Source organism: Falco peregrinus, chromosome 3 (genome assembly GCF_023634155.1).
Source record: "Falco peregrinus isolate bFalPer1 chromosome 3, bFalPer1.pri, whole genome shotgun sequence".
Classification (NCBI taxonomy): domain Eukaryota; kingdom Metazoa; phylum Chordata; class Aves; order Falconiformes; family Falconidae; genus Falco; species Falco peregrinus.
The window spans coordinates 3,006,005-3,150,183 of record NC_073723.1 but is presented as its reverse complement, the minus strand read 5'-3'; the positions used below and the strand labels follow the sequence as shown (position 1 = coordinate 3,150,183).

The following is a 144,179-nucleotide window of genomic DNA, read 5'->3' as shown; positions in this document are numbered from 1 at the left end:
TTTCTCGGAATGTGTCATTGTGCTATATGCTTAGTGTATTTTCAGGTACTTCCTGACCTGTCTGTTGTATGAGACAGAATCACTGGGAAAGCAGGAATGCTGAAAGACCATCACTGGGGTCAGAGTCCTTTTTAGGACCAGATGCTGGAAAGCTAAATCACAACAACAGTCCCTGCCCAGACAACTCAGAAGTTAAATGCCAGAAGGGATGCAACAGGGGAGCCATTCAGACAAACAGAGGGAGGGAAAAGAACAGGAACTAGATGAATTAATCTGATAACAAAAAGAATGAAGGTCAAAAGCAAAAGGCTTGTGAATCTTGACATGGTGGTTTCTCACACATGCAGAAGCTATGGTAGGGAAAGCATCAGTAAGCTTGAAGAAGAGTTCAAGAGAAACATGCATGTGGGGCTATCTTCTGTTAGTCATCTACAACAGTCTTTTGGGTGACTGGGTTTTTTTACGGTCTATCCAGTTTGAAGCTAAGTGTTTTGAGATTAAAAGCATCTTAAAATATAAAATGCGTAATGGGACACTTGGGCAAAAAATTCTGACGCTCTGAGTAGTCAGGCTGCTTTCCAGCCAGGTAGATAATGTAGGTATTTATTTCAGTTCATATTTGGACCCAGCTGAATCCTCATTTCATTTTTTTTTAATATGTAATGGCTACAAATAGTCTATGAAGTTCAAGGGAAAAAAACCCCAAACACCACAAATTTAAGGCACTGAACTGCCTTAATTGGAGGCCACAGTTTTTATTTATATTCTATGTGAAAATATACTCAAGTTATGAATTACAATGTATTGTTAGCTACAGGGTTGTCCCTTGTAATTAATACTCCAATAAGGCTCAGTGCCCCCCAGAAACTGTCTTCCCAACCCTAATAGTTGCATACCTAACTGCTGGCACACTGGTAGCTCCTGAATGATTTGGTTACTGGAACTGATGCTCTTATTTCTGGTCCTGGGAAACAAGGGGAAGACTCGTGGATGATTTCTCAAAAGGCAAAGTCTCACATTGATCACCGGTGAAGCAGTCATTTGTCATCTGATTGTTCCCATCCAGCATGGCAGAAGAAGAATGGGTAGAAGTTATCTATAGAGGCTATGCCAGCTATCTTAGTACCCCAGGGACAAACTGTTGTGGGTCAACACTGGTGGGCAGCTCAGCCCCACACAGCCACTCACTCAAAAGACCAGAAGTTAGGAAATCCCTGGTATACTTGCGCTCACCGTGGCTTTATTGCTGAGTGGTATGGGATATCCCTGTGGTCAGCTGGGGTCAGCTGTCCCAGCTGTGTCCCCTCCCAAATTCTTGCCCACCCCAGCATCCTCACTGGTGGGGGTGGGGTGGGGTGGGGTGGGGTGAGAAGCAGAAAAGCCCTTGGCTCTGTGTCAGCACTGCTCAGCAATAATGGAACATCCCTGTGTCATCCACACTGTTCTTTTCATCACAAACCCAAAACACAGCCCCGTACTAGCTTCTAGAAGAAAACTAACTTAATCCCAGACAAAATCAGTACACAAACCAAGACTCGTATCTCTGTAGAATTTTGAATCTTCTTATTAGTACAAGTTTTTGAAATTCAAACGTTGATAACAGGACTAGGAATGCAAACTCAGGAGCTAAATGCCAGGAGGTAGTATACTCCCCAGAGATGGTCTTCCTCACCTAGGAGAAAAAAACACAGCAGAAAACATAAACTGGGGGTGAGGGGTGGGGTGGGGACACAACACAAATTTTAATGTAAGAGGTAGTGAAACATTAGCATATTTTACCATGAGAAAATTTTCAGTCAAAATGGTAATTTTTTGTTGAAGTTATACTGCAGATTTGTAATTTTGCACCTCAAGATGCAACACGTGGATCACAAAAGTGATTCTTTCTGGCCTCAAAGTACATAAGAAGTTGTTTATCCCAGGTAAAAGTATGCATAAAGTTCAAAACATTCTTTCTACTTTTTTTTCTGCAGCATCTACTTTTCTCAGATACCATCTTTTCTTCATTGCTATCTTTGTTAGTCCTTGGAAACCCCTACCAGGATGATGTCAGTATCCTGTTACTCCACATACTTCACAGATAAATAGACAACAAAAAGGTATCCTCTACCCCAAACCTCCTCACAGTAGAGCTGAAACTGAACATCTGGGTAGGGGTGGGGAAACCAAGAAAACAAAGGCAAAAAGTCAGGCTGCAGAGGGGGTGGCTGCATAATGTTAAGTTCTTTGCAGGGTTCCTGATGAAGGTGGACTTTAAGGCTATGAATTTTGCCTTTTGTTGTGGGAAATGCACACCAGTAAGGGAGAGGGCAACAACTGGAAGCTGGCAAGTCGTGGGTGGAGGCAGAGGCAGGAGCTGACATTGTCATACTTGTCGAAAGAGACTGGGTGGATAGTTCAGTTACAGCAAACAGGTGCTTTGTTTTGGTTTCCTTGTAATAAGAAAAGAGAATCCATAGGGAAGTGACAAAAGATGTCACGAGAGGGGAGACGTGGTCAAAGTAGCAGCCTGGGAGAGCACTCCTGGCAGGAGTGACTGACACAGATTTGAGGAAGGCAAGCTTGTAGATGATGGGGTGACAGAGAAGTATCTTGCTTATCAGAACAAGACCTGACCAAAACCTGGGCAGGAATGTCAGAATGGCTGCAAAAGCTTTTAGTTTAGAAAAGATGAGGACCTAAATTTGAACATAGCTAAGGACCTGCAAGCCCAACAGAACAGCGGGATTAGGTGTAACATATAATTTCAGACAATGATTGGAGACAGTGCCTTTAATAAGAGCAAGAGGGGGACATAAGCTGAAAAGCCAATCAGGTGTTTTTTTCAGGTTTGTTTTTGTTTTTATTTTTATTTTTTCTTTGAAGATAAGTGAGATAAAGGACCAGATAGGTCAGAGTAGAAATGCTTGCAAGACAGGAGAGATACTGGGGCAAGAAGAGAATGAGTAGAGTGGATTAAATTCTTCTGCCTCTCAGACTGGGGTAAGGAACCTACATCTACACTACCAAATTTGTTCTTGTTTTGTAGAAATACACAAAGACCCAAGTTAGTGTTCTCCCAAGGAATGGTTAACCCCAACCTCAACTACAATTTAAGCACCAGAGAATCCACATGGGAGGGGAATGCTATGAATTCTCCATCCATACAGACACTTAATAAGAGTAATTATCTTGACATGAGAGTTCACAACAGTGGGGACTCCACCATGCCTTTCACTGCTCACAGAAGCACTTATTAGAATAGACTCAATTACTCAAAATCTTCCTTGGTTCCATTTTTGTATTGGTGCCTTTCTGTTAAAGTGAAAGAGAGATATAACACAAACAAACATACAAAAAACCCCTTGCAACTGATGTTTTTAATCACAGTTCTCTGGGAGGCATGACCAGTGATCATGAGTTATTACATGGTTTAACTCCAGCCAGCAACTAAGTACCGTGCAGCTGCTCACTCACTCCCTGCCCTGCTCCCCTCCCTGCCCCCCCACCCCCCCACTCCACAGTGGGATGGGGAGGAGAATCATGAAAAAGTTGAATAGGTTGAGATGAGAACTATTTAATAATTTAAATAAAGTAAAACAATAATATTACAATAGTAATAATAACAACAACAATTGTAATGAAAAGGAGATAAAGAGAGAGAGGGAAGAAAAAAACCAAACCAAAACCAAGTGATGCACAATAATTGCTCACCACTCACCGACCCATGCCCAGCCAGTCCCCAAGCAATGACCAGCATCCCCTGGCCAACTTCCCCCAGTTTATACACCAAGCATGACATTCTATTGTATGGAATATCCCCTTGGCTTGTTCGGGTCAGCTGTCCTGGCTGTGTCCCCTCCCGGCTTCTTGTGCACCTCCTCACTCACAGATCATGGGAACCTGAAAAATCCTGGGTTTGGCTGGAATAGAGTCAATTTTCTTTTCAGTGGCTGGTGCAATGCTGTGTTTTGGATTTAGTGTGAGAATAATGTTGATAACACGCTGATGGTTTTAGTTGTTGCTAAGTAACATTTTACTAAGTCAAGGACTTCTCAGTTTCTCAGGCCCTGCCAGTGAGAAGGCTGGAGGGGTACAAGAAGCTGGGAGGGGACACAGCCAGGGCAGCTGACCCAAACCAGCCAAAGGGATATTCCATAGCATAGAACGTCATGCTGGGTATACACAAACTGGGGGAGCTGGCCGGGCCCTTCTGATTGCTGCTCAGGGACCGGCTGGGAATCAGTCAGCGGGCAGTGAGCAATTGCGTTGTGCATCACTTGTGGGGTTTTGTTGGGTTTTTTTCCCCTTTGGGATCATATTCCTCTCTCCCTCTCTCTCTTTTTCATTACGATTGTTGCTGCTATTATTATTCTTATATTTCATTTTATTTCAATTATTAACTTGTTCTTACCTCAACCCACAAGTTTCACCTTTTTCCTGATTCTCTTCCTCATCCCACCAGGGGAGGTGGGCACTGAATGAGCGGCTGTGTGGTAATTAGTTGTTGGCTGGGGTTAAATCACGATACCCACAAATGAGTTTGCCTTTGTCTGAGGCAGGAATAACCAGACTTTTTTCCTCAGCGTATTTCTTATGTGCTACAGGAACTTTATCGCCTTCTACAGTATGGAAAAGCTTTGATTGGGCAGGGCCAGCTTGACTGGCAGATCCTCTAGTGCTGACTAACCATGTGGCTTTTGCTGAATGTGAATGTTTGAATTTCGCACCACCCACTGCTCTCTGTGTAATCTTTAACAGTCTATTGTATCGTTTGGGTTTTTTTCAGAGGCTGGTTTCATGACAGGGGATGTGATATACTCACTCAATGCCATTTCGCCCAGGTGTCTATGAGGTTGCCTCAGAAATTATTCCCGCCATCTGACTCAGTTCTTTCTGGGGTGCCATGTTGCCATAAGATTTGCTTTTCAAGGCCCAGGATAGTGTTCCAGGCAGCGGCGTGGGGCACAGGATGTTTCCAGCCATCCGGTGGTTGCTTCCACTGTTTTAAGCACGTGGTGCTTGCCTTGGTGGGTTTGTGGGATCTGCCAGGCCTCCCCATATTTATATTTCATCCATCTTACTCCATACCAAAGAGGCTTTAACCACTTGGCTTGCTTAATTGCAACACGTTTCACATTCATGGATAATCTGTGCAATAGCATCCATGGTCAAGTCTACCCCGCGATCACAAGCCCATCACAAGAGTTGCATCTCTTCCTTAGTGGCCTGAGGTGTCATGGGCCCACCAAGCCCAATAATTCACTCTTATGTTGCCAATCCAGATCCACCTGATTCACTTCAGTCTTAGCAGTCTGATCTACCTGCTGGTTGTTTTGATATTCTTCAGTGGGCTGACTTGGGTGCGTGAGTATCTATGTGACATACCTTCACAGCCAGGTTCTCCACCTGGGCAGCAATGTCTTGCCACAATGCAACAGCCCAAATGTTTTTGCCTCTGTGCTGCCAGTTGCTCTACCTCCATTGCTGCAACCACCCCCACAGGGCATCTGCCACTATTGATGAGTTGGTATAGAGACGAAGCATTGGCCATTTTTCTTGTTCAGCAATGTCTAAAGCCATCCTGATAGCTTTTACTTCTGCAAACTGACGTGATTTACCTTCTTGTTCAGCAGTTTCTGTGACTTGTTGTAGAGGGGCTTCATACAGCTGCTTTCCTTTGGGTTTTCAATGCACTTCATGACTGCATCACAGTGTCACTGGTATGTTACTAACAGAATTGTGCTTGCTTCCTTCAGCAGAATGAGTCCTGACTGAAAAGCCAAACATCTCTGGTGAGAGTTCACAAAACACATCACAGCTTCCTCCCAGCATGAATAAGAAAAAATAATACTGAATGGTCTTCTAAATTGACTGAATTACTTTCCGATCTTATTTGGAACACGGTAGAAATTTTACTTTACTGAGTAGATGGCTTATTAAAGTAATTTTGGTAGATAGTTTTGTACATTTTGACAGTGTAAAAAGCTACTATCAGTTTAAATTTATGAGTTAAAACCAAACCATGCTGTAGATAAATTCCCTTATGAGTACTAACACATAAAGGATTATTCATTTTTTATTTTTATTTTTCCATTTTAACACAAAAGTTTTAATGTTTTTTCCATCCATTTAGGCCCAGCTCCAGTTTCAAAGTAAGATGTTGGAAAATATTGTCACTGTGTAAAAAGTATCAAAACAAAGTGGTAGTTCAGCATGACAAGACAACATATCACTGCCCAGCTGGGATGCCAAGAGGAAAATCAAAGCAAGCACTGGTGTTTGTAGGCTCCTGCACAACATGAAAAATGTTGTGATCTCAAGAGAAAGGAAGATGAGCTCAGGAAGTGTGTAATGAACGGTGCTCTGTCTTTGACAGTCAGCAGCACTAGGAACGACTGTGGTTCCAGTAAAGCTCTGCTACCTAAAACACTTTTATATTGAGCTGTTGTTAATCAATCGCAAGAACTCCTGTTCCTGTATATTCTACAGGAAAGACTCCACACAGACCTCCTACAACAGGTTTATGGCTGATGAGGGTCCTTGAGCCCCTTCCGAGAGCCAGCAAGGAAGGGCAAAACTTTTGGGTCGGACCCATCTTGCCTCATCTGCCAAGGAAAAGCTGTATCTTCTGCAGGCTCATGATAGATGATCCCCCATTTCCAGTGGAGGGAGGCAAGAGATATTTGGTGGGTGGCCAGTCCCATCCTAAGGTGACTCCTAAGGGAGTTGTTCAGAGTCTTGGTGCACTGGTGGGATGTAAGTTTGGTTAAAAAGGGAAGAAAGAAAGGAGAAGAGAAAGGGATGGGGATAGGTATAGGGTGACATGGTTCACTTGTACCATTCCTCCTGGGCTACGCTGGTGCCATTGAGGTCCCTGCCTGTCACAGTGTCCCAGTGCAAACAAGAGGTAGAGGAACTGTCATGCATTCACTACACTGCCCTGTAAAAAGTGTCTCTGATCAACTCAGAGGAAAACATGTACCATGTTACTCAGTTGATCACCAAAACGGCAGAGTGCATGAGGAGATCAGCACTGAGACCAGCCCTGGAAAGGGACAGGGGAAGTGGGGAAGGAGGTCGTACCTGGCAGGTAGCTGACTTTCTCATCCTCATTCTGTGCCGTAGGATGATAATAGCTCCTGTGATTGAAAAGGGGCCTACACATAAATATAAATAAATAAATCAAAGTCCCTTGCACAAACATGAAAACTGGGAGTGTTTAATTCAGGCTTGACTGTTACTTTCTTCTCCACACCAGGACTGGACCACTGTGAGATATAAAGAAGCATTGACTCGATTAAGTTTTAGCTATTTACCATATTAATCATAATCCAGCTCACCTTTCAAAAAGTAAATAACATCTTTAAGATTATCAGACTCAGTTTCAAGCAACATTTTTCTTATTAAACAAGCACACAGGACTGGGAAAAATCAATAGGAGAGTTAGACTAGCCTCCACATAGATGGTGTTTGTTATCACCCGTAAGTCACTGTAAAAGATGACAAAGCTGCCACATCATGGAGAAAAGTAATTTTACAGGGCTCAGGTGGGTTCAAGTTTCCATCTTCCCCCCTCCTGTAATTCATTGCATCATGTGTTTCCACCAGCTAAATGAGTCTGCTAGCCTGCCTGACACAGATGGTCACCACAGTGACAAAGCTCCCCGTGTTAATTTCCATTTTATGGGCCATGTTTCCTTACCTTTTCTCTTTAGCAATAAAGAAAGGAATTCTAATTCTTCATGGACAGTGCAAGTTGGTGTGATTGGGTGGGTGTAACAGCCCACAGTTGCAGGTGGCTGGCTGACCACATCCATCTGTGGAAAGGAGGGAATTCTCGTTTCAGCTGGCAGAATGAGTGACCTCCACCACATTCATCACCTGGGTGACACAGTCTACCTCCCTCTCTGCTCCAGTTACCTCAAAGAGCTGCAAGCAGCAATGTAAAATCAGTGAAACTGGTATAGTTTAGGCTAAAGTTATCAGGTATAAGACACATTTTAATTTCCAGATGGCCAGATTTTTCTGTGCAGTTTCATAAATATTAAACTTTAAAAATTAATTAGTGATGGTAAGTTGTGGAGGGAAGGGATGGTTTTGTTGGTTTTTTATTTGTTTGTTGTTAAGGGATGAGGTTGTTTTTTACCTAAATGGAAGTTCATCTTAATTTTTTTCTTGGTGTGTAAGAGCTATTATTTATGAGTATTATAAGGCATTAGAGTTTGCAGCTATAGTGGGAAGATCAGTTGGAACAAGATGAGGTAAGTAGCCATTCCAGATAAATGTTTCTAATGCAAAGGAAAGGTGATAAAAGGAAAAACAGAAGCAAAAAAGGATTAATCAAATTGCCTGTGGTTTTAGAGCATATTTGTGTAAGAGAGAGAATCCTTATATTCAACTTCCACTCAGTAAACTACTTGTAGTGGAACTTACTGTACATAGGTGAAAACAAACATATGTGTGTTAGATGTTAAGGACACTAAGAAAAATAATGATAGCATTAAGAAGAAAATATGTAGTTTGCAGTAGTAACCATTGCAGTACCAATCTCAGACATATAAGAAAGATACTACTTTTCGTTTTCCACTCTGTAGTTACTACATGGGTAGAGTAAAACTCTGTTCTACTACTGACTTTCAATTTCAAATGGGCACTAAGTTTCGCAGTCCACATCTGTTACCTAGATTAATGGGCTATTATTTTCTGTGTTTGTCTCACCACCTTTGTTAATTCTGACTTGAAATGTAGCTACTGATGATCAATAGAGCCTCTAATAGGCACATATTTACATTATTAGAAGTAATAAGTCATGCATAGAACTCTTGGCTGAAAGTTTACTTTGCTAGCTGTGTTTTCCAGACAGTTTCATGACCTTCACCTCTCCTCTGCACATATTTTGATAACTAGTATTGAGTGACTCTCCAAAGTGAACACTGTAACCTGTATCATGAAGGGGAAGGATTGGGCAGGAAGGAGGATCTGGGGAACTACAGGCCTGTCAGCCTGACCTCGGTGCCAGGGAAAGTTATGGAGCAGATCATCCTGAGCACCATCACACGGCATGTGCAGGACAACTGGAGGATCAGGCCCAGCCAGCGTGGGTTTACAAAAGGCAGGTCCTGCTTGACAAACCTGATCTCCTTCTGTGACAAGATGGCCCACTTCCTGGATGAGGGAAAGGCTGTGGATGTTGTCTATCTGGACCTCAGTAAAGCCTTTGACACCATCTCCCACAGCATCTCCTGGAGACACTGGCAGCTCATGGCTCGGATGGGTGTGCTCTGTGCTGGGTTAAAACCTGGCTGGATGGCCGAGCCCAAAGAGGGGTGGTGAATGGAATTACATCCAGCTGGTGGCCGGTCACAAGTGGTGTGCCCCAGGGCTCAGTACTGGGGCCAGTCCTGGTTAATGTCTTTATCGATGATCTGGACAGGGGCATTGAGTGCACCCTCAGGACATTTCCAGACAACACCAAGTTGGGCAGAAGTGTTGATCTGCTTGAGGGTAGGAAGGCTCTGCAGAGGGACCTGGACAGCACTGACTGGTGGGCTGAAGCTGATTGTGTGAAGTCCAACAAGGCTCAGTGCCAGGTCCTGCACTTGGGTCACAAGAACCCCAGGCAACACTACAGGCTGGGGCAGAGCAGCTGGAAAGCTGCCTGAGGGGAAAAGGGTCTGGGGGTGCTGGTTGACAGCTGGCTGAACGTGACCCAGGTGGCAAAATTACCAGTGGCATCCTGGCTTGTATTGAGACCGTATGGGCAGCAGGACAAGGGCAGTGATTGTCCCCCTGTACTTGGCACTGGTGAGGCCGCACCTCCACTACTGTGTTCACTTTTTGGGCCCCTCACTGCAAGAGGGACACTGAGGTGCTGCAGCATGTCCAGAGAGGATCAGCGAAGCTGGTGCAGGGTCTGAAGCACAAGTCTTATGAGGAGCAGCGGAGAGAACTGGGGTTGTTTAGTCTGGAGGAAACTCAAAGCGCATCTTATTGCTCTCTAAAACTACCTGAAAGGAGATTGTAGGCAGGTTGGGGCAGGTCTCTTCTTCCAGATAACAAGCAATAGGACAAGAGGAAACAGCCTCAGGCTGTGCCAGGGGAGGTTTGCATTGGATATTAGGAAAGATTTCTTCACCGAATTGGTGGCCAGGCATTGGAACAGGCTGCCCGGGGAGGTGGTGGAATCACCATCTCTAGAGGTGTTTTAAAAATGAGTAGATGTGGTGCCTGGGGACACAGTTTAGTGATGTACTTGGCAGTCCTGGGTTGACAGTTGGACTTGGTGATCTCAAAGGTCTTTTTCTACCTAAATGATTCTATGAAATTTATCAATAACACTTGCTATTCTTGATATTATATTCTGAGGACATTTAATTGTACATCTCTGGAGCACACGGATGTTTTAACAGCATTAATTTTTACATTATTATTATTAATAATAGTATTAATAACTGCTTGACATTAAAAACAAACATTTTGATCCTTTTTTAATGATAAAAAAATTGGTCCTCATTTAATGTAATAGAACTTCTAATCCATAACTACACATTCCATAAAAATTGAATTATTTGCACAACCTTCCTAATTTTAAACTGAAATTCTAAGTATTTACAGAATTACAGAATGGTCAGGGTTGGAAGGGACCTCTGGAGATCACCTAGCCCAACCCCTGCTCGAGCAGGCTCCCCCAGAGCAGGCTGCACAGAGCCACATCCAGGTGGGTTTGAATGTCTCCAGAGCAGGAGACCCCACAGCCTCTCTGGGCAGCCTGTCCCAGGGCTCTGCCACCCTCAAGATAAAGAAGTTCTTCCTCATAGTCAGATGGAACTTCTTGTGTTGCAGTTTTTGCCCGTTGCCCCTTGTCCTGTCACTGGGCACCACTGGAAGGATCCTGGCCCCGTCCTCTTCACACTCACCCTCAAGATACTTGTAGACATTGATAAGATCCCCCCTCAGTCTCCTCCAGGCTAAACGGCCCCAGCTCTCTCAGCCTTTCCTCAGAAGGGAGATGCTCCAGCCCCCTCACCATCTTTGCAGCCCACTGCTGGACCCTCTCCAGTAGCTCCCTGTCTCTGGAACTGGGGAGCCCAGCACTGGGCACAGCACTCCAGATGCGGCCTCACCAGGGCAGAGCAGAGGGGCAGGATCACCTCCCTCAGCCTGCTGGCCATGTTCATCCCCATGCACCCCAGGGTCCCACTGGCCTTCTTGGCCCCACGGGCACACTGCTGGCCCATGGGCAACCTGCTGCCCCCCAGCACTCCCAGGTCCCTCTCTGCAGAGCTGCCCCCCAGCAGGTCACCCCAGGCTGTACTGGTGCGTGGGGCTGTCCCTCCCCAGGGGCAGGACCCTACACTGGCCTGTGTTGAACTGCACTGGGTTCCTCTCTGCCCGACTGTCCAGCCTGGCCAGGTCTCGCAGAATGGCGGCGCAGCCTCCTGGGGTACCGACCGCTCCTCCCAGTTTTGTATCACCAGCAAACCTGCTGAGGGTGCCTCTGTCCCTTCCTCCAGGTCACTGGTGAGTAAGCTGGGCAGGACTGGAGCCAGCACTGACCCCTGGGGAACGCTGCTGGCTACAGGCCTCCAGCCAGACTGTGGCATTGGCCACAACTCTCGGAGCTCTGCCTTTAAGCCAGTTTTGCTGCAAATTTCCTGCCAGTGAACTGAAACCAGAGTAGTTTGCAATATTAAGATAATTGTAAACCAACATCTGCATTTGGTGTCAAGGCTAAAACATCCGTATGAAAGTATGGTTGATGCACACTAGGAGCAGGCTTTCATTACAAGCAATTGCTATTCAAGGGTAAATATGTGGTCACCCAGAAAAGCAATAAGTGGAGCTGTGTGCTGGTTTTGACTGGGATAGAGTTAATTTTCTTCATAGTAGCTAGTATGAGGCTATGTTTTGGATTTGTGATGAAAATAGTGCTGATAATCCAGGGATGTTTCGTTATCACTGAGCAGCGCTGACACAGAGCCCAGGGCTTTTCTGCTCCTCACCCCACCAGCGAGCAGGCTGGTGGTGGGCAAGAAGCTGGGAGGGGACACAGCTGGGACAGCTGACCCCAACTGACCACAGGGATATCCCATACCATATGACATCGTGCTCAGCATATAAACTGGGGGAAGAAGGAAGCGGGGGACATTCAGCATTATGGTGTTTGTCTTCCCAAGTAACCGTCACGCGTGATGGAGCCCTGCTTCCCTGGGGATGGCTGAGCTGACTGGAATTAGTGAATGAATTCCTTGTTTTGCTTTGCTTGCATGTGTAGCTTTTGCTTTACCTATTAAACTGTCCTTATCTCAACCCACGTGTTTTTTTCTCATTTTTCCTCTTCTTATTCTCTCTCCTGCCCCACTGGAGGGGAGTAAGTGAAAAGCTGTGTGGGGCTTAGTTGCCAGCTGGGGTTAAACCACAGCAAGTCATAAGCATGGGAAGGCTCTCTAGGTCTTCTGAGAGAAGGAAAGGCCTCTGCAGCAAAACATCTGCCATCTGATTAGACATAAAATCCCACTGGGTACAGTCTGCTTGAATACCCAGAAAATCAATCTAGGTAAAGCCATATATGATTGTTTCACAAAGACATAATTTCTATCTCCTTCTCCTCTACACCTTTTTATTATGGAGAACAAGTTAAGGTTGCCTTTTTGCAGCCGAGCCTGAATTTGCCTACGACCTGCAGATACACACAATGGGCACTGCTCTGCAGTGCCATAATAACTTAGTAGAAGTTTCCACCTTAGGCTAACCTACTGGCTGAGTCTCTTGTGGAGCATCTCCTGGGAGCTCTGCACTGGGTGGAGGAATAATATCCAGTTCTTCTGTTTGGTATTCAACTAATACAGGCAAGAAATCCTCCCTTCCCTCCCCCTGCTCTCTTTACTTCCTAATTGCTGCAACAAGCAATTTTTCTAGGCAGTGGAACACTTTCACTACACAGTTCTTCATCTGTGGAGCAGGTCCAACATATACATGCAATATGTGCATGTATTTGCATAAAAAATGGCTGGAATATAACATATATTTATGAACAGCACCAATTCAGCTGTCACAGAAAATGATAGTTCTAGTGATTCCCAGTTACACATTCCCAGTGTTACACATGTTAAAAAACAGGTAAGTTTTTTTAATTACTAAGAGTAATCTGGGTTCTTTTAAGGTTAAAAAGGGAAAGGGTAACACTGCTTTTGGGTTACAATATGGTTAGATAGTTAAGCTACATGTGGCTGAGATTATTCTTTGGCACAGGTTTGCCTGTATCTGTACTGTTAAACTCTCCCAGCCTGTGAAACAGGGTGGGCACATCCAAACTGCTAACTGGGAATGGTCCCTGCTCTGTGCTGATTCCCAAACTGTGTCCAGGATGCATTTGGGAGAGTGCCAGCTGGCTGGGGCCAAAATCATAACAGGAACCATCTAACAGGACAGGCGATCAAGTTCCTGTCCATGGGAACATTCCCTGGTGCCATTCAATTAACTAGGATAGATCTAGTCCAAAAGTCTAAACTAATTACCCTGAAAAGAGACAGTAATTCTGTGGCGGTGTTTCATTGCCACATGCTGGCATCTTTTGGGCCTGGAGAGAAAATAAAAACATCTTAAGGAAAGCTTTGCCAAAGGAAAGCTCTAAAAGACAATTGCAAAGGGAGGAAATTTCAGACATCACTTCTGAGACTGTGAGCAGAGTGAAGATGAGCAAGGGAAGCGCATAGGAACGGAGCATGATAAAACAGCATTTCCATTACTTCCTTCTACGTTATTTCAATAGATGGGAAATACGGTGAAAAGCTGAAGAAGCAAAATAATCAATTATTTAAAAAGATGTGCTGTTTCATTTCAAAAATACTCTTTGAATGCTGTGTTTGCATTACTGGACTACAAAGTTAACCCAAACCTGTTCCATAGGGAGAGCTCAGACCAGCTTTCATTTAAACCACATTTCAAGATCTGGTATCCTGAGACTGTGTCCTGGACACAGTTCTTGTGAGGAATGTTTACAAGAAACAGAAACACTTTGTTAAGAAGTCTTACCAGAGAAGGCAAGTGTGCCATTTACGCGCTGGGGACTTGTAAAATTCAAACTTTCCCAGTGAAATGGCAATTGTAAGTGATAAATCCCTCTTCAGGTTGAACTGAAGAGGTCGAACAAATACATATATATATATATACACACACACACATTTTAGAAAGATTTATCAACTAGCCCTCCCCCTGGCACAGATTTACAAATGGGGTAAACAAGAAAGTAACCTACTTGCCACTACTGTTTAGGGTAGCACATGTGTTGGATCATGGAAGAAGACTGTACTGTGACACTTCATTTTACTACTGACTTTAGATCCATACCTGCCAGACCTCTAGGGCCAGCAAATGTCTGGATCATGGGAAGCCACTGCATCAGCAATGAGGCCAACAACTAGTGCAAAGGCCATTTCTTGCACTATGGCTCTGCATAGTATCAACTACTGGATGTCCTTTGAATAAAGACTGATCTCCAAAGGGGAGGAAGGAAGGTAAATTCTTTCAGTGTTTACTGGGACACCAGCTGGGGTATGACAAATGTCTCATCCTACTCTTGTTAAACGGAGAATATTTGTTTACTGAACACCTCTAATACAGCCTGACAATGAAAAGAGGACTGCTTATAAACGCTGTCTTGCTGAACAGAAAATGTACATGTAGGACACGATGGACGCAAAAGTAACTTGGTTGCATCTCAACAAGTTCTCCTTTATCTGAATAAATACAAAATTTGCTTGAAACGTCTGCATCTCAGATATGCCCTACTGCCCACTTGTAGCTTGTTATAAGGAGAAGTTGTCACAACATGATGTATATACCCTGTTAGCTTCTACCAACTTCCATTCACTAAATTGCAGGAGATGGATAAAGGTCAATTGGTGGCTGAGAAAATTTAGTTTAATCACAAGCCACCTAAGTGAGGAAAGACATTACCATTTGGCATTATGTAGTACATTAAACTGACTCTTCTCTGGCCTGTAAAGGTCATTGTGCATTGTATAGCAAAGGTTGCACCGTGGAAATGCTAATTGATTTTTAATATTGGCTTCTGGTTTTCCTGTAGAGAGTGTGAAGTGCCTATTGGGAGTACTTACTGACACTCATTCCCAAGTCAATCATAATTGCCACCCCATGCCATCAAAATCAGATGGATTTTTGAGGTCTAGTCCAGCAAAGCTGGAAAAAGACTAAGGATCCAGGTAATAATCATGACTCTGCCACTGAATGACTAGACCAACTCTGTCCAAGTTGGGTAATACACTTGCATCTCTCATCTAGAAAGCAAGACAATCCCCTTCTCTTGCCCATGGGATTCAGAGATGGAGAGGGCAAGTTATTATAATTCACAGAACTGGTCTGAGCACTTGGTGCCAGGTCCACAGGGTTTAAAGTGGTTAGCTCTTACTATATTTCAGCTGACTTAAATGTGAGTTAAATAGCTCAATGCAGAAAATACATCAAGAAACTAGAACAAGTTCAGTGGAGGTCACTGAGATGATCAGGGCTGGACCGCCCCTGAGGAGAGGTTGAGGGATGAGCATTGTCCAGTGTGGAGAAGAGGTGGCTTTAGGGGATCTTACAGCAGACCCCAGTACCCATGGGAAAGTCATTAAGAAGATGGAGTCAGGCTTTTCATGTGGTGCTTGGCGGGAGGATGAGAGACAACAAGGTCAGAAAGTTTCAGATGAGATAGAAGGAGAAACACTTTTCTCAGTGAGGACAGCCAGGCAGTGGAGCAGGTTTCCTGGGTACACTGTGCCTTCTTCAGAGCCAAATGGATAAAGTTCTGAGCAATACTAGAGGATCCCATAACTGACCTAGTTTTGAGAAGGTTGAAACGGAGATGTCCTGAAGGCCTCATTTGACCTGAACCTGATGACCCCATGAAATGGGTATGTTGGTGCTGGATACACCCTTTGTGTAAGCTGTCTGGGAGAATGGACAGATGGGATGATCTGTCATTCTCCACATCTAGCACACACACAAATCATTATGAATCAGATGTATTTCCAGCAGTTTCCTAAAACACTGCTGAAGAGGGATACTAGATGGCGATACTTTCCCTTCTGAAAATAAGCCAGTTGATAATCTTGTTTTGCATTTGCATACACATCCAGTCGCCTGCTTCTGATTGTCATCTTCAATGGCATGAAATGCATTTGGATTACATACAGTTACACAGTGTACGTAAAGTGCCTGTTAGAGTCAGATGCATTTCTAGGAAATCCTGAAAGAAGGAAAAATATAAGATTTTTGGAAGGATGTGGCTGACAAGGCCACCTGGCTCATAATGATGGGCTCCAATGACAGAAGAATCCCTAGCATGGAATAGGCAAATTTCTGTATTCATAACTCCCTTAGTGCTAAAATGAATTCTGGAAGGTTAACAATTTGTATTAGATCACTAGTATGTAGAACAGCAATCAACTATGAGAGTAGGTAGACAAGTTAATGATGAAGGCACTTCAAAAAAGAAAAGACCCACAAACAAAATAACAACAACAAGAAGAAAAACAACAAAAACCCACAACAGGAAAAAATGCCACTATTTCAAAACTGTGTATTTCTAGAAAAAAAAAAGCAAAACTGAGACTTCTTTAAATGGCAATTCCAGTAGTTTAGACAACATTACCATTTACATTCAACTTGCCACAGCTTTGCACAAATGCTCAAAATGAGAAAAAAACACACATACTCACACAAGCACAAAAACGAGATGAAAAAGCACTAGCAGGGCTTAAAAGGAACAGAAGAAAACAAAAAACAGCTCACTCCCAGTGCAATCCATGCTCTTTTTTTTGTCAGATTTAAAGAATTTCATCCAATTTCCCCATTAATCAGCTGATAAAGTAGACCTACATTCTGACATGAAGCATAAGATAATGTCAACATTATTTGCAAACTGCTACATTACAGTGACAGCCTAATGTTTATTACTGTCAAATTACTGTCATTTTATTAAAAGGACCAAAAGAGCTGGCTTTACTAAGCACAGCTTTCAGTCCCACTAGAGTAGTGAAGCTGCTCCATCTTCCCCCGTGCTGTTCTCTGTGATGGAGCACAGCATATCCATTCATCTGCACAGACAGCTCTGTGAACATGCTAGCTAACAAACAATGCAGGGAATTTTAAATACCAGGACACCTTTTTATCTGAATCATCCTTTGCTTTTTGATAGTTTTTGATGATATTTTTGTTTGGATTTGGGGGTTATGTTTTTTCCCCTGAAGCCTTCGTATGTATTATCACAACCGTTTATTCTCCAAATAGCTGTTCTTCCTGTAGTGCTTGTGTTGTGAGGGCCAGATTCTGCTAGCCTGACTCGGTTTGAAAAGCTTTCTCTGCCGTGTCATTCCTGGCCCTTGTGAAGTGACACGATATGCAATTTTAGGAAAGATATTGCTATGTCATCCTCTAGATTTGCGTCAGCTAGTCAAAGAGAATGCAATATTCTCATCATCTATGCTTTTCCAGTGTAAAATGAAAACACTTGGTATCAGATCTGGGCTAATTCATTCCATGGGTTTGCACACAAACAGCCTGAACTTTAACACTGTTAACAGTTGAATAACAAGAGCTGGAAGCTGGAGACTGCAAAATTCAACCTTAAAATCAGTGATGATTTCCTGGAAACAGTATTGCTGAGAGCTGACACAATGCTTACACAAGGAAAGGAAGAGCAGGCACTGTCTCCTGTAGCCTTTTAAACAAGCTTTGAGATCCCTTTATCCAGCTTTTAGAAAGAATTGCTGAATTTGCATTTTTTAAGGGGGAAAGGACACATGAGCCTCTTCTGCTGAATAGCTACAGGCACTAGTAGCAGGAATGGGATTCTTGTGCTGTCCTCAATGCATTCATAACACAGTAGTTTAGCTAAGGTTTAATAATTTCTTGCAGAAGAACTTAACGTGTCAGATTATCACCTATGAAGGTCAGAAGGATTCAACTACATACATAAAAAAAGAAGGAAAAAATCATCAGAGGTAGATCTACCATGTTCTAGTGGTTCATGGTCACAAAACCACTTTGCTTGGTGTGACCCTTGCCACCACTGTTTGCTTTTAAGGTTAGTAATGAGCAAACTGCAATTAGAGTTGGTTCAAATGAGAGTCAGAACAACCATTTAAACTTCTCAGAACAAATAAAATAAACTCATGACATACCTCTCTACACACAGGTGAATACACTGCAGAAATGCACATTAAATAGCAAGTCTCACAGCAACAAATTTAATACGATAGGTGGAAAATGGAATAAAAGCAAGCTGAAGGTTAAAAGCAATTGGCTTTCATTATCACTAGAAGGCCTGTTAGAAATTCCTGGCTAAAATACTCTCATCCCCAGTCCAGCACAATGCCCAAACCAGGCACCATTCATCTCACTGAATTTTAGTAGCTAATTTCCAGGTAGAAACCCACAGTTTGTGGAATCAACCATTGCAAACCAGAACCCAAAGAAACTTTATTATTAAAAGACACTTGCACAAGAAACGCACGCCTCCTTTCACCACTTCTTATGGCCTGTTCAACTCTGAATCAGAGGGTCTCATATAAAATTTAATTACTTTTAATTAATCTGCTCCAGCACAAGCAAGCTATCAGGCTGCAACAAGGCTTTAACATTGGTCAGATTCTACTGTCTGTGCTGTATCCCCTTCCTCCACAGGCCAGACCACACTGCTCCTCCCCCATCCAAGCCCTTCTCCCACCAACCTCAGGGCTATTTAACCACTGAGCAGGAATGAGCTACACCTGCACATCGTCCATGTCAATCAACCCACTGCCTCTGGGGCAAGGCCACAGCTGCATGTTATCAATGCTGATCGACCCACCGCCTTCATTCCCCTACATTAATCTATTCAAATTTATGTCCTTGCTTCATTTTGATCCATTATTTGATGTCCACCGTTTAGGAAAGCGCTTCACTTCGTCCTCCAAGACAGTGATCACCACCCCTTGTCCTGTTCACGAGACGCAACTCTTCTCTCCTGTCAGATATCCATTCCACACTGTGGAGATTCTTCCAACCCCTGTTTACAGCAGCCCTTGCTTTAAACAAGTAAGGTTGCTGAGATGAACAGGGCTGTGGAGACTACAGAGCAGGAAAGAGCATCTCATATGCAGAGAACCTTTGTGTGAAGAGATTATCTTATTATTTTTTTTAGGTGAGCTGTGGGTACACAAAGACCAATCCTGAAGGTCTTGGAAATTAGCATCCCTGAACTCTGGAGAATTTTCTAAGTTGTCTTGGCTAATACTGAAAACCAGAAACAGCTCATGACTGGATTTTTCTCTGGAACAGAAAGGAGCAATCTTGCATACCACACAAGGCTAATTTGGAATTAAATATCTGCAGCAAGGTCACATCTTCATTGTCCTCATTCTGTGTTATGTGCAATTGTCAAAATGGTGTATCTTCCTTTTTGGAAAAATAGGTACTTTGTGTACATTTGTGTTTTGTGGTGGATTTTTTTTAACATCTCATTTGCATCATAGATTATTTAATTTTACCAAAACACTTAGATCAGATCTTCTGGTATAAACTGTGGAAGTCAGCTGGAAAACTACAGTAGGAATAAACACATACTCAAATTAAATATAACTCACTCCAAGAACAGGCACAAAGAACACATCTGGTAGAATCTTAAGGCTATTTTTTTTTTCCATTTCAAATACAAATGACCTCCAGTACACTAAAATTTAATTGCAAACATTTAGTCTAATTTAGTAAGCCTGAAAGTCTGTCTCTTCTAGAAGAATTTAGTAAATTATTTTTATGGGTGGGGGGGACGTGAAAAGAACTAGTCCTCTGCAGGGATATAATAATTTAAGGACACAACCCTACCTATATCCAAACCATGGCTCTTAAATCTGCAGAAGTCTGAAAAAGATTTTAAAGTCAAATAAGGCGGAAGATTAAGAGCTCTTCACTCCTAGCTCTTTACTTCACACGCTTGAAGAACAGCATTTGCTTTGTCTTCTGCTGAAATGCAGCTATCTCTGGGGTAAAGAGAAGCAGCTGTGTAACACCACATAGGGATGCCACACAGGAACTTGACAGGGAAGGAAAAATCACACGTGAAAGCACGGTGGCATCAGGAACTTTGCTAGACAAACTCTGCAGTCATTACCCTTTCAGTTTATTGGGATAGATATGGGCTTCCTGTACCACAGGGCATTTAAACACCCTATGTGGCAAAACTTGCAGTTTGATATCTTATTTGAAACCTGGCAACTACCACCTCACAGAGTCCTTTGCTCTGATACTGCTGCTGTGAGTGCTGTTCGAGTGTCATAACGGCAGATACATTTTCATTTAGGAGCAACATTTTGTTACAGACTGAGTATGCTGTTACTAGTATCTTGGGCTGCTTCCAAAAAGGGTTAAAAAAAATGGAAGAAAAAAAAAAAAAAAGAAAACAGGAAAGGCAGCGATCCAAATATGAATCAAAAGCTGTGCAACCCACAGAGTCAATGGGGATCTGATCTGAGGTAATAAATACCTGGCTCTGGATGAATGTTAGAAGGCTTAGCAATATGGTTCACCTGCTTCTCAAAGTGGGAAATGAAGGGTGAAAAATTAATGCAGTTTCTGGAAATACAAGAGACAAATACCAGAGGTTTAGGAGGTGGTGATGGGTTTGCCCATAAAGGAACTTTGCTACACCTAATTAAAGCATTGGTAAATGTAAAAGGCATCCAAAGAAGAAATACTGAAGCAGTTCTTGTGAGGCTTACAAATTGCTGCTACAAACAACAGGCTGGTGATCTGTTACTACCTTCCATGGGGTTTAAGGCATCAAAGAGATGCCTGTTTTGCACAGCCAACCTTTGCATGACTTCCTTGAATGGTAGGAGTATGCCACCCTGTCACTAACCTACAGCCTACTCAGGAGAGTAAGAGGTGGCCTTCATACGCACGATTTAGGCTTGAGTGAAGGATTTAGAGACAGGTAAACAGATGCTTTTGAGTCCCACTGGAGGCCTGATCTGTACCAAGAAGAAAACCACCATCTGCAGCAATGAGGGAGTCAGATCCTCTCCTCTAATCCATTGCCTACGGACCCAGGGTCTGGCAGCCTGGAGAACTGATGCATTCCAACTATCCATCCCAAGTTTTGCATAGTAAGTGATGCTTAGATACCTTAATCAGATACCCGTACTGGAGATAGGAGCAGGGGACTTACCCAAACAAACTCCATCTAGAGGTCAATACCCCTAACATTTTTTTTCACTTTATTTAATCCCCAATATATTATTGCAGTATAGTGTTATGCATTACCATAGCAGTACCATAACTACAGTATTGATCCTGGAGCAGAGCACACTGTTAAATAAAAAGAACTCATGATCAGAAATCATTTCAGAGAGTTATTGCAGAGGACTGAGAAATAATACATGGCCTCTGAGGCAGGGCAGTCGTAGGGCTGGTAGGAGGCAGTGACATTTTGGTCCTGATTCCATCTGCCATGTTGGAAACGGAGCAATCAGCTACTGTAGGTTACAAAATGAAAATCACTTAAAGGTGATAATGAAAGACAGAGAATACTATAAATACGTTTCAGACAATGTACTGGGTGTCCCTGTGCAGATATTGGCAGCGGGTCTGGGGGCCTGTGTGAGGCGAGGCCGGGGCTGCCCCGGTCCGGGGCAAGCTTGGTGTGCACCCAGTGGCCAGACAAGATAAATCCAACACAGCCATATCCCCATCTTTATCTCAACCCATGAGCTTAAGATATCTGCTGCTTTTTTTTTTTTTTCCCCATAAATATGGCAGCCCTGATCTGCAAATATGACAATGGTGAGGGTTGGAAGGGACCTCTGGAGATCACCTAGCCCAACCCCTGCTCGAGCAGGCTCTCCCAGAGCAGGCTGCACAGAGCCACATCCAGGTGGGTTTGAATGTCTCCAGAGCAGGAGACCCCACAGCCTCTCTGGGCAGCCTGTGCCAGGGCTCTGCCACCCTCAAGGAAAAGAAGTTCTTCCTCATACTGAGAAGGAACTTCCCGTGTTGCAGTTTGTGCCCGTTGCCCCTTGTCCTGCTGCTGGGCGCCACTGGAAAGAGCCTGGCCCCGTCCTCTTCACACTCGCCCTTAAGATACTTGTAGACATCAATAAGATCCCCCCTCAGTCTCCTCCAGGCTAAACGGCCCCAGCTCTCTTGGCCTTTCCTCAGAAGGGAGATGCTCCAGCCCCCTCACCATCTTTGCAGCCCTCTACTGGATCCTCCCCAGCAGCTCCCTGTCTCTCTGGAACTGGGGAGCCCAGCACTGGGCACAGCACTCCAGATGTGGCCTCACCAGGGCAGAGCAGAGGGGCAGGATCACCTCCCTCCACCTGCCGGCCACGCTCCTCCTCATGCACCCCAGGGTCCCATTGGCCTTCTTGGCCCCACGGGCACACTGCTGGCCCATGGGCAACCTGCTGTCAAATTAAAGCTGTAAATCTTTTAAGGCTTGCTCCATCCCAATCCAGCTATAATATATTATGGTCAGGCACTTAAAATTCTGACCATTGCTCTTCTGAAAGATACAGATGGACCAGGAGGCCTGTCCTTAAATATAGCTGAGGCTTTTTAAATTTTAAAGGCTCTTAGATGGAGCTAATAGGAACAATACATTCACAGATACATGAACTAATGCAGTGTTGTGTTCTACCCACTAGATATGAAACACTGCAGATGCTTGAAAGAAAGTAACAATAAATTGCAGTTTGCCAGGTTTTTTGGTGTTTTTTTAATACTAAGAAACTCTTTGAAAAATAAATGCCTGTATTTAATTGGAAATGTTGCTTGCTTTCTAGATGTTCCTGTAGTAGAACAAAAGATCTGCAGGGATGATTAATAAGTAGCACTGTTTCTCAAGCACTATCTGATTAACAGCGTTCCCGTTTACACAATCCTCCACTTGAAGTAGCTGAACCGGGTATCGTTGCTGAATGACAATAACGGGTCTGGTGGTGGGGTGGCACAGGGAAGTCAACTCTTCCCTGCTAACATATGCTGATCCCAGGGAAGTTATTTATAATCAGGTCACTGACAGTCTGTGTTTGCGCTGGAAAGAAGACAGAGGAGGGAGCAGACTACATCTTTAGTGTGTTTATTTATTACTAAATTAATTCTATTACTATATTAACAACTGCAATTATTTCAAAAGCTGTTCATGTGGGTCAGTATGGAGGTCTCAGCTGACCTCAGGCAACCAAATGAGGCTTCTAGCATAGACGAGTGTTCTCTTGTTTCTCAGGTGAGCCAGATAATACCCGGCACACCTCTCTCTCCCTGTCTTCAATGTCTTTCTATCACAGCTGCCTGTAAAGGATTCTAGAACATTTACAGTACAGAGTTAAGATCACATTATGTGGGGTCCAGCATAACTGAAACATGTAAGCTTCAATATACACTGGAGACATTTACGCTCCCTAACACGGTAAGTACCTTTGAAAAGCCTGCAGATGCCTACAGCATCCTTCAAGACTGCACTGAACAAGGTTGTTGCAATAGGCCCAAGGCCTGTTGTTTCAGGGAGAAAAAAAAGATATCTAAACATCGCTGTTGTACCATGACCAATTTGAGAAGAAAAGGTAACAACAAAGCATTTAGTATACCTTTAACTTACTTTTCATGTATTTTTACAGAAAGGAAAGGAGGAAGGACCTCTGTAGGTTCAGGTTCCTCTCAATCACCTTCACTTGAATAAATGCTAACTAACTAGTCCAGTGTACCAGGTAATGAAGAATACAGGAAGATTTGGGAGAAGGTTCATCCCACTTCCCCACCCCTCCCCCCCTCCACCCCCATGACATATATAAAACTGTATAAAGCAAAAGAATTATGTTCTTGATGCCTGGATGTCATGCCCATCATCAAGGATGAGCATCTGCGGAGCTACAGGCTGGCTGGCCTAACATTGGTCTCTGAGAAGGTTATGGAGCAAATCCACCCAGACTCAAATTTCCAGGCACGTGAAGGACAAGAAGGTAACTAGGAACAGCCAACAGGAATTTAACAAGGGCAAATCACACCTGACCAACCTGATTGCCTTCTGCGGTGACTGGCATGGTAGACCTGGAGGAGCGGTCAATGTTGTATACTTTGACAAGTGTGGCAGACTTGCAGTCAATCTAGAGATACAAAGAGTGGTTGGATGGACTTCAAGACATCTGGAAAACCAGGCTGTATTGAAAAAATAGCTGGACTCCAAGGGCAGTAGTCACTGTTTTGAAGATTTGGTAGCTTCCAGCTCCTAACAGCATGCCTCATGGATCTATACTGGAGCCAATACTGGACAATAGGATGGAGTGCACCATATGTACACCTGTAGAGACTGGGGGTGGGGGCTGGGAATACATTTAATACATTGCAGGACAGGGCTTTTATTCGGGTAGACCTCTGTCTCAGTGGCATTACTCTGCTATGAAATCACAGAATGGTTGAGGTTGGAAGGGACCTGTTGCGGTCATCATATTCACCCCTGCTCAAGCAAGGCCACCTAGAGCAGGTTGCCCAGGACTATGTTAATACAGAGAACTAAAGTGTGAGAGTTCTTTGTCAGTGTCCTGCTATTCTTGTTTCTACTTTTTTTGTTGTTGGTTTCCCTCTCAATTGATTTTCTCATGTCTTTTGAGTTGCCTAGGAATACTAGGCATGTCCTGAAAGTCATGCTTTGAAAATATAGTACTTTTTCAAAAAAGGTTTGAAATACATTATTTTAAAATGAAATAGTAACTCTTTCTCATTATATGTTTTCCTGCAGACCAGTGTTTTTCTGGGAAAATTTTACTTTCTGAGGAATATTGCACCAATGCTAAATTTCAGTCTTTTTTTTGGCTCTTCTTCTGTATAGTGCAAAATGATCTACCTGTTTCACCTATTCCTTAACACACCCGCACTTCAAAGTTAGTCAATTCCTTAAACGTTAAGAACCATAGAAGTATGAAGTCTTAGACTTCCATTAACAGAAGTGCTGCATATTTTCTGTTTCCTAGTTAAAAGATTTCCTGCAGATATTCTGAAGAAGAGATAATCTTATTTATACAGCTCCGGATAACTGGATAAGTACACTGGAGTTTTTATTTTTCTTCTGCGTAGCATCTAATGGTTATTAGTGAGGTCTGGATACTAATATTTTATACACTAGACTGAAACAGGAAATCTTTTACTTCCTATTGTTCTCAATATTTATGCACAGAAATTTGACTGTTTTTTTTCTAGTCTCTAGACTTTCCTTCAGCCAATCCCATTTAAAACTTGCCTTTAAGCAGTGACTAACATAGCATAACCATAAATTCCATCTTGTACAAGTCCTCTCAGCCAATATTCTAGCTAATCCTTAGATTTAAGGTGCTTACAAACAAACAAAAACATGTAGGCATATTTAACAGAAGGCTCTGGAAACAAACACTGAGTATGAAAATGTCCTGATAAATGCATATGCTAAGAAGGCTATGTCACAGAAATGTTTGGAGCAGAAGCCATCAAAAGACAGCCTGGCTTTTCTGCTTACAAGCAGCAAGGAAGGATGGAGAGAAGGACAGACAGACAGCAAACATGTTACATACAAATAGGAGTAGGTAAGAGGATGTGTAACAGTCCCCTCTACACTGTGTAGCAAACCTTATCTTCTACACACATTGCTATGAGACCTGTCTTCAGTGACTTTCTCCAAACATTTATCTACTTCCAGACCACACCAACTGCTGCTGTTTTCAAGTGATCACCAAAGCTGGATTTAGGACAGAAATGTCAGTGGGATTCATCACTTTTTTCTTCAGACATCTAAGGTTTAAACTTCCAAGTTAAGTTTAACCACCCTCAAAAGTCAAGGGGGAAGAGCCAGGTGCTTTCAGAGGGCGAGTCACCTGATGTCAATGTAATTCTGTCTGAAAAAGATGAATTATCCTTTGAGCTCGTTTCTCTTGGTTGACTATAAGGGTAGTGTGGGCAACCAATCAAGAGCTTTTCATCCGAGTTGTAGATACATAAGTTAGAACTCAAATATCCAGCCTGTTTCTGTAACAAAATTCAGACTTCTGTTAACTTCATAAGTAGCTGCTGTTGTTCAAAAGGCAGAATTTGCAAGTTAACAGCAGCAATAGACAAGATTTCTAAATGTTGCTTGCATGAAGAATAAGAGTTGCGTTGGTATGTTAGCATCAGTAAATATTGATTTGCCAGTATTTTCACTGTTTGTAAAGGCAGTAAGACATGCATAACATATATAAAAAATATATACAGAAATGGAGAATTCATCCTTGTAAATAAAAGGTATTTTGATCATAACTCACAGATTATTAGCCTGCAAATCAGAAAAAGCATTTCCTTGTGATGGGTAGAATTATTATACAACAATCATTGATCCATGACTTTCAAGTTCAGACACAGTTATTAGATCATTCAATCCAGCCTGCGATGTAGGAAAACCAACAGAAGCCCATTCTTCTGTATGTTGCTTGTTGCTGTGGTTAATCACTCTCGTTTGAGCCTAATTTCTCATTTATAACTGCAGGGCTTTTACACACAGCATTAGTTCTTACTTTTTTTCACTACTAGATTAGAGTCATTTAGTACTTGTTATTTTCTCCCTGTGCAAGCAATTATAAACCATAATCAAGCTTTTTAAGTCTCACACAGTAAGATATCTTCTGTCCTTTGAATTATTCTTCTGAAGAGCCCTTACCAAATACTTTAACTTATGTACACATGTATATAAATATTATTCGGGAGTACACAAAGTGACCTTTCAAAGGGGTATTAATTGTGGCATTTACAAAAGTTAGCCGTTTACACCTTTGAAGGCATCACCAAAAATTAATAAGCTATTCCTACTACGTGAGGGATTCCAATGCCAAACTAGCTAGATACAGGGGGAAAAAAATGTTCATTATCATAGACCATGCTTGCGACCTGTTTCTCTCACCCTTCTTAATATTAGGATGCATCACTTCAACTTCCTGGCATCAAAATGTCTAAATCGAGATCGAACCCCTGGGAATAATTGTTAGAATAGTCTATGCATAAAAAATAAAAATACCAAACAAACCCCCCCCCCACAACCAAAAAAAAAAACCAACCCCAAACCAAAAAAAAACCCCAGAACCCCACAAAAGCAAAAAATGCCATTTTAAAGATTAGCAGCTATTGCGCGGCTTCTTAAGCTACCTTAGGGAAGATACACGCTGAAATATGGAGGCTTTCCTCTTCCATTGCAGAATTTGAAATCCCAAATGGCTTTTAGTATTTAGATTGGGTTTTAACAACTTATCTTCCCCACCCCCCATCAAGTTTCCTGTTGTGTAATATGCTTATATTATTTTTCCATTTCCTCAAACATGTAATGAGTGGAAGTGTAACTCATGACCACCACTGTAAAACATACCACAAAACTTTACCACAATCCCTTATGCGTTTATCCCACAGTTCTTTCAAGAGGACTGACTGCCTGAAGATTATCTCTGCTTTCTTGACTCGTACTTCCTTAATTTTGTCAGTCCAAGAGGAACTCTATTCCTGGATGTAACAATGATACACTCTTTAAGTGAATAACGAAAAGAAGAAACAGTTTTCTTATTCATATGCTATATGAGCAAATCATCACTGGAATATTTGAAATATGTTTGGGCATTTTCTATTCAATTTCAAGTTAGAGCCTCAAATGCTGTAGAAAAGTGAAACATACTAAATGGAATAAGGTTAGTTTTCACATGTGGATAATTCTGATCATAATCATTAGTCAGATGAACTCCATGCTGCACATAGGTAGCATTCACCATACTTTAGTCTTCTCATTTGCTTTCAAGCCTGTCATTAATTATCTTGAAAGGTCTACTGAACTTTTAAAAGTGCTTGTATTACGATATGAACATTTACTAAATCATTTTGCAAAGCCCAAAGCCAGTGAATGTATATTTAGCAGTGTAAATCTGTAGCAGTCTTACTATCTGAAATAAAAGGATCTTCATCCATGGATTTTTGAACTGGTAATTGCATTATCAGAAGAATGAACTTAAAATACATTTGTCTCTCCTTTTTAAAATATATCCTTAATTACAGTAGTGAATTCTGTGAGATGGAGTCCGCATATTTTCTCTCAGTAAGAAACAGCTACATTCACATTAAGAAACCCCAACTTTTAGTACTAGAATGAAGAAACAAGGCAATTTATCAAGTGAATAAAAAAAGTGTTTGATGAGATGTTTAGGGCATCAGGGTCTTTCACAAACAGAGAAACAGCAACAGCACAAGTTGCCACTTACTCTTTTGCCATAGAAGACAATGGCCTATTGAGTTCATAGGTTGCTGCTTGACTAAGTATTTGGAGCCGCTCACTATGTTTTGTGTAAGAGGGAGAAAAAAAAAAAAAATCAGTCTATGGAGGTCCGTAAAAACCCCAACATCACTCATCCTCACAAAGGGGCCAGCATGTCACGTCAGGTGAAAAGTTCCTTTCTTGATTCTAAATTTCAGTAAGATAAGAACATTTAAGCCATGGGTCTAGGCATAAAGGACTGGTTAAGTGTTTAGCTTTGTAAAAGCAGAAACTTGCATCCAAGGACGGATTTACATTTGATTTCTCTCAGGGTAATAAAAGCAGAACCTTGTTTAGTCAGGAATCCTATCTCAGTAGCTTTCCATCTTGAAAGCACACGAGTTATTTTGATTACTGGATATAAAGATTCTCCAGAAACTTTGTCATAAACCTTTATTAAATCTAAATTACTTTAATTTCATAATTTTCAAGTACATCTTTGACTGAAAAGTGGAAGTTTCCATTAAGCCTGTTCTCTAATTTGCTATTTTTAGGAATGTCGACTTTTCATACTTCCTAAATACTTTCCCAGTGAGGAACCCAAAAAAGAACTACACAGCAAAGCAGCTTTATTTCTGCCCTTGGCTACAGTTTCTAAGCATTTTTAAAACCCAAGTTTGCTAGAGATGTTCTCTTGACTTGTTTTTGTAGAGAAAGCCTGCCTGAACACAAGGGTCAATGCACTGCAAACTCATTGAAGTATCTGAGGCTGCACAAACATTTATCATCTTAGTGATATGTGCTTTAACACTAAATACCTTCAATAATTTCCATTACCAAAGGGGTTTTCCTCCCCATTAAACAAATGCAGCTGTCTTGGACAAAACTGCTGAGCTTGTGAAAATAATTCTCTGCCCCTTCATCCAATTAATCTTTTTCATAAACTTAAGTCAAAGATATTCTGATCCTTGGTATAGCATTTACTGAGCTGCAACAGTACTGAAGTTATTGGATGTTGTTAACCTGGAAATTCTACTACAAGCTGGGACTTTTGGCACACAATTGTGAACCTACTACAAAAATCCATCTATAATGCTAAAACAGTTAAAAGAGACTGCAAAGTTCTGTGTGGAGAAATGGAAGCAGAATCAGCAAGAGCAGATATGATTCTATTTATCGCCAACCATTATATACATTTAACTTCGCATTTTGATCTTTAAATTTTCAGTTCCTTTGCCCAGAAAGATGAAGTTCCAACTTGAAAAGTATGCTCTACAACCACATTTAGAAAGACATGTGGCCTCAAGATTTGTTCCAATTCATAGTCATAAAATAAAATTTCATACCTTTATTATGTACCTAAATGTAAATGTGGTGACATCCCCACAGCAGGATAAACACTATTGGAAAGACTGTGATGCAGACTGGGCAATCCATTTGAAGCAGCAGGCTCATGTCCTTGCTCAAAACTAAGGCAACGTCATATACAACTGGCATCACACAACAGAGCATCATGACTGTCCCACAGCGCACGTTCAAGTCGTCAGTGACAGCACAGGCAGGATGCACGTATATGCGTGGTCTCTTGAAGTGAATGACAGAACTATTCCAGCAAGACCCAAATTTCACTCAAAACACAATCACAAGAAATACACAAACCTCTACCTAGTGATAATGAAAACCAGCAGAAACGAAGGCTTCAAAAGACAGAAACAGTCCGTAAATGTTAGCGAAATGAAGCAAAGTACTTGCAAGATGAAGAGCTGGATAGTCTGCAGTCAACCCACTTTGACTGGACCCCAACAGTTCCTGTTTAGAATCTCAGGAAAAATTAGCAGATTTGCTAGACAGTGCTGACAGTCACATATTAAAGTCATGTTTTAGTACTGACATTAAGAAGCTGCTGTTAGTGAGTCAAAGGCTTAATACTCCACTCAAATAGTTCATGGCACTCCTCAAATGAGATTGTGTTGGTAATCCTGGTGTCCAGTCCTAATTAGAGCAAGTGAAATTGCATTCTGCCTATCTAAATTCCCCCCACGGTATTTATATACAATTTTTATACTTGCCTAGCATTTAAAATGTTAGGTGCTGTTCCACACCAGAGGTTCCTGCCTGTCATTTTGAAAGGAATCATTATTATACATCTCTTGTGCTTATTCAAAGGCTTCCGTATTTTGCTTTTACTTAATAAATACTTACTATTGCTTGCTGTGGAAAACATTGCAGAAATGCCGTTGTAGTACAGTAAGAGATGACGGCTGGGAAAAACTTTCCAGATTGTGAGATTAACTGATAAATTCACCTTAAATATTTGAAGGTTAAAAATATATATTTTTTTTTACACTGTCAAAGGTTTTTTCATCTATTAAAAATGCTCTCTTACTCAAGACATTTTGATCAGTGCCAGGGTTAACAGGAATCTTGTTTTTCTCCACATACCCATAAATTTCCATGCCATTCTTCAGTAGTCAGTATACGGTATTAGAAGTTATGAATACATGTCAGAGGAGGCATTCACAACAGAGGTGTGAAGCTATTAAGTGATATTGCTTATTTTCAAAATAAAATAAACTGAAATTACGCTTTTCTTGGGATGAAGATGAAATTCAAAGAAGAAAAATACATCTGATAAACATGTGAGGAATGGGGGACTCAATTTGCAAGCAGGATTTAAGAAAAAGAACACAAGAAATTAAATTATCAGAATTTTATTTCTGTTACAAATTATCACAATCACAATTAATAGAAATCAGCACTGAGGAAACAAGACTTAGATACAAGATTTATCAAGGTGTAAAAGCCTTATCCAAGACTCTAGTACTAGAAAACCTGTGACTGTATATTACAGAAAACATTTCTATGCATCAAACATCAAGTGAAAGAGAATAAGCAGCATAGTATATTTGACAGGGATTAAAACACCTTCATGTTATACAAGTTTCTGAACAAAATTGAAGTTGGAGTATCATTTCTACCCGAGAATCTTGTTTTGAGTAGACCTGTTCACAATTAGCTATTAAGAAAAGCTTCAGCATAAAACACCAATCTTCATTTTAACTGATCTATGTTGTTCATACATTAGACAAGCTATTTCCAAAAGCATTTACATTCTAGTCATGAGACTCACACACTCTCTTTACACTTGCTGCATAAGGCTAAAAAGAGCCACTAAAGGAACATGAGGTTGCATTATTGCTTTGTAACAGGAACTTATATGAAAATTCTTTATTGAGCTCCAAATAAAACATTGTCGCATCACTAAACAATTAACAGTTTAAGTATACAATTATTTTAAAAAGTGTATATTGTTATACACTTTAAGGCTTTAATACAAGAAATGCTGAACAGGATTTTCATACTCCGTAGCCTGTCTCGTTGTCTAGGCACACGGATAAGTACAATGCTCTAAGCAGTCCATATTTAACATGGCAGAAGTTCCTGAAAAAGAGCAAAATATCATTTGTATACATCCTGAGACTAGTGACTATTAATTCTCTGAAGACTGTCAAGAGTAGTGGGATCAGGCAATTATGCCTAAAATAAATTTATGTAGATTTATGGAAACCATTGCAGAAACTGCTACCATTGCTATTCAGCGCAAATGTGATAAAGGTTCAATGAAGGCAAATTAATTATATGAGTAATTATAATCATTAACATTACTTGTTTGACCAGTAACATACAGCAATTAACCAGCGTCAGAATACAAAACCCTACTAGAATGGATAAACACTTCTAGGTTAGTTTGTCACAATAAAAGAAAGGCTGCCTTCTACACGGATTTTTTTTTTTTTTAAGTTTAGAAGACTTTTTAGATTTCATTCCCCTCTGTTCAAAATCTAATGGATTACATATCAGAGATTACTCCAAAGAAAAAAACCCCACACAAAAACCCAACAAAAAACCCAAACAGAAATTCAATAGCAGAACACAATGCTAGTGCATGTTATTTCAGGAACTGTCAAAAGCAGTTTTGTATTGCAAATGTGTAGTTTCTAAGAATATCTAATACCAGCTGTTTGAACTGATGTAGCTTATTGTACACACGTGTACAGGACATGAGAATTGATACAATCTTTTTTTTTCAAGGACATGAAAACACATTTTCTTAGGGGAAATAAGATGTATCAATGTGGAGCACTGGAAAAGGGAAGACTATGGGTTTAAAATTCATACCACTTATGCTCAATATATGTAGACTTAGATCTTGCAACTCAAAAGAACAAAAATGGACTGAAATGGTTAACTTTTCCATCAAGGTGGGCCACAGCTACTTAACAAGAGCACCATGTGGCTACAGACTACTCCATCTTGTCAGATACACATTGGGCACACGACCAAAACAATCGCTTCTGACCACAGGACGGGTGTGTTCTTAGTCAGGAAGGGGATTTTCTTTTAATGTACTGGTATGACCTTCAACATGCAGTCATTATGCCACCCTGTCACACAATGGTGCACTCAAAACCTGAAACAATTTAAGGGTTTCCAGGACTTCAGGGCAGAGCAGCAGACGTGGCACAAATGCATGATGATTCACCCTCCATATAGGGGGCACCAAGGAAAGATGGCACACCAAAAAAAACCACCACCCCACCCCCAAAACCCCAGAGTTGGATAGATACAGAAGACTGAATTCACTTCTGATTCACTTTTTTGTCTACTAGCCATCCTTCCTACTAGATATTATAGTTTCAACCAATCAAGTCTCATTGTATACAGTTAATATAAAAGTTTGTATTTGCAAATGAAAAGTTGTTATGCAACTCATTATGTGATTTAATATGTGAAGAGAAATGAGATTTAGCCAATACATGATTTTTTTTAAAGGTATTTATATACTCAGTTTTGCCATAGCGATTCTAACAGCTGGTATCAAACCTTTGCCCTTTGAGCCCCAGAGGGAAGAAATCTTCTCCAAGCTCTCCTAATCTTAAAAGGGTCCTTTGCTTTAAATCTCTAGAATACTCTCAGAATTGTTGTAAAGCCATTTCGTATGTATAAAAAGTTACAAAAAGTTTAGCCTGTGACAGCAGTCTTTTAAATTTACCATGGTATACAAAGGCAGTACAACGTATGCAATATTTCAAAGTATAGAGCTCTGTTTATCTAAATCTTGGCAACTAAAAGCACCGAGATCATGAGGTCAGTAGGAAGAATTACCATTCCAACTAGGAAATAAAAACCAAAACCCTGTTCTATTTAAAATCTACACAATGTGAACATAACTTTAGATCCTGAATTCACCAGAAACAGTAAAGCCAACTACTCATGTTCCTCTATGGACTTGTTCTTCATTTGTGCCAAAAAAAAAAAAAATCAGTCTGCTCCTTGGGCAGAAATGCTTGACTTAGAAAGCCATCCTACAAAATGCTTTCTTCAGTTTTGGAAAACCATTTTAGACATGTTTGCTGACCAGATTAAGAGTTTTAAATTCCTATTTGAACGCTACAAGCATAAAACCACCTTTTCTTTCACCTTCCTCTGCCCAATGAAATACTTAATTAGCTGAAATGTCAAAGCTATGTATAACTTTCAATAAGCAAACAGCCAGAGGACAGTGTCCACACACTGGGACAGTTTAATGATCATTTAAAACTATGACTTTTCCCACCAGAATTGAACACAGCCAATGATTTTTGCTGGTCTTCAGCTCAGTACCTGTGATCATTATGCAAATTAAAGCCTTGTGTATAAAGAATTAAGGACGTGATTGATGGCTCCATTGTTTATCTAATAATTTCACAGATGAGTAAAGATACCTACCAAAGCATGGGAAGATTAAGGTTTTTGTTCTCTTGGCTGTCCAAGGAGTTGGGTCTCCTGACAAGAGAAAAAAGATATTTTTACTAAATTTCAAAGACTTTCAAATATAAAGAAAACAATGTAAATCAAACTATAATAAATACAAACTTAATGATTAACAAAAAGCTTTAGATAACATTTGTAATGTTTAATTTACTAGCATTTATGGAAAAATAATATATTACAAACTATTGGTTATGAGGTTTTACTGTTGTTTAATAGGGAATAGTTTGTCCAAATTTAACTAGCTAAACTAAGGCTTTTTAGATTACTAACACAAATTAAACGTTTTAAAATGAGAATTTAGGTGTCCTCAAAGTCTTTCCTACATTCTAAAAATGAAACTTTCTAAAGTTGTAACCTCCCTGTTTTTATTGGTTATATTAAGATAAATTAAGTGAGATTAAAATCTTATTTGATTTATTTACCTTTGCAAATGAAGACCGTTTTAAGGGTTACAGATCCTCTGCCTCTGAAGAAAGCGACCTCAATTAGTCAAGTCAGAAAGTCTTTAAAAGCTTTGTGTTTATTGCTTCCAGCACGGAGCGAGGTGGTCATTAACGTACCAAAATTCTCATAAAAAATCCAAAGTTGCACTAGTGAAAAAATGCTCAACAAGATGAAACTAGTCACATCTTTTTCAGAAAATTCATTAGCTATTTTAAACCACTTTTAACAGAAATATTTTGATTTAATGTGGCACTCAAGCAGATCCATACCATTTGGATACTTTAAACAGCATTTATATCTACTGTGAATATATATATGTATATACATTTAGGTTTATACCATTTTTTAAGTAAGTCGCGCAATGTTTAATATGAGCCTTTTATGCTGATCACTGTTAAACATTTCTCCCTGTTTACTACTATTTATGAAGTTTTATTATAAGATAAAGCATAAAATTAATCTCACACACACTGATTTTCTTTCAAAAGTTTATTTAGTATCAAGCAAGGGTAAAACTTTGCTTAACACTACAGAACATTTCAAGACTTGAGTTACAAAATACCACATTATTTGCATTTGTAATTTGCTTCCCTTTTTACGCATGTTTGCAAAGAGAAAATCTAGCAAATGGCTGAAAATAAAAACTAAAAACTAAATTGTTGAAAACCTTTAAAATAAAAGGTTACGCTTATGTTAAAAGAATGAACTAACATATTTAGTAAACCTATTTTTTGTTTAACACTAGTTAATCAAAGGTTATTTTTTTGATCACCTATTTTTTCAAATACAGTTTGGAAATAACAAAGTTCCTTGTTTTACATATCTTTCTGTCCAGGTTGTTCTTTCAACAAAGTATTTTAAGTTCAGTCCATCCATTCAGATTTTTATGCGCTTTGATTTAATAAAAAGGGATTGTTCATAGAAAAAATTACTTTGAACAGTATACAGGACTGGTGGAGATTGGATATTTCACAACATCAGACAGTACAATCAGTATCTGGCATATGGCTGGTCTCTGTAGACTCCTTTTGTTGTCCTTGCAGAAGGTGCCTTGTGTCGTGAGTTGGTCCATTCTTCTTGCCCTACAAGAAGGGAAAATATAGTTAGACCCCTTCCAAAGTTCTCAGACACTGTACTGATTTTTTCCTTATTTAACTGGGAAATAGACAGTGACATTTTATGTACTGAAACCAAGGTATGCCAAGTTAAGTCGAACACTTGGAACTACAAAATCTGGGCACAACACACCTATATGAGCTACCCAACAGTGCTTTTTCAGCACATAATAGCAAGGAGTGTGACAGGCTAATATGGCAAAAATATGTAGGGCTCTGGCATTCTGGCATTAAACTGGACCTGCAGAAATGGAAGCTACAGTAGCAGACTTACAAATAATGACGCTAGGATGAATTGAATGAAGGATATGAATTATCTACAAACAACTAAACTACCCTCTGAAATGAGCTTCTTTGCATCAGTACCGATTTAGGCTTAATTCAAATATGCAATCAAACAGTTAAAAACCTCAAGTATCACTACAAACACCTACAGCTTCTAACAATCTAGGCGCACTACTTAACTTCACTGTAAACATACACTTCCCTCTTAAAAGGACAAGGGAAATTGCTGCTTTGAATTTTGACTGTAAGTTTGTGAAAGCCTTGTGCTATATTTGATGCCTCCTAATCCTACCACATTTACGTGCTTCCATATCTACTTTTGGAGAATTGCCCTGCCCTAAGCAGACAGATGTCCAAGTGAACCCAATGCAATCCAGAAACTAAAGGGTGGAATCCAAATATACAGTAACCTAAAATGTTGGCAGCACTTTGTCTTTTCTAGTCCATTGAAAATAAATAAATAGATGTCAACAGTCAAAGAACCCTTGCACTTTGAATGTTAAGGTCACTTGCTCCGACAGTAGATATCTGAAATTAGGTGTCAAGAATCCTTTTAAGTTAAGGGTCCATTTTCACAATTTCTTCATAAGAGTCTCATTCTAGCTACTTTATTTTTTAAAATTTAGGTGGTTGCCTGCAGAGTCTGGGTTATATATTATACCTAGGTAGTCAGAACATTTGCCTAGGAGGTAAAAGGAACCAGTTCAAATTTGGTGTCAGGCTGAAAGAATTAAACTTGTACCTCAGGCAAGTGCCACAGGAATCTGATAAAAGAATAACATACATGAGAAGCAACCTCTTGGGCTTCTTCATTGCACAGAAAGCAAGGCTTCTATTAAGCAAGGAAAAGAACCCTAACCTGACAGTAAAGGCAGCTGGCAGAGGGGTAAGAATTAAAAATATCTAGCTTTTAAGCACCGCTGCAAAGACTGCTTAAATGTAAAAAGCAGTCTTAAGAGTTTAAGGGGAATACTTGCTCCTCTTCAAGCAACTGGTCAAATTGGTAGAGTAAGAGTCACTTTACTTTTTATCAGTTCATTTTGGTGCCACTCAGGGCTCTAAATCCTAAAAAATACTGATATTCTTCCTACATCCTCTGGACTGGCAACTGAGCTTCTCAGGGAAGGAAAAGTTCAGGTCCTTCCTGGGAATCTGTTTCCTCCTGGCCAACACTAGGCAACCAACTGCTCACTATACAGTCTTACAGACTTTAGTTTGATACACCTAACGTTCCTTACACACTCTAAGGGTGATTATTAGCATCTAACTGCATTTAGGGATGTACTTGAGGGTCAGCTAGTTAAGAAATGAAGTGTATAACTCTATTTGTATGTGCAAAAACTTCAGTGGCTGCAACCCATAATCATCCTTCAAGGTATTTATAGTCTTCCTCTCAACTTGAGCAAGTACATTACTTAATATTCTGAGTGGCTGTGCTTTGATAAATAGAAAACCAATTTGAAATCCAAAAGCAATGAAAAATCTGTACTTTCAACGTTAAATACTGCAATCCACGTTTTTCCCCTATCAGTCTATCTAAATTAAGCAGTTTCATACTTTCCCCTCCCCCCACCAATTCTGCATTCATGGAATAGTCTTAGAAGTATCAGGTTTATAATGGCAGTTAATTTTAATGCTGAAATAAAGTTTTAAGTGATATATCTATCAACACCAATTGGAAGTGCTGTGGGGCAGAGGAATTTCAAGTGACCTCTTTTGATAAACTGACTTTCCCCTTAAGGAAAATGATTAGTTTAAGCAGATAACATTAAGGCATTTATCACAACTTAGTTGAGATCCTTTTGGTTTTCAGCAAAAGAAGCACTTCCAAATGGAGTTCAAGAAACACACCATGGACAATTTCACATACAGCTTTAAAATCATTTAAGCACTCATTACCCAGAATCACAACTCTATTACACAAGTTACTAACAATCCTCGAATGTTTGAGATTTGAGTGATTTAGATTACATTTCTCTGATCTCTAGCCAGAGATTTAACATTTTTCCCTTAATCAAAGGTGCCTTTTAACATGCTTTATGCTTCTAATCCGTAACAGATTTCTTTAATTAAACCTGTCACTACCATACTTCTAACTTAAAAAAATGTGATCTTCACCACTGGCATATGTTTTTTTGCTTCATTACACATTGTTTTGTCTCTGTGTGAGTCACCCAGTGCCCTCATGTCTATTAGCTACCTGAAGTACTTTCATAACCTTTACATAATGACTCCCTGCTTGATTTCCCCAAGACTGATGTATGAAAATGAACTAATAGAAAAAAACATACAAGACTAAAATGCACTCAATTAGGCCCTGATCCAACTGAGAACTTCAGCATATTCTTACATTGTACCAAGCTTCAGTGCCAGTTGTGTCACACAAAGCGTTTGCTTTCAGCTCCAAACAGCTCCTGAAAAAAGGTCCTACACCCCCATTTTTCCCCTTAAATCTCATTGAATGTGACATCAAAAGGGTACCTGAAACATGATTTAGATTTTTTTTTTTCTTTGATTTTAGTTTATGTTAGCTAACAGACCACAGAAACTTTCTTCAGTAGTTTTCTCAAACACATCAGGAGCTCTGTGACAGCGCAGGAATCCCTGAACAGCTGTTATCCACTGTAGAACTTAAGCTTGCCTTATGGAAATTCTTCTTTCATATTTTTTCAAGAGTCTACTACTGCAGTAATTCAGCTGAAAGCTACTCACCATAAGAGTCGTACGTTTCTTCACTCAGTCCATGGCCATAGTCATAGTAATCTGCTCCACTGTATGGGAGAAGGGAAGTAGGAAGAAGAACAAGAAATAAAGCAATTACATTTTAAATAGCAATGCCTATCATTACACGTTCTTTGAAAAGAAGAAAGCTTGAAGGATACAGACATGCCCTTAGGTAAGAAAGGTAAAGCATCCATGTGACAGTGACAGCTTAGGTCTTGTTTGTTCATTGATTATAAAAGAGAAAAGAAACCATATTAACTTTCGTTTAGGATTCTTTTTCATCACTGAGCCACTGGTCCACAGTGTATATGTGGATGTGGGCATTTTGTATTTAAAATCTACTTATAGTTGGCAAGGCTTAAGATCTTACAAGTGCCAATGAAAGAAGAGCAGGAGGTGTTGGTACTGAACCAATTCATTTGTTGTATGAAAACCACTTTTCATTACCTACTGTTGTCTAGTAGTTTGCTTTTGCATCTTTGAATTCACTGATAAAAATGCAATAAAGGAGAAGCAACTTGCTGATCAGAAGACTATATAGTTGCTATACTTGTACAAGTTCCAGTGTCTTCAAAACAAGACAAATGTGCATGTATGTAAATGCTATCACTTTAATAGGCAGACAAGAAATGACACCAGGAAGGAAAAGCAGAAATCTGCAGTCATTAGGATTCAAAAGTATGCAAGAACCCCGTAGCCATGGCCTAGAACAGTCTTCTGTTTCCTAACTGCATTTCTATTTGTATTAAGACCACTGAATGGAAACTGAAGAACAAGCCTTATTACATACTACTTTTCCATTATGCTTTCCTATTTCATGTCGGTAAGGCTATGTATAGTCTTTCACATAGCTGACAGCACAAACGTCTATTAGACATGCTTGTAGGACATCAAAAGCAACTTTTAATTGTTTCTTTCCTTTTCTTTCTAACCACAGCCAGACTCGGGGCTGACTATATCTGGAAAATACTCCACAAACTGATGCTACCAGTCACGACCTTCTGAGTAGAGAAGAAAATCGCTAATGTATGATCATTAGAAAGTAATTACTAATATTGACAAAATGTTTCTAACATTTGATTGCTAATAAAATAAAAAACAGAAAAGAACAATTTATAGCACTAACATGAAATTAGCAGGTAAATCATTTATACGAAAACAACATCACTATCATTTCTAAACTGACACAAGACAAGGGTAATTTGTTGCATTTGGGTTGTTCGTGTTTTAGTTTTTAGTGAAAAAAACCCAAACCCACAACGACATTTTATGGGTTTTGAAATAATCCAGGGCAGAAATAATACGGTTCTGGCATGTACAAATGTGTATCTAAAAAGTGTGGGTGAGTATTTGTTATTGCTAGTGTAAGGCTTCCTAAACAATTTAACCACAATGTACTATGAAGACCCACAACACAGTATCTGCGTACAACCTAAATGTTATCTGTGGTTTGTTTGTTGGTCCATGTGATGTGGACCCCAGAATAACAAGGGAAAAGTTCGAAACATAAGAAATAACATAGTTTTTCCCTGAAGCAGCCAGTGATAAAATTCTTTATTCTGACAACCAAAACTGACATTCACTATCCTTCCACACACTACTTGATTATTTAAAGCTGTCATTAAGTTTAGGAGCCTATAGCAGCTGAGTTCTATCCCTGTATCTGTTAACCCTGTCAGAATGACTTTTGCAGGGTTTCATTTCATAGATCTAAAACATCTATAAAGCAAAAAATGACTCATTTTATAGCATGGAAACTGCAAAACATAAACATCAGAAAAGAAAAAAAAAATCTTTTACTTATACTCAAAGTATATCATGACCAATCTTTATTAACAGAAAAACCCTTCAAACGTTAATAATCTGTCCAAAAAGTACAAGTTATAATGGGAAGTAAAGTTGCCTAGTCCAATTCAAAACTCTACTCTGACTGCTTTATTATTTGTGGTTATGAATAATTCCAACGCTCTTGCAATGCAATTGTATGTTAAACAAATTTAAAAGTTCAGATAAGACAACTAAAGACTGTAACCCAAATAAAAGGGTACATACAGATGGCTGTAAAGAAATCAGGGTAAAGAAAACATCAAAATTTGTTTCACCTGTAACACAGTCTGAATAGCCCAGAGTTCACAACGAAGTCCAAAGCTAACTGAGGTTTAGAGGAATTACAGAAAAATCTACTACTGTATATGAAGTTAAAGCTTACAGAACTATTTTTTTCAAAGCAATTACCTGCCAAAAGGAAACCTGGTAAAAGGAACCTGCAAACGCCAAACTTCTGAATTATCCGTTTGAACTCACAAACTGCGATAGTTGAGGTCAATTCTGAGAAATCAGCAGCTATATTAAAGAATTCCTCCTCCAGACAGAAGGTATGATTTCAGTTTTTGTTTTAGAAGCATCCTTGACATCTGTGCATTTTTATATAGGTTCTTTGGCATCTTAGCATTGTGACTGAAGACTATTCAAACTGTCTTTCTCTAATGGATTTATTCTGTAAGGGGAGCCCTTTTCTTTGCATTTCTTTCATTTTGTCTCAGAAAGGAGAACAAAACCACAAAACAGGTTCATTTGCTTTACCTCACATGCCTCCCTCCTTTCAGAGGAAGGAAAAAACATGCCCTGGATCCTTTCCATTTTTAACCTAGCAAGATTAAACTTGGAGTTCACCTTGAGTTCCTATGTTTTCACATGTGAAGTGTCTTCTTCAGGCCACTTTCTTCCATTTTCTCTTTTTAATGTTTCCTTACTTCTTCAGGTGTATACTTTGTAAATGGATAATGGCATTATATGGCGCAGTCAGCTGAGTTTTCAAGAATCTTCCTAACCATCAAGTAAACAATACAAGTGCAATCGACACTGGAGTATCAGATGTGATTCAGATCTTTTGTACATACAGAGCCCTTGCTTGTATCTCCTCACCTGTAACGTCTTCTGTATTTCCATTCAGCACGATGTCTTTGGGCTGACAGGAGACAATAGAGATCGCAAAGACAAAAAATGGTGGTTTTCCACTTCAACATAAAAACTTGGAACCACCTAACGTTAATGGAAAGATTAGCAAGCAGCAATAAACTTAAATATGTCACTTCTAATTGCTGAGGGCTGGCCATTAATCCTATAGTGCTTAGAGGAAGTGTGAGGTGAGGCTTAAGTAGTTTAAATAAGGCCAGGGGAAGTGCCTGTTTTCGCTGTTCAAGAAACAGCCCGAGATAGAGAAAAGCAACCTCAGATTTTAGCACTGCATCACTGATGAAGAAAAGTCTTAGAGCAGCTTTTTTTAATCTAGTAAAACAGAGGACTGGGAAGCTTCCTGCTGTTTTTCTAGAACTACCGTGCTGTGAAAAGTGTCTTAAAATACTTTAATTCAGAGGTATTCAACAGAAGACTTCAAAGGTCTTGCGGAATATGACCCGAATTTCTCAGGCTTTTCTGCTAAGCTGATTGTTTCTGGAAATATCTTGATGAACCGTAACAGAAGAACAAATCTTTATGAAAAAAACCAAACAGCAGTAACTGCTCTTGACATGATGGTTAAGTCTTAAGCAACTCTTACCTTTTATTAACTATTAGCTTATTCTGTCCAGAGAATATTTTCTTGGGACAGATATGAACAGAATGGTTGAGTTTCAACCATGAAGATGATCATGAAGATCTCCAAACAGGTCATTAGGCTATTTCTGGGACAATGCCAGAACAGGCATGTCAACCACACGGTGGAAGTGTTCTGTAGTATTTAAAAAGAACGCATAGTCAAAATATATAGTGATTAATGAATGAAACTGCCATGGCTCTTTAGATTTGATGCAAGCATCTTTTAGAATCAGCATTATGCCATTTCTGTGTTTGAAACAAAAGCGGTATGGCAGGGAGCCTGACTGCTAAGGGGAGAGTAAAATGTCTCTGACTGAAAGCTTGTTTACTGGAAAAGCCAACACTTAAACCTGGTAACTAGGCTTGTCAGTGCTTAAGCAGTGAGTGAACTGAAACCTTCTTCATCTTCAGTGATGAAAAACAGCCTTTGCAATCAATTCAGCTCCTTGTAACGCTTACTAGGGAAAACTGGAAAAAAAACCCCTGCTTTTCCTTTCACACATTAGTATGACAAGCAGTTTTGGGATGGGTCCCTTCAGACAGAAGTCAGGGCAGTTTCACAAAGTGACAAAAACCCCCATCCAAACACTGAGGTTTCCTTCTGTGCGAAGAGCAGCTCCACAAGCATCACCTCTGTCTTTCTACACAGAGGTTGCACAGAACAGCAGCAAAGCAGAAATAACAAATGAGTCTCTCTCTAGCAAGAGGTCTGATATGATAGACCCTGACTGATATGACCACATCTGAATAGAATTCTTCTACAAGGACAAAACTCTTTCTATCATTCGTAACAGATCTTCATGCTCAGCTGCCTCTGATATCAAAAACCAACCATCAACAGTAAACAGGAAGAAGCATGTCCCAAATGTTATTGTCAAGAAAACTAATTGTAGTGAAGCTGCTCAAAACTCCGTAATTGTCTTGAATATTGAGTTGAGCATCTGTTTTTAATGCTTCCGTGGATCACTAGAACACCGTATTCTGTAACCCAGCTTACAGCAGGGTAGCAGAAAACCAGCATATCAAGAGGACACCCACATCTTTTCTTGCATCTTTCAGACATACTTTTATTTAATGCCCAGTTCTACCACTTCTTAGCAGAAGTTTTTTGGCATATACCATCATCCCTGCATCTCAGTCTATGTCTGTAAAACAGGTAACAATCTCAGAAAGCAACTGAGACCTATACGTGAAAGCTTTATAAAATACAGAAAAATGATGCAATCTTCCTTATATTCTATTTCATTGTACTCTTATATGGATAGTAACAATAGCAAACCTAATACCTATAATCCTAAAAGGTGACCAGAGTTGCCCCCTCTAGGATTCCCTTAGCTATCACTATTTAAAAATTACTTTTTATGGCAGAAATTGTAATAAATTTCACTTCTGAACAGTGAAATGCCCTTCAGAGGCATCTGCATTCTGGTGTTACCTACCAGGCACAGAATTACGTCTATCTACAGACTTCTACAGAACACAACACAGTTCCCTAAACTTAACAGTTTTAGCATCCCAAATGTCCAGTTATTGCTGTCTGAACTAATTCTGTGTTGTCCCCATCCCCCACTCTCTACATCCCATCCCTCAAAACAAGAACGGTACATGGCAAGTAGCAGAGGCGACTAAAGCACAGTACAAATAAGGCTTCTGCTCAGGAACCTTGAAAACTATGAATAGAATACAGCAACAGACCATTCCTAAACATGACAGATACTAAATAAAATGCCAGAAATTTGCTAGATCAAACAAGAAATTTTTGCATTGGCAGAAAACCTAAAAATTCAGGCTGTGTGAACATCAGCGTTTCTGTTTGGCCTGGCCTGTGAATTAGAACCAAGCCCCAGCTACCACACATCACATTTGTCTGGTTTGCAAAGTGGTTTGGGGAAAGTGAACTAGATTGCTAACAGAGGGAATCAAACTGGAAATCTTAAGCGATCCAGGTGTGTACCCAGTGTTCCAGCTGTTAAATGGGGAACAGAGATGTGAACCAACATCAACATTAAGATCCAAAAAAGGATGTGCTTTCTTCCCTTTTCCTCCAAACAGACAAGACTACTCAGGACACTGGAAGCAGCAGAGCACAGTGAAGATCAAAGAAATCTTTAGACCATCCATTTCAATACTGGAAAGAGCTGTGGCTATTATTCCATTTAATTCTCTGTTATCCCTTGAGGTCTGCGTAAGCTGTTAAGAGATCCAAGTTGGCATTACTTGTCACAGACTGGAGTACGGGACAATACTGCCTGTAATACATAATCCACAAAAACTGCACAGACGTTATGTCACCATTCTGTAATTAGAAATACTAGTCAGTAAGATATTTATCATACCTTCTTGTCCTTCTAATTTATCGAAGGAACAGTACAATTTTCATCAGTTTCCTATAAATTTGATACCCTGACTCATCAGTTGAAATTGAAGAGCATTTGAGAGGAAAAATATCATTCCATCGCACTCTTATGTGATTATAAATAAAAAATAATAAAAGTGCCATCAAGGAATATATTTGGTTAAAGAAAGATTGCATTTGACAGTTTTCAGGGCTGTATAACCCCAAGCATCTGACAGACGTTACAAGCAATGCACTACCATATTTAATTATCTTCCCAGTGTTTCCCTCATGCCCCTAATGCCAACAGGGTCTGAGCCTTGCCTCTCCAATTACAATAAGGCAGATTTTTTCCTCTTTCGTTGAAGACAATGCAATCCATTTAACTGCAAAGACTTGTTTCCTGGCCTTACGTGGACTCTGCTACTTCTATCAATATGTATTTTCCAAGTGCATTATATACAGCTCTCACCTGACATGAGTACACCATGATACACCTCAAATTGTGATGGTTACTAAACTGTATTTTTCATGATCTGTCATTTGAATGACACCAAAATTGTGCTTAGAAGTACTTCTACTAAAATAAAATACAAAGACAACAAGTAAGACCATTTTGAAGTTTTCCTGGAACATCTTCCTTTTCTAAAGTTGCTCAACTAAACAGGTATTTCTTTATCAATGGAAAGTCATCAGATTTTTTTCCCCCCTTGAAAGCAAACCAAATACTACAGGATAGTTGAAGAGAGAAAACTGCAATTTTCAATTACTGCTAGTAAACAGACATAGTATGTTGACTGTCAACCAGCCAAATAGTGCCCAATCTTCATCTACAAAAATGTGTTCTGTGACAAAAACATGTTCTGAACTGATAAAGCCTTATTTCTCTTGCATCTCTCATTCAACTAATAGACCTTGTGAACTTCCAGTGAAGTTCCTTCTCCACCCCACACCAGTAAAGAGAAATCATCCCTAAATATGGTCTTCATTATCTACTGAAGTGCTAATTTACGATGTTGTCCTTTCTCTAGTCATAGAGAGACTATGTAAGTCTTTTCCTTATCTTGGTGTCTCCATGACACTGATAGAAAGTTAGTTATTCTGTAACACATCTGAAAAGTCATTTCTAAATGAATAACTTTAATTTGTAAGATTTGGAAGCCTGATCCTCCAAGTTCAGTCTCTAAAGACCATACATCTAGCAGCACTGCTGCCTGGCAACTGGATACTCTCCTTCCTCTTTGTTACCTCCATCAAAGCTTAAAGTATGATTATTATTTTTTAAAATCCAAAACACTAATTAAATTGAAACCCTCATAATATTTTAAAGCTATCACTAATTCCACAAGTTATCATTAATAACTACAATATAGCATTTAATATTTCAAAAATATTCATCATTAACGACTTTTTCTTCCTATTGAGGACCTCCTAAAAGATCTTATTTGACTAACCATTTTCTCATGTATTCACCTGTGTAATCAGTCAAGGAAAAAATCCTAAATCCTACCAAACATTAATCATCTTTAATTATATTGTGGGAATTCAACCACCCAGTTTAAGATGCTCTACAATCACTAGGTAAAATTAAGCCAATCATGCAAAATGAATGCTGATTTTTATTAAATAAATATTTTTTTTGATTTCTCAAATACTTAAAATTTCATGTTACTACTTTTTGTACTCCTATACCACCTCTATATGAGTCTTCTCCAACAGGTCTCGTTTTATTTTAAAATGCATTTTTACTTGCTTTCTAATCACTGAGGCATAGTCATAATTAAGTTTACTAGGAAAGCCATGAAGAAACCCAAAATAGTCTTTCTATCTCAAACCATTTCATTAAGTAGTACAGACGAAAAGTAATCCAAACATTTCTTAAATAGTGAAGTAACATACCAATGTCAACATGACAAGGACTCTAAAAACTTTTCCAATTTTATGAGTGCACCATAAGATATACTTGTGGGTTTTCGATCATTACACTTTAAAGTGCCTTAGTCTTATTTCTGTTCACTGATGTTTCAGACCATATTTCTGTAAACCAATTAAAAAAAATTCAAACATGCATGCTAGACTCACAATTACAACTACCCGTGCTATGAGGCACTTCTGAATATTTTGTCTTGTCACATTTTAACAGGTGACAAAAAAATGAAGACATCTATCTAAACCTGAAGAACTAGATGTGAAAAGCTGCAGAAAATAATCTCATCCAATAATATGAGTGTAGAAATTAAGCAGGAAACCACATGGCAGGTATTTTCAGTTAAAGATACATTAGCTTGTTTATGCTAATGCTTTTGAGGATTTATTTGAACAGAATTATAACCTCCAATAAGCTCATACGTACCAGGTGTTCATAAGGAACCACAATTGCAAAATACCAGCCATTTCCATTGTCCCCAGAAATCAAAGTGCTGTGGATTGATTTGATTTATAAGTCAGAGCACGAAATACAAACAGCTACTAGCATTAAAATAGAGAGAATTACATCTTGAAAAACTACAGTAACAGACACCGTTTTGCATATAATGCATATTTATACATCCTGGAAATGCATGATTGCTGACAAACTTAACAATGTAAATTTAAAACACTGAGCATCACAAACAGAATGTTAGCAATTAACTTTCAAATACCAATAGCAACATCTCCATAAGCCAATTTCAAATCCATACGCTCAGCTCTTTATGAAAATCCTCCTCTTACAGGAAGATTGTCATCTTTTGTATGACTACTAAGCACAGTCTCAGAAGGTACCTTATAAATTTGAGCTCCTAGTGGAAAATGGGGAGGGTCTCACCAAGAACTACATACTAGGAATCTGCTTCTCAAAACTAAGGTGTTCAGGAGTGGCATGAATTCAGGGATTTAGAGACTTGAGGGATTTTAGTAAACCAATGTAGCTGTATTTAGGCCTCAGCTGAACAATGGCCACTGCCGGATTCCAAGGTGGTTTTTTTTTTTCTTAGTTCTCTCTTCAATCTGATATCCAGTTATTTAGTTCTTAAGTAACTCTCACAAGCTGTGAATCACAAACTTCCTCAAACCTTTCAAACCGCAGGGTCTCTGTGCATAGCCTTCCCTGCTTCACAGAAATTTTATGTCTTGAATCAGTCAGTCACTGTTGAAACGACAGGTAAAGACTAAGGCCTCACTGCATGGCATTCACAACACTGCGTTTTTAACATGCTTGGGGATTAAAACATCGGCAGTTACCTTTTTATGCTTTTAGATGAACGATTTAAAGTTGCAGCATGTACTTCTCAACGCAGTAACCAATAAACAGAGAATGAATTGGAGGCGCTGTATAAACATAGGTATACTAAAGAGAATTTGCCAATTCCCTCAGACAGGCAGCTTGCAGTTATTTGAATGTATCACATTTTGGTATGATTTGAAATGGTAGCAATTATTGTCATATACACAAGAAGAGCAAAAGAGAAACACTGTTTTTAAGCCAATGGCACAATGGTTGTTGCCAAGAGAAATCTATAGCATTAAATGTAGAAACCAAAAAACATTGCAGAAAACTGACAAAGCCAGCAATTACTCTAAATCCTTATTTTTCCCCTTCTCTATCAGTGTTTAAATTGAATTCTGCAACAGAGTGAAGATGAGATCACGCTGACTGAAGATCTAAAACAGTTTTAAAATTTTAAGTTATAATTAAACACAAAATGAAACTACTACATGAATGACTTGTTCTTGCCCCTAAACAGACACAGGTATGTACTTACATAAACGATCCCTTGTACAGCTGAGCCTCTGTTGTAGGTAAGAAACAACGCAGCTAGACAAAAGCTTCCCCCACCCACACCCACCCAGGAAAAGATGTATCCAGTTTTAAATGCTAGCAGACAAGCCTAAAGAAGTTATTTGAAACTTCTGACTGCCATGAAGCAGACAGATGGGGTTCTCCACATCGTTTTGTACTACAGTAAGCTGTGCTAGCCATTCTCTCGATAGTAAACTTAAAAGTACCCAGTAAACCTTTAATGCTGTTGGAGAGGTAACAAACCCAGCCCCCCTTCTCAGCAATCTTGTCACATAATCCGAATTTTAGTAACAAACCTCATTCTCTGGCATGTTAACTCTCTGCAGCATCTGTCACTGCTATGAATGGCTGATCATAACTACCTCTGTAGTCATCTCAATGCTATTAAGCAGATGGCAGCGCTAAATCCGAATGATGTAGTACATCTCCCTTGTGGACTTTGTTTCCATACACTACCATTATTCTACAGTTCCTCAGTGATAAATCTTATGTATTCTAGAGAACATTAAACAGTGAACTGACAGAGACAATTGATTTATTAGCATCCATTTACCCTTGCCCTATTATTGTCTTCACAAACACTTGTGCAGATCATGTATGGAGCCACTGAGGGACAAAAGCACTTTTGCTCGATTTGAAACATATTTCAGAGATTTCAAATAAATAGATTTTTCTCTTCACGCTGAAAATGTTTAAACTGATCTACAAATTTGAATGAAGACCCAACTAAATGCTCCTGCTTCCTCCACAATATTCTTGTCTGAATTTTCGTAATAAAACTGGTCTAGCATTAACATCAGGCCATTAAAACACTTGGTAATATCTGCAGTAAATCCAAGTAAAGAATTACAGTTCTAGACAGATTTGGGGAAGTCCTTCAAGCGTCAGCTAGGTTATGTAAGGATGCACACATGCCGGTGAGGGAAGCTGAGAAGTCTACGTGTATCTGACATAGGCAAGCATCAGCACCAGGAGTCATGAGTATCGTTTTTCACACTTGGAATTCACATTCTACCGTAAGATCCCAAAAAGGTTTCTGGCATACAACTGCACATGTTAAACTACTACATATGTATACAGAAGAAATTTTATGAAAGAATTACTGACTGCATCATGTGATATCTGCCCTGCATGAGAACATAACATTCAGCTTAGTCTTGCTGCTCTCCTTAGCTAGGCGTTGAATTATCAACCATAAATGATAATAGCTTTTGACAGCATTCATTATGTTCTATTAGGGTAAAACTGTCTCAGCTGCTTCAAGTGTTTGCTAGCCTTTGGTTTTCAGAAATTGAGATATCTTTTGTTAAAATTTTAGATTGTTTTGTTTTTTATAGCCATACCAAACAGCACAGCTTATTAACCATCCCAGTTTATACTGGTAAAACCAATATCTAACAAACCTCTGCAGAAAAACTATACATATAATTCAGTCACATCTCTTCTAAAAATCAGCTAAGATATCTAGTCAAGCTTAGTATAGCTCCAAGGGATTTTTAAAGGTCTTCTCGACCATTAAAATTAATTCTGTTAAAATATGTCCTGAAGCACTATTTGGGGCTTTATTGCACAAACAAAAACTGTGAATAAGAAAATGTTTTAAAGGAAAACAATTTTTATAGGATTAAAGGGCATTAAGATAGATGAGAATTCGGAGAAAACAGGTTTTAACTACAGCTTCAGATTGCCAAGCACAAGCAAGGATACAGTCTCACACAATGTCAAATAAAGTCCATTAAACTGAAAACACACAGGATTTGGTAGCAGCAAGCAGTTAAATTATAGAAAGGAAGAATTGTTGGTAGAGGCATTCACATTCTCAGCTACTTGAATGCACACAGAAATACAGTGTGCTATTCTTCATATCTGAACATACCACTCCACCTAGTCCACCTTTGATTTTGACATTTCTGGGAAATACAGTAGAAACATCAAAATTAAAACCAATAAAGGACAAGTCATGATGTGTCATCTTGAATGGACAAACCTGGAGAACGTACTCACTCCTGCGCACAGATATCAAAGATGTGCTCTCATGCAACGTTACATTATACACCTAAAAAAATTCTAGAGATTTCCAATTCTATTGCAAGCTTCCATCTTTAACAGATGAATCACTAAAATAAGCAAAAACATTTAAACAAAAATGAGTATTTCAACTGTCTCCACTGTATTGCACATGTACATTGCTCACACAACGTACACTTGTGAATGTGAACCAAGACTGATGGGGTGCAGGAAGAGTTCATATTAAATTATTTGCAGGAGTTTTTCAGCATGAGTAAATACATCTTTTTGGTTTACTATCTATTTCTCAAGTTTCCTGTTTAATACACAGTACCATTAATATCCCAATCTTCTGGAAAAAATAGTATCAGAAGACATGCTAGAAATACTACTACTTTAAGATTACTACTTTCAACTTGCACAAGAGGAAAAGTTATTTACATATGCTAGTCAATAAATGGTGCATTTTAAACACACAAATGCCCTCTATGTGCAAATGTATTTTCTTTCCATGTTTCATGAGGGCAAAACATCAAGAATGACATAAGGCTGAACTATGAAAATATACTTTTCCCTAATTTCCTTCATAGTAAAGGTACTGTAATGCACCTAAATATGGTAAGTATCTCTTAGTTGTTATAAAATTACATTCTGCAATATGGGCTACTATTTGATACTGAGATTAAAGATAGGAATGCTGTTCTAGGTAGCTCAGATGGCTCTTTATAGTTATTAGGTTTTGCCTGCCAGTATAATCCTAAAAATCTTTTTGCTGAGCCAGAAAATATGTCAGAAAATGAGTGTCGATACCCCATGAGAAACATACAAGTGAATCGTTTCCTGTTTTCTTTTACCATGCAGCACTTAATAAAATTAGCGGAAAAAAGTGAAATAATCATTCAGTAGATAATGAATTCAACAAAATCAAACTGTGCATGTATTGTGAAACTATGGGTAAAATACAAAGTAGTGTCATAATTTTATGAAGAATCTCCTTCCAAGCGGCTAAGCATATGTATCTGTTATATTTAAGAATATTATACATTCTTATGTGTTAGTCCTTTACAAAAGCAATTTCAATTCTCAGGAGACTGTTTTTGCTAATTTTAGTTCAAAAGAAAAAAAATCTTAGTGAAAACCTTCTTAACATGGAAAAAATGAAGTCCAAGTAATGTTTAGTTTTGGCTTAGGCAAATGACTTTGCAATGAAGTCCAAATGTTTGTGTGCAATAAACCCACTTACCAACACTAGCAGCAGTAAAACAGAACAGAATTACCAACATAAAAGTTGAGGACTATTTTGGTAATTTTCTTTTTGGAGAAAACACCATTACCAGCAGCTGCTCTCTAAATGTAACATTCTATAGAGCCTCATATTTTGGAAGTCCTACACTGCTTGTTTCTTAAGTCATTATTTTTATTAATTTTCAGCAGGTTACAAGACTCCATAGGAGCCAAGTGTCAGACAAAAGTACTTTCATTCTGTTAGCTCTCAACAATAATGACACTTGAACTTTCCACTAAGCTTTTTCACACTGTTGTTCGGCACAGGAAAATATGCATTTATACAGTAAAATTTAAGTTAGTTGTTGTCATCCGTACAGCAAAGCAGATGGCGTAAACTGCTTTGTTCTCAACTTTGCTGTGAATGGTTCTGTACTACTTCAGATAAGGCTACACTGTAAAAAAAAAAGTCTTAACTATTTAGCAGAAGGTAAAACAGTCTAAGCAGTACTTATTTATCAGTATCACAATATCCACCACTATCTCCCTTTCCTACTGTCATCTTCTTCAAAGTGGGCAAGGTTTGAAACTTTAGTCACCCCAAATAACCAAAGCAGTAATACAGAACTGTAGTATTTTATTTTATCTTTTTCTCAACATTGTTTCTAACATTTCCAGAAATCTTCAGTATTACAAGATCTAATACTGATCAAACTCTGAATGCTTGGTCTAAGGGCAAAACCAGTAAGAATAAATTAGCACTCAGTAAATTGTGCACAGAAGTTCCCTTTCCAGACATGCACATTAGAAGTACCTAATGCTGAAGATGATCATCACCCGAGTTGCTAAAAAACACGTCGTGTGCTATTTGCCATTAAGTTCAGACTACCACTTGTACTATGAAGTACAAGTAGTTTGTACTTCATAGCATCTTTCTCATCATTTGGACACAATATTCCTTGTAATTCATGGAGTTTCCAAATAGTGACTCCTTTAAAGAAAGCAAAATTTTACGAAGATAAATCAGAAGATACTGCTGAGAATGAAGTGAGGCAAGCAACACCAACAGCAAGAGGTTCAAATTTGTCACAAAGAATTCCAAAAAGGATTAAAACAAACTAAAAAGAGGTTACTTTTTTACAGCTAAACAAAGGTAAAATACAGGAATATATGCACGTTTAAGAAAATGCAATCAGCTCTGTTTCAGATTATTTAATACTTTTTATAAAGTGGGTTTTTTTCTCCTCTCTCCTCCCTCCCAAACTAAGTCCAAATTAAGTTTTCCTAAATTTCCTGAACATTTTAAAGACTTTCTGATTTATCACTTGGCATCACAAACTCTGTTTCAAGTTCTCATTTCTGTTTCTTCTCAACCACTCAGTAACTTGACTTTTTAAACTTGTGTGATGCTAGAGACAAGTAACACTGGAGATTATTTCTAATAAGCATCTTATAACATTTTTGCTATTTGAAATTGAAAGATTTAAGTAAAACTTGCCAACTGTGAAATATTTTAAATGTAGTTACAGAAGATTTGGAAGACTTACCTTTGTGCTTGAGTGCTATAGCTGTTATTATAGGAGTCATAGCTTTGTTCATCATAAGCAGCTCCGTAACCATCATCATACTCCTGAAATGATATAAAAAGAAAGGTAGTTTTAACCGTAAGCACACTCCAGAAACAAAGCAGTAACCTAGTTCTAAATATGAAAGATAGTACTCCTCTGAAATGCATATATGACACATGTACACCATGAAACAGCGAAAATATTAATGCTGTTAATAGTAACTGCTTCCACATAGGAGGCCACATACATCTAAGACTGTAATGACTTTGAAGATATTTTGAACTATTGGCAATGTGCTTTGAAAAGCCTTTTTTTAGTTAACACTGGCTTGTGCAGAGACAGTGCAAATGCTCCATGGCTCCGTGTACTTGAATTTGAGATGAGTGAATTACTGATCTTCAAGAAAGCTCGGGGAAGCATCTCAGGAATCAAAACATCTGAATAAATATTGTGCAACTAGCTTAGGCAGCTGACATTTGTGGACAATAAATTCAATATTCTATGTAGACTATGGATGCGAAAGAAATTCCCTGGAGACAAGACTAGTAAGAATGATGGGTTTACTTCTTTGAATGCCCTCTGTATACTCTTCAACTTGTGGGAGTTTAGCATCCATTAGGAAACTAAAAATACGGATTACTTACTCCTCCCACATTATCCGCGTGTACATTGTAGTAACACCCTTCCCAAAATGGCACTGAATTTAAATACCAAGTTGAACAAACCTTTAACTCAGCTACAAGCCATACAGAAGTCAAAGATAAAAACAGGTTACAATGATGCTATGCTTTACCAGAGAAGGATGAACTACATAAATCCAAAGAATTCTCACTAATTTATTGTTTCATCCAAAACCAAGCCGAACTGAGCTAAGAATGAAAAGTAGAAGTGGCACTTCCTTTGCACTGATTCCTAGGAAATCCTAATATCCAAAATCTATCCAAATATGCCAAAGACCTCAAAGGATATTTAGGGGTATCATGTTCAGTTTTGCCAGGTGAAAGTGACCTAACGAGGAGACACTTTGATGATAAAGGGAACCAGAAAAATGAAAATCTGGTATCCTCTTATATATGGTGATTGCTGAGTAAGCGTGCAGTGAACCCTGGCAACATAAGAATAAAGTCTCATGAAAGAACAAACTCCCAGGAAAAGGAACCTCTAAGAACCTTTCAATGATGACAAAACAAAACCAACTAGTGGTATCAATTAGGTAGGGATGACAAACGATGGATTATCCAACTCTAGTAGAGAACATCTCCAATGACTGGAATATAACAGCTTTCTAGACATTGTAAGGAAAGCTTTCCATAGCAGAAGCTAATGACATCCTCAAAACAACTGATAGGAAACTCATTTTACTAAGAGTTTTTAGCATTTTTTTCAATTATTTGAAATTGTTTATAGGAAAACCAGGCAACTAGCCCATCAATACTGCTTCACCACCACTAGATCAGTGAACACGATTGTTTCCCAGCAGAGGTTAGTAGAGGGGTGCCTATGAGTGACACAGATGAGTGACAGCCTATTCATAGGGGTGAAAAGAAATGAGGATACTTCCAGCTGTCTGTTGTGAGGAGATCCATAGATAAATAGTCCCTCTCAAGAAGGAAATGCATTGCTTTCTCTTTCCGTAACGCACTGTCCCGAAACTAAAAATTAATAGTCTTAGCACTTTCTTTGCCCATCTGATATATGGATTTTCTTGACAAGACACACACTAAACCCACAAAACCATTGCCTCCTGGCAGTTATTACAAACAAGCACTTTATTCCTTATTGATGCAATGCACAGACATCTGTTAACAATACATTGATCAACAGCAGAAACTGTCTGAGCCAACTTATTTGCTCATTTCCAGAATATTTACATGACATTTGGTCTCCTCCTATAGAATCTCCCAACTGTGAAGCAGGCATCCTTAAAAGGAGCCCCCAGACTTCAAACCATGCACACACAGTAGTGACACCAAATGAAAGCAGAGGACTGAAATTAATCTCTTAACATTTTAGGAAAGCCTTGCCACTAAGGAATCATAGGTCTGATTGTTTAAGAATTCTCCAATTCTTCACATTTATGTTAACTATTTTAGTAAAAAATAATTGATCATGAAAGAAAAGTGGCAAACAGACTACTCTGAAGTTATGGTATATCTACGATTTCTTGGAAGACAAAGAACAAAGTAAATTGGAACTAGAAAGACCCTTAACCAGATGTCCAGCAGAACAAAAGGAAAAACTGGGGGAGGTCCATGCTGTATCAGATTTAAGTGTTTCTAGTATTAGCATTTCTCTTCCAGAAAAATTTTGCCCACAACTCATTACTTTCACCATTTTGTGTTAATAAATTGACTACTGCAGAAATTAAGCCCTGCATTATTATATTGATGGTGGCTCTCACAAGTTTGAATGGAAAGATAACTGGTTTGTAGTTTGTATGTGGGACTCCTGCCACTTAGCATTAGAAAGATCAACCTGTGCTGTTGCAATTACTATAATCTGCTTGAACAGATCAATTCTTCCTTTTTATTGCTGTATTTACATTTATAAAACCAAGATAAACTTCATGTGCAACAGCTGCAAATACAGAATACGTTTAAAGAGCTGCTTTCAATGCCTTGCTCTGTTAAGAGATAAGAGATTCAAATTCCACAACATTTGTTTACTGTGCACTATTCCCTTAAAGCAGCAATTAGGCAGGGGCAGCTAAATTATGTTTTAGAGCTTTCCTTGAATTAAGGCTGACAGTATTTTCTCTTAGTCATACTGTATTTGAAAACTTTCTCTTTCAGGAGGTTACAAATACAGTTGGCCGAGGCAGAATGTTTTACATTTTGGATTAAATCCATACTACTTGAGCATTTTCCTTCTGAAACGCAGACCTCTTGTAGCTTCAACAAATGTTTTCTTTAACCTTATTTAGTATCTAAGTGAAATACCTTTGGCCACTGGGCATGTTTCAGTACTATAAAATATCATGCTAACTTAAATGAAAATAATTGTAATTTTTACACATCTATAAAGCAAATGGACAGGACAGATCTTAAATATGCACATGTATCCTGTACTAAAGTACGTCACAGATTCACTGGCAAGCATTGCTATAGATTTCTTTCTGTGTACTACAGGAAGAATTACACCTTCATAAGAATATTTTAATCGCATTTTTCCTGCTTATTTTTTGGCATGTTTCAGGTACCTATAAAAATATTTTTTTTTATTTAAAGCCACTATTCTTCTTCACATGCAGGACAGCATTTGCTTTCCTACTATCTACCAAATACAAAGCAATGGACTTCCGTCTCTACTCCAACTGCCTATGTCTATAAATAGCTCTTCCTAAAGATACTCAGTAATCAGAAAGTTTACTGGCAAATGCGTATTTCCTCTCTCACTCAAAAAAAAACCCAAACCAAGACCATATTTTCATCCCATGAATGCGAGCATTTTGTTTCTGTTAGTCATTATTTAATTTTTCAGGATAACCTAGAAAACTAACTCTCACCAGATTTAGTCTGATCAAAAGAAGGTTAAGTGTGCCGTACAGTTTGAGCTTACAGCAAAAATGTAGACAAAAAATGAGCTGAAAATGGCAAAGTCCTCACATATATTTTCCACACATCATTGGAAATATCAGTTAGGAAGGTATCGGGAACAATTGTGCTCATTTCTGTTAATTTCAGCCTTAAGAATCTTCTCCCAAATTAACAGAACAACTAGAATTACAAGACAGATCTTCCGAGAAGAATATGAAATTATTCTGTAAAAACTTAAACCCTATATTAATAAAACTTCTTTATTAAGCCAGCCTATAAGGCAAAATCACATTACTTCTTAAAGAAAGCTTCTGCCTGCAGTTGTCTCAATGATCATGCATGCAGCTGATCTAAATCCAAAGAGCAGCACTGGTCGCAGTAATTGTTCAGTGCGAAGTGCAGAAATCTTTCATGAACAGATCCAAAGGCAACGTGTAAATATGCACCTTTCAAACATGTTAAATAGTAAGTTACCGTCACAGGTCAAAAGGCAATAAAAGCAATCTTTGTCAAAACCTCTGCGCTACCCAAAACATTTTAAGTCAGGCTAAGCCTTGCTCATCACTTTCTCTAATAATTATGTACTCTAAACATATCTTGCTTGTGAGGAATAGGAAATGGTGGCTTTAAATTATAATCTGCTGGCAGTGACAATGACAGACTAGTGTTTGGGCCCTCTTTAGGGGAAAAACAACGTTTCAAAGACAACAAGACAGAAACAGGAAGAAAGAAGGTAAAAAGTTCATTTTAACAAAAAGGCCATTTGCAGTGCTGGAAAAAAATAATCATGAAATCAGTAAGAAATCAATTTTCCAGCTCTCCAACTAAGGAAATCCATCCAAGGGAAAAAAAATTAAGGCTATTATCACTACAACTAAAAGGTTGTTGTTTCTTTTCCTCATCATTCTCTGAAATTAATACTTACACCAGTACTTTATCACAGCATACTGGCTGAATGTCTTCCTTTTAGATAAAAACTATCACATTAAAAAAAAAGTCTGCACAGAGATTAACTTGAAGGAGAAGGAACATGAGACATCAGTGCAATGCAATGGAGAATTTTTTTTTTGCAAATTAGAATTGTAATCTTCCCATCATTTAATCAACAGGGAATATGGGGCAATCAAAACAAGTATGGGTAGCTACTACCATCTAAAGTCTGAGTGGTAACATTAAAGACATTAGCAGTGAACACGCACAGACTGTAATCTCTTATTTTGCAGATTTTCATCTGCCTTCATCTAGAAGGAGCCTAGTGCATGTTCAACCAAAACAAATAAGGTTTCTGGAATGAGAGATGTATCAGGGGACTGTCTTTCATGCACTTCAAAAGAAAAACAAAAAGAAGGAATGTTGCTAATGAATATAGGCAGCAACATTTAAACCAAGTTAATTTCAGGCCAAAACAATTCTGTCTATGTACAACAGCTGGGAGCAGTGTCAGAAGACAACTCAGGCTCATTCAGTAATACCAAGTCATAAAACAGTCATCCTAGATGAGCAGCTTAAACTGAAATACTTCAAAAGAGTATTTTATATGCACATTATAGGTGAACTTTCCACTTCAAAATAGACAGGTGGAGAAACTTTTCAGCCTTTCCTCCACAGCCAAGGCTGCCTGAGTTACTGAGAAAAAGATTTTCCATTATCTATCCACTTCATCTTGAAAACCCCAGAGAAGGTAAAAGGCTCAAAATAAAACAAAACAATTGAGGGACTTTTAAATTTAAAACACTTTTTTAGCATTTATTTCTTCTTGCTTGGCCTATTTAGCATGAAAAAGAACATTATAATTGGCAAAAAAAGCCAAAAAAGAATGCTTTGATGTTATGAACTTGCTTTCCAGAAGCCTTACCTGAACTCACCCTGACCTTAAGAATAGTCTGAGGACTTCTGAAAACCAGAAGTCAATAAATAAAAAAGGCATTGTGGTTTCCACTTAGGTATTACATTATCCTAGAGGGGATACAGAGGGGAACAGAAATGGAACAGCCACGTTTCTCTCATTCTTCCAGAAGAAAGCTACCTCAGGCCCTTTTCCAGGAACTCAAACAAAAAGCTTCACACTCAACACAACCAAGCAAGTAAACCCATTTGGAATTAATGTTACATTTTTAGGAAACCATCAACATTCAGAAGAATGAGGTAAATTAAAACATGGTGTGACTCTTGCAAAGTGACCTTAAAATTAAAATTATACTTGAATTCTATTCAGGGAGAATTTAAATTCTTCTCAAATGTCATCTGGAATAGCCCTTTACCTAGTATTTTGCCACCCCAACTCCAAGAAGCATTCATCCGTAAATAAAAAGCTTGGGGTATATAAAGTTTTTGCTCTTTTTTTCCTACAGATTTTTGCTTCTTCAACCATGAATAGCAAGTGAGCAAGTCAATGTTAATGAGAAAAAAAGTCTACTTTAAAAACAGTTCACCATGCAAAATCAGCATTGTATTAAAAAGCTCCAAGAAACTGCTTCCACATTAATTCTATTTTTCATCTAAACTAAAAATTGTATCAATGAGGAAACAGGAAATTCAAGCTCAGTGCTGGCGATTAAACCAGAGAATTTGCACGAGCTTTCTAAGAAGATGCACTAAATAATAGGCTATAGGTTATTCAGCTGAATGGGCTTTCACTTGTAAATAGTAAGACTTCGTCTTCATTCATTTCACTAATGGATACATACATGCATATTTTATAATTATTACTGGATCACGAAATCTTTGCTGTTCTTGGCCATCCAGCCAAATGTTATTTGCGAACAAACTTCCCTTAAGTCTTCCCACAAATCTGTAAGGATTTCATGCAAAACTGAAAGAACAGAAGCCACTGCTCCTGGTACTGTGTATGCTGAGATGACCAGTATCCTGGTGGTCAGCACACCACCTCCAGAGAGAACTAAGGGAATACAAACACCTGCAACAGGAATTTGAACTAAGGGCCTTCAACTACTGGAGGAATACTGAGCTTTCAACTAAGACAGACATGTAGCACCACATCATCTGCTCAGTGTTTTGGGTGAGATCTTGTTAGATAGTGTGTTACAGTAATGCCTTTTGCATTTTCCCCATTACTCATGGAAAGCAGTATAAACATAGTCTTACACTATTGTAGTATCTATTTTATATATATATGTACATCACAGTATACATAGTGTAAGTATATACTTAAAATACAGACTCAGTACAAGAATTAAAAACTTAAGTCTGAAGCACTGCTTTGTCCATCAGTAAAATAAACCTATTTCTGGAAATATCCAGAAATGTACACTTAAGGAAATACAAAGCTTAAAAACATAGCAATCCCTAAGCTTTTGGATCTTCCAGAATCGAGCAGTAACTAAACACAGATTTAAAAAAAATAATTTTGAAGTTTTTTTATCAGTATCTGTTTTGCATCCAAGTGTTCTGTACATAGCCTGTATCTGTATCTTTAAGTTAAAAAATATCTTGCTATGTAATTGGAAATAGTTCATAAAGTTCTTTTTCAAATTCCAATTTACTTAACATTAGAAAAGCTCTCTAGGTCTCTTACTGGTAGACATTCCATCTTAATTCAATTTCTTATTACACAAAGCCATCTCACTGAAGCATTCTAATTTTCTAATTGAAACATTCTAATTGAAGCATTAACTGCTAGAAATCATACATGTGGTCACTGCATTAGAAAAATCTGCCACTGAGGTAACCCTTGTCTGAACACAAGACAACATTACCAAAATTGCCAGGAATAGAAATAAAGTTCTGCCACAATCTTCCCACGACACGCACTTGGGAGGAAAATTTAGATCCATTTCGCTTTCCAAAGTAGTGTTGAAGCAAGTCTTGGCCATAACTTCCTAGAATAATGAGTTTTATTTTCCAGTGCAGACATTCCACACTCACAGCAATGGAGTTCAAATCCACATTAAAAGGCCAGTGCCTAAAAATTTGATTATGAACTCAGATGAATTTCACTTTGCATACAACACACTTAAGCAGCCAAGATGGGACTTGACACAGCATCACCACAAATATGGTGATACAAACTTTAATATTGAAATATTTACAGAATATTTGCAAAATATCTACCTTTAAATTGAAAATAGCAGCAAATAAAGATCTATTCTTCAAAGAGCTTCATTCACATTGCTGTGTTACTAATTTGGAAAAAGCATCAAAGGTTTGAAGCTGGTAAGAAGAGGACAACACAAGAGGCAGAGCAGCAACTGTTACTAGACAGTAACTAAGAACAGTTATGTTCTAACCTATGTATGACTGAACATTCACTAAGTAATTCATACTGTTAGAGAGTAGTGAATTTCTCGCATACTCTTACTAATTTCCTGCTTATTGAAAATTATGGAAAAGCTATTTCCAGCTAGTAGTTAAATACAATTTCCATTTCTTACCTTAATGGAATAAATTGCCAACTTAAAAGTACATGAAAATATTTTTGTCTACTACACAGTTTGCTTCAATGAGAAAAATTCTCATATAATTAAGAGAGCGATGTGCCTGAAACTATCTGTAAGTGCTTCAATAAATCTAGCAACCATCTAGTATGATTTCCCTTATTCAAGTGTTATAAAAGTAATCCTGGCCAAGATTCACTAGTCTAGATACTAGGCTTTCTCCTGACCTGAGCAGCTGAAGACATAAAAATGGGAGGCACGTTAGCCTTCAGAGAAAGTTTATCACACTGAACAGAGCAGCGAGGTTAGAATAGTGATTATAAAGCTAGCTGGCCATAAGGGCCTGCATTTTTCCTATCATCTAAGGTGATGCTACAGCTATTAAAGACACAATGTTCAAGGAAAACGATAAGGAACTGTCATTTAGTGGCTTCAAAAAAATCATAGTACTAACAATATGGTGAGGTTCCAGGAAAAACAGGTCCTGGGACTGAAAGATACATGAGTGAGACTAGCAACAGTGGAGTGGGAAAACAAGTTATATTGAACTGGAAAAATGTACAGACATTGCTGCTAGTCCAATATGCTGCATGACTACAAGCATTCAGAGACAGCATTAGAAGCATCCCAGAAAGCTGACAGACAACAGAGATTGCCTACCTCTATGCAGAGCTTTCTGTAACAGGCAAGTTCTGGACAACTTCCCTAGGGGCTTCAAGCACAGGACAGCAATGGCCATCTACTTTTGTTGATCTTGAGCCTACATTAAAATGCAACTACATTCAAATTAATGATTTTTTTGCCTGTGGCTTGATTTTCCCCATGTACCTCCAGAATGTACCCTTCCAGCTTTTCAGAATGAAATAGGTATTCCCCTTCCCATTTTGATATTACCTTTCAGAAAAAAACTTCCTAAAAAAATCAAGAGGAAGACGACAGATTAGGGTAAGCAGGAAGCAGAGCTGAGTAAATTCCACATAGATGTTAAAGACTTACTGGTCTCAAGGACTGCAGAGAAAAGGTAGCGAAGAGACTGAAGGCAAAGAAGGCTCTTGTGACTCGATGGCCACATTTTCTGCCACAAGGTATGCATAATAGTATTCCACAGAGGAAATGGGCAAGGACATTATGTACTGAAAGCACTACTTCATCTTTGAGATATGTACAGAGTTACACAAGGAAGTGGCTGAAGGCTTCCATCCAGAACATAGTTTCTTTCTGAACTTGCATAGCTTCACATTAATGAGTACAAAGCAGAGGCTTGGAAGCTTAAGCGAATTAAAAGCTTCATGAGTCTTTGCAGACTTTCCAATCCTCAAGGGAAAGCCTTCTTGTGGCGGGCTGGCCCACGCCGGAGGGCAGGTGCCCCCCTGCCCGCTCTGTCCCTGCCCTCCTCAGCCGGGCAGGGGGCAGAGAATGTAACGACAGGCCCGTGGGTCGGGGTGGGGGCAGGGAGAGATCGCTCCCCAGTGACCGTCACAGGCACAACCCAGGTCTGCCCCGGGGAAAGTCAGAGCGGGCCAGTGAGAAATAAACCCGACCCTCAAAGCACCTTCCGCAGCGCTCCCTTCTCCCCGGGCGCAGCTCGGCTCCTGCCCGTCCCTGCCCCCTCCCAGCAGCAGCACAGGGCTATGGGCACTGAGGGCCGCGCTCAGCTTCTCGCTCCTTGTCTCCCCCGCTCCTCGTTCCTCTCTTTCCCGGCCGCAGCGTGTCCCCCCCGCGGGCGCAGCCCCCCCGGCCCAGCCGGCCCCAGCCCCCCCGCCCCCGGGGGCACAGGCCCTGCCCCAGCCCGGCCCCAGCCCGGGCTCCTCCCCGCGGGGCCACAGGCCCTGCCCGGAGCTGCCCCAGCGCCGCTGCCCGCGGGTCACAGCCCCCTGCGGGCACCCCCTGCCCCGGGGGGGGCCCTGCCCGGGCTGCGGGGGGGGAGCTGCTCCCCCGGGGGCTCCGCGGGCCGGGGGCGCCGCGGGCTGGGGGGGAATCTCTGCTCCGGGCCGGGAGCGGCTCCGGCCCCTCCGGCGCTGCCCGGGGGCTGCAGGGCCGCGGCTCCCACACAGCTCGCTCCTCTCCCGCTGCAAGTTGCTGTGCGGGTTGTTCCCGCTTCTTCAATACGTTCTCTCAGAGGCGCTGCCGCCGGCGCTGATGGGCTCGGCCTGGGCCGCCGGCGGGGCCGTCCTGCAGCCGGCTGCGTCGGCTCCGTCGGACACGGGGGAAGCTTCGGCACCTTCTCACAGAAGCCACCCCTGTAGCTCCCCCGCTACCAAAACCTCGCCACACAAACGCAGTAACACTTCTAAAGGCCGCTTTGTAACCTCTCTGGATATCCCCAGTCTCCATGGCTCTGAAACTATATGCTGCTTAAAGTAACTTCTCACGATACCCACAATCTCACTGATGTTCTCATTCTACAGACACTTCCCAGCAAACAGTGACGCCTTACCCTGCTCAGATACTCAGATTGGCAAACCGGCACTTAATACTAGATACAGCTAAACAGCAATTAGTAAGGAAAGGTCAGAAATACTATTAACGACTCCTATTATGTGACCTTAACCAACCCGTAAAAGATACAGTTAAGGCACTTTGATAATGTACTACAAATGACCAGGTAAAAAAAATACCATGCATTAAATTTAACATACAATACACTAATGGTTCATGTTCTAGCAAAACTTTATTCTAATGAATCTCCATTCACAAAGGAGACAGAGAAAATATGGTAATTGTAAAATGGACCAGCTAGCATTACTTCATCAGTTACAGCTTTAAATATATATATCCCAGTTTGGAAGATAAGTGATTCAGTTCTAGAAAACATCTTTTCTAAAGTTATTTAGCATAGTTTAGTACTATTTTCTAATTATTCTCTCTCAGAAGTGAAGCATACATCAGGATATTGATTCAAACAGCTGTTATTTCTATGCCACTTCCATATACACATGCTATAAACAGCAGATATGTATCTAAATATGAAGTTAATAGATGAGGTTTATTTTCTACCACATCACCACATGTTCTACAGTGTATGACCTGGAAACAGGCTGCTTACTGAGGACTAATACCTTTGAAAACATTGTGAAATAACCACTTATTGCAGTACCCCGCCTTGACTAGTCAAGTCAGGTCAGGTATATAGCCAGAGGACATTAGATACATTGTTCAAGTACTAGTTCCCATAAAACTAATAGACTACATTAATTTCCTTTGAATTTTTCAGGTATGTTTATAAATGTTTGTACTAACAAACTAACAACTTTTCTGCATAAAGCTGTAAGAGTTATATAGAAAACTACCTTTCTGATCAAAAAGGACAAAGGCTGGGGTTTGATTTAGAGGGGTTAGGGGGGCAGTGAAAGAGAGGGAGAAGGTGGAGGAAAGGTTGAAAGAAAAGAAAAAGTGTCTAAACAGCAAAACCATTTTCTGGAACTCAAAAACTCCTTTTTTGCTAGTCTGAGTAAGAGACACAAAAGTCCAGACAGACATAGCTATAAAGAGGGCATGCTAAAAGCTTTAAGATACATAAAGCATTAAAAGCATTGTCCTTGAAAATGTTATTTTTCTGCAAGACTAAATCCATTCTATTACATTATTTTGATTTAATAAGCTTTTTTCTTTGTCTCACTGCTCTGTAAGTTCAATTTCTGTTAAATTTACCCCAACAATTCATAACTGTCTATAATTTTCAGTCATTTAGAATACAAATTATTTTGGTATTTTTAATTTTTAATATAATAAAATCAAGTAAAGTATGTACGGCTTACGGAGATAAACCATACACAGTTAAAATTTTAGTATCAATTCTGAAGTTTTCATAGAAATATTTTTATTATCTAATCGTTGAACAGCTATATGACCACAAAGATAGGTTTAGGAAGAAGAGTGGAGTATTATTCTCAGTTTTAGTTGAGAATTAAAAAATCTACTGACAATGTGATTTTTCAGATTTTCGTAAAGCAGAAACCCAATACAATATTTTAAGAGGTACACAACTGTTTTGCCGAATGCACTATGTCTATCGTAGTACATATAACCTGAAGTTTTATTGCTATGAAACACCAAGTCTGAAAAGGTGAGAAGAGATGACCACATCTGCCATAGAATCTGGGTGCAAGACTTAATTAGGTACTAATTAAAGAGATTCTACCAAGTCCTTAAGAGAGAGTCAGGATCACCCCTCCAAAACTAAACACTTTACACCTGGTACGTCAACAGATCAACTTACATATTCACCATAAGTCTCCTGTGCTGGAGGTGGTGGAAGGGGCCGGTAGCCTGCTGGTGGAGGTACTCCTCTTGCTCTGGGTGCTAGAAGTCCACGGCTACGACTGACTGGTCCTCTACTGGGAGGCACTCCTCTAGGTGCTGGTGCCCCTCTTGGTACTCCTGCTGGTGGTGGAGGCACTCCTCCACGGCCCCTGTGAATATATGGATCACTTACCACTAAATATGACACCCATGGCCTCTTTTTCAACAGCTCCCTCCCCCACAGCCAGCAAAAGTCTAAAAGAGATTTGTAGTTTGTCATTTTTCTTTACATTTTAGTGCAAATCCACACTATGCAAAAAATGCTGAAAGATACAAACTAGACATGATTCAGTGAACTTCTCACTAGCTTGAGTCATTCTCACATATAGAGACACCCAAACCAATTTGCTGGAATCAGTCAACTTCACTAGAATTTGACTTACAGTATGTGAAATCACAATCATAGAAGAGGTTAATTTGAAGCTGTCAGGCTATATCATACTCAAACCCTGCACAGAGGAATCAGTTGCAGCTCCCTTCTGATCCTGTATAAGCTTCTAAATGCAATCCAAAGACCACACTGCATGTAAGAGATTGAGTGGGTCAGAAAAATTACATTTTCTTCTGCTTTCAAAGAAGAGATTTCCAGCTGCTGCAGGAAACATTCAAACATGTAATAAATGTGCAGGGTGATTATAGGATATAACCTGATGCTCTGTACACACTTAAGAACAAGAAATAAGAGTATATTTTGGTTTTAAATTTCTGAAAGAATGATGGGCATTAGCTTGCGTTCCATTACTTTGGAGACTTAACGTATGGATGAAAAAAAATCAGAGCTAAACCAAAACAGGTTTCAAAATTATTTGATCCATTTAGAGGTGGCATGTCCCATCCCATGTCTCCCCACCCCACCCCCCCCATGGTAAAGGGAGAGACCTAGAGGTACAGTCTGTGAGACATGTGCATCATTTACTCTGTTTTTAACAGGATGTCTAAAGCATTGCTAATAGAGATCACCTTTTTAAAGGAGATCATTTCACCCCATGGACCATAACAGAGTTTAAATGACTGCTCTGTAGGCAAATAGACTTGTTCCAAGGAAGTCACACCCTTACTGTATACTGTAACAGATACACAGAAGAAAAACAAGTACAAGCTCTACACTACCCTATCTATCAAGCCATCATCTAAATATTCTTGAGAGTACTGAGTGAAAATACTCTGTCCCAATTTCAGTAGAAATTTCCAATTTAAAAGATCCAGATTTGGCCTTAAGATTTTCTATCCCTTTTCAAGTCAGTCACATAAATTCTCATTGGCAAACTTATCAGAAAAAAATTGAATAATTTTATCACAAATAAATATATTTGAAAAACTGCATCACTAAATGAAGAATGCAAATACGATCAGGATAGACTTTATTAATTCTAATCACAGATCAAAACACGGTCACAAAGTATTTTAAACAAGCCTAGAGAGTAAGTGATGTAAAACTGTGCTTATTACTTGGTTTTGGCTACTCTGTAGAATGCCTCCTCAGGACAGGGTACCAGCTGCTTATTTGACTTCATTGTAGTGGGGGCAGGGGTGAGCAGTGAAGTTCCCAGACACAGCCTGCTGAAGTAATATAAAGAAATAGCAAATGTGATACTTTCCAAGTGAAGCCAAAGAAAGGGAAATGCACCTATTGGCATAGACAATAGTCAATACCAAGTTAAAAAAAAAAGTCAGTAAAAAGATTCAAGAATGACTAGCCATAATCTTCACAGCATCCTTCAGACAGGGTGCAAGTGAAAGCAGCAGGAAGTGGGACACGCTGAAAAACATGGGGAAAAAAACATTTGAGGGAGAAAAAAATACATTTTTTAGAGCCAGCATAGATTTATTCTTGAAGAGTAATTAGAACACCAGATCCACATGATGAGAAAGTCTTTTCCGCATTTCAAAAAACAGTTAATAAGATTGCAGTGGTGATGGGTGGGAAATAATCTCTCCTATATTATGAGACAATTTACATGCTTTTTTTGAGAGTTAGTGTAGGAAGAATTAACAATCTGAGATGTATAGTTCTGTACTGCAGCACTCAGATGGTTACTGACCCAGGCTGGAGGAGACTAGAAAGGTGCAGAGATAGGAAACCCAGTAACAGGAGAATTCAATTACCACCATGTAGATTTGAGTCATATCAGGGCATGATGCTAAAAGCAGATTTTTAAAAACAGTAGATTGTTCTTAATTCATTAAGAAGTTCTCAGGGAACTACAGAAGTTTGATTTACATGAATGATGAACAGGAACTGACTCAAAATATTGAGGAACCACTTGAATAGGAACCTTTGCATACCTTTGTAAAAACAACAGATCAGTTCCAGTATTGCTTAATTTATATAGCTTCCCTTTTTCAAATTATGTTTTAAAAGATTTAAAAGAGTGAAATGTATATACACAATATAGGAAGACATTTAGAGAAACCTATGGGATGTCACAGTAAATACATAACTATTGTCAAAAAAGCCTGAGAAAGGGCAAAAGGAGCTCAGTAAGGTGAGAACAGCAGGGTAAGGAGAGGTATTAAAAGAGGTATTGCTTGAAAAGCTGAACCCACACCTAACCTCAAAGGACAAATGCTAATAAAACAAATGTAAAATAATCAGAAAAGCAGGTCAGAGACAATTTAAGGAATTTGTCAAAAGCCTAAAAAAAAAAGTCCTTCAAACATTCTAGAATTGGGAAACCTGCCAAAGTGAGGCTCAATCACCAGTGAAAAACAGTAACATATGTATAGATGTATGTATACATTAAGGTTTTTGCCACACAGTCAAGAAAGCCTGGACAGGGTTCTCATGGTAGAGCCTTTCCTTTTGGGGAATGCATTGGATGGTGCTGCCAACTGTCCTAGAGGCAAACTGCAGAACAAAAGGAGCAAATAGAAGTAATTGCTTTCTATAAACTACAACAGGACTTCAGGTGCCTAGCTCTTTCATCTGTAGCTGAATCCCAACCTGAATGAAAATAGCAAAAAAAAAATTAAAAGCAGCAAACTATAAGAGGGGACACTCAGGAGTTAATATACACACATATATATAAACTTGTATGTCCTAACATTGTATGAAGTAATAGATGTTCTACCAGTAGTGAATAGCGCAGAACCTGTAATTAAGATTGGCCCAGTGGTCAGGATAGTAAAATCTAATATAATTTTAGAAATATAGAGAACAGAAAACTTTGTTACTTCTAATTTGGAAAGAACATAAATGAACTGGAAGTACATCAGAAACTATGTTAAAGATGACTGACAGTATAGAACAGCTTACAAATAAGGAAAAACTAAGTAGATCAAGGCATTTCATACTACAAATGACAACTGAGGCTTATATGATAGAATCCAATGGGAACCATCAAAGGAATGGAGAAGGGTGAGGAGTGACCTCATCGCAGTCTACAGCTTCCTCGAGGGGGGCAGTCGAAGGGCAGGTGCTGACTCCTCTCTCTGGTGACCAGAGACAGGGCATGAGGGAATGGAATGAAGCTGCTTCAGGGGAAGTTCAGATGTGACATCAGGAAAAGGTTCTTCACTGAGAGAGTGGTCCATCACTGGAACAGGCTCCCCAGGGAAGCGGTCAGGGCACTGAGCTTGGCAGAGTGCAAGGAGTGTCTGGATGACACTCTTCATCATATGGTTTAGTTTTAGGTAGTCTTGCAAGGAGCAGGGATTTAGTCTCCAGCCTGAAGGGTCCCTTCCAGCTTGAGATATTCTAAGGTACAAAAGGAATTACACAGCAGTCATTTCCAATGTAAGAATCCAGGGCTATCAACATGCAGGGATAGAACAGACTGCCTTACGGCCTCAGCCACTATGACTGCTATGACACATAATCACCAAATGACAGACTGGTTTAAGTTTGAAGGGACTGCTGGAGGTCACCTGATCCAACCTCCTGCTCAAACAGGACCACCTAGAACCAGCTGCCCAGGATCATACCCAGGTGGTTTTTGAACACCTCCAAGGATGGAGATTTCACAACATCTGCAGGCAGTGTGTGCCACTGTCCTGTCCCTGGGCACCACTGAAAAGAACCTGCTCTTCTCTAGGTTGAACAGTCTCAGCTTTCAGGCTCTTGTCCAGAAGAGATACTCCAGACCCTTCGTCATCTTTGTGACCCTTCACTGAACTCTGCAGTATATGCCCATGTCCCTTTTGTACTGGGGAGCTCAGAAAAGGAATCAACACTCCAAGTAAGATCTCACCAGTGATGAGCAGAGGGGAAGGATCACCTCCCTCAGCCTGCAAGCAACACTAATGCAGCCCAGGATGCCATTAGCCCTCCCCACAGCAAATGTACATTGCTGGTTTATGTTCAACTTGGTGTCCACCCAGGTTCTCTCCTGCCAAGCTGTTTTCCAGCTGGGTGGCCTCCAGCATATTCTGGTGCATGGGGTTCTTCTCCAGGTGCAGGGTTTTGCACTTCCCCTTGCTAAGCTTCATGGGGTTCCTATCAGGCCATTTCTCCAGCCTCTCAAGGTCCCTTCTGCGTGGCAGCACAACCCTCTGGCATATCACTCACTACTCCCAGTTCAGTGTCACCTGCAAACTTGCTGAGGGTACACTGCCCTGGACCCAGCACTGATCCCTGGGGTACACTGCTTGTTACTGGCCTCCAGCTGGACTTTGTACCACCAATCACCACCCTCTGGACCTAGCCATTCAGCCAAATTCCAATCCACCTCTCTTCATCCAGCCTACACATCAACAGTTTCTCTATGAGGATCTTACTAGAGACAGCCTTCCCAAAGTCACAGCAGACAATATCCACTGCTCTCCCTTTACCCACCAGGACAGATGTTGAGCAAGTATGACTTCCCCTTTGTAAATCCATGTTTACTCCTCCTGATGACCTTGTCATTTATGTGCCTGGAAATTTCCACGATTAGCTCCTCCATCACCTTCCCAGGGACTGAGGTGAGGCTGACTGGCCGTAGAGTTCACCAGGTTCTCCTTGCCATTTTTGAAGGGAAGTCTCATTTACTTTCCTCCAGTCCTCAGGCACCTCTCTCAATATCCAAAATTGTTCAAAGATTGAAAGTGGCTTCACAATGACATCTGTCAACTGCCTCAGCACTCATGGGTACATCCCATCAGAGCCCACAGACTCGTGTCCAGTCTGCTTTGCTATTCTCTAAGCTGATCCTCTTCCAAAGGTAGTTTCCCCCCCCATCTTTGGGTCCTAGGATTTCAGAAGGCCCCTCTTATTAGTAAAGGCTGAGCCCAAAAAGTCATTAAAGTACCTTAGTCTTTGCCATGCCCTGTGTCACCAGGGCCCCTGTGCCATTCAGCAGTGGGCCCACATTTTCCCTAGTCTTCCTACTGCTACTTAAGTATTCATAGAAGCACATCTTGTTGACTTTGACATCCCTCACATCACTTATGACTCCTTTAACCCATCTCTACTCATGCCCATGCAGCAACGTGTCTATCCATGGGGGCAGAACCAATGACCCTAGGGTGGTTTAGTGCCCACACATCCCACAATTCTCGTCTTCTGTCTATGCTTAGCCAACACAGCTCTCAATTCAGATCCATCTTGTCTACTCTTGTTTTCCATTTCAATTCTTTATAATTTCTGTATTTCTCCAGGTGTTTAAGGTTGAAGTAGTTTATTTTTAAGTAAAAGCTTCACTCACACATACTCGAATGTAAGCAACCACTACTACCATTAAGTTTAGTGAATGTGTTAATAGACTTTTCCCTTTATACCCAGTGGTGTGCAAATATACACCGTATTAGAAAGCACTTCCAGTAGGTATCTAATGACTTTTCAGCTAGATTTCCTACAAAGTTTTTCCACATAGTCCATGTTGTATTTACCATTTTTGATCCAATGACATTTTCCTTTTAGAATCTTGCTCTTTCACTTTCCTGGGCTTTCCCCTCTCCTAATGAACTACTTTTGAGGGGTATCCATCAGTTTCTCAGGTCTCTGAAAAAATTGCAGGCAGTCTTTTCTCTACCTTTTTCTTCCACTCTGTCTCGCCTATCAATTCAAAAACCTTGGTGCACCTACTAACATTTAGATTCATTTTTATACTTATTTCATCCAAATCAAGATATCGCAGCTCTGAGCTATCACATTCACAGATACACCTTACCATCAAATCAAATTCATCATGACTCCCAGTCCTTCCAAGTCTTTCACTGCTTGCTGGTTTGACCAAGGACATCATTCTGCAGGCCAAATTTCAGCTGCCATCACCAACTCTTCTTGTCTTTGCACATGGCCTACAGACTTTTTTCTTTATAAAACCACCTAAAATAACTTTTAGTTTAATTTGAAAAGAAAGGCTACTTGGCATGGAGATTTCAGGTGACATCAAAACTTTTAAAACAAGGAAGAGTTCCTCTCCCAAAACCAAATACTCTATCATGTTAATTACAGGTTTAGAAAAGTAGATTTTGAAACTCAAGCATCAGTGATTAGATACCAAATTCCCGCTTAAAAATATAGCACATTTGTTCAAATAACTATGAAACAGTCTTGACCCACAACTTTGGTTCAAGTACGTAATTCATGATTTCACTACAAGCAGCATAACTACTGGAAGTAACTTCCTTTTGATAAAGAAAACTGCTATATTAGCTCTCAATTAAAATGCTTCTGAATCTGAAATTTGATCAGTTAGCCCTCTTAATCCTTCCACTATTTCTTTGTTACAGAAGAAAAAAAATCTTTGTTTCCACTTCTACAGGCCACAAAGCATTATTCCCAAACCTTGAACGTTGTACATTATCAAAACTCATTTGTCAGCCCATGTCAGACTTGACCTGCTCATATTCTGAAGTACAAGAAGGGTCTTTCTGCTTTTATTTTCCTTCCTCCCTACCATGCTGTCATCTCATTCCCTTTCAGAAGCCTTTTGAATATCCTCTTTACCCTGGTGCTCATATGAACATATTTTATGTATTCTGACTGCCAACATATCCAGGCTAATTGTGTGCACAAATGGGCACAGAACCTCCCACATACCTGTCTTCAAAATTTTTGTACACACTGATTGTGTAATACTTCGAAACAGAGTTAACATGCCGTATTTTCAGGACATGTGAAATAAAAAAGGTCCTTGCTGGCAACTCCTCAGTTTTACAAGACTGCAAATACAGGAGTACTGAAGCATCACAGAAGAAACTAGTGTTTGGTTTTCTTTTTGCTACGGTTCTAATTAAAACTCTACTCTTCTGAATATTAGGACAGGATACTATTCAGAATCTCACAGATTTCTTTGGATGAGGGCAGCCCTACACTTTAAGTACCTATTAACTGTATTTTCTACTAAATATGCTTTAAATAGGCTTTACATGTCTTTAAATAGACAGTACTTAAACATACTCAGCATATCCTAGCTTCTAGCCAGGTGCCATTATTGTCACCTCCAGACATGCTTTAGCAACTGTGATTATCTGTGTACTTGAGACCATTGCATCCTATTCTCAAAGAAACATTTTACTGCTGTAAACCAGATTATTCTGGCTACAAGAAACTTTGAAATTTTCTTACATCTTTATCATTTTGGTTTTGATTTTCCTGGATTTATTAATTTGGCAGCAGTGAATCCAGTGAAGGAAGTTAACTCTTCCCCATTAAATACACAAGTAATTTAGGTGGTTAATTTAAGAATAATTTTATTCCCAAAGCTGGGTAATCAACTTACAGGCTCTTCATTGCAGAAAAAGGTCTTTTTCAATCTGGTTACCATGGACTAGACTAAATAAAGCAAATCCCAGTAACTCATTTAATATCTTTTGTTTCACTACACAGAACAGTGTACCAACATAGTGGGGAAAATAATAGAATTTAACTCATATGTCACAGCATTCCTTTAAGATAATGTCATGAAAACGATTTCTGCTGGAACCTGACTCTTTCCCCCATAACATTTTCTCATTACTTATACTTGCAATTTAGTATGTGAGAAAAAGAGTAAATTAAGTACTTAATTTCTGTAAAGGTACCATAAATACCTTACAGAATGAGAGAACAAGCCTTTCACAGAAGTATTAGAATGCGCCAATGTGATTTGTAAATCCAGTATCAAAATTATCTTCTATAATTACTATATACAAAACCTGAAAAGTGTACCTTACTGTGTACAGTTAAAGTACTACTGAAGCACTGCATTTTGTGATTGATCAACCTCTCACTGTTTGAGTAGTTTAATGTGTGGAAAAACATTCTAAAGAAAATCTAATACCATTTAAAATCACATTATACTATGTTAGAAAGAAACTCAAAAAATCTGTGAATGTTTAGAAGTACAATTGGATTAGTACCTGTGAAGATTGCCAATAAAATAGTATTTTACCAACTCATACAACTAAAATGTTCCTAATGTTCCTCAAACAGTAAATACTTTTGTTCAGGTTTTGTATTAAACATGTGAAACACAGACCTGTTATTTTAAAATGTTAGCACCAAAATACCAAACACATCTGGATACCACTCAGAGCTAGGCTTCCTGCCTTTTAATTTTTTTTAAAATGAGCCACTGTTGAAGTTACTCTTATGCAAGTTTTATTTCACATTTTTAACTTAGAACAGTCATATGTATGTCCATGTTTCAGTTTTGTGAGAATTGGGAGATTTATCACAAGACTAAAGACACAAAACACACCGAGCATAATACCTGCCTTTGTCCTGGATCCTGAACTGGCTTTGCCAGTTCAGAATCTTCTGCAGCACAGTACCTACATGTTCAACAAAAAGTTACTCTTCAAAAAATAAACCAGTCTATTCCAGACATGACAGGAGAACTGGAAGCTGTGAAGAACTGCAGCAGTGATCCACATCACCTCATATTACTTCTGACATGTAAGACAGCAAATTCTAACCTACAACAGTTATTTTTCCCCAGGTAGGGTGACAGTCATTCAACCATTAGGATTCCAGCCATGCACACACTGAAATATGAATAAAAAGAATAAATGGAAAAGTAAAAAATCCACACACTCATGCAAGCATAAAACAGAATTTTGTTATTTCTTTAATTAGACTGTACCTACATGTTGGCTTTGTAAGCAATTACCTTTTCCTTCCCCCATCTTTGTGAAAACCAAGTCTATCTGCTTCCAAATACAATTCATCTCAATCTGGGGAGTGAACCCAATCAACTCTCCCTTACTGTGGCCTTTCAACATTTAAGGAGTGCTGCTTATAATAAAGATGGAGACTTTTAGTCAGGGTCTGCAGTCACAGGACAAGGAGCAACTGTTTTAAACAGAAAGGGGGTAGGTTTAAATTGGACATAAGGACAAAATTCTTTACAATGAAAGCGGTGAGGCACTGCAACAGATTGCCCAGAGAAGCTGTGCATGTGTCCAAGGCCAGGCTGGATGGGGCTCTCAGAATCTTTCTTTAAAAGATCCCTTCAAACCCAAACCATTCTATGATTTTAACAGTGATGTCTAGCTGTAAGTAACATGAGCTGTTCCCTCTACCCAACCCAAGGTAGCGAGGAAGATTATCCATATGCTCAGGCTTATTATCATCATCCTCTAGAATTTCACTTTCCCAGTATATCTTAATTTGAGTCACAATTGAGTGAGCCTTAAATTTTATGTTTACTTATGCTTGCAATAGGAATGTGAATTTTTAGAGAGGAAAATGCTACTTTATTGGCAAAATGTGCTTAAAATGTGCACATTAATAAGAATGGTAACACATGTTTATTTTGAACCTGTAGTTAATCCAGAAATAGCAGAATAAAAAGTTATCAAATTACAACTGTTAGGAATTTACTTACCATACCTGTGCACAAGCTAGAATTTGGTATGCAAGCACAACAAATGTATTGTTTTCTAAAAAGTAAAATTTTGGTATGGAGCTAAATATACACGTAACAAGTCTTCTTAAAAGAAGGCACTTGATAAGATGCATTATCTCCAGTTTCAACATGTCTAATAAGGAGTAAAAAAAGGCATAAATTAGTACTTTTTTAAAGTGAAAATATTCAGGAATAATATAGGCTTAAAAAAATTGGGAACTTAAAACACATTCAGATATTGCATCCTCAACAGGACGTTACATGTATCAAGGTTGATACCTTAAAAGTATTCTATAGATTATAAAGGGAGGTTAGGATCAAGGTTTTAGGCTTCACTTTACAAGGCCAGGAGAGGTTAAAGCAAAGCCTGAGAAATCTCAGGGATGCTTGCTATTAAACCGTTTTATTTAATACTAAGACAAATACTTTAATTTCAGTAAGTAATACTTTTCTTGAAGGAAAGCTTTGTTAATTTGTGCTAAAAAAGCATCAGAGCATCACAACTGAGTTGAGATCTTTAACTGAATGGCTGTATTATCTCAGTAGCACTGAATTTCACTTAAGGATTATGCTAACAGAGTGCTTCAATTTCTGAAGGGAAAAAGTCTTTGAGTTTAAGACAAGCCTTGAAGTAAGGACAAGTCAAACCAACAACGTCTGAATTTTCTTTCAAACATTTAAGAAAAATGGAGATGACAAAACCACAATTTTTAGCTGTCACCTCCAAGTCAAATACTAATAACATTTAAATTTGCCTTGAAGCCATTTCAATAGTTGTAGGCCAACTACAAAGGATTTTGTGAACTATGTAACAGCGTATGTGTCTTGCATAAATTGGAGATTGAAAAAAATAATTTACCAAAATCCAGAGGATGGAACTAGTGATGTTAGGAATTCAGTCCTATAAATTAATTATGCATTCATGTACTAGATACTAGTAGTGGAAGTTAGGTATCAAGCTTTAGTGGTAAGATCAAACCAAACAACTTCTATATCCCAGAAACACTAGCTTAAGGACATGAAAAATGAAAACACAAATTAGAACTGTAAGTGTATCTGTAGCGAATGTCTGTAACAACCATTACAGGCATCTATGGCAAAGTTAAAAACAGATATTTAAGAACTGAAGTCAGATTAGCAAAAAACCACCCTCCAAAATCAAATCAGGTCTCTAATTCGCAAGCACTTTTGTATGACTGATTACAGGGCTAAGGAAGTGAGCCTTGGTCACTTGGAACCACTGCTCTGAACATTAAAAAAATCAAGAAGCAGAACAGATATTACACAATTATTACTTCATAGAAGAACAAAAAATTGTTGATTTAGAGAAAATAGTGATATTCTTACAGGACAACCATCAGTAAGTAAATTCTCTAGATTAAGATCCTTCTGCATTGTGTTTGCAGTCACGATCAGGATACATGTAACTGTGTAAGTAGATCTATATAAATGGAGTAATTCCTCAGTGCCTTTTTTCCCCACCACACTTAATCTGAGTTAAAACACTTCAGAATACTGTTTTGAAATTTGAAAACCTGAAATGCAGGTTTCAAGCTTGCATTAGTAAGAACCATAGCTACAACTGAAGGAAAATAGTTTACTGTAGAAGAGTTACACTTAGCTGCTGCAGCCACAGTCTCTCTGTACTGTAACAGAAACAGTTATGCACTTCGTTTTCACACTTCAGTACTCAAAAGAGTTGTAGCTGTCATCTCAGTACTGCAAAGACAGGGGATGCTAAAGTAGAAACAAAACATCTCCTGTGTCAAAGAGAAACAAAGCAAAGCAGTAGACTTGCCTATTCCTGAATCAAAAGCCACTTTTACTAAGTGCTACTCAAATGAGACTAAATCCAAATTCTACTACCAAAGCACTTCTGTAACTTTCATCATGACTACAAGAACTTAGCAATACAGTAAAAAAGGAATGTGTATTCCATAGGTTAAAGAAATTGCTCTGAAATTTGTATGTCAATCAAGGCAAGCTAAATTTACCATTTTTTTTAAAGCTGTGAGCTTCACTGCGCCCACACATAGACCCTAAGTGCACCTGAAGGAACAACCCAGTTAGAAGTCAAGCAGATGCTCACATTAAGACTGAACACCTTGTGTGATGCACACCGTTTCTTAACATAGGTATCATTCAAGTTTCATGCCACAAAACCCACCACCACTGTTAATGCAGTCTAAACCAATTAGGCTATCTCCAATGACTCGACTGTTTCCCTAATCTTTTGCTTATATTATGCGAATCCTTCATGTATTTCACTGGGTACTTGGGGGTGGGGGGCACATGGGTAGTGTTGTGTTTAAAGGGAAAAGCTTAAAATAGGTACATTCAAATGAAATTCCACTGCAGCTCAGATACTTACCTGGACAAAGCAGGAACTGGCACTCCTCTTGCTCGAATAGATGCTTTTCCACGAACTACTGGAACTTCTGCATTTTCTGAGCCACCATTTAAATATGTTAATTCTTGAAGTTGTGCCTGTCTGATTTCATCATTGTAATCCTAAAACAGGGGGGGCAGAGCGAGAAAAACAAACTGTTCAACCACCACACCAAGTTACTACCAGAATACACTGCTCCTGAAAGTTTCCTCTTAAAAAGCTGAACATCGCACTGAAAATTTTAATATTCATAATATAATAGGCATATTATTCAGTCAAAGTTTCTAAAAGAATTCTACATATTAATTGCAGGTTTTGCTGAGGCATTATTTTCCTTCCCACTGCATATTACCTCCACATAGCTTTACCAATTAAAATGCCAATGTTAGAATGCCGTAACTAGGGTGAAACAACAACAAAATCAAGGTGCCATATTCTGAGCTGAGATCTGGTTTGTAGTTCCAGTTGTAGAATGATGTATTAAGAACAGGGGAAATGTCGTTGCCTGGTGTTGCAAAGCAGTAACAGAACCCACTCTGTTGAGAACAGCCCCTCAAAAAGAAGGAATAGATTATAGATAGCTACACTTTTAAAATCAGGAGTTAAAGATTAAACAAGGAAATTCATTCAATACACACATGCACTATTGTCTAATAAAAAGGGCACCAAAAATTTAAATTCTACAATATGCAACAGTAAACAAGCTGAAGACACATGCCTTGTCCCTTATTCTGCACAAAACCTCTTGAGGCCTATGAAAAAGAAAGCTGAAGTTATTTACATGGGATATTAATATGTTATTTCTCAAATAAGCAAGAGTTTTCAGGAACCCTGAGCCAACCTCCAAAACAAGCGCATCACAGTAACAGATACAGCAATGAACTCTTGACATTCCACTTTCCTTAGACTTCTATGAACAGAAATAAGATTTCCTTTACATGCCATTGAAGAAAATAGTTACTAGCATTAAAAAAGTGGCGCTCTAAAAGCATTTTGTTCAAACTGTCTTGTACAGGCTCTTAAGTTTAACCCACAACTGCCCATGTAAGATCATACTTAGCAGCAGAAAACCAACCAGTGAACAAGAAAAAAGTCTGAAAGATGAATCAATTGTTTCAAACTGACTGAAGCTTTGGAGAAACAGATTCCATTACAAAACTGCTTGTACCCAAAGCACAGCCAGGCCATCACAAGGAGTAGAACACAATCAGGCAATTGAACACTACTCTGGCCAACTACTGTACAGAAACTCGTTTTATATTTGTAATCTGTTGCTGGACCACAACTGACTAAAAATACAAAATTTCTATGCAACAAAAATTCAGCTTTGAAAGAAAATGCAAAGGAACTGTACCACAAACATACAGGTCTCAAAGTTCTGACATAACATGTATGAGGGATGCCCTTTATATCTTCTGAGAAGAATGTCTTGGGGAGAATTGGGCTCCTGGAAAATCACCTTTGATCATTTCACAATAATTACATTTGATTTCTTAACAAAGATGTGCTTAGGTTGCCAGTACGCATGTTAAGTCCTTATTCTTTTCTCCCTGATGCTTTCTGATTTTTCCAGTAGCATACTACCAGACATACCAGCCGCCTCAGTCACAGACAAGGACTCCACTGTGTAAAGGCAAAGAACCGAAAATATGGTCCATATCACACACGCCAGAAGCTGCAAGAGGGTACAGAGCAAAGGGGTAGTACAAGGAAGCCATGATAAGTACTGTTAATCCATTAGACTGAATTGGATTCTTCAAGTAACAGATGGTCAACTTCTGACTGCCCACTACTGGAAAACAGTACACTTCAAGTCAACTGAGGAGGCAGCAATCTTTTCCTCACCTAGAACACAAGATGGACTTGGAAACCTTTAGACTGTACTCATCCCTGTACAGTTCATGCTGAGGTGACACTCAAATTTCAGTCAAATGTTGCTGACAAATTTCAGTTTAATAGATGTACTCTCTTCTTACGAATATTGCCCATCCTGACTGACTACGGTCTTCTCTGAACATGGAGGATGTTTTCTTCTGTAGGAGTGACCGAGTCATCAAGATACATGCAAGATATTTTCTCCCTACACAGCATTAGGAACAGGACTGAACTAAGCAAATAGTAGTTCTATAGAGAAGACAAAGCTGCTCCTTATTGCTTCCTGGAGCAGCTGCTGCAAGGGCGAGGTGGGCAGAAGTGATTTAGGCATTTTTAGAACCATTCGGCTAAGATTACATTTGAAAAGCCAAAGGGAAATTAGGAGTGCTTGCTTGATTCCATAGTTCCAAAAAGATTATGTAGAATCAGTTCAACTCAGCACAATAAAAGCGCAATGATCAAATGTTGAGATGGAAAAGTGTAAAACCAATGAATGGAACTGCTCATTACCAGTCTAATTCTACTGGCTTCACAGCAGCAGAGTAATGGCTAGGTTTTGACAAGCTTACTTCATTTATTATGATTAGGTGAATCAAGCCTAACAAAGACAAATAAGATCTCTGATGAAGAAGGCATGCAAATACCAGATATATCCTTACTTCCAGTGCATGCAGAAAAGCACTCATCTATAATTGATCATATTTCCATCTAAAAAGAAAGCAGGTATTTGCTCACTAGAATAGCCAAGAAGTTAATTCTTCCTTATCACTTCATACAATCGAATCACAAATCATGCAACTACAGTAACCTTCAACATCATAACAGGCCAGCATTCCTTCAAATATTCTGTTCAGTATCCCCAGATCAGTTAGGATGTTTGAACAATATGTTTTAAATTTACCTATTCGTAAACCTCAAGACAAAAGCCATGTGGAACCTGTAGAAAAAACTATTATGCAGTGCTTGCTTCTTTATAACATGAGAACATAATGCTCAAGACATTTAGTTTTTAACCATCAAAAGCTGCACCTACATTAGTGCGTTATTTCACATCAGGATGTATTCCTGAATGAACCTCCTGATGATCATTACTTACCATGCTCTGGTTCCTGTCATGGAGCAGTACTGGGGCATATGAATTGACTTTCATTGAAAGAAAAACATGCCAGAAGAAAAAACTCAAGGAGCACACCATCAACTCATTGACTTGGGGACTTCAGTTTCATGGGTCTGGACTAGGTTTAGTACAAATTAAAGTCCCCAAAATGCATACATACTGTCAGGTCATCAGCACCAACTGTTTCAGCTCAAAGTAGAGCTGGCAGTTCTACCCACAACAGGCTGTAGTGGCCAAACAAGAGGCATCCATCCCCAGCTGATCCTGAATACAGCTACACTGACTATACCCTCAAACATTTTGATGCTGCTGTCACTCAGATTATACACCTTAGCAATGTTCGCTTAGCTAGGTCTCCCACATTTCCAAGACCTGACACAAATAAAGACTAACACTTGGACAACATTTTCAGCAGTAAAAATAAATATTAGTCAATGCACCTTGAGAATGCTTTGCTTTATTCATTCATTTGATAACCAATAAAAAGTTAGGAGCTTCATGCCTCACCTCACCTTCTACCCCAGCTTCCACTCAGCTGTCCCAGCTTGACAGTTTGGAATTTTCCAAGCAGTTTAACATCACAAAGCAATTGAGGTCAGTCCTTACATGAGAAACAAATAAAGGAATCTTCTGTAGGACACTGAAAACCCTGCCATACCACTGCCTATACATATCCCAAACCTGCAGTACACTCTTATGCTGGAAATCACATCTCCTTTTACCATTCATACATCACAAGCTGAAGTATACACCAGAAGACAAGTATAACCCATGTATCACTAGCTATGTGAAAAAAAAAAGATAAAGTTGTATTGATTCTCAGCACTGAATACTAAACCAGGATTATGGGTGGAAGCAATACTACATTGTCAGATTTATTTATTCTTAATGAAACAGAACCCTATGCTGATGCTTCAGATGTAACAGGAACACAGAAAAGCCATACCTTAATCGAACAAAGTTGTTTTTCCACATTTTACAAGTTTTTACAATTATCTGTAGACTTAAAATATTTTGCACATAACCAGTTAAGAATAAGTTGCTCTTTTACTATAGGTCGTATCATGAGATGCATGTATATGGACAGTTATGCATTCACCCAATAACTGCCTATATCACAGGTGAAGGAAATCATGCAACATGACCTGACCAATATTGTACAGTAAGTTAGTAAAATACACAAAATTTCTCACTCAAGGCTACCAAAATTTTTATTCAAAAATTAAAATACTAACAGGGATAAGGAACTTCTTGATTTCTTCCAATGCATGTCCCATTCTGGCATATGCTTCTGCTGGTGGCGCAAATACTTCAATTAAAACGTGTAGGTCATCATTTAGGTGGAAGTACTTTGCCTCTCCACTTTTTCTCAACTCTTCCTCCTAGGAGATGAGAAAAAAGTTGGGTTTTTTCCATCTTATTTTAAACATATTATAGAGCTGAAATTGTGTCAGAGGCATTTGTACATACTGTTTACTCATGGTCAGATGCAGCAACTAAAAAAAATGTATAATTACTTTTCTGATACACTTCAATCATGTTGCTAAAATAACAGAATAGTATCAGTTTGCTTATCAACATTAAATGATCAGTAACACACAAAATAGGACCCATCAGCTTCTGTTCACATGAGGAAACTAGCACAGGGGAGAGTGTTCCCAGGAGTTTTCCCCAAGTGCACCAGTTTCATATAGAAGACACTGAGAACCATAAGTTAACTTGAAGCCTCTTCTCAAAAGTAGTCTTTAGAAATAGGTTTGATCTAATATTCTGGAAGAGCAAGATTCTTTTACCAATATTATTTTGATCTTAGTGTTACTGCACTGCTCAGATACCTCTATTTTCCTATTCTCACCAAGATTTCTACCCGACAAGTACATCCTTCACAGAACTGCGCTACGTGGACATGAGAGTAACAGCATGAGACAAAGGAGGAGGACATTAGAGGAAAGAGCTCACTAGCTATTTCAGAAGAGATTTTCTTTTATTCATCCACTTCAATATGACTGAGAAACTATGATTTCAATGTAGTGGAGCAGAGCTCAGTTCTCAAATACTTGCATTCACATGCAAAATGTTCACAGACCTAAAGGACATCATTCATTAGTGTCAGATAGGTTGCCCTCCTCCCATGTGTATGACAGGTGCACTCCAAAGAGACTAAACATTAAAAATTTCATTGCATCACCAGATAACATTGTATCAAATTCTTAGCAGTTCTGCTATCTGAAAACAAAAGCCCTAAGAATTCTCCCCTGCTGCTTAGTGTATGTAGCAAGAACCAGGTAAGTACTTCATCCTTTAGGTGACTAAAATTATAGTTTAACAGTTGAAATCTCCCCCCATGCACATCCCTTAATTATGGGTTGAGGTTTATAAGTAACAATCCTTTTCTGCTTCTCATAAATAACATTTTTGTCATCATACTTCACATTTAACTATATGGATGTTTAAAAAAATAAAACAATCTAGTTAGCTGTTAGAGCATTCACAGCAAAAGTATTAGAGGCCAGAGTCAGCAGGATTAGACTTTGTCAGCAAAATCATTCCTTGTCAATACAAATAACAGATCTTGGAAACTGGAAGTAAATATAAACATTACAGCTCTTAAACATTTTAGTTTTAATAGGAACTGTTTCTCACAACTACTTTAAGACGAACTTATCTATATGAACTATTATCTAGCACTGGAAGCTAGATGTTTTCATCAGTGGAGTTCCCCATATACATTTTCTTTGGCTTTTTAGTACATACATTCTGTCAAGCACTCCCCATCCCTCTTTTAAAGGGAAGAAAACACTGTGCATTTAGATATGCAGAGAACTGAGAATTAAGAAAATCCATTTCTGTGGTTATCAATCAACTTGCCTGGTAATAGCAACAAACAATAGAAAAGTCACAATTTCATCTGCAATCCCTGGTGAAAGGGTTTCAATCAGGAATCTGAACAAATTATGTAAGAAATTTCAATGCAGGTTGTTCTAAAATCTTGCCCATAAGCAAGCTTTTTAAGTAACTTTATCCTTTTATCTTGCTTCACTTGCGAAGTTCACTTTATTATTTTTTTTAAATGCTGTAACATGATTTGGCAACACACTACTCTCCACAACTAACACCACACAAATTAGTTCACTCACTGGCCTACACATCCCAACCTTGGGCATACATGAAGCATTTCAGGTGTTTTTTATTCCCCATGATGACCAAGACAAAAGCCACAGCTTGCTCTCATTCCAGTATCCCTCACTGACAATATTTTTAGCTCCCACAAAATCCCCTGCCTTCCATTACCTGATGGCACATACATTGCCTAGGCTTGCCCAGTGCATGTGGATGCTGCCAGGCTGGCCAAAACAAAGAACATTGTTTTTCCTCACTGTAAGGGAGATCTGAGAGCTGCTGAAAGGATGAAAGCAAACCAGATGTGGAACAAGTGAGCTGAAAGACAGCAATGTCACCACCCCACCTTTTTTCCCGAAAAAAACCCCCAACAACTAAATCCACAACCCCTCCCCTCAAAAAAAAAAAGAAAAATGAATAAACCCCTGTCCTTTAAGTTTCCATCATCTTGCACAAAAGTTATCACACTGAACTATTCATGGTTTGGACAATCTGATTTAACTTTGTGTTTTCCGTACAGACACATCACTACAGTACGGGGCTCTGGAGGCCTTACAGGAACGCTTACCCTGTTTGCTTTGTACCACATGCTGTTGTAGTTCATCCCTTCATGGTCCAGAACAAAGCACAGCACCAGCACGGCTTACAATGCACAGCGGCACAAGGCACCTGGCAACATGCCTAAGACAGTCAATACACACTTTGCTGTGTGTTCCATTGTACCTATAGAACCTTCTGCTTTTCATCCTACTTGTCAAGCCATCAGGAACCAGATACAAGCTCTAGAAGTCTACTACTTTAAATCAGAAGTTGCATAGCAGTATTTATTAACATATGCTCACAGTACTGTCCATTTTCACCTTCACTACATCTTTGATTTAGGTTTTAGATTTCTTTAGGTACTACCTGATACCTATTTTTAATGGTATCTTAAATTTGGCTTCTGTCAGATTTTATAAACCATTCAGAATATTTGAGTTGTTGAAAGGCCTGTACTAGTGTCAAAGTATTGGTAACACATGAATAACCAATTAGTATGGAAGGCTTTAAGTTATTTCTTCAGATTTACAATATAAAAGCAACCTTTTCATGGAATAAAGAAATTCTGAAGCAGGTCCTTTTTATTTTTTCACTTGCCTATAGACACATGAAAGCCTGAGTAATCTAGCAGAAGGTATCTCAGTACCGACTAGTGAGAAGTCAGCAATAAAGTGACAGCACAGAGAATTACTGAATTTAGATACTATATATCACAAGTAGATACATTAAATGGTCCTCCAGGTGTTGACAAGAGATGGAAATAAAAGCCTAGACTGATTCTGGAACTCAGTTGAAGGAATAAGGAACAAAGATACAGAACAAAAGACTTTCCTGAATGTGCTCTTAAACCAAAATGTCTTATTAGGAAGCAGAGTGGACACCCTAAAAAGCCAATTACAAGTCAAGAGCTAGAGAAATACTGTTGCCCAAAATGAATTTAAAGTCAGACTGGTTTATCTGTATCTCTCATACTGGTTTATCCAAATCTTTCCTTAAAGAACTTGCACAAAATAATGGTGATCTTTGCTGCATGTTCTTAACCTTTCGCACTAATTAGCTTTCTCCCAAAAGCCTTTGAAGTTCTCACAAAAGTTCAAAAAATTTGAAGAAAAAAGTATTTAGAAATTTAGTTGAGAAATCTGTGAAGCTTACTTCCACTGTTTCTCGGAAGAGGTAATCATCATTATTCACTTAAAACTGGTGATATAGCAGGTATATGAACATGTTAAGTGTTTAGGAATACCTGACAATCTGATCCGAAGCCTCCAACAACTGGTACACCCCAGAACCTGTGATGACCATCACTAAGCAGCTATACAGCATATGCAGTCTCACTTCCAGTGACAGCAAAGGTGCTGCAATGAACTTGTTAAAGAGACAACAGATCAGATCCTCATCTGTTTTGCGGGGCAAATCTGGCTTCAGTGTAAAGAGTACTAATTTATCAGCTGAAGTTTTTTATCTGTGATAATGTAATTCCAAAGATTTTGCTGTCTAACAAAAATTCTAACCACAACAGTGCTTTGAAACTGAAAATAGGGTTTTTCCCAGAATTTTTTTTATTTTTAAATGACAGTTTGTGCCATTGAACATTGTCTTATAATAACGATGCACTTCTGAAAACAAGGTTTGCTCCAATTTTCTGTTCACCAGGAGCAAACAATATTGTTCAGGAGATTTCACTTTCATCTGACCCTTATATAAATCAAAACCTCAATGAGAATTAGAAGAAAATCCTACATAGTGGCAATTACACTTTTTAATCAATTTCTCCTGTCCTCTAAGATGAAAAATAGCAGGCTAGGAACTTGTGGATTTTCTGTTTGGTCAGAGAGTGCGTTAGGAAACAGGGAGAAGCAGCTATGCTGGAGAGACTGCGTGGTAGAGCAGGAGCCACATGTATCTCCCACGTGTGTCTCTAGGCTGGCTCATTGCCTTGGTTCACCATTTACCTTCTCCAGACCAGTGCTCTGAGCACTGCCAAGGCAGCACTGAAATTGCCTGTTTTGGCACCTGATTATTTGCAACCAGAAAAATTAGTGTACACTATTTACCTATTATTCTCCTATAGGAGCAACTCAGGTTTCTCTGCAGATTTGAAATGTATCAAACAGGGCAAAAGTAGGGCCTGTAGCAACAGGACAAGGGCTAATGGTTTTAAACTAAGAGGGTAGGCTCAGGCTAGGAGTAAGGAAGAAATTTTTTAGAGTGAGGGTGGTGAAACATCAGAACAGGTTGCCCAGAGACATGGCAAAAGCCCCATTCCTAGAAACATTTAAGGTCAGGCTGGACCAGGTTTTGAGCAACCTGATCTAGTTGAAAATGTCCCTGCTCACTGCTGAGGGGGGTTAGACTAGATGACCTTTAAAAGGTCCCTTCCAACCCAAACCATTCTATGATTCTAAGAGTGATGTACTTCATTACTTGTCAATACCACACTAAAGACTCAACTAGATTTTCCAAGTAATGCAAAAACTGTTCATGTGTGAGAGCTTGCCAGCCTTTCTGAGCAGAAGTTTGCTGACACCATGTAATTCAGTCCTGGGCTTCTTTTCAGCAAAGACCACTTCTTTCTCATAGAACAAAACTGTATAATTAAGGTTAAATAAGGTTCTCTTATTTGCTAGTTGTCTAGACAAGTTTAATGCAGTGGTTTCAAAATGCTGAACAAGAATGTACGAAGATCAAGGCAAAAATTTAGTTATGTGTTAGTGAAAGAGGTATGGTTGAAACAATTAGTACACAGATAATCTACGTGAATCCAGAAAAAAATAATCTTAAATTCTTATTGGTTAAGTTCTCCACATACAGAGTGTCTCTGGCTTGCTGAGCCATGTCCCCAGAGAACTAGGCATGAGTGCAAATTCATTTAGGATCCCTGTGCGGCAAGAGTACTTTCTTGCACATATCCTGTAGGTTCAATTGAGTACTCAAACCAGTGTCATTAATTTACTTTGCTTTAGTTCTGAATGATGCTTTCTGAAGGACTAGTCCAAATAGGTACGCAGAAGCTATTCCAGCTGTATTGTTCCAAAGTATCCAACTGGTTCCTCTGCACTGTCCCTTTCAAAAATACAAGCAGACCCACAATGGCAGGAATCTTACTGTTTCTGAACTCAGAATTAATCATATTTAAGTTCTCTGCAAAAAATAGCTTAAACTCACAACTTTATTGACCACAAAAAAAAATTTAAGCAGTTTCAGCTAGCATCTCAATCAAGAAAAGTCAAATAAAAATGTGCTAAAAATATACACAGTTTAGGAAATTCAGTAGCCAACCCTCTAAGTCACTCTTCCATATGCATGCCTATCAGTCTTTATAGTGCACAGTATTTTTTAAGTTTCAGATTATTGCATAACCACAGGAATATTTCACCAGAGGCCTATAAAACATGGTATGCTACAGGCAAGAAATAGTTCAGTGTTTTAACTTGCATCACTAGGAATGCTCCAATTAATGCAGCTTACCAGACAGGTGATACCTCCTCACTGATATACACTTATCTGCTACAAATATTGCTAGAGATCTAGGTCAGTAAAGAGTGACACTGATTATTAGTACCCCTATCAAGCTAAAGGTTTCTCTTCGGCTGTCTACTTCAGTTCTTGTAATGGATAAGTCCACTCTTAACTAAATACTTCCGATAGAAACAACTGCAATTTGTCAATTGCTTAAGTTGCACAAGTCATCTTCAGAGCTGTGACTTTTTTCTGGGTGTATTTTATCTCCTAGACAGATAAAAACAGATGATGAAGTGTTATTAAATTTACATGTTTGGTGTAAATTTTTTTTCCTGTCAAAAAGTTTGTTTGGATCTATCTAGAACTCAGGTTCCTTCAAAAGTGAGGACACTGCCATGCGCACTTGGGCATTACTCAAGCTGTACAAGACCAATCTAGAACATGCTACTGGTAATGCCCCACTTAAGTCCCCAGGATCACAGTTTGGGTGCTACGCAAAATATGGGTGGTATGTCAGTATGGCTGAGTCAATCATTTTACCTCATAAATAGTGGACAGCCCAGAGCTTGTTGAGCTCTCCTGCATGGCAGTGGGCTGCACACCAAGATCTCCCCTTGAGTAGGGATGCCTCTCAAGGTCACTCATTAAGGTTGAGAGATTCCTTGCCACAACAGGTTCTCGGTAAGTGATTAACAGCATGCTAAACTTTGAAATCCTAGCTAAGTGGTATAAAGGATTGATTGCGCATATGTAGTCTTTTAGCTAGAAACTGTTGACCAAGTCTGAGAAGTCTGGATCCAGGTGCAGCTAAACTCTCCCCTGAGGAGTTGAGAAGGCAAGGGGGTCCTTTCTGAACCTCCCCCATGACTCAACAGGAGGATCGTCTTTACAGTTTTATCTGACCCTGTCCTCTGTGCAGTAAACAATCCAGTGGACCTTGCCACTGAAGCTTGTGTTGCTTTCACACTGTTGCATTCACTATCAAACTTGGTTAAATCTGTTCTACACCAATAAACATATTGCTGCTTCTCTTACCAGTGAAATGCATTACTCCATTTTGCGATTATGTACAGCTCATGGTAGCCTCAAAACACTCACTAAAAACAGAGACCTTAGAGAAAACAGACTATCTGAATCTAGCTAATGAGAGGCTAACCTATGCTTTTTATTTGCTGCAATTTTTATCACAGTGTTTGTTCACCTCCCCAGAAATATTAGATAAGTTATGAATTTCAGGTATCAAACACTCCACTAACATACTCAGGGCTTACCTTTGTCTTGTCCCTCATAGAACCCTTTCCCAAAATAGACATTTTTGTCAGTGTTTCTTCCTGTAAGCGCTTTAGAGAATTGCCACGTGGACCCAAAAGTTTTCCCACAAAGTTGAACTGTAAGAAAACAAAAAGCCATTAAGCTCAGTGGATTTTTAAGCATAAGTACGCAAAATGGAGTATTTTGCTGAAACAATTTTGTTCTGGGTGCAAACAAGTATTAGATCATAAACTACACAGTCATTAAGTACAACTCTGTAGGACAGTAACAGCATGTTAGCGGCTCCACCAGATGTCAACAGAAACAAGTATCTGAACTCAAAGAAATCAAATAGTATGAAGAGAACTTTGTGTTTATCCCATTCAACATTGAGAACAGATGTGCTCAAACTGCAATTCAGGTTTTCAACAATTGTTACCAGGTACATGACCATAAAAAAGCTGGCAATCTCACAGATACAAAAAGCTATGAAGAATAGAGATAACAAAGCTCTGAAGAAAAGTAGTATCTTAATTGCCTTGTCCTCCCTTGGAGATTTATCAAGTAACAGAAACAAGCACAGAATTAAATCCGGAGAACATAAGCATAAAAATCCAGTCCCAAACCAGAACTGCTATCTTGTCAACTGCCACTCATACCCCATTATCACTGAAGTTTACCAAAGCCAGTGGTGTTCATACCCATGGCATTACACCATTAAGGTAACTAGGGAGAAGAAAGTGGTGAGCCACAAAAACAAAGACAAAGAAACCCCAACTGTTTCTGTTCATACAAAACATCAGAACATACAGCTGGGTCTCTTTCTGCCCAGAAGGTGCTTCAGAGGGAAAGCAGGCTAAAGAAAACAGGTATCAAAAAATCCATTCATTAAAAAAACACAGAAAGGGAGAGTCTTCCTATTGTCATATCAAGGACACAAAACTGGACGTAGTAGAACGAGCAGGTGTGAAAGTTCTCATGAGCACTGCTCCATAGGGCACATATTCCCAGTCACATACACCAGGAGAAAAGTTGTGTACATTCAGCAGTTCTCTTCTGTTATTGCTGCACTGCATTTTGGAAGGTATATAAAATTTGAAGGCTAGCTAGATAAGGATTCACCTAGTATGCAGAGAACTATTTTAGTTGGGGGAAAAAAAAAATCACAAAAAAAGATGATAATCATGAACTATACTTGGAAGTTGGTCTGGAATGCTGTAAACACTTGCTGAATGTAGTAATTTATTCCTGTATTGGATTTACACAGCAAAGTTTTCGTAGCAGGAGGCTGCAGTGGTGACTTCTGTGAGAAGATGCCAGAAGCTGTCCCCATGTTGGATAGAGTCAGCTCCAAGACAGACCCACCATTGCCCAAAGCTTGGCCCATCAGCTACATAGCACCTATGTGATAACGTATTTAAGAAAGGGTAAAACCACTGCAAAGCTGAGACAAATGAGAATGTGAGCACAACAACTCTGCAGACACCAAGGTCAGTGAAGAAGGAGGGGGAGAAGGCGCTCCAGGCACCTGAAGACCATGGTGAGGCAGGCTGTGCCCCTGCAGCCCATGGAGAACCACAGTGGAGCAGATATCCACCCTGCCACCCATGGAAGACCCTACACTGGAGCAGGTGGATGTACCCAAGGAAGCTGCAGCCCATGGAGAGCTCATGCCAGAGCAAAGTTTCTGGCAGGTCCTGTGACACCATGGGGGACCCACACCAGAGAAGTCTGTTCTACAGGGTACAGTTCTTCAAGAAGGGACCCCCATTAGAGCAGTTTGTGAACAACTGTATCCTGTGGGAGGAACCCCAGGATGGATCATGGGAAGAACCTGAGGAGGGCAGAGCAGAGAGTGTCATGAGCTGACCAGAACCCCCAATTCCCTATCCCTCCATGCCACTTGGGAAGGTGGTAGAAGAATGAGAAGTGAATTTAGGTCAAGAAAGAACAGGGGGGTGTAGGAAAGGCAGTTTTAGTTTTGTTCTACTTCTCACTATCCTTCTGTTACAATTAATAGGCAATAAAATCATCTTCCCCAAGTCAGGTCTGTTTTAGCCGTGACTAATTTGTGAACCATCTCCCTATCCTCATCTCAAGACACTGATTTTTTCATCCTGCTTTCCCCCCTCATCCACCTATTGAGGGGGGAAGTGATCAAGCAGCTTGGTGAGCACCTGGCAGCCAAAGGTCATCCCACCATAATTCCTGTCAAAACACTGCAATAGAGATTATTTATCAACAAGCAACTATTCAGGAATATTTACTATCCCAAATGCTAATCTGTAAAACTGGGTTATTCACAGTGTTGGAATCTATAGTGCCACAACCATGTTAACATAACGATAGTTCTAGGCACAAGTAAAATATAGTCACAGAATCACAGAATGGTTTGGGTTGGAAGGGACCTTAAAGACCATCTAGTTCCCACCCCCCTGCCATGGGCAGGGACATCTTCCACCAGACCAGGCTGCTCCCAGCCCCGTCCAGCCTGGCCTTGAGCACTGCCAGGGATGGGGCACCCACAGCTGCTCTGGGCAGCCTGGGCCAGTGTCTTACCACCCTCATAGTGAAGAATTTCTTCCACTTATAGACATGTATGTATATATTCACACACACACATATATATTCTTCCTAATATATACAGTGATGCTATAGAGCAAACAGGCTTAAAGTACTTGTTTCATAATTTTTGGGCCACGAACACTTTGTAAGCTCTTTGACTGTTCTTCTACTACTGTTTCACTAAAGGGCCAAGATGGGCTTCTTTGATCTTCCTGTTCCTCTGGAGGAATCTGAAAACACTTAACAATGGGGTAGCTGCAGCTCAGAATCTTTTTTTGCTACACTGGAAGTGCTGATGGAAAACAGGCCCAGCTGCAGTCCCCCTACCACATAGAAAGCCTACAGCTCCAGTTCACCTGCTTCAGCTTTAACCAAAAGGCAATGCAAGCATTAGGCCTACTAAATATGAAAATACAGTTTTATTACCCTTAGTACTTGCAATTTCAATTCCCAATGTAGGCCTGAGTTAGAACCAAGATACAATTGAACAAATTGCTTATGGATGACTGTAGCCCACAGAAGCTTTTAAGGCCTTGCATGAACTAGTCTTTTCTGAAATTATCAGGCCAAATCTCAAGAAATCCTCAGGCAATTTCTTTATATATACATTCTTTTTTCTAGGTATATTCCTTTTTTTTCTTATAGGACCTAAGACACAGTGAAGGAGACCATTCATCAGAAATAGGTTGCCCAACAGAACTGTAGAAATCTCCCTTGCTGAGAATATTTGGGACTCAGGGTTGCTGATGGGCCCTTGTGTGATCTAATTTACAGTCATGATTTCAACAGAAGCTTGGACCAGATGTTCTCTAGAGTCCCTTCCAACTTGAACTTCTGATTTTATTATTTCTGGAGGTATAACTGCAAGGAAAGCAAACAAATTGAAACAATTCATAACAAGTCCAAACTTCGAGAATTCAGTAACTCCTCGTCAACAGTCTCCTTAAATAAAGGATCATTACCTAGGGAGTTCATAGTTAAGCTCAAATGAAAGCTTTCATAGTGGAATACCACACCAATTTTTCAAGTATTACTTAAGATTACTTATGTTTACTTTAAAATAGCCTTGTAAGTTAAGAATTAAAATAAACACTGCATACTTTAAAATGAGAGGTTTTCCATTTACAGTAATGTATGCTGAAATTATTTCAGAATGTTGAGTACCTGCAGTATGATACAGTCTAAATTTCTAACAGTAATCTTAGTTAAAATATTCAGATGAAATTTTACTCAATTTTTGACTGCAATTTAGGAGTAGGCAAGCATGTATTTAACTATGTGATGCATAGCTCTGAATATCATTTCCTAACTGGAACAAACAACTACCTGACAATTAAAATACAAACTACTAGTCATAACAAATGGAAGTGCATAGCTGCAAAAGTGAAATCCACTTTGCATGTAATCAAAGTAAGAGGTTTCCGTGCTCAAAGACGACTCAGGTGTTCCAAAACACATTTGTTTATTCCAGCTGTATTGCTTATTTTAATTAATAGTTTAAATGTTGTGCATATCTAAAACTTGACCTACAAAACTAATACCACCAAAAGTTGTCATCTTTTCAAAATCGAAAAATCTCTAGCATTGAAGCCAAGACATTATGGTAGCTATACAAGTAGCTGCACAGATGACATGTTCTAGACAACACATTTAATGAACATGAAAATGTATTAGCTGTATCCTGAGATCCACTGAACCATTCTTTCCTGTGCACCGAGGCTCCAAATATTAGATTTGACAAGTCTGAAGCATGAGAACCCTTGCTGCAAGTCTGAAATTCTGCTGATTTGAAAACACAGTACCTCTAGATGTAGCTTAAAAACACAATGAACACTGAAGGTTACTAAAAAATTGCTTACAATGCAGTCCCAAAGCCTTTTTGTTCCCACATAACAAAGCTGAAAAGCTTTGGAACATTTCAGTTGATTATTCTATAAATAAAACCCATTTATGATATTGAATTAATCTTTCAGTAGAAAACATTTACTTTGAACAGGTACCGAATTTTGCTTGAACTATTTGTTTATCTCCATTTTACATCAAATTGTAAACTTCTGATCAGCAAAGGTTTGTTTAGAAATATTTCATAGACATACAGGAACACCTAAAAAAGGTATCAGCCACTAAGTTACTATCATTGATTGTAACACTATCCCCTGTGATCAAGGAGTGGAAGGACTCAAACCTAAAGGTACAGAACTACCACCCATAAGACAAATTTTCTTTACAAAATTAACAAATCCAGCCTATCTGCTGGTGAAACAGAAGCAAATAAGCCTGATAGCTCATGTACAGGTTTCATGGGTGCTCCCCATGCTTCACATTCACAGTTTATTTGCCCAAGAACACAAGAACAAAATACAAATTCAGGCCTAGTAGCCAACTCAAGCTTATTAACGATCTCTGAATTAAGAGGCACTGGATAGTAACAAAGACATCTGAACAGCTCAATACCAACCATTTCAGTCCCATTCACTAGCCTGGCTCAGAGACACAGCAGACTCTCCTCTTCGCTTGCCCTTCCCTCACCCTTCTCCCTAGTACCACATAATCATATCCAAACTGCTGTAAATACCCAAAACCATCCTCAAGTTCACTAGTTTCAGCTTAACAGTGCCTTAAAGCAGTCATCCTGCTTTCCAGCACAAGCTGGTCTGGAAGCTGTTGCCATAGCCGGAGTTCAGCTACCCTGCAGAACCATGAAGAGCCAGCCATGAACATTATTCTACACTGGACAAATCACTACATTACATCAAGAGTTGCCTCTACATTAAGACAGCTTCTGATGTCTTAGATAAGAATCAGGATACTATGGATGACAGTATATAAAATGGAGGATAAAGCCCCCAACTTAAAGTTACTCCTAGACCACCTCTGAAGGATGCACCAAATATGGTACCTCAAACAAAATTACAGCAAAACATTTAAGGCAGCTTTGCAAAGACAGTATCAAGATTCAAATTAACAGACCTGGGAGGAGACAACTGGAGAAGATGGGGAAAATTTTTACCTCAGCAACAGTTTGAGCCAAATAACACTCCAGTAGTAATGAATGGTACCCTCTGCAGTCCTACATCATATTGAAGTAACACCAGATACACTTTAGTTTGAGCAGAAGGATGCAAGATTTAAGAGGTGCTCTTTCCTAAAACTGGTCACTGAAAGCGCATCCTCCTTTATCTACACCACCGACTTACTGTACAGGTAAAGATACACCACAAAGTGCTGCAGTGCCTTCCCAAACTCCTCAGATATGGGATTCTATCCCTTGGCCATGGTGCCCACTAGCCCACAAATACTGGTTGACTACACTGAAAGCATCTATTTGTTTCCCTTTTACAGATACCTAAAGTACTGTGTAACTAAAAAAATCTCCATCTGAAAACAAAATTTAATAGAAAAAACCTATCCTAATAGAAACAGAAAAAATAACCAATAATCATGTTTTTGCTTGAAAACTGTTTCCTCTCTAAATATTCACAAATCCTTATTTTAAGAAGCATTTTTGCAGATATAGTACAATGGAGATTATGGACATCACTGCTTAACACCCATTTCTTCAGAATCCCCAAATCAGAATATGACTTTTAACAGTTAAGAGTTTTATTTCCTTACCAGGTTGCTGCTTGAAACTAGTCCCTGAAAACAGTCCTGGAGAAAACACAGCTACAAAGAGTATACAAGTGAGACATTCTCTTCATAAGGATTAGATCTACTATATGAATTTCAGCAAAAAAGGAATTAATGCCAATGCTACAGCATTTTTAAATGTATATATTACAGGAAGGGGGATATAATACAAAAAGTAATCCTTGTTCATCCTCACCAAGAAAAGTCTGCTGCAAATGGCTCATCCAGCTTAAAATACTTACTGGAAGTATAAAGGTTTGACCAAATGCTTTCCTGTAAAGCTCTAAGCAAGCCATTGTCATTAAAGCCATAGAAAGCTTCCTTGGCATATTAGTTTTCTGCAGTAGCTGCCCTGTGATACAGTCACTAGAAAATATAAAAATAGATACAGAGCACTTCCCCTTACAATGACCTGAAACCATGAAAACCTCCAAGATTTTTCCTCATCATAAAGAAAATGTTCCTATAGAAAGGTAAATACTTCAGGCATCTATGCTGTACCACAAACTATGCTCTCCTTCATACAATGCAGTAATAGGTCTTTAAACATTTATTCACAACAGAAAGCTTAGTCAATTACTTTGAAGTCACCAAAAAGTTATCCCTGGTATTACATTTAATGCTTGCTCTTCCATGTCACTTATGGTTATACAACCACATTTTCTCATTTCTACTCTTAAGAAATCCTTAGAACTAAGCTACTATCAAAAATTGTTTTCTAACTAGATATGTTATTAAAAAGTTAATCTCTCCATGACTTTACATAACAACTGCAGATATACTGTACATGACAAATTTAAAAATAAATATTTTCACTTTAAACATTGAGCTAAATTACTTAAATGTTGATACCAGTTCCATAAGTCATTAACTTTTGAGAATATATATTTATGTACATACCACTGAATATATATTTATATATATACCACTTCAGGGAACACAGAGATCATTTCTCAGTGGCTTCTAAGATGTACACAGTATTTAAATGTATATCTGTGAACAACTTAAAATGGTAGCCTGTCACAAAACGGAAATTGTTTCCATATTTTTGATCCATCTCATGGAAAGCCATCATCCCATTTATCATCCATAGAAGTTATTTTTTTTCTCCCAATTCATAAGACAAGTTCCCTAAATGTCAAAGCAAAATCAGATTTCCGAGAATAAATACTTCACAATGCATATTCATTAAGTGCGTGGGAAGGAGATAACACCTTCCTGCCTCATTTGTACGTATCTAGGAAAACACCTTTCACACATGCTGGCATTTCATAGCAGCGTCAGGATAGATCTGAAGAATCCCTTCACCAAGACAGCCACATCATGACCTTCCACAGCCAGCTCACTACTTCTGCTAAAGTTTGTAGATTTTCAAGCATGAAATGCAACAGAAGTACAGGTTTAAGGGTCATATTTTCACGCTTGACCTAGAGTCAGTCGAGGTATTCAGCTGATCAAATAGCAAGTCACCCTGAATTCCATTGCCTAAACTGACGAGATCTCATTCCACTAACTACAGTTTAGACGTCAACACCCATGTGGACTCCTACCTACAGGCAACTTGATTTAGAACTGAATCCTACCTCAGAAAGTCGGCCCTTTTCCTATAAGCTTGCATAAAATCCCTAACCTTTCAAATCCTTGCTTGTAGCACGTCCCAGTTACAAGACTACAGACAGCATTACCAAAGCATATTCAAGCCCCACCTAAATACCTCAGATTAATTTCTGCATCACAGCAATTCAGGCTTTTCAGAGGAATCTGTAGAGCTGGACCAACCTGAAAAATTCATAACAAGATCATATACAATCAGATTTTGAACCTGCAATCTATAGAAAAAGTTTCCGTGGGGTTTTCTTTTACCAAGACTATGTCACCATATCAAAACATTAATTTAGTGTTTTTTCATGTGTACTGGAATCTAAAGAACAAATGAAGAAATTCATTGAAATGTACAACCAGCCTCAAGGACAAACTGAACATAACTTCTGGGATTATCTTAAATTATTTCACAAAGCACACGGAATAACCAAGACAGCCTGAATTTTATCACCTTCTACCAAGGTTCAGATGTAAAAAAAAACCACAATCAACATTTAGGCCAACTAGCTCTAGCATGAGATACTAGGTCTGTTAACACTGCCAAGGTTTGAGCAGGACAAAAGGTCCCAGCTAAAGGATATAAATATATAGCACCACAGGAGGCAAGTTAAGCATATGACCACAGACAAAACTTTCTGTGCAGTAAGCAGAAGACCAGAAACTCCCAAGGTTTTTCGCAGGGAGAGCAAAAATGCCCATCAAATTGAAATACCTACTTTTGAATCTGAGGTCTACCAGATTCTTTTCCAATAGAAACCCAGCTGCTCCGAACTTCAGTTGCATAGCTTTCTGCTGCAGTTAACCTGTCACCTTCCAGGGCTGTCAGACATAACGAGGCTGTATTTGAACAGGACCCAGCTACGAGCCCATGAGAATGTGTCTGTCAGGACAGGTAATGTGAGCAGGCATCACCCAGTGCCAGGCTGATCAGATCAGAGCTAGGACTGCCTGACCCATGCTGAGGCTATTATTTATTCAAGGAGTCACTGTTAGAAGTTTGAAAGAGGAAAAGGGCAATGAAATACTTAAAGGAACTGTACTTAACCCCATGTCAGGTTGGGTAGGCTGCCTGAATGGGGGTAGTGCACTGGTGGGCTGACTTGGTCCAGAGACCTCATTTATCACCGAAATAATTACGATTGATATTTCATTAATCCTATCTACCTGAACAGCAGAGGCATCTTTGCTTGCCAGAGCCATCACTGGCAAATTTAAACAAAGGAAAAGTTTCTGCTAGCAAATTCACTTACATTTGTAGTTAGTTTCATTTTCAGAAATTAAATCCTGTTAAGGATTTAATAACTTTAGTAACTTGCTTTTTTGATCCTGTTTAAAAGCAGGATCATTTGGGGAAGAACTATTCTATTCATAAAGTTGAAACAAACTTAGTTTTTCCTAACCACTTTCTGGATAACCAAGTATGCCAGATTCAACCCAAACTGGTACCCCAATACTAGTTTCACAGATTTAGCAGTTGTAGAGACTTGGTCAGATTCAGACAGCAGATTCTCCTTTCATTAACACCAAAAAGACTACAACTCTTGAAAGACTGGAGGTATCTTTTTGTTCAGGATCTTACATAATACCCAACAGCACTAGCGTGGACTGCAGGCATACAGAAACAGATGCCAGCTTGCTAGGAAAACTGCTCTGAATTCAATATTCACATGCAGAAGAGCTTTTTGCACAGATTTCATCTGTATTTAAGTCTTAAGTTTCATTCTTCTGAAGGATTTGTTACCAATCCTGATCAGTAGGAAGGAGAAAATTGCTCATAAATGAGAACTTAATCTTTTAACCATTTTTCTGAGGAACTATCACTTGGCACCTTCCACAAATTACACATTTGCACTAATACTAATACCTTTTGTACACAAAATTGTCTAGGAAACTGCACAAGTGCACAGAAAAGAACCACAGAGGCATAAAGCATTTATGTGCATTATCATTTCAGGTTTTATAAACACCACATAAGCAGAAAGTATTAAATTCTACAGAACTGAATATACAATGCGTGCACTCTTAGTTACAGCTCAGTGAAACCAAGATGACTGGAATAATTCCCTATCTACCCCAAAAGACAAATTATTCCTAATTTCTGAGCCCTCCTCTGAACACATCTAACAGGATGAGGAACAGTCTTTAGAGCAAAAGCTAGGATGCAAAAATTAGGATGTTCCCCTGTGTACAGGCATTCAAAACTCAAGTCACTCACTGCAGACTACAGTACATGAGGATAAGGCTCTCAGTTTGCTATGTTGAAGCTGTATCACTTCATATAATGTGTTTAAGTTCATTAGATCTCAGAAATAAAACCACAAGCATGGTTCTAGTAAACAAGTTATACTAAACTGCAGTGACTGCTGGTGGTTTAGGGTGGGTGTTTTTCAGAAATGAAGAGTACCTGTCGTAAGTCTGAATTCATATTCACCTCCCAGACTACTCCTATACAGTGAGAAATTTTAATTCCTTTTGACTACACAAAATCTTTAGTAATTAAGTTTTAACATAAATATCCATCTGTATATAATAAAATGGAAATGCCTAAAAAACTGAGCCCCTGTATCCTGGGGTAAAATATTCTTAAATAAAAATACTTAAGGTTTTATTCACTGTGGCACAGAGGAGATGTTTGAGTAGCAACACCAGTATTCTGTGGAGAAAGTCATAGTGGAAACACAGGAACTCACATGGCATGTCTATCCTGCACAGCAGTTTTACTCTGTGCTCCATGGATCCTGGTGGTCTAGACAGAGATGGATAGGATTATAAAGCTCTAGCTAGACATAAATTCTGGTTTCTTTCCATAGCACATACCAGGCTTTATTCTAACTCAGACCATCAAAAATTGTCTCCATGCACCAGAACTACTAAGCACACGGCAGAGCATGCCTGCCCATTCAAAAATGGCAAGGGCTTTCCCACTACCTATGCTAAATAAGAATTGTACTGTTTAGTCCTTTAAAGGAAGTTGACAGTACATAGAGAAGCAGAAGCATTTCTCAAATAGCAGTTTCCCCTTTTAATACCCATTTTGTCTTTCTTCACCTTGAGCTCAAGTACGTACATCTCAATACTCAATCCTGATTACAAACAGTGACCATCTAAGTTTCCCCTTCCTTTACCTTCCCATCTTTATGTTTCTGCATATTGCTCTTCCCAGTCATAAAGATGACTTCACTAAGCGTTCCAAAGAGGTGCCCACATAAATGGTATGCAGTTTCAAATTCACTGAAGCAATATTTCATAAAACTTTGAACAGCAGTAAAGCAATCCCTGAAAGTTACCCAGTACAGTCTTATGAGAAACACTGACGGTGTGGGAAAAAGTATTTAGAAAGTCTTCCTAAACAAGTGGTGGAAGGAATGAAGGAAAAACTTTCCTCCACGAGGAGGAGCAGAAGCAGTCTTGACATTTCTAGTAGGAAGAAAAAGCCATTTCAAACAAGTAAAAAAATGCTAATCTGATTTTCATAACACTAAGCTTAAAATTTTAAACGGGACCAAAAGAATAAAATTCCACAGCTTATTGGATGTTGAATAAATGCTTCCAGGCAGCAATATTTTTAGTGCAGGCTAATACTTGGCAGTAAAGAAATGTTAAAAATTCATGGTTGTGAAAGTTGTTATTAAAACAGTCCCTACTCCTCCAGAACAGACTGCATGATTTAGTAGCATAGATACAACTAATTCAAGACTAACAATGGCTGAAACTTAAGATGAGAAGAAAAAAATTACACAGCAAGTTCCTTAATGGTGCATTTTAAGCCACACTTCTACCTACAATAAGAAAGTTTCAAAGCCTGGCATCAGAATCAACTTAAATATATTTCATTCCTTTTGATATTCTGAAAAGGAGGATCCTACTATCCTGAAAATATGATTCATTTATCATTTGTTCTCAGCATACTGTTTTATGTGATTGACACCACTTCCCTGCACATTCACCCCAAGGACCATTCCTACCTTAGAACTTCTATAGAAGAGACTGCAGAACAGCATCAGTAGACTTAATAGTTTAAACTGTGGGGTTTTTTTAACTGTTACATTTAAGATATTAGTGGAATATCTTTTGTAAGCACTCAGACTTATCAAATATGAAAACTGGGCTTACCTTAGGGAATTGTTTTACTGGAATCAAAACTTTTTGTCCCAACTTCATATTTTTATTGATGACTACATCAATATACTTTTCTTCTTCCTTTCCTTCCCCTTTTTGGAATTTTTCAATTTCTGTTAAAGGAAAAAAGTTAGTTATTTTCTTAGTTGAATACAACAATCTAAAGGCTGAGAATCTTCGAAGTCAGTATATATTAAAAACTTCAGAACCACTGTATGGCATAATACATATGGTATATTGTGTAAATACATATAATTGGTTATATAGGTCAACGGGGTAAACCATGTTTTGCTTTTCCAGGCTTTTTTAATAGTCATGTTCATATCAGTACCTTGAATTACCATTGCAAGCATTTTTAATGCTAACTTTTAACTTAACACTTAAGATACATTTATGTTTTATATGGCTTAAGCAGTAGAAACTATTCTTAGATACCATTATTTAAAATTCAAAAACTTGCAACAGTTTAATACTTGACTTTTATTCCTCTACACTATAAACCAAGTATAGACTTTTAATGGTGGTTGTCTACAGTACACTGATGAGTAAGCATCAAATCAATGTTTGAATGTTTCAGGAATGTAACTGAAGCACATAGATCAAACCCAAAAATCTGAGATTAGTGTTACACCAATGACAACATAATTAGGAATTATTTAGAAGTTCCAGATGAGGCTGCATGACTACTTATTCCAGAGATTCTTGATTATAATTCTTTCCAACTACTGACTCTCCAGTGTGCTAATGAAAAACAGCAGATTTCATTTCTTTGGTGGGGAAACATGGGGAGCACACATGGAATCTAAAAATGAAGCAGTGCTTGAAGTCTTTGCTGGTTGGGTCCAGCATGCTGTGGGGGTTGCAGGGTTAAATATGTCAGCACAGGACCACCAGGATCCAATCCATTTCAGAAGTGCAACAGAAGCTCTTCTACAGACATCTAGCATTTGTCCTCCACAATTGCCTTCAAATATCTTGTTAGTTTTTAACAAGCAACACCCTTCTACTCAGCCAGTAGAAGTTAATGACTACAAGACCTTGGAAGTTTCTTTAGTGAGAATTTAATCTTACACGAAAAGGAGACAGTAACAAAAACTTTTTAATGCCAGGAAACTGATCAGAAATATAGATGGATAAAGCATCCTTTAGGTACGCTGTAAAAGGTAATTTAGTTTGAAATGTCCAATGAAAAAACAGTAGTAGTATAGCAACATATTTCTTACTACTGAAAAAATCCATGCATCATTAGTAGCTTTGTTTAATGCATACCAGTCCATTCCCATTTACTACAACAGCAATGAAGATGCTAACACCTTTGCCAACGACTGAAATGCCTGTCTTCCATGCAGGTTTCCACCTCACTAGCACAGAATGAAAAAAACCCAACACTAATTTGAATAAATGAATTGTGACTGAAGAACTAGAAGCCAAACTAGCCTTCAGACTAGCTGAAGGCTTTGTGAAAGAAAAGCCTTCCCCAGCTACACTTTCAAGTCTTCTTGATAAATCTCTAAAAAGTTTTATTTGTATGGATTCTAGTACTGTAAACATTCCGGAGAAGCCCTGTTAAAGCAACCTTACTCTGGAGTGTCCTTTATGTTGCAGCACACTCAGAAAAAACTCCAAACCCCTCAGCCCACAGGCTGACAACAGCTGAGAAGCATATTTTAACAACTGAATCCAGGTAAGAATGGAATTCACATGTTCTTTGCAGATGCCACTTTATGGACTAGAGAATGATGGGCAATTAAATAGAAGTGAAATGACATGAAAATTAATTTCTAGATCACATTAAGACCAAAATTTTATAGGGGCATGACATTCTTACTGCGAAAGCAGGTGACTGGTATTTTTAGAAATCAAAGTTTCTGAATATCACATTCAGATGTAAGAGTGTAGTACTATCATTAGCACTCAAATACAGATAAACTACTTTTAACACCTCAGCTTCCTGATATAACAAGGGCAGTTATGATAAACCTCTGATTTCGCTTGGAAAACAAGACTAGATACCTAGAGGTTTGTATGTTTTACAAGTGGAAAGCGGAATCATGACACTGACTCCTAATGCTGCTGTTTGCATATGCTACTAACAGCATAAATATTCAAAGCTCAAAACTGATCAAAAGTATGCTGTTATTTAGCAAGATTTTATACCAGCAAGTACTGAATATTAAAATTGTTATAAAAATACACCCTTTTTTTATGAGTGAAGCAAATGCAGTTACAACAAAAATTTGACTTTAAATGTTAGTAGAATTTGTTCAGAAAATTCTGAAAAGCAGAGTTAACCCCATTCAACATTAAAAATTAAGGCACTGCGCTGTAGTATTTTGGAACAAATCAGTGCAGAGACTCCTAGTAGTTAGACAAAAGATCTTTAGGAATTTTCAGTAGTTACAATCACTGTTACAGCAGACTTTCCTTAAGTAGTCTAAACTTAAAAAGTTCTTCTGACATCAAAGCCCACCACGTTTTTAAGAACTACTGAAGCAAAAGATTTGGTTTCTCCTGTTGAGTTGTACGCTATTGTATGTACCTACATAGTATGGCATATACTGCAATCCCCCTGCCTACCTGAACATTTAATTTCATAAAAACTGTATTTCCAGAAGTAGTAAGGAATTTTACTTAAAGCGAGGGCTTTTTCAGGAACATTCAGATGTCTCAGACTTGCCAATGTTAACAAGTATTTGGAGAATTAAGAGTAGAGTTCTAACTTCAGTAACATTCCACAGATGAGCCAGCTGCATAAATTCATTAAAAGATCAATACACTGTTATTTGACTTTCCTAAATATTTTAGCTTATGTTATTTCAATTTAGTATTTGAAGGACCTGACTGCAACAACTTTAATGCTAGACAGACTCATAATTCTGTAGTACTTTGATTTAGTTAATACAAAAAATTTTAAAGTATCATAGAAATATCCTCCTTCTAATAATCACTCAACTTGAAGTAGCAGAATTATTAAAAGAAATACATTCATTACAGTGGAGATCAGTTTTCCTACCCCAAATAGGAAAATACTTTTTTATTGATCATTATCAGAAAAACTATTTATTTATTCTTTAACTGTCACTGTTTAATCAGCTTGCCATTTGCTTGAAGAAGCTACTGAAACACAGAAGAGGCTGTTGATCAACTCAAAGTAAAATGGATCGCCATTTTCTCTGTTTTAAAGTCAAATGACTTGTTTTTCCTCTCATAAAAACAGCCGTAGCCCATTGCCATAGCACTACAAAATATAATAAAATAAATTCTTCCTATTATGATCCTAAGTAAAACAAACTGACTTAAGATTTCATGCATATTCACCACTATCATATACTTTTATTTTGAATTAAAGTCAAGGCCACAGAATTACTGAAAATTTATCCTATGTTGAGACTACGTTTTATCTCAGATTTTTCTTGTCCTTTCTTTACATTCAAATCCAAGATGTACATGAAATAATGTCAAGCATTAGACTTTTTCCACATCTGCACAGTTCATTCAATATTATCACTCACATACATCAATCTTTAGATAATTAGGGAAAAATCATGCCAGATCACACAGGAAATCCAATCAGATTTTCAAGGTCAAATGGATAGCAAGATTTGCCTCTTCCTAATCCTTAGATTACATTCTGTACTGCTTAGCTACATGAAGCGATGACATTTTGTAGATCACATAGTAAATAAACATGTGATTAAAGCTTCCCATAATACTAGAGATTAAAATCCCATGTTCTCAGACGAAGATGCAGCTAATGCAACAGTCCAGGAATTTAACTGGATGAAGTAATAACAGCATGGATTTTTTCCCTTTACGTTTAATCACAGCAGAGCGATCTAAGCAATGATTACTCCTCAGCTAACTCACCAAATAATGTTGCTAGATACATCAGATAATGGCAAAGTTGAATTGTTTCACATTAATCTTCAAGCAGAATTAATCTTCCTGTGGCATAACTACAAGTCAGGATCACTCTCTAAGCCAATACAATACTTAAGTTTAATGCAGAACAAAGTGATGCTCTGCATTTGTCTGTAGTAAATAAATATAATCAACGTACAATCAAATGTCAAATTCAAAGTAAAGAGAAACGTTTATTGAATTTTTCCTTAATATCATTTTTCCAAAACACATGATCAGGAGGAACAGGAACCAGGTAAATTTGTCTGCAAATTCTTAAGAAACATTCCGCTAATATTCCTTAGATGCAGAAGTTTTATCAGACATCCTATTAAATCTACATCGTTTCATACTGTTATGGATGGAGTGATGCCCTTCACTGGTAAGGGAGAAGTAGCAATATTTTTATTGGTATAAAACAGATTTAACAAAGTTTGATACTGAATGCAACAGTGGATGAACAACGTTCAGTGGCAAGGTCCACTTGAGTGGGTACTGCACAGAGGACAGGGTCAGACAAAACTGTCAGGGGGACCCTCCCGGTGAGTCATGAGGTTCAGAAAGGACCCCCTTGCCTTCTCAACTCCTTCTCAGGGGGGAGTTTAGCTGCGCCTGGATCCAGACTTATCTCAGACTTGGTCAACAGTTTCTAGCTAAAAGACTACATATGCGCAATCAATCCTTTATACCACTTAGCTAGGATTTCAAAGTTTAGCATGCTGTTAATCACTTACCGAGAACCTGTTGTGGCAAGGAATCTCTCAACCTTGAGGAGTGGCCTTGAGAGGCATCCCTACTCAAGGGGAGATCCTGCTGTGCAGGAGAGCTCAATGGGCCCTGGGCTGCCCACTATTTATGGAGTAAGATAATTGACTCATATTCGCACACTGACTACAGAAGTTAGTTTCCTTCACCACTTGAGTGGGACCTTGACCAGCACTGTTAAGTGGGCATGTTGTTCACAGTAGCCCTTGGCTACTGTGTCATTATGTCCCTCCCCCAGTACAGCCATCCTGACCTGGATCCATCCATCATAGCCACCACAGATGGTTATCACTTGAGCATAGTCACAGAAACAAAGGTCAGGATGCGGGGTGGGGAGCACACTGCCACACAGGTTTTTTGTACTTCATATGGGAGAACAAATGAAGATCCAAGGCTCAAGTTCTAGGATATCCAAATGATTAGAGCTTCAGAAAAGAGGGTTGACAACTGCACTGCAATTTCACTAGAAATATTTTCCACGTTGATTTTGAAAATATTTTAACACTAGCCTTTATAAATATTCCTAAATAATGCCCGACAAATACACTGTGGTTTTGGAAATTACTAACACTATACAACAGCAATATATTTTGTTTTATTTGGACAATGTCAATTTTATTAGCTTATAGCCAAAAGAAAGAAACATCAAAATTAAATTAAGTCAACTAAAGTTTGTTATACAACTGCTGAAGCATGCCCCAATAACACTTGTTTTCAGTAACTTCTCAAGACTTCATAGTTGACTTACATACCATCTTCAACTCAAAAAGCTCTTAAGTCAAATTGAAGACTGTGGAAGAATTTGTATATACTTTTCCTGTCCTTTTACTTCTTAAGAAAAAAAAGACTGCTGCTGACCATTGCAGGAGAAAACACTGAGCTAGATGGATATCTGGTCTGACAGTATTATTCCTTATGGTTTCACATTAGAAAAGAAATCAAAATTAGTGCGGTATTACAAAATATAACTTTGGCTTATTGGTTTGCATTTTATAAAGATCTCCTTTGAGGAATGCACCCCAGCTTTTATTGAACACATGCTTCCAGAGGAAGAGGGAGACTCCAAGTCAGTCATAGCAGAATTTCAGAACAGTTTTTCTTTAATGGAGGAAAAAATGGATAATAGCATTTCCATTTTGTCAAGCTTTCTACAACCCTTCCTGTTCAGAGTATCATTAAGTAATTCTGAAACAGTCTTTGGAATTAAAACATTACTTTTATACCATGGGTAAAGTTCCCCAGCATTTTTAAAGTTTTCATTGTGGCAAAATCCATACTTTATCTCAGAAGGCATGTATTAAGCACACCTATCCTGAAAATACTGGCAGAGTTTTTGCAATGAAGCTTTATTATAGAAAGTCTATGCTGGACAGATTTAATGCTCACAGTCCTTCCATGACTTGTTCTGGTAAATCCAAAGAAACACAACAGTTCTAATTTTGATGACATTTGATGACAGCTTAATCTCATTCTTGTCATAGTAAAATAGTCTCAACTGTGCTTCAGATTATACATATCTTACACTGGGCTCCTTTATTCCCAGCCCCACTAATGAGATGACTAGAAGTTACCTGAAGCTACCTCTCCCACACGTATTTGTCTTCTCAGCTGAAAGTAGTACTACATACTACCTTGAACCATGTCAAAAGGCTTTCTGAAATAAACCCCCCAGACTTCCTGAAAGCAGCCTCTAATGGACCTACTACTCAGTCTCCCTGTCGTCTTTATCAGCATGAACCTGGACAATCCTTCCAATTTTTGCACTGAACAGAAGAGGTAAACAGCCTCTTGCCTTTGAATATCTTAAAACATGGTCTAGTTAGCTTTAACACAGTTTCACTGTATATATATATTCACAAAAGATGCAGAACTCAGTTTGAATTGTATATAGCATCCCAATCCCCCAGGAAAACACAAGAGCAGCAACTAAACATTTTCTGATCTAAGTGCTTGGACACATACCCCTTTCCCCACCCCACAAGGCATTTCCAAAGCAAGTACTAGTGTATCTTCATGAAAAAGGCATATTAGAGAAGTAATAAAAAACAGCTTCAAAAATTTTAAAGTAAGGGAGCTAAGTGTATGTGGAATGGCTATACCTAGCTCCATCCTTAATGGGTCTGTAAGATAAATCAAAATGCAATATAAATTTTTAATGCAGCTGCTCCACTACTGCACACATCCCCATTCTATGAACTTCAGAATATTCTCACCTATCCTCCTCAGCCATCATTCTGATACTTTAAAAAAAGCCTTTTTAAAATCAAATTTAGCCTCCACAGTAGGTGCCAATTCTAAACTGGCATAAGTAGTAACACATTAAGAGCATGAACTGTTTATAAGAAACAAAGGACTTTGTTTCAAATGCACATTATTACAGAAGTTGAATTCAGAATAACTGTCTTTCATATGCCACCTTAATATTGTGGAAGCAACTGACAATCTAATTTGAATTTACAATAAAATGAGTGGTTCATTCTAGAATGATGTGTCTAACAGTTGGCACACTCAATAATATCCCTGTTGAAAGATTCAAACCAATCTTTATTTAAATTGCATTCACAGACATTGTAAGTTGTTTTACAGTCTAAGTACTACTGACTGCACTGATCTGAAAATACATTTCCATCACCTATATGACAAATATTTTGAATAGGCCTTTATTTAAGCAATTCAGAATTAATTGAACACTTATTACCTTCACATCAAAAATGACTCCACTAAGATCTGTTTAGATTGATTAATACTAGCAATAAAGTAGAAAGTACCACAGTAGAAACTGTCAAAAGTAACGTAAGATATTAACAGATGTTCAGTCAGTTTTGCTCAGGAAAAAAACAAGATGTAAACACAAGCTTCAGTCCCATATACCCACCTTGCTCCACTGGATATTACTATTTACCTCATTGTGAAAATAGCTTCTGAACTTACAAAGTTTAAGGTTTCCTATATAACCTACAAACTGTGATTCTTTAAACACGCTTTTAGATTAGCAAGGTCAGGTATCCACCAACTGCAAAAATGGCAACTCATTTGTTTTGTAACTTAAAAATTAAAAAATTCCAAAGGCAACTTATACATGTGAAGAAACAGTACCCGGTGTTCTACACGAGCAATTCTAACTTGGATACTACATCCTATCAGGACAAAAATACTTGACTGACATGTTCTTTCCTGCTTCAGGAACACCTAACCTTGCTGCTGAAGTATCAGCAGGAGCATTGGCTTTTGCCCTGTTTTGAGCAGGAGCCTGAACCTTCAGAGGTTTCTTAAAGCCTTGGGCATCTTATGAACCTTTCCATAAGTCTGTATGTGAAAAGGGACCCCCCTTCCTGGCCTGTTTTTACCTACTGTATCTACTGCACAACAGCCTGTAGATAACATGATTCCCTTTCTCAAGTACCTTTTTTGTGCTTGCATGTAAGAGCACAAATAGCCCCCAAGCTCCAAAGGCCAAGCTTTGGAAGCCTTCTAAACCTTGGTGGTATGGCAGGAACAAAATGGAGCAGTTAGTATCAAGTGATCTTTATGCTTAGAAGCCATTCTTACGGAGTTTTAAACATAAGCCTTAAGTAGTTCTCAAGAAAGCAGCATGAGCAAACAACAATTGGCAGTACAGATGTAAAGACTTTGGATGCAGATTTGAAATGTACAACTATGACCATTTCATAAGGGGATCCAACATACAGATCTTACACTTGGGGCATAGGGCTTAGACAAAATGAAGTTAGTATTTTGTATGAAGAGCCCTTACAACAAGCTGTTATATCTTTTTCATTTATGTGTATGAACACTATCAGGTAGCCCTTACATGGGATTTAACCTGTTATCTTAGCAGTTCGTCAAGAAGGGTCTGTATCTTTTCTTCCTTATATACACTGCACTAAATTTTCTGCGATTCCTTTGACAACTTTCATAAGGAGGAAAAGCACAAATCAGATCTTATTTGAAAAATGGGTACCACTTCCAGCTCTTTATACATATATCACATTTTAAGCTATTGCCAAGTTGAAAGACTAGCCACAGCACATCCAGTTATTGAACCCCAAAGCAGGCTGACTTGAGCACTATTGAAGACCATACTTAAAGCTTTAGGGCACCGACACAGAATCTAGTCTAAAAATCAGCTGACAGATTCAAATAAACCATGTTTAATACTGAAAGATACTTACACTACCAAAGCATGGTGGTAGTGCATCTTCCATCCCCATATTTTTTATAGTTGACAGTTACACAAATAAGCATACAGCTGTTTACACAGCATTATGCAAGATTTATGTAGCCATCAGCAAAACAAAGTAGTGTTCTCTTTCCTTATTTCTCTGAAAAAGTCAACTTGAGCAACTCTAGAGCTCTGCCAGCACCATCCACCCCAGCTAACAGAAGGCCAGGGCATAGAGCCTCACACTGGCAATCCTCAATTCAGTAAGGTGTCACATCCTACTGATAAATCCTAATAAAACACAACACACCTGTAAGTCACAAATTACTTGAAATCATCACTAAACCCAAAATTTCACACAACAGCCACAAGTGCTGAGGGAACTGGCTGATGTCATTGACAGGTCACTCCAGCTTCAGAAGATCATGGTCATTGGGGAACGTTCTTATAGCTGAAGCAAAGCAAGTATCACAGTTCTATACTGAAGAACAAGGAGGAGGATCTGTGTAACAAGATCATAAGACTCACCTTGATGTCTTGGAAGGTGATGCAGTAAACAGACCTGGAAAACCTTTTCCAAGCCTATGAAGGACAAGGTGATTGTGAATAGCCCACACAAGTTTATGACAGGGAAGTCACACCACACCGAACAGCATTCAACTATACAAGTACCTCTGTATCAACAATATGAGCAGCTCCACAGATGGGAAGAGTCATTGATGTCCACCTCATCAGTAGTAGTGCTTTTGATACTGTCTCCCTTGTAAACCCATGAGGTACAGGCTACGGACAGCAAGGTGGACTGAGATCCAATTTGCCTGTCTCAAAGGGTTGTGAATATGGCACTACAGCCAGTCCAGCTGGCAGTCAGAGTCTAGTGGTGTGCTCCAAGGGTCACTACCATTTATCATCATCAATTACCTCAATGAGACAGTGCAGCTTCAGCAAGTTCCCAGATAATAGAAAAGCAGAAGAAGTGATTCAAACACCAGAGGGTTGCGATTGCAGTCAGAAGTACCTTGAAGAGCTGGAGGAACCAGACAACAACCATCTCATGAAGTCCAAAGGGAAGTGTGTAGTCCTGTGCCTGTGGAGAAATAACCCCATGCACAAAAACAGACTGGCAACCCAACAGGTAGGAAGCAGCTTTGCAGAAAACTACCTGGGAGTCCCAACAAGCTGAACACTAGTGAGGAATGCGTGCTTCCAAAGGCCACCGTTGTCCTGGGCTGCACTACAACAGCACTGCCAGCACTTTGAAAGTGGTGATCCTTCCTATCTAGTCAGCATTGATTCAAGTTTTAGCAAGCTGCTGTTCTGCAGAAGAGTTCTGAAAGGATCTTCTGCAGGTAAGATTTGTTCCACCTTTGGTATTTTTAAGAAATACTATTTCTAGTGAATTCTGTCCCAACCCCACAATTTATTTCTTATGAAACACTGTAGCCCACAGCACCATGATTTGTTATCTAAAAGCATGCTAGAAATTCATTTGCATTAAAGACTATTGTTCAAATAGTGCAGAGAATCAGATTCAGATCTAGAGTACAGCAGCCCATGTTTCCCCCCCACCATTGCTCTGCACAGCACTGGAGTATACACATTCTTCCAAAGTCACACATCTCCTCCCGCTGCTTCCCAGAACATCAGGCTGCCTATAATACATTGTCCAACAAAAACTCGTCATTGTTCATATTTCACAGTGTTAGGGGCAAGGAAGAGAGATGAGGCCATCACAAGTGCCTGCAATGGTACCCAAGTTCAGTGAAACTCAAGAGTTGGCACCAGACACTGTTAGGACTCAAACTCGTACGCACTGGACCCAACACAACCATTACCACCATGCTTAACCTCACTCTTACTACAGAAATTGATAAAAGCTTGTGTGTTCTGTCACATTGCACTTAAGTGAACTAGGAAAGTGAATGCTACCCCTGCTTTGGAGCCTGTAAAAGATTTACTATTGAAGTACCTTCACAGTTATCTGTCTATCCAACCTGCTGTTCATGATTTTCTCAGCTTGACTAACACAAGTTTCCTGGTCCTTTGATGAAGTCTCATGAGTCTGAGCAGTTTACATGTCTGCAACTTCGTTTACCGTAAGCACAAGCTACCGATGTGCAAGTAAGCTGTGTGAAAAGGTAAACGTACAGAAAGAACATGAAACCACAGGTGAATGTGAAGGGACATAACACCATGGATAGGTCTTATTTTAATCCATAAAACAAAAACATAACTCAAGTATATGAAAAATGCGTTCAGAATACTTATGAAAAGGTAACCACCCAAAGATCCTAAAGTATTTGTGTATTCCAGTCCACAGATGTATGAGCCAAGCCTACAGAGGTTAATTGGTGCATGTAAAGAGGACTAATTCCAGCACACTATTCCCAATTACTTTAACACACCCCTAATCAGAAAGCCATTACTCCCACCGCTGGTAGATAAGGGGCAAACCACTACTTTTGATACAGTTATTGTAGGCAGTACTTTGTTTTATTCCTTATCATCCATTACAGTCCTTGGCTGCAGTCACATAGATTGGCAGGAAAAACATCAAGTCAGCTTGTACACCTACTGCCCTATGGGAAAGGGCAGCTTAAAAAAATTGACGTGGAAATTTTATGTATGAGCTTCAACATAAATTGAATGTTAAAAACTCTTTAGCACCCAAGTTAAAAATTAACTAGCAGAGGGATAACATTAACTACTATCCTTTCCACATGCTCAGTAGCAGGTGACTCCAAATACCTTTTCTGTGTATAAAGATACATATTACACAGAATTAAGCAGATTGCTAGCACATTCAATTGTTTCCAAATACTATTTCATTAAACTTCTTCTCATGAAATCAGTTTAATTACTTCACAGAATTTTAAACCAAGATCACTTTCCTGGAAGTGTGATAAACCTTGGAAGTCCAGCTTACAGACTCATTCCAGCTGCAACTCAAAACACCTCTGCCAACAGACCAGTTTCTCCAGGAAAGTAGCAAGATCCAAGTCTGCAGCAAGCCTGTTCTCTGTAGGACCACGTGCTTATCCATGTTATACCTTCACTGAGGAAGGTACTTCCTTTCAACTTTGATGGCATCCGTCAGTTTCTTAAAGTATTTCTAGCATGCACTTAGTAGAACATTACTCAATTTTCCAGATTTAAGCAGCAATGAAACAGATCTTCATGACTTATGCCAGTAAGCTTTTGCTGAAACATACCTTATAAAGAAAGTAAATATACAGTTTCAGTGGCATTTATGGTACAATTTTACTTGACATAGGAAACAGTTCTGAATTACAATTTTATCTAAAGAAAGGGTCTTCATGTTTAGCTTAAGTAAAACTAGCAGTTACTTCTGAATAAGTCATATTTCAGGGTAGCAAATTTATAAAAAAGCATCTTCAAGTATTTTTAAAAGCCCAAGGTCAGGTTTCTTCCAATATACACGGTTATGTTACAGCTGTAAGCAGCATAATACCTGCATGATGTTCTGTACACCTACTCAGCAGTCAAGATATTGCAAATTCATTTATCTTACAAATTTGTTTTGAAGACAGTTTAAAGTCAAGTGCTTTTATAGAAGTGGAACATTGATGCCTCAGTTTTACTGCAGTTTCAGAAGCCACATTATCTCATACAGTTATGTGATGAATTCATTTTAGAAATGTTACTGTCTTCATTTTAATCCAGCTAATTTCAAAATCCCAGTTTACACTGAACACTACAACTTCTCCCCAGTGATGATTGTGTGGTGTGAATTTTCATATCAAAGTAATTCCTAGATTTACTAGTTTGTATTTCACTGCATTTCTACAGATTTTACACAGAATAGTCACCTACTAGTAAGTGTCATAAGCACAAGGCAGCTGACATCTTTGAATGGAACAATTCACAACCAGGGAAGTATACCTACATTCAAGGTGAGACAGCAAAACCAAAACTGTTCATATTGATATGAGTAGCACTAGGGAAAATGCAAGAGCTGCTCTAACCACAGCCACCTGCCCTGCCTGCTCCCCACTGGCCTTTGTAATCCCGTATGTTCAAGTTTCTGCTCCATCATCACTTGTCTGTCAAAAAACAGTAAGAAAACTGCCAACACCAGAACCCTGAAGTGCCATTATCTCTTGGTTCAGCGATGTCTGAATTCCTTCTATATGGGAAAGACTCCTGATGCTCGGCTTTCCAAAATCATAGAATCAAGTTAACTTTCTAGATGTGGCAGAAGACAATGGGGATGCATTTAAAAAGGTGCAGCTGCCTAAGAAACTGAGGTTCTGGGTACCCAGAAGAGGACAGCTGAGACAACTAACCACTGAATACAGCAGACTATCACTCCTTGCTACTAGAGAGAAGCAAAGCATAAAAGTGCATTTGGGAAGAACAAGAGACCAAAAGTGTCATAATGGGTACTTACCATCCTGTGAACGTGTATTCCTAAGGAATGGTTCATGTGTATATTAAGTTTCAAATTTCACTTCCCCGTCTTGATTCATTGATTTTAGAGCAACTGCAGGAATGACTTAAGTGGTTACAAACAGAATAACCACCTAAAATGCTGGAATGTCCTGCTCTGAATAAATCCAAGAAATAAAGGTGCTTAACTGGAAAAGATCTGACTGTCCACTAAAAAAATCTGGAAAACATATACCAAGAAAGTTAATTCTTCCTCAAGCCATCAAGAGAAATACAGCCAACAAATACCTCTACCAAATTTGACATGAGGGTTAAAAGACCCAGTGTTTCACAGAGCAAGAACATACCATAAATGCTGAAATGAATCTTCACTGACTAGAAATGGAGCTACATTCCCAGGATCTCTTTTGTAGCATCCCTTTCTGAAGCAACATACAACTAATTTAACAGGTTACTATTCCAATTTACTATAGCTGTGTCTTAAAAATATGAACATGACAATAAATCAGAGCTGGGAATGAGGAAAAGCTTTTTTGTACTAAATTTGTACAGCTTTCATTTTACCCTTGCATAATTACCTATTGGCAGTACCTCTTGACAAGAAGCAAGGGATTAACTACATAGCTGGCCAGGAGCATCTATTCTCTTTAATCTATTTTTCTGAAGGGGCCATCTGCTCTTTATTTCTTCATTTCGTGGCCTAGCTTGAAATTGCATTCACTGTTCTGCTGGGATTTCAATTAGTTAAGTGTAAAAATTTCTCCCATGTCAGAATACAGGTCTTGAGGATGAAATACTGTAAGGTGAAGAGGGAAAAGGGGTTATTTCCAAACACGGATTGACTATAATTGATACGGCTCAAATAGCTAATTAGTCATCAATAAAATGAAGGGTTTCAACACAGCTTGACATCCATTACTGACAAGTATGCACAGCCATGTTTCAACATGCTGAATGGGAATAACAGGACAGCATCTCCTGCGTTCTCTGCACTCAACTCTTTTCAGATGACTCCACAGAAAAACTTCCTATCTCAGATCTGTCAACAGTACCAAAACCTTCCAAATGAGGTGCCCAAAACTACATCATACAAATGCTGACAGGAAACCTACATGATTTGCATCATTTGCACAGACTTATAAATAATGAGTACTTCTGAAAAATTTACTCACTACAAGCTACAGGTTTGAGCTCTAGACAGGTTTTACTCCAATACAAACATATTAAGCAAAGGATTCTGAAAGTACTGTATAGAATGAAACCTATAGTTTTACATCCTACTTCATCCAAGCGGGAACGAAAAGTTTCAGATTCATTTTTTTCTATTTCACTGTTTGCAACAGCAGAAAGACCAAGCAGGAAGCTATCCAGCCAGCCAAGTACCTTCAGTTAGTGCCTAGAGTCACTAACTTCTCAGCATCATCTTCATGCAAGCCATCATAACAGGTAGCCTTCTAGCCTAGACAGCCAGCCACTGAAAGCTTCCATCATTGCTTTCAGTAGATTGACAAAAATAAGGGATCGGTGCCTTGAGAACCTACAAGCCACTCAGAAAATACATTATGTCAGCATACTACTGAGTTCTAAAGAAACTGATTTATTGGTTAAAGAGATAATACCCATTGTCCTCTATTAGGGCATTAATTTACAAGGGATAATTTGTCTAGAGTTCTTTGTAGAGCTGATCTCACAACCAGCTACTTGCCACTTACGTGATAATAAAATATACATTTTTAATTAACCTTATATTGCACTATTACTTAGTATTCCAAACTGCTTATTATTTCAGTGGATTTGTAAATTCTTTAAGTGCATATATGAACAAATAGTTTATAAATATTATGGTAGTTTCCCTGCATTCTCCATTTAATCAGCTGATAGTGTGAAGGTCGAAGAGCCTGAAGTTTAAAAGCCTGGCAAAGTGTTTTTTTCAAAGCTTCACTCACTTATCAAATTGACTTGACTGACAACAGTCTTACTAGTTCAAGTATATGTCAAAAGAACAGCACAGGCAAAGCTGTTTCAGGTCCCATCCGTATCTCTAATTGTAGCTGGAAACCCTGTGTCCAAAGGTAATTCAGTTCTGTTACAGCTGCAGCATTCGGTCTGTATTGGAGCCTAAGCTTGTGATCAAGGTATGAGCAGTGAAGAAATACCTATGAGATGGATGAACAGAAAGATGCAACCAGAGAGAGTTTCAAGCAGGCCAGTTACCAATTAAAGCCTTTACACTTTAGGCATCAATTTTTTATATTCACATAGTGAAGCTACATGAAAAGCAATATTGATGAAATAGGAATAAGCCTCAGTTAACTACATACTGGCTTTCAGGAGGTACCTCTGTTTTAAGATGCAGACAGAACAGACCTAGCTGCAAGAATTATTGTGAGAAGCCAACACTGATGGTGCACAGCACTCATGCAGCTCCCACAAAAGCAGCTCCAGGCTTTCTTTTTGCCTCCACCACAATGCCACCCCCCAGGAGCCCTGGTACGGCCGGCTCAGCCAAGCACCAGCACCTACTGCGGGTACAGCACCAGCACTGCAGTCATACGGATGTCACACTGAAAGCATGGGCTGTGTTGCGTTTTAAGTAATTCTAAAAAACTGTCCACAAAGCCCTTCAGAAAAAGCTCCACACAAAATTAAAAATCACATGATTTCTCTAATACTTCATGACCAACCATAATACAATAGAGTTTCCCAACACAGACACAGCACTCAAACCTTTGTGAGTAAATTATGTCTTCAAAATTTCAGCATAGCTGTATTTAGGATGCTCTATCAAAGTATCTTACAGGAAAACCCATTGTGGAATACTTCCACTCTTCCCAGAGTGTGCTCATATTAATACTTCATAGTTGTACAAGACCCCCAAGTTCACAGAAAAAATAAGGCTGGCAGAAGTTTTAGAAGGTCATCAATTCCCTCAAGCATTTTATGTGACTACACTTACATAATGGCCAGCATTTGTTTCACACAGTATTAACAGACTTCCGTGAAGACCAAGTGCCTGAGAAAAAAGTCTGAAGAACAGATACAGTAAGCTTTAACAATGTGATAAATCTTCCCTTGTATGCTTTTATACAGTAGGCCAATAAAAACCTAATCATTTTTCCAGACCATGGATACATGGTGTAATAAAAAGGTCAAGGGTATATGATAAGTGAGAAGAATCTTTAAGACAAATTTGTGTTACAAAAGACAAGTTAGACCACAATAGTCCTTTCCAGCCCTAAGACTTGGTACTAAGGTGCCGTATTTCACCTTGCAGACTAGTCTGCCTAGGGTATAGTTAGGGTATCTCTAGAAAAGCAGCAAGTATTAACTAGAGCTAAAGATATCACTGCAACCTATCTGCTGTGAAGCAGAAAGCAAGGTCTATTAGCTCCTCCACACACATCAGAATTTCAACAGAGAAACTGAGTCAAGCCATTAGTAAGAAACTGTTTCACTGAGTAACTCTACTACCACAACAGTTTTGAGGAACCCCTGTAAAGAAGAAAACTCAGCTGTGACACTACTTCCTGGAAATTAGAACTTCTGGATCCTAAAAAACAAAAGCAGGCTGAGAAGTGGTCATGAAACAGCCATATAATTAGTAAAGTGAAAAACCACTCTAAGCTTCTGAACTTCCATGACTGCACAAACAGACCACAAACATTGTACTCCAACTGTGTTAAAGCAAGTCTGAAAGAAGAACCTGTTCTCCTCGGAACTCCAGAAGTATAGACATAATTACCCATAACAAAAAGCCATGAAAGAACAAACAGACATGACAGGCCTTAGTGTTTTTTGCATTTGCAAAAGTGGAATTTATCATTAGTTCAGAAGTAGGCAGAAGGGTGCTTTTTTTATTCACTGGTTTATCCCGTAGAGCTGTATCACTCAAGTCTCCATACACAGGAGCACATGATTCCTGCTTGGTAGCAGGAGAAATAAGAAGCTCCTTAACCCTCAGATACAGAGGATCTGATCTCAGAGAACAGAAACTGGGCTGCTGACCAAAGACACATCAAGATTGGTGCTTCATTGCCACCTCTAGTTAATTAGGGCAGATCAAAAATAACCAGTAACAAACTTTTGTCCATTATCAGTAACTGGAAAAAAAAATGTCACAGGAAATGAAGAATGACTACATTAAAAGTAGTCCTCCCATTTCTAAGTCTTTTCAAGACATCATTATTATCCTAAAGCAGCAGGAAAAATTGGCTGAAGATATCTAGTACTTTTTGCTTTCGAAAATATCTGCATTCCAGGGTACTGTGACTAAATAAGAGGCAGTAAGAGACTACAGGTGCACTTACTGCCCAAGCAATCAGTAAACACTAGCAGTATCAGAGCAACAGAAGCTATTTTGACTTCTGCCTTGTCCACAAAAAGGCATCTTCCTCTACTGACTATTCCGTTTGTACAATCCAAATAGATTAATAAAGTTGAAGAAAATCAGTGCATCCTCAAAGGATTTGCAACTTCAGATTTTCATTGCCACTACATTACACCAAGATCAGCACAGCAGCAGTTATAACCAATTTTCTCTTGGATTAAGTGAAAGAACAATAGGTTTACTAATATGATATCTAATCTTTTTTAGGTTTCCAGTTGTTAAGAAATTCCTAGAAAATACAGACATATGAACACACCTATACAGGCCAAAAAACCCAAAGATTTACAGTCTACAAGAATTAAACTGACATTTGTTTGCTGTTGAGCTACTACCTGAAGCCTTAAGCCTGATAAACACATCAAAATAAGAAATGGAAGGCAGCCAACAAAACAGCAACTGGAAGCAGAGAACAGGAAGGAAGGGAATCCATTTAACTTTCTAGTTTCTCATTAATTTTTACCTTTACAATAAGGTAAAGATAAAAAATGACAGCACAAAACTGAAGAACAGTAAGTGATAAATATAACAAAGCTGCGTTCAAGCAAGGGAGTATTTTAAGACAGGATAAACACAAAGAAGAAAGCATACACTGCTCAGCTGTTGAGACACTCAAAAATACAGCTTTCTCAGCTTAAAATGTTTCTCCATTCTACCTCTCCAGTTGCTACTTTATAATTTGCCCCTTGACAGAAACAGCCAGCCTACATCTAGTGTATATCCGAAGTCATTGACAGTTCAGTAAAGAGCCTAACAATTCAGTCAACATCAAATGTCCATAAATGCATCTTATGCTGTATTGAAGATGTCAAGAAATGCAAAATCTACCAGTTCTTATATTTGATTTAAAAGTTAGTCATCCATTGTTAGAGCACTGTGCTTTTTTTCATCTGCACTTTTTGGCATGACATTTCATCAGTTTAAAAGGCCTCTTAGTACTTTTATTTACCTTCTGAAGGCAGTAAAGCACTCAAACCATAGGTTAATGATCACTTTCACAAGCCAGTCAGACTAGCAACAGCCCTACAGACCTTCTCAAGGTTGCAAAGCATTGTATTTTCTCCATGTTCTTCTCAAAGATTAAGACAGAGACTTCCATACCTAGAATGTCACAAGAAAATAAGATTCCATAGTCCATACGCCCTTTATGACCTTAGATGTTAATTTTCTAGCTAGTGTTGTACTCAGGAGTCACTACTCTGCTATCAATACATGCTTTAAAGTGATTCCCAGAACTATGACCCCCTCACCATGAGGTGAGACACCTTTCCAGGTCTCAGGGGGTAGGCAACCCCACTTTATCAAGATACTCCACTCAGTGTAAGTGTCCTGCCCTTTACCATTTTCTATTTGAAAAGCAGTATTAATAATGTAAACATTAAGCTTGCCAGACTCCTGCAGAGCTCAGCTAAGAACAGTCAGTTAATTCACCATAAAATATTAGGTGTGTCAGTTACCAGTTAATCCATTTAAACATGCTTTTTACTGAAACTGCTAAATACTAACTGAACAGTCATGCAGTACCACACTGGATACTTGAGAGAGGCTACCCAACTCTGAACTTCAATACCCAATTCTTTCAAATCCAAGCACATACTAGATTCTTTTTTTTCTTAATTATACTTGAAGTCAAAGGGGGGGGGGGGGGGGAGGGGGGGAGAACTCAGAGGGCAGAACGGTTGCATAGATTTAAGTACAAGCAAGTTAAGCCAAACAAGCCACAGGCCAGAAGAGCAGCCATTCAGTGCTGCGACCTTCTCTCCGATTCCTCCAGTAAATAAGTACTCAGAAGGTTACAGTTTTAATTTGCATGGCTAGTGTCAAAAACTATTGAAAGTGACAAACCATGTCAGTCTAAATTTGAAACCTTTCAACTCGATCTTCCTCATTGACTGCCAAAGTAAGTGTGCAAGTGAATTAGGAGTCAGCTTCAGACTCTATGTGATCATCAGTGAGTGGCTGCAGGCTACAGACATGCTTCAGAGAAGATGAGCCAAGGGTGAAGTGTGTATGATTATCTTCAGCTGCATTTCACAGCAGCCCTGTTAACATGACTGGAATACCTGATAAATCACTTCCCCAGCCTTTTCAGAGACCAAGACTGGAATCTACTTGTTAACAAGTCCTATGATTTTTTCCAAAATCGTTTCACTGCAGTTAAAGCAAAGAGCAACCATTAGAAAAATGTGAACTTCTGAAGTGTTCCTGAAGGAAGGCTGAGAAATGAGGGACAATCACTGAAAAATCCCTTCTTCACTTCAAATCTTATTAATATTTCCTTAAAACAGCATGAAAAGTAATAGAACCAAAGTCAGCCTTCCCTGCTTTTATGGTGCTACTGTCACACCATATCCACTCCTATTACTGTCACCTACATTTCTCATCGCACTGAGCCTGCCAAATAACCAATTCCACCCCCACATTTTCATACTGTTTTGAAGTCTGATTACTAGAAGACAACAGGGGTTTCTTCTTCCCAGTTAACCACTAAGAAAAGAACTGAGTGACCTTCTATCTGAAAAAAAAAAACTGTCTGAAGGGCATATTAAAAAAATTACTATTTCATTCAAATCAATAGGATAATCCAAGTAGTCTTAAAACCCCATCAGCTTTAAGTTGTATCTGCTTTACAAAACACCTATGACCTTCATAAAGTGTTTTACTAGCCTCTAAAATCAGTATACTTGTTTCAAGTGTTGCTTATATGATCGAGACTATAATGAGAAATAAAGAAAAGTCTGAGGTTACACAGCAGCAGAGCACATGTAACACCATTAGGGACCGGGCAAGAGCAGCACCACACATGCCTGTTCCATGCCATGAAACACCTGTCCTCAGAGAGAAGAGTTATTAAGTAGCAAACTGATCATTTATATCACAGCATATATAGGGCACTTCACAATCAAGTACGTCCTTTTAGAGTTGTGAAAATTAGAATTTATGAAAAATTAAAAACCCTGCTAAGCACTCAAGCCTTTGCATACCAAGACAGATAAAAAAATCAGTAACAGCTATGTAAACTTTATAAATTAAGTTCCTACTTCAATCATTTCTACGAAGCTATCCCTTACCTGCTAAAGAATCACAGTTAATATCCTCCACAACGCAAAAAGTCAGCAACTCTTCTTCACACTCCAGTTTCCCCAATATTTAGGAAGGTACTGATCACCAGTTGTTGAACTCCTACTCAAAATGTGACACAAGAACAGCAAGCCTCTATTGATCACTACTGACACATGGCTCAGTGAAGTCATTCTGTATACAGCTAGCACATACAGCCATCTACTGATAGGAAGGCTTGTTACTCCTGTACACCATCCAGTTGGCAATTTAAAGGAAGCCTCAGTTTAAGAGGCTACCTCAGATCTCAAAGTAGATAAAATGAGCTTTTAAGAAAGAATTCCACAGTCTACACAAGTAAAAGTTGTCTTTCAAACTCACTGCCTTCTGACAAGGATTTCAGCTACCCTAACTTCAATTACAGGGCTCTCGCCTAAATATTTAACATTACACGAATCAAACAAGTGCCATGCACTCGCTTTAATGTTTCCCCTGTTACAAAACATGTCTGGAATCAACATGTTTTATTTAGTCAGCTTCTTCCATTGCAGTTTCACAGAGTTTTACCCAACATTCATAAAAAAATTGTCATAAATCAGTAATATCCATAGTTGTGAAAAGTATTTCTCTTACAGATCTCCCAGTATTTTTTACAGCATCACTTGTGAACCAAGTTATGACAATCAACATTGCACTTGCACATTTACCAACATTTATATACAACCCCAAGTGCAGTCAGCCTTCAAAATAAAGCTCTAAGATTGAAAAGTAAAGCTGCTTAGCGCCTTGCAGTGATAAACAAACCTGATTTCAGAACAAACATCACTTCAACATACAAAATTATTTTTCAGATTTTACATAAAGATGAGCACCTAAGAGCTGCAAATAGGAGAAATACAGACACACATGCACTGAGCTTTTGCTTCTTCACAGAAGCTCACCTTCCCCAAGGTTCTTTAATTACAGAAACTAAGATAATTGGGAATAACATTCCAGTTCCCATTATCTGGTACCAGCTACAAATTAATCCTATTAGCATGGTCACCTTACAACACATGCAAAATAGATCTACTTCTAATATCTAACATATTTAAAGATTTACAGATAAAAATACCCCTTTTTAAGAGGACTTAATGTTCAGTATACAAGTAAATCATCTTAGAGCAAAGCATAGTCTAGCCTGCTGCAAAGGATTCCTACTGTTCTAAGGGGAGAAGCTGAATGTTTCAATGACTGCTTAAAGCAAAATTTAAGCACTAGGGTTTATATTTGCGTCCCAAATAGACAGGTTGTCAATAGTTGAGCAGAGTTTAACAAGAAAAATCAGCACTTCCATGTGCTACACAGAACAGTGAAGGATCCCGATTTATGATTTTAATGCTTTCCAAATGCTTAAACCAAGGTTTTATTAGGGAAAATAAAAGATGCTGTCATCTCTTAATTCTGAAAGATAGATCAGCAACACTGGCCACAAAAGTACTCTTGCAGGTTCTTAAGTTATCTCCACATTGTTCTTTTTCAACTCAGAGGCTACCCTGGAACTCAAAGCATGTCAAGCTCCACTTTTTTTCCTGTATCATTTAGAATTATGCAATTTGTGTGCACCCAAATTACACTTTGTAATTATAAGCATAATATGCAAATGTGTCTACTTCCATTTCAGAACTATAATTAAGAGATTTTGGAAGTCTAGTCACAGGACTTTTCCCTAGAAAATAAATTTCAACATGGTTAGAAATTTGTTGGCAAGTTTCTAGTATACACACTTCAATTCCTCCAACACCTCAGAAGGATTTATTAATTGAACCGTACAATTCTTACTAGTCAATCTTGAGTTCCTGAAGGAAACTGGCTGATCTACAGTATTTATGTTTAAATACAGATAGTAAATGCAATACTATTAAGGCCTCAAAATGCTATTACATAATTAAGATTGTTATTTTAAGCACTTAAAACCCTTGCTAAGACATTCTCACATATGCTTGGAAGAAGCCAAACTTAGAAACATGTTTCATTCTAATTTGAAGGGCTAAACAAACCCACTTTAAAAACATTAGATCAGCCATTTCATTTACCTGCTTAGTAAACTATCATAGAAGGAACTCAATGGACCTAATATATGAAGTACAAGCCAGAACTATTACAAACACATCTCCACTAATAATTGCCTTCATTTAACAGCACAGAATTGTTGCAATTTAGAAAAAAGCCACTGATAGCATCATGACAGACTGGGTTTGTAAACCAGCCCTTCCTGAAGTCATAGATTTCCTACTTTTATTACAGTTACTTCATCTTATTTGGTCTTTGGTGACTCTACAACTGCCCGAAATACCCATTTCAAATCAGGATTATACAAACTTGCATTTTCAACCACAGCCAATCAGTCACCCTGTTTAATTTTGTATGTTCAAGAAGTGAAATACTTCAGATGTAATGCAAGACTTCACTTTCAAAGCAAGCAAAATATCTAGGGACATACTAGAAAAAAGAGGTTGGATCCATGTCCATCTACATTCAATTTTTCACTGACAATATAATTTCTTTTTGGAGCTGTACATATGCAGATATCGAATATTGTGTTAAAAGCATGCAAAAGCTTGTCTGTCCTCTAATTTCTCATTGAAATGAGAACCTCAGAAAGTATCATAGTTCCAAGGAATCAGTTTTGATAACAGCCACAGACATATCTATTTCTGTAAGTGGTTCGTAAAATAATAAATAGCATACTTCTGTAACTTCCAAAAATAACTTACATATGCAAAAGAGATCCTTCCTTCCCTGTCTGGAGAGGAATTTCACTAATTTAGAGCCTGATTTCTCAACCTTCAAGCTAAGTTTTAGCAATATTTCTATTTACAGCAAACAATGCCAATATCTATTTATTAACACAATTCTCATTCTTCCACCACCAACAGTGGAATTTTTACAAAGTTGGGAAAAAATGCAAAATACCAACCATCCAAGGACACAGCTACAAATCACATGGCACACACATTCCACAGCTGAAGCTGCGACAGCTACCCCTGACTCCAGACTGCTGCAGACAATAGTTGATGCTCCCGATTGAGAGATCGGCATTCGCAGCCTATTACACATCGAAAAGTACAACAGTGCATTAAAAGAGGCCACATTGATTTAGACCTATTCCTGTTATAGGAAGCAAAGTCCACCAGCATGGCTTCGTAATCGCTTCAATTGAAGATACAATCATTCTGGCTGTCTTTAAGTTATATTAGAAAAATCAAATCATAACTTATGTCACTTGACCATGCCAAGCACTGTATCAAGTCTTTGTCTCTCCAGATCTGTACTTGGAACTCACCTGCCAATTATACAGTATTTCCAAATTTACATTACATCATACCGTAAGTCACACTGATTACTTTTTTATTCAGTATAGCATCACTGAAACAAAGAGCTAGCACTAAAGCATACCCGACATGTCACACACAGAAGGGGTAGGAATCATTTATTAGTTGGAGTTACATAACCGCAAAAGAAAACATGCTTCTGGGTTGTTAAAGGATTTATCAAAACGTACTGTCGGTTCCCTAATATTTAAGTTACAGAGCCAAAAGTTCCTACGAAAGGGCATTGGTTGTAGGCTTCTTTTTAAAAAGGCTCCCGCATCCGCAGACAATAAGCCGTATTTACTGTTCGGACACACGCTAGCGGTGTAAAACAGCAAAACCATTTGGGGTTTTTAATCGACTTAAATCCCAAGCAGAGCACAGAAGACCCCAGCCGTTCTACACAGCAATTCAACTCCGAATAATTTATAACTCACAGCAGCGAGCGTGCCCTCGCTATCGGAAAACGGAACAGCACCTGTGAAGGAACAGGTATCTGGGCAGGCAGTCCGGCTGCTGCTGCTGGGAGAAGCGGGGCCTGCCGGAGCGGCGGGCACCGGGGCGGGGGGGGCAGGACCCCCCGGCCCCTCCGCGCAGCTCAGCCAGGGGAAAGAGGCGCTAAACACCAGCAGCCTGACCACAGAAAAAACCAACAACCCACCAAGCGGTGCAAAACTAGGAGTTAACCCCCTGCCTGAGCATCCTCGGCGGCCGCCGCTAACTCCGGCTCGTCCCCACGGCTGGACGAAGCGGCCCCGCTCCGCCCCCGCCGGTCCTCACCTTGGTTGACCAGCCTCAGGGCGTGGGTGAAGGACGGGTCCAAAGAGTCCTTCTCCGCCATCAGCTCGGGCAGGTACTTCTCATCCATGGCGGCGGCGGCCTGGAGCGGCAGCGGAGCCGGGGCGCCGGGTACCCCCGCGGGGAAGGGGGCGGCGGCGCAGGTCCGAGTCCCAGGCGGCGGTAAATCCTTGGAGGCAGCGCTTCCCCCCGGCCGCCTCCCGCCCGGGGCTGCGGGGACGCATCCAGAAGGAAGCGCCGCAAGCCCCCGGCAGGCAGCGGGGAGGGAAGGGGCGCGGGTCGGGGGCCGACCCCCCACACCGGACAAGGGGCGCGGAGAAATCCCTCTGCGGAAGCGCACGGGGCCGGAGCGAGTGAAGGAGGAAGAGACGCGCCCCCGGAGCGCTGACCCAGGCGGGACGGGCCCCCGCCTCAGCCTACTGCACACACGCGCGCGTAGGAGAAAAGAGAGCCCGTGAGGGGGCCGGCGCACACCGCACACCCACACCTCCAGCGGCGCCGCGCCGACTGAGCGAGAGAACCGTCCGCGCCAGGTTTAAATACCTCCACTGAGGCCAAGCCCCCAACCCCCGGAGCCTTGCCCCTGCCCACCGAGCCCCGCCCCGGGATGCTGCCCCACCCCTCGGCTCCTCCCAATGGGCGGTGAGAGTAGAGCCTCCTTCCCTGTCGCCTCGCCTACTCGAGTGAAGACTCCTATTGGGTGCTGTGACTTGTCAGTTAGGGTGGGCTGCAGCTTCGGATTGGTGGCTGCTCTCCCCGCCTCCCGCGCCCTCCCGCCCCTCCGCGCCGCCACCGGTGTGGCAATGGCGCTAGTGCCGGGCGGGGGCGGCGCTGAGGTAACGTTCACACAACGGCGCCTGACGGGGAGCGGCTCCGAGGGCTCCGGCGAGCCGCGGAGCGGGATCTGCGGTTAGAACGCACAACGAGACCTTCTCCTGAGAGGAGGCCTGGCGCTGTTCCCCTCCGGGAGCCGCGAACGCCTCACCGGCGCCGGCGGCTGGCGGGCGCTCGGCCTGAGGGGAGAGCTTCGCCTGGCGAGGGGGCGCGGCGCTCGCTCGGGACCCGCTCCCCGGGACAACGGGGCTGTGAGAGGGCTCCGGGGGCTAGGGCAGCGTCCTGGGGCGCCCTCTCGGCTCTGAAGGGTGCGGGGGACGAAGAAAGACAAGATTTGTTTTCAAAGGAAGAGTAAAACCGCGGTTTAAACTTTTTCTTTTCTACCTCCAAACAGCTCTACTGTTTATTTATCCAGCATTTTGTACTTACGCCTCTAGTAATACAAAGCATTTCCTAAGTACTAGCCAGAAAATCTTATTTACAAAGAATTACACCGATGAGCCATTGTAAGTGGGTTTGTGATTCTGTAGAACAGGAAAGAGAAGCAAAGTTTAAAAGACCTTGTTCAAGCCTATTTTCCTATTTTTTCAGCGGATACACTTGGTATATTAGATCATTATTCACTTTGATCTTTAGCTTTGAGGCTTTACATAGCTTCCTTATTAGACCTTAGGTGTTTCATCAATGAATCTTTCTTGACAAAAGCCCAAAGGAAGCAAGACCTACTATTCTCTCTAACAGAGCACAAGGGCAAAACAGAGAATTACTAAATCACTGAAGCCAAAAACATAATGCTAAAGTAACGTTTTAAACCAACGTTTACTGGAAAAGACAGTAAGGAAATTTAAGTGACAACTACAGTGAAAAGACTACTGAAAATATTTCTTATATATGTGAATTGAATAATCACACATTTACCTCTGTATTCTGTACCAAAAGAGAAAAAAAATCTTCAAAAAAAAGCTGGCATGAGAAATCACTCACTCAGAGCTTGGAAGTACAGGTTAAGGCTCCCTTCTCAGAATTACATGTGCTCTTTCACCCTTAAAACAGAAGAACCATATATTAAGGTATCTTATTTCTTGTTGTATTTTACAGACTGGAATATCTCATAGAACAATGTCTGATATGTTGCAATATGAAATACACTTGATCTATATTCTCTCTACAGCTGTTCCAAATAAATCTTGACCCAGGATGAACAGAAACAAATTTATAAAGTTGTATTTTAAAAATTCTCCTGCATGACATCAGGCTTGATGGATACAACTGAAACATGCAAGCAACTGGAAGAGGTTGGATTACAATGAATGTTTTATTTCAACCTTCCATATACATCTTCTCTGTAAAAGTACTGAAATGCAGCCATCTGTTGTGAAACAGGCAGACACATACAACTTTGACACAGAACAATATGTAGGAGTGTAATCTTTATTAAACGACCTGGAGCAAAATAATCCCTATCTTTGCCGGTAAAGCCAAAAATGTATTTGAAGTCCCTTCACAGCATACAGGACTTCAGACAGGAAGGTAGCTATATTGTTACAAATGGTGTAAAACACAATGTACCTTTCGTGGAAAGAGTCATACTTTTCCTGGTAACTGATTAAATAAACATTTGGTGTTTCATGAAACCAGTGTCTTCCCAAATTATACCAATTCCCTCTGGTTTACAATAGAGAAAAACTTAGTGGAAGTCTGAAGACTTGTTTCTCACCAGCTCTATAACAATAAAGGAATTATAAAATTATCCACATTTTACCCTATTGTTCAAACTGAAACCTGCACATAACAAGTGCAGTATATTGTTTTCTTCAATGAAATTCACTAGGATGTAATAAAAGAAGAGGAGGACAGAAAGGATGGGAAATTAGGAGCCTCAGGCCATAAAAAGCAGCCTGGAATGTGTTTAGCTGGGAAAAGCCTGCTGAGCATAGTTCTTACTATGCAGGAAAGCCAGGATACACCACCTTCTTATGGATTCATTGCTTTCTTGCTACTGAAATCTATAAAAAACTTGAAAAGCAGCTTTATCAAGGAGCTGCCCAGTAAGTATTAGATTTGGCATTCACAAATACTTAATAGTCATGAGCCCAAAATTTAAAATTCACAATTGAAATGTGTTTATCACTACTATCCAACACTAAACTAAAAAGGCATTTTTACACATCTCCATTCTGCTGTCTATACGCACATGGTAGTTTCAAGGAGGTAGTTTGGTAGTAGATCAGTTGGGAACCGGTATCAGACTAACATCCATTACTTCTCTTAAAACACCGGTTATACGACCTGAGTGTGCATGCCTATTTATAAGCAAAAATTGTAGATGTCAAAATTAATATCTATACATAATAGAAGCATTAGGACACGTTAGTACCTTTACTCTCAGGGGTGAGATTCACTTTCTTACTGGTGAGATTCACTTTCTTACTTCTTGTACCTTGTGACGCAGCCAACAGGACATCTGGGGAATATGTGTGAAGAGGCTGAAGCTGAGCTGCACCCTCTCTCTGGTGTGTAGAATCTATACGACTTACTGCAGTTACATTTTCCTTATTTGCTGGATCAACATAACAAGCAGTATTTTTGTCATTAAGGCTTTGCTTCTAATACTGCAAGCACACCTAAGTATTTGTAATTTTCATAGAATCACAGAATAGTTTGGGTTGGAAAGGACTTTTAAAGGTCATCTAGTCAAACCCCTAGCAATGAGTAGGGACATCTTCAACTAGATCAGGATGCTCAGAGCCCCATCCAACTGGACCTTGAATGTTCCCAGGAACGGGCCATCTACCCCTAAGGTAATAGTTGTCTTACTTCCTGGGGATTGGTGCTGATGCCAAAACGGCACAGAGTAACTGCTCAGAGATGAATTTTGTCTTTAAGCAGCAAAGGTATTTATTTCATGCAATGTTGGGGAGCTAGCCGGTTCGCACCGGACAAACTAGCCCCAAAGTTTTCAGTGAAAAGTTAGGTATTTTGTACAGTTTTCCCGTGAGAGGTTACACAACATCCTTACATACATACTCATTTGATTTTGACATCTAATCATTCCATTCACAATAGGTGGGATCTAGGTGGAGTAGACCTTTCAATTTTCTTTTTTCAGCAATTTCCTGACTTGATGGTCTCCTTATCTCCTTCAGGTGCCCACCTTATCTTTTCTAATTATTCAGAGTATTCCTTTCTCAACACAAAAAGAGCATCACCCAGAGCATTGTACCAAACGCCTAACTCATCCTGACTAATCCTTTTTTTTTTTTTTTTTTTTTTTTGTTATTCTGTTTCAGTGCCAAAAGGGTTGCAATACTTTCCTTCCTTTCATCATTATGTCATTTCTGGAATGCTTCAGTCAGACTCAAGGTAACGCCAGTAGGCTGACCTTGAGTCACGGCTCTGGGAATGCCTAAGGCTACGGCTGCCCGATCAAGCCAATTGTCATGAGCCCATTCTGAGGAGAAGTTGGGACTCTAATTCACTCCATGCCTCCATAAATAATCCACGATACTACTTGCCATCTTGCCAGCTACACCAACTATGTTGTGAATGGAGTGATGCCCTTCACTGGTAAGGGAGAAGTAGCAATATTTTTATTGGTATAAAACAGATTTAACAAAGTTTGATACTGAATGCAACAGTGGATGAACAACGTTCAGTGGCAAGGTCCACTTGAGTGGGTACTGCACAGAGGACAGGGTCAGACAAAACTGTCAGGGGGACCCTCCCGGTGAGTCATGAGGTTCAGAAAGGACCCCCTTGCCTTCTCAACTCCTTCTCAGGGGGGAGTTTAGCTGCGCCTGGATCCAGACTTATCTCAGACTTGGTCAACAGTTTCTAGCTAAAAGACTACATATGCGCAATCAATCCTTTATACCACTTAGCTAGGATTTCAAAGTTTAGCATGCTGTTAATCACTTACCGAGAACCTGTTGTGGCAAGGAATCTCTCAACCTTGAGGAGTGACCTTCAGAGGTGCCCTACCCTTAAGAGGCAGGAGATCCTGGTGTGCAGCCCACTGTCATGCAGAAGAGCTCAACGAGCTCTGAGCTGCCCACTATTTATGGAGTAAGATAATTGACTCATAGTCATATTTGCATAGTGACTACAGAAGTTACTTTCACACTTCACTTGAGTGGGACCTTGACCAGCACTGTTAAGTGGGCACGTTGTTCACAACAGCCCTGTGTCGTTTTCCATCTCCCCAAATTCACTTTGAGTGGGATGCATCCATCACTACCACCACAGATGATTATCACTTGAGCTTTGTCATGGAAACAAAGGTCAGGATGGGGGGTGGGGAGTGGGAGGTGGGGAGAAGCACACTGCCATGTCACGTCCTATAGACTTATGTATGTTCAGGTTCCTCAAGTGGTCATGAACTTGATCTTACAGTGGGAGGGACTTTGCTCCTCCAGTCCCTGTCTTGTGGTCCATCTACTTGAGTGGTGTGGGAAAAGAGGTTGCCAGTGAAGACTGAGGCAAAAAAATTGTTGAGTATCTCAACCTTCTCCTTGTCTGTTTTTACCAGTTTGCCAATCTTGCTCATCGGCAGGGCGGGTACACTTTCTTTCACTTTCTTCTGGCTGACACACCCATAGAAACCCTTCTTAATATTCTTTGCATCCCTTATTATTCTTTCCATCCCTTGGCAAGTTCAGCTCCAGCTGTGGCTTGGCCTGCCTGACCCCATCCATATACAACCAGGCAGCATCCCTATACTCATCCCAGGATACCTGTCCCTGCTTCCACTGCCTGTGCATTTCCTTCTTGCCCTTTAGTTTGACCAGCAGATCTCAACCCATCCATGCCTGTTTCTTGCCTTCCTTTCCTGATTTCTTACCCTTGAGGATCAAGAGCTCTTGTGCTCTATGGAAAGCATTCTTAAAGATCTGACAGCTCTGTTCTGCTCCATTGCTGATGGCAGTTTCCCAGGAGCTGCTCTTGACTAACTCCTTGAAGAGCTGGGAAGCTGCTTTCCTAAAATTCAGGGTCCTGACTTCACTCTTTGCCTGACCCATATCTCTCAAAACTGTGAACTCCACCAGTGTGTGATCACTGCAGCTCAGGCTGCCTCTAGTCTTGATGTCAGCAATTAGGTCTCTTGTGTTCATGACCACTCAATCCGGTATCACATCATGTCTGGTAGGGCTGTCTAGTACCTGGCTTAAGAAGTTATCTTTGATGTACTCCAGGAGTCTCCTGCATTGCCTGTAGCTCGCTGTGCGACTTTTCCATCAGATGCCAAGGTGGATGAAGTTCCCCAGCAGAATGAGAGCCTGTGAGCATGATGCCTCCTGTAGCTGGAGTAAGAAGGCTTCATCAATAGGCTCCCCGTGATCAGGTTGCCTATAGTAGATGTCAGCCACAAGGCTGATTTTGCCTATGTTACTGTCCACTCATTTTAATTTTTTTTTGTATGACTAGTGCTATTCGGTTTATTCAGTGATAATCTCAAGCTGCCACTAACCATAGTAGACTTTATATGGCTCTAATGTAGTTGTTGCCTCTGATTTACCTCTGGGTTCCTGATTTAAAGCTCAGACCACAACAGACTGTTACGGAATCATTATTTATTTGAGACTTCATCTCATTAAAATGCACACAGCTGAAGACCTATAGAAGCAGGGTCTATTTTGGGAAATAGTTTGTCACAAATACTCCATCTAGTGAATATGTCCTTGATGTGACTCACCACAGTTCTGATTAGCATGTTGCTAAGTAGGTGCTGGCTTCCTTAGTATTCCAATACATCACTTGCCAATTTCTATTAGGCACACTGAAATTACCATTGCACTTCTTTCTCCAATATTCTTGTGACCATTTGGGTTTTTTTAAAACTTACATGTGGGTTAAAATATGAAAAAACAGATAGAAGTATACTGTCATATCAAGACATCCATCATAAACCATGTCGTGGTTTAACCCCGGCTGGCAACCAAGTACCACACAGCCACTTGCTCACTCCCCCCCCACCCCCCAGAGGGATGGGTTGGAGAACTGGAAAGGAATGTAAAACTCAAGGGTTGAGATAAAAACAATTTAATAGATAAAGCAAAAGCCGCGCATACAAGCAAGCAAAGCAAGGAATTCATTCCCCACTTCCCATGGGCAGGCAGGAGCTCAGCCGTCCCCAGGGCAGCAGGGCTCCATTAGGCATAACCGTTACTTGAGAAGACAAATGCCATAATGCCAAATGTCCCCCCCTTCCTTCTTCTTCCCCCAGTTTATACGCTCAGCATGATGTCATATGGTATGGAATACCACTTTGGCTAGTTTGGGTCAAGATGAACATGAGTCAGCAAGGTGCCCTTGCTGCAAAGGGGCTGGTGGTATCCTGGGCTGCATTAGCAGGAGTGTTGCTCATCTGTTGAGGGAGGTGATCCTTATCCTCTGCTTTGTACTAGTTAGGCCAGACCCAGAGAGCTGTATCCAGTTCTGCACTCTTTTTTACTGTGGGGGTGGCTAAGCACTGGCATAGGTTGTCCAGGGACGTTGTGGAGTCTCCAGTCCCTGGAGATACTCAAGAGCCGTCTGGACTTGGTCCTGGGCAACTAGCTCTAAGTAGCTCTGCCTGAGCAGGGAGATTGGACCAGATGACCTCCAGAGGTCCTGTCCAACCTCAGAGATACTGCATTGTGCAAATGATATGCAAAAAAGGTTTTTTAAGGATTATATGCCTCATTCAAGTTGTACATTTGTATTTTTTATAGTGTTATAGAGTCAGCACTGAAAGAGCCAAAGGTTTATCAAGACTTTTGTTGAATCTGAACTGATTTTGTTTAGTTGCTACTGTTCCTATGTACCCATATCTGTGATGAAAAAAAAACGAGTATGGACAGTATCCACAAGTAACTACTATTCTGATAACTGTAAGTTTACATTAATGAGGGCTACTCTTAACTTCCCCTTGTTACATTATTGGCCTACAGTGTGTTTCATTGAATGAGCTAAGATACTACAGTAGAGCAAGTAAATGACTAAATCTTCCCTGTTATGCAAAACATCATCTGTGAAACCATTCAGACTGTGATCCCAATACCATTTGCATCCTTCCCTCCCCAATTACTCTAGATTTCTGCCAGTCTTAGTCATCATCTTCATTATGTTCTTCAGCTCTTGTAAGAAAATATTTTTGCTTGCTTTAAGCACTAACTCTGGAGGCTTAGATACATCTTCATTCCTAGACATACCAAAATTATTAACACCAGGTTTTCATCAAGTGTAATTCAATTTTAGATTGCATCTCCTTGTATCTTTTGCCTGTGACATTAGGATTTTACCATCATTTTTTGTTGTTGCTTCAGTATAGATTCAATAATGGCTAATTCCAAACAACTCTTCTAGTATACATTCCACCTTCCTTAAAAATCTGATGTGCAGCAGTCTAATAAAACACATTTTCTTGAACAGCCGTCTTCCAGAGAGATGCAAAGTGGGTTGCTAAACTCCGCCTGGCCTGAACTCCTGGTATCCAGGTAGAACACTTAGCACATAGAATGTATGAGACCTGCAGAGCAAAAAGATTACATTATCTGTAGCAGGTAAATTTTAGCATTTACACCTTATTGTTCTTTTTAGGTCTTAAAAGTTAACACATTTTATTGGAACAGCCTGTCCAGTTTCTAGTGCATTGAGGCACTAGTAATTGAGGCAACACATCACAGTGAATTCACCACCTTTTTCATTATAGTCATGTATGCCATGATCTAAAGAGTGTTTTTCTTTCCTTTAGGTGTTTTGCTAATGGCAGTTGTGCACATAGTCCTGGAACTGCTTGCACATATACCTCAATCATATGATGTGCCTATAGGCATCATTATAAACTTTATTTTATCTGCTCTGAAGTATTTTGTGAGATTAAAAGTCTTTTCTATTTTTGTTTTAAATAAAGTGTAATGATTTTACAGTGCACTGTCCCAGTATTGGCTTTATACATGTATTTATTAAAAATCTTGATTTTGACATTTTCCTTTATATACTTGCTAATACTCACTTCATATAGCCCTAATGATGCAAAAGTTCTCAGTGTTGTCATGGTGAAAAGACTTTTTTTGTATATTCTTTTTCTCTTGTGCCATATTTGGATATACATACTTCGTTATTGCTCCTTTCTTGATCCTGTACTGTAGCTATAAAGGAATGTTGTACTATTGCTAAATTCCTCTGCTAGAAGCTTTTGCAGAATTGCATGCTCTTTACTTTCCTATTTTCCTCTGTAGTATACTATAAAAGTGGTCTTCTCTCTGCACTTTGTCACTGTCTTCTCTAGTGCTGGACAATCAGCATGTATTACAAACCTTGATGTATCTGGTCCTCCCATGTACCTCTTTGATTGCTCTGAACGCACGTGGTGCCAGCTCCAGTGCACCCTTGTCATTGTTATACCTGTCTTATTCCTGGTTGCACCTCTTCTAGCACATTGTGTTGTATGCTAATGAATGTTCTCTTTTGTTCTTAGGAAAGCTTTTTCCAGTGTGAAATTGTTTGTTACTAATTTTTTCTCTTGTATTCAATCCCATTAAAAGCCTGTCTTTCACAGACTGGCTTTCCTAACTACCAAGGCCTCACCAGCCATAACTTATGAGTTCTCTTAGTAAGGCCTTGATGTGTTTCACAACATTTATCTTTGCATGGTATGTTTTCTTTAAAAAGAAACATAACAAAATTCAGAATGATAATCTATGTTTTCTTGTCAGCTTGTATGAGTCTACTGGATACCTGCACTTTGAAAATACTTCTCTTTTTTTTTTTTTTTTTTTTTTTTTTTACCAACTGGAATGAGTGGCTATTCAGGGTAAAGAATATTATCTACTCCAAACCTGAAAGAAATCTGCTGCATTAATATCTTCTATATGCCACTATTTTCTGCAATACTTCTTTTCTGATCTTACCATGGCCCATTTCTTTCCTTATTCTGCATGAACTGTAGACAGTTTCTTTTCTTCTGATAATATACCAGAAAATACCGTTGTTCAGATTGCTCAAATCCTCAGAGAGCTAGGGTAAACTAAAGAAATTATATAATAGAGGCCATTTAGTGGTGGTAGTTTATTGTATTTGCTTTTAAACAGTTAACTCACAGTAATCATGAAGCAGTCTTATAAAAAGCATTTCTTAAGCTTCTATTAAGGGGGAGGAGGGGTAACAGTAAAATGTCCATCTTTGTTTTGGAAAAAAAAAAAAAAAAGTTGTTTAGAATGCTGGAAGATGGGAGTTTTTAGCCCAGGTGCTCACCTGCACCAGCTACTTCTACAAGAATAATCCAGAATATACTTCATGAAAACTTTGCAGACTATGATGATACCCAAGTACACACAAAAATAATTATGCTTTTAAGTGACCTTCAGGAGTCTGCATATCTGAACTGAGATTATGAAGCAAAGCAGCAGCTGTAGCAGAGCCCCAAAGTAACTGTTGGGGAAAAAAAGGTGTAAAGCAGTCTAACCCATTCATCTTCTGGTTAGGAATGGGAGTGTGCCCCTTCTGCACCTTCTAGAGGCAACAAATGTGAGAAGATGAACCCACCACGAAAGACAGCAAGACTCAGCTTCTGCTCAAAGTATACAGGTAAATCAGTACGTGAAACATCGATTTTATGTGCTTCCACTCTATAAGGCATATGTCCTACCACAGAAGGTTCAAGCAGTGCAAAATGTTCTCACTATCCTATGTTCTTGTTACCTTTTTTGATGCAGAGAGTTAAGGGACAGAAACAGAATCATCAAACTGTTGTCATCAGAGATGTGCTCAGCTCGCTAGCAATGGCTGAAAAGGCTTGTGTTTTTTTACATCTAGCTCCAAATAATGTCATTTGCACTTTTAACACAAAGTAGTTCTGTTTTCTAAGGCCCAGTGCTTTCAAGCCACCTATCAATGCCAGCTCCACATTGAAATGTTGATGTGAGAGTTAACATATGTATCTTATTGTTTAATTTTGTAATATCACCAAGCAGGTAGACAATATATGCAAAACAATTGTTTTGAAAAATATTTCAACTGTGATATATTGATAATTATTAGCAACAGAAAAAGAGAGTACCTATGGTGGCAAAGCAGAGTTCTGTCAGAGTCTGTATTTATTAATTTTATCTCACAAGAAAATGGCTCTTTAAATCCATCACATGATAAGTTTAAGTTCAGTTCTAATAGAACTTCTAATCATTGTGGTTCGGTCTTATATTTTGAAATGAAATATTTCCTTCCTTAAAGTTAACTTTCTCTAAATTTTTGCAATAAGCAAACCAAATATATCTTTAAGCTTAGCATTTCTTGCTTTAGACAGTAAACAGACTAGGTAATTTCCATTTCAGTAACAGTCTGATTTCATTGTTAGGTTTTCTTTTATATCAGACATGAACTGAAATTTAAAGTGCCTGCTCTGCAATATGGGACTGCATTAGAACAGTAATCTTGAGTTCTTTGTAATTACTGTGTTTTATAATAATTATATGAAATATATAGCCGTATATTCCTTTCTCTATTTGAGATAAAGAAGTCTGGATGGAAGTACGAATTAAAATTGTTTATCAAGATTCATCCTCCAATTAATTGTCTCACTGTAGGAGGAGAACAGTATTTGTATCATGCATTGTTTAAATGCTGAGTGGGCACAGCATCAGGTAGCGTTACATGGACATAAGGGGAGAGAGTTATTACAATTGTCACAATCCTGTACATTAGTTTTGCAGTTATAAGATGGTGTCTTCTTAGCTGCCTTAGCCTCCTTTACTGCATGCAGGTTTGTGGTTGTTTGTTTTTTAAAAACACTGCATGCAGGAGTGTTTAAAGAGGTTAGCTAATTTCAATTTTTCACCTTGAGTGATAATAGTTTTACTTGTCCTGTTAAAAAAAATTAAATCCAGAGGGACAGGTTATAATTGCAAACAATGTATTGGAATTTTTTATGGTGTAACAACAACAAAAAAAAACCCCAACACTACAAAAGTATCAAATCTAGTTACATTGTTTAAAAAATAGCTGAGTACTAATAAATCCCAGGGGAAAGCACCTTGGGAATGCAGTCTGGCTGTTGTGCGTTATGAGACTGGCTTTTGAGACTCAAAGAGCAGCTCTAGAGGTTGTCTCAGGTTTGTGAGTCCTAAATGTGTAGTGGAAACATAGAATAGAGCAATGTGAGAAGAGCTGAGAGAGCTGTTGCTTTGGAGGATGGTGAAAGGAAATGTGGCTGTGAGAAGAGTAAGTGAAGTCACGGGGGGGGGGGGTGGGGGGTGGGGGGGTGGGGGGTGGGGGGTGTGTGTGTGGGAATAAGCTGTTTCTGCAAAGTGTGCCTAAGAATTCAGTGGGTGATAATGACCCGATTTCAGATTTTTAATTTACTCAATTGTGAAACAATAGTCCTGACCGTATGTTCACAAATATCACAGCACTTCTGTCCACATGTTAAGTTTTAGCAAAATAAGTGAAAGTAAGAAGCAGATTATTTTATAGATTAATGTATAAAATGAAATGTTAAGACAAAATTATGTCTTTTTGCCTGCTAAAAGATTTTAATTAAATGTAGTTTAATACATACAGACCCAATCACTTTCCTTAATAATTTGGCATATTGACTTAATACAGTTCTGTGACTTAAACTGAGAAATATATTTCTGTCAAAAACAAGTTACTAAAAATCAATATTTGAATTTTATTGATGCACTTATTTTGGCAGTGAACAGCTATGAATGTAAGCTTGGGTAAGAAATGCTTAGTGAGGCTTAAAATGTATCCAAGCACACATTTCCTTAAACAATAAGTTAATACCTCAATTCTGCATCTCATTCACATATATATATATATATATATTAATTACTGGAGTATTAGAGCATAATACTTCCCAAGGAAACCACTTCTACTTTCTTCAGGAAACTGTTAAGTTTTATGGACTTTTGAAGAGTTTACCTCTTAACAGAGTTCACATAAAAGTGCAATGCTTGAAAAGTAGGCTATGAATGGGTCTTTTAAATTACCTTGAGAAGCTAAGGATATCTCTATAGCATTAGTAGTCAGTAATTGATGCATTCATCCTAAATCTCAACTTTGCTGCTGCAGCAAGTCCCAAAAATTAGCATAACAATCCTAAAGAACAAATGGGTCCCTAGCTGTAAATTCCTCAGCTACTGATTTTTTCATTCAGTACTGTGATTTTTTTTTTGGTGTTTTCCCACAGATCTTTTGTTCCCATGATACAATATGCAGTTAAAATTATCTCATTTTGTATTTGTTTTTCAATAAACAGAACATGTTACACAAATTTCCTATATTCTTGGTTGTATTGTAAAACAAATATAATGTTCTAAATTACATAAATAATTAGATTTTTAATATTCATTATTGTATCCTTTTTTATCTTATTTTATTCATGATGGGCTATATTATAGCTATAAGGATAATAACGTGATCTCTAAAGTTCTATATTGCATTAGATTTCCAGGGCAAGATTAGGAAGCAATCCTAAAAATATCCAATCCTATGTATAACCAGATACATTTCTATTTCATTTATTTTTTATCACAAAAATAGAACAGCTATAATTTTATACTAGTAACGAATCTAATTTGAGTAAAAACACTTCAGGTAGGCTGGGACAAATTAAAGCATAAAAGTGGGAATGTGTGAAAGAAACATATGCTTTCATTTCAAGATTTATGGTATTTAGCTATGGCAGTGTTAAAGTCTTGCTGTTTTTTCATATGGAAGAAAATATGAATATTCAAATTTCCTTAACGCAACAGGCCAGTGGTCAATTGCAGCTTTATAAAAGATTGCTTTGGCAAATGCTGTTTCCCCTGCATGCAGGAAAAAATCAACATGAATCTTTTTTTCTTGACAATACAGTCTTACAGTGAGCTGGATGATACAGGACTGAAGAAAACCAGAGTGGAACAGACCCCACAAGGTCGTCTAATCCAACAGTTTGCCCAAGGAAAGAGTCCAGGGGACAGTAATATCTGCTGAACTGACTTGCCAGAAAATTGGATACAATGTCCCCGGTAATGGCCTTTTCTTATACCTACAGACATGTCCCTTGATTTACAGTGTCACGGGATGCAAGTGCACCAGGACAGAGCTCAGTGTAGGACTTGAGCTTTTGCCCTGAAGCTGTAAGACAACATATATAATGTTTGTCCCACTTGTTCAGGTTATGCAGATTGCTCTTGCACATCCTGCATCTTGTTATTATTCACTCTCCCTAAAGAATGTGAGTAATAATGTTATGCTTTTAGAATCTAAGTCTTTATACAAGTGCCTAGTTACCCTTTCTTATATTAAACATAAGATAAAACCCTAACTTTACCCCCCACTATGCTATTTTCCATGGTATGAATTCTTTTTCAAGTTAATTCAGGGCTGATAGAGGATGCTGAATTGACCCCACCGTATGTATCTATTTACATGTGGAATCAGTAAATTGCACATGAAAGAGTCCACATGTTTTCTACAGTGCTCTTCTAACATGTTTCAGTCTTCAGCAGTTATGAAAATAATACTAGCAATACCATCTCCCAATTAACCCCTTTTTAGCTGGAAAGGTTAATAGTTAGTCTATTTTTTTATTTAAAAGCTACTGCAATAAAATTGCTGCAGATTAATGGTCTTCTGTGTCTTACTAAATGCAAAGGCCAGAGGAAGGCACTTGTGAAAGGTTAACATAAAAGTTATGGGCTTTTGAAGGATAAATTCTGAATAAAATCTTCATAATTAAAATGTTAATGCTTCAGTCATTTTAGTTAGATTTCTATGCGCAGCAATATGAAATGGGTGAAGTTCAGGAAACAATATTCAATGTCGAAATTACTCCAAATGGAAAGGACTCTGAAAATAGATGTGGAGCGTATTCTTATTACAGCAGTGGTAAGGCAAAAAATCTTAGTTCAATGAAAAAAAAGAAAGGAAGTCAGAAGAGGTGTGCTTGTCTAATTTTTCTTTTCTATTGTAAACTTACAAAAACTTAAATTAATTTTATATCAGGTGAGAAAAGCAAACACTGTAATTTGATAAACAATTAAGTTGTTTTCTTCTTGAAGAATGACATTGAAGTTTGTTTATTTGTGGCCCTAATTTTACAGGATGGTTCATCCATATCAAGGAGGTTAAAAGATCTGCACTTACAACATTTTGTGCTATGACTGTCCTGAGATTGAGAGGACTAGTATTTCTGTCCTTCAGGAGAAAAAAAATATTTAGCTATAGAAGCTATTATTAATAAAAAAAAGAAAATTTAGACCACATATTCATTTCAAAGACATAAATTCCCATTGAGTTTGTCATTTCAAAAGCATATGAAACACAGGAAGAAAAAAAGAATAAATAATAAGCTAATTTAGTGTTCATATAACCATTATTGCAGCTCACTTTTTCTTAGTTCTTACTCTGAGCTCTCAAATTTTATTTTCTTTTGTTGTTTTGTTTGTTTGTTTGTTTTTGTTTGGAGATTTCTATTAAAGAAAAGAAACATATACATAATTCTATACTCATTACTTTTATCCAGATCTGGTGATACAGCAGGAGTCTTAACTGAAGCAGTTTCTAACCTGATACTAAAAAAGACATCAACCTCCACCCTTAAACCCCACAAAATCCTAAAGCCTTATGCACAGCTAGTCATATTTTTAGCACGTTTCTTTATCCAAATTGAGAAAGAAGCATCCCTAGAATTCTGAATCCTAGAAGCAACCCACCAAAAGGGGGATTGTCTCTAATATTAGAAATTTTGAAATAAATAAAACTTAACATGCATTTAAATGTGAAAAATCATATTATCTTGTATTTTAAAATCCTTTGTGATTTTTAAGGGCTTTTAAGGGCCTCAGAATTGAAGCTCTCAGTGTAGCCCCAGATGTTTCCTGTGCCACATGTCAGTTAACACTTCCTGTGGTGAGGAAGTTCTTCGAAAATTTTGTTCCACTTTCAAATTTTCTTATAAGGCATTTTGTTATAACATACAATAGTGTACACATGCAACAGTAGAGTTAAGTTGAGACAAGATAAGGTCCCTATGAAATATTATTCTCTTGTCTTTGTTTACAAATACCTGCAAGCCCTGAGTTAAGAAAAACTCCATGATACCAGTTGTAGTGGGTGATACAACTGGGTCTTAAAATCCAGTCCCTGACAAAAGTTCAAGAAGAAAGTTTCCATTATGTGGGTCTTGAGAGCTATTGAAAAATAACTGCTTTGGGAAATGTAGTTCTACTGCAAGTGGTTATTTTGGTAATTAAAACTTAGTAACACACTGGGAAAATGAGATGAATAGCTGGTAGTGTTTGATAAAATTGTATCTTACAGTTAAAGACAACATGGCACTAGCAAGAGAGTGTTAGGGTGTAGTGGGGGTCCATAACCTTGTTTGTGCTACATTTTGTCTAGGTTATCTGGTGATTTTAAGGCCTGTGTTTTGATTTCTTTCTGTGAAGAAGTGTCATGGATGGAGTGACACGCTTCACTCGTAAGAGGGTAACAATAATATGTTTATTGGCATAGAACAGAGATTTAACCAAGTTTGATAGTGAATGCAACAGTGGTTTAACAAGCTTCAGTGGCAAGGTCCACTGGATTGTTTACTGCACAGAGGACAGGGTCAGATAAAACTGTGAAGAAGACCCTCCTGTTAAGTCATGGGGGAGGTTCAGAAAGGACCTCCAGTTACTCCTGCAGATGGATGTGGACCCTCCATAGATCTTGCGTTGTACTGTCTCTCCCTGTGTAAATGACACCTTAGCTAGTCTCAAGTAGCACTAGATGCTTATGCTCAGGCAACAGAATTGAGCCCTTCCCATTCTTGGAGAATTTATCTTTCATAACCTAGGTTATGGAAAATCACTGAAAAGACACTATCTTCTTTTACAGACTAAAATGTTTGAAATGATTGGAATTTCTCATCCTAGTTAAGAACACAAATACATTGACTCCAGACAATATTTATTCTTCTATAAATGACTTTGTCATGTATCCAATGGCAACATTCTATTTTTTTTTGTTGTTAACCCCAACAAAATCTATCATAAGCTGATTTGTTTACACAGACTAAGTCTAGTGATTATAAAAATCTTTAAAGAATGTAAATGCTTGCTCCTCTGCAGCTTTAATGTTGTTTGAGTTTTTTTTTTCTGATGGAATTGAAGCTCTTTGCCAAGCTTTTCATGTAATGGCAATATTTAATGGCATTACAGTGCCTTACTAACCTCTTTAAACAAACTAGCATGACAGCAGATGAAAATAAGTACCAACATAACAGGTAATAGCTATGACTCCATTACACCAAAGGCTGCACAGGTGTTTAACTTCAAACTTATGCGGAGACCACTTATGATGGCCTCTGATGAGCACATTTATAATCGGGACAGAGAGCCTCAGTAACCTTAGCTAAAATGAGCCTTCTGCATCTTCTTACTTTTTCAATATTATATAAGCCTGTGGAGTGCTATCATCTGCTTCAGTGAGCAAAGATATCCTCCAAGAACAGCTTCTCTGCTTAGTTGTTTTCTATGGCAGAACTTCAGTTAAGTAGGATTCCTTCAGTACTAGGAACTTAGAGTAAAATTGTCTCACACCAGCACTAAAAACCAGATGGCTAAAGAGCTGCAGTGACTTTTTGCAATGGTTATTTTTTAGGTGGCTGGTCCCAAGAAATGAAAGCCAAACCCACCATATGCTTTCTGTGCAACGCTGTGGGGTGTAGAGGAATTATAGAGGAATGAAGGCAGGTTAATTAACATTGATAATATCCAGCTGTGGGCTGGCTTCAGGGGCGGTGGGTTGGCTGATGTTGATAATGCACAGCTGTGGCTGGTTCCTGCTGAGTAGTTAAATAGCTCTAAGGGGAAGAGAAGAGGAAGCAGTGGGATTGTGTCCTGGATGTAGGAGAGACAAGGAGAGGCCTAGAGACAAGAAGGGGGCCTGGGTGAGGAGCGGCTGGCAGGAGGAGGACTCTGGATGTGATAGAGGCAAGAAGCATGGTGGACTGGCCTGAAGAGGATGAAGAAACAGCACGGACAGTAGATGAGCTTTTGAAACCTTGTGGGGCATTGGTGGCTGTGCCAGGGCAAGGTGTGGGAGCTACTTATTGAAGTTAACATGGGATGGGGTGGTAAAAGTCTTGTTGCAGCTGGCTAGTTTGGGTAGTGCTGCAACAGTGGGGGGAACTAGTTCCCTTGGGGAGAGAATTCAAAGCCACTCAGATTCACTGTGGTGCTGGGTACTGCCAGTACCTCAACAGTTACCAATGGAAAATTCTAAGCATGGAAGTCCAATTTTTGCATCAGTCTGTTCAGCAAAGGGGATGCTACCCAGCCTCCTCTGAGTCCAGAGTCAAATCCAGTTACAAGGGAAGATACCCAGTCTAAAAGAATGGAAAAAAAAATGTTGTGCTAAAAACATTGTGATGCCCTTCTTGTACAAAATAACCTGCTAGTTTTAAAACTGTCAGAGATGCTTTTATGCTAGTGCTAAATGCCTTCATTTAAGAGTGTGGAGTCTTGACTTACCTTTCAGATTATTTCTTTTTTTTAAATCCATTGACTGATGAATGCAAAACATTCAAAATAGCCTGTAGGTACATTCAAGGTGTTCCTGTCTTGAAAAGAAGGAAAGATTTGTATGGCACGCTGAGAAAAGATGAACTACTAACTGACTAGAGTACCTTTCTGAGAGGGGAAAGTCTTCCCAAAGCATGCAAGTTAGTTCTCAACAGTTTCTGGGTAAAGATTGC

The 144,179-nt window shown here is 39.1% G+C and overlaps 1 protein-coding gene across 4 annotated transcripts; it reads right to left on the bottom strand.

Annotated features, from left to right (window-relative positions):
• Positions 1–30,947: 30,947 nt before the first annotated feature.
• Positions 30,948–126,167, bottom strand: KHDRBS3 (KH RNA binding domain containing, signal transduction associated 3). 4 transcript variants are annotated; one of them, XR_008746457.1, is made up of 12 exons: positions 125,618–126,166; positions 100,798–100,916; positions 88,908–89,024; positions 81,750–81,896; positions 77,505–77,644; positions 66,828–66,938; positions 65,296–65,488; positions 53,126–53,208; positions 38,623–38,681; positions 35,443–35,592; positions 34,022–34,078; positions 30,948–31,693 (listed from the first exon to the last, which is right to left on the bottom strand). XR_008746457.1 is itself a non-coding variant. In XM_055799554.1 (10 exons), the coding sequence occupies exons 1-10, from the start codon at positions 125,703–125,705 to the stop codon at positions 35,501–35,503; spliced, it is 1,146 nt and encodes a 381-aa protein (XP_055655529.1). In that variant the 5' UTR covers positions 125,706–126,167; the 3' UTR covers positions 34,985–35,500. The 4 variants fall into 4 exon arrangements, 3 of the variants coding, with proteins under 3 accessions (XP_055655529.1, XP_055655528.1, XP_055655530.1); XM_055799554.1 differs by lacking the exons at positions 30,948–31,693; positions 34,022–34,078 and having other exon boundaries at positions 34,985–35,592; positions 66,828–66,935; positions 125,618–126,167; XM_055799553.1 differs by lacking the exons at positions 30,948–31,693; positions 34,022–34,078 and having other exon boundaries at positions 34,985–35,592; positions 125,618–126,165.
• Between the last annotated feature and the right edge of the window lie 18,012 nt (positions 126,168–144,179).

Bases quoted from the DNA above. Each gene is read 5' to 3' on its own strand.
- KHDRBS3 (XM_055799553.1), bottom strand. From the start codon at position 125,705: ATGGATGAGAAGTACCTGCCCGAGCTGATGGCGGAGAAGGACTCTTTG. The intron at 81,897-88,907 runs GTAAGCCCTGAG...CTCATCTCCTAG, and splicing joins CTATGAGGGACAAGACAAAG to GAGGAAGAGTTGAGAAAAAG. The intron at 38,682-53,125 runs GTAAGTCTTCCA...TCTCCCATACAG, and splicing joins TATAGCACTCAAGCACAAAG to TGGAGCAGATTACTATGACT.